Source organism: Hemiscyllium ocellatum, chromosome X (genome assembly GCF_020745735.1).
Source record: "Hemiscyllium ocellatum isolate sHemOce1 chromosome X, sHemOce1.pat.X.cur, whole genome shotgun sequence".
NCBI lineage: Eukaryota > Metazoa > Chordata > Chondrichthyes > Orectolobiformes > Hemiscylliidae > Hemiscyllium > Hemiscyllium ocellatum.
The window spans coordinates 11,346,059-11,480,437 of NC_083453.1; the positions used below are offsets into that span (position 1 = coordinate 11,346,059).

Here is a 134,379-nt window from a genome sequence, read left to right on the forward strand (position 1 = left end):
TAAAATGTAGGGCCCTGTACTAAAGTTGTCCATTCAACCCATGTTACTTTGTACCAACTTGATCAGTCCATGGTAATCGTAATGCATGTTGCCATCATTTTTCCAACCATTTGACTAGTCTGTGGGAACTAACCCAGCTGAATGTTTGCAGCAGTTTCTAATTCTTAGATGAGAATGAAATTTAAATAGCTGAATTTGTTTAATTTTTTTTGGGAAGATGTAGGCATTTGGTTTGTTTATTTTTAAGGTCATTTAGCAGCACATGCTCAGCAATGCTGTTATTTCGAGACTTCTCGCTCCTTTTTTTTGTGTGACTACTTTAACTTGGGCAACTGCTTTGTATCTGCCTCGATGTTCCATTGGGCATGGCAAGATCTTAAAGCTATTGTTGTCCGTGAACACTTCTTTTCTTCCATCCTTTGTAGCTTACCAAATTAGAAGTGACTGAGCAGCTGGAAAGCAGGTAAGGAAAGGTTTACAACAGATCAGGAGATGAATGTAGTGCAACAATGAATAAGCAACTGTGTTTTTGTTTTCCTTCTTACTCTTCGAAGCTAATTCTACCCTTTTTAATTTGGGATGGTTTCTGACCTTGCTGCTTTTTCACTCCTCCTATGGCCTCGATTGAGCACTCCTCTTCACAACGAACCAATAGGTGAGAGTTACTGATGAGTGTGTGTGTCTGTCTGTCTGTTTGTGTACGTATGAGTGTGTGTCAGTCAAATACATATGTTGAAAGACCAGAAACTGTCTCACCGAAGTGATAAATCCATATGCCAATTTTGTGTGAATTCATGAACTGAAGTATGTACCATCTGTAAAGTACTTCAGCTACTCGTCAAGGAGTCTCTGAAAGCACATCCAAACCTGTGACTTGTACTACCCAGAAGAACAAGAGTGGCAAGAGTACCATGGGAAAACCACCATTTTCAGGTTCCCCTCCAAGTTGTGCATCATTCTGACTCGGAAATGCATTGTGTTCCTTCACTGTCAAAGTCCTAGAACTCCCTCACTAAGAGCACTGCGGGAGTGTGTATACTACATAACTGCAGTGATTCAACGAGGCAGGTCACCCCCACGTTCTTGAGGTTAATTACCCATGAGCAATAAATGCTGGTCTTGCTGGCGATGCTCACATCCTTTCGATTTAAATTGTGAAGAAAACCTTTCAACAATGATGGTTATAACTTTTTGTGTGACTTTGAGAAGCATGTTTCTGTCACAGCTAAGTGTGCCCTGCAACAATATAGGTATGCACGTGAATGTTATGATTCAAACATTAAAGTAGTGGTGAATTATTCTTGACATTAGTCAGAAGCCCATGGGCTGTATAATAAGTGCCTCTGCTGTGTGTGTTTTGGGTTGGGTGGGGGAGAGAATGTTATATAGGGAGGGTAGCTAGCCCATCACCTTATCACTTGGCACCCCCCCTGCCCACCATATGGAAATAAAAAAAGGGTCAATTGAGCTTAAGCTTCATAAAAACTCAACTGAATTTAGTTTTATACTGCCAGGTGCCAGAATACAGTTGAGCAGGAGTGGTATTCGCTTTTGTTTTTTTTTTGCCAAAAGCACCCTCTGCCTTTTTTCCTTCCCCTGAGAGCACCATCATTTCCATCCTCATTTTCTTCAAAACCCATGTCCCTCCCCTGAGTTTCCAAAAAAACCCAAAGCCCTTAGACTTATCTGAATCTGGAATCCATGGGACCTCTGGCAGGGGCCTGCCTGCATCTCTTGCAGTACCCACAACAGAACTCTGCTGTTGGGCTTTTGTAACTGTCAGCTAATCAGCAACTCCAGAGTTTCAGACTCCTTCCCTGTGAGGGGCGGAAGTCCCATAATTTTGGGGGTTTTTTTGCATCTATTGCCACTACTTGTCCAGTTTCACCAGGCATTTCTAACTACTGATTGGAGGATATCCCAATAACTTGAAGGACAACCCTTCTTTGCAGCAGCTTTTGGGAGACCTCCCAGAGCAGCATACTTTGATTCAGCCTGTTCTTTTCTCTCATTTATTTTCCATCTTCAGATAACAGTAGCAGACCTCTAGAATTTTCACTTTTCAACAGTTTATTGTAAGGAGCAGTCTGTTATCAGCTGCTGAACAACCTAATATCCTGCTAATGCATCTACTATGTTCCTTGCACATGGCAATTTGATAGAGATCATTTGCCAATTACTAAATGAACTGACGTTACAAAGCCATGCAAAAACAGTTTTCTAATTGTAGCAGATGTGTTTTAATCTCATCAGCACTTGGACAGAGCTGCATAAATTTTTCCTTAGCAGACTGAGCATAAAACACATTAACTAGAAGGAATTGAGTGATGCCAAGATTGTGTTTAAAAACCTACAGATTGTAGCAGAAAGGAAAAAAAGAGATGAAGGTGCAGAGTTCCAGGGACTGAGTTACTGAGAAACAAAAACACCAATTGTTGGCAAATCTCCACAGGTCTGTCAGCATTTGTGGGGAGAAAGCAGAGTTAATGTTTTGAGTGCAGTGACTCTTCATCAGAACACAGATTTTGTTTTGGATCTCCAGTATCTGCAGTTCTTTTTTTTATATTATTGAGTTATTAGAGTCTGAGATAAGACAATCATGTTTTGGTTTTGTGTGATAAATTGTATTCAAATTTGAAAGGTTATACACACTTTTAATTCCAACTGATGTCAATACTGGATAAGTCGGACCACTCTGCAACCTGACATGATAGACTTTAACTTTGTTTTAAGTGTGGGTTTCAATTTATAAACAGATTTACAGGAGCCTGCCAGTGTACATTTGACAAAATAAAATTTCTATTAAAAAAGAAAAACGTGAACTATATTACATTAGACAAAAAAGTTGGAAAGATTTCATTAAATTTCTGAAATTCGCTCAACAATAATTTTATCACCGCAATATCCTTCCAAACATCAAATATCCAGTGAATATTTACTACTGTCTCTGTGTGGGTTTAGATTAGATTAGATTCCCTACAGTATGGAAACAGGCCCTTCGGCCCAACAAGTCCACACCAACCCTCTGAAGAGTAACCCACCCAGACCCATTCCCCTACACCTAACACTACGGGCAATGTAGCATGGCCAATTTACCTGACCTGCACATCTTTGGACTGTGGGAGGAAACCCACACAGACACTAGGAAAATGTGCAAACTCCGTACAGACAGTTGCTTGATGCATGAATTGAACCCGGGTCCCTGGCACTGTGAGGCAGCAGTGCTAACCATTAAGCCACCATTTCTTCCCACAATCCAAAGATGTGCAGGCTAGGTGAATTGACCAAACTAAATTGCCCAAAGATGCACTAGTCAGGGGTAAATATAGGATAATAGGGTAGGGGAATTGGTCTAGGTGGATTACTGTTTGGAGAGTCGAAGGGCCTGTTTCCACACCATAGGGACTCTATGACAGGCTTCTAGCGCAGGCTGGCATAGCCATATCTGTTTTCTTTCTGGCAAATTTTTGTACATTTCATTAAGTGCCTTTTCCTTCAGCTGGTATCTCTCTGAGACACCAGAAACAAACTGCAAGCTAAACTCTTACTTTAAGAGCAGAGTTCCCTAAATTTCAGCACTCTTTCCTTGTAATGTCCACTCTCTTCTAGATTTTCTCTGTCCCTGGATCCCTATCACTAGGCATCAGCAGTCATTAATTTTTTTAATTTTAAATGGCAACTAAACTTGTAACCCCTCTTTCTTCGTTGCAAGGGTTGTAAAATTGCATGTTTTAAAAAATAAAATGCATACAAACAAATCGCTGTCCAGATTCCCTCATATCACAGCCCACAAAACCAAGTCTAATTTAAAACCGTGTCTTTCCCCTGAGCATACTAAAATACAAAATATAAATTACGCTTAGTTATATATTTATTCCTAACAACACTGATTCCTGCACTGTGATAATATAAACTATTCTCTTTTCCTTAGGCTGAGGGAAAAAGATGCACAGATTTCAACATTGGAACAAGAAATTATGCAGCTGAATGAAATGTTTGAAACGCAAAAAAGTAAACATGATGTGAGTGATTGCATTATTTCATATTTAATCATTTGGAAAGTACACTTATGACATTAAGTTGTATGTAGCTTGGATGTTTCAATGCCTTTGTGTAGCTGTGGGTCTTTGCCTTTACACTGATTTTCTGGGACTATGCTAACAGATATTGTTGCAGTTGAACTTTTTTGTGTTCATTAAGTTCAGTCATGTAGGTCAGGCAATAGTATTTTTTCCAATTTTTGGCTCTTGAGTTGAAATTGGAACGCAATTACACCCCTTTTTTTATCATTTGAGTTGAATCCTGTTGATGGCCTCCATTAGTAAACCTGTTGGTAGTGAGGGCAGGTATTGCAATTCTTCGATGGTTGCCAGCAGCAGGAAAGATTTTTTTTCCTGTGGTTTTTTTATAACTATGAATTCAAATAAAACCAAGAGAGGAAACTCGATTTCTTCACCTTGCATCGAAAAAAAATCACTCTGATCATCTCTCCCAGAACATGTTGATGAAGCAAGTGGCTCACCATTTATGTCTTAGCGGAGACAAGTTGCCTGTGATGACTGTTGGCTATTCTTAAATGTATTGATGAAACCCAAACACTAATTTCTTTCAATCCTCTGACCTCTCATTTCAGCTACGCTCTGATTGCAAACAACACAGACTCATTTCTAGGCCCCAGGGTCTCCTCCAAATACAATCAGGCCACATATAGTTAATACTGTCTTAATCTCTCAAGCACTCACTACTGAATCATTATAACCATTTCTTTTAAACCAGCTGTCCCTAACACTTGAACTGTGAGCCAGTGGCTATGAGCAAATTAGTTGATGTTTCTTCAAAATCATCTTGCATAAAAGTCTTGAGAGATCATTATCCCTTCAGTTAAGGGGAGAAATCTGAAATGAAAGTACTGCTAACCCGTTGCACCACTCCTTGCTCAGTTCTTGAAGTTTACAAGATCAAATATTTTAATCCTAGTGTTTTCAGATGTTGCTGATTATATCCATTTGCTTGAAGAAAAAGACAATTCTGGAGAGTAGAAATTTATCTCGAGTGGTGGGTGGCATAAAATGAGACATTAGATCAGCTGCCTATTACGTGCAGTATTGGATATTCTGGTCCCTTTTGTGGTCAAATAAACTGGGTATCAGGCACTGCTTTTAAGGGGTGGACAATTAATTTTGTGCTACCACCCAAGATGATTTTTTTCCCATAATCTTAAATGATAAGCACTTACTTTATTCTCGCTGTGTATTTTGTATATTATGCATTTGTCACAATGTGTCCTTTTCTGGATTGCAATTAGTTTCTGAACCACTTTGACCCAGATTGAAAGAATGTACTGTCATCCTCGTCTCACCCTCCACTAATCACAACATAAACCTAATTGATAATAAGATAAAGTATTTATCTATATTGGGATTAAAATAAAGAGGAATACAGGGAGAACTAGCCATTTGGATACAGAACTGGCTCAAAGGTAGAAGACAGAGGGTGGTGGTGGAGGGTTGTTTTTCAGACTGGAGGCCTGTGACCAGTGGAGTGCTACAAGGATTGGTGCTGGGTCCACATCTTTTTGTCATTTATATAAATGATTTGGCTGTGAGCATAAGAGGTACAGTTAGTAAGTTTGTAGATGACACCAAAATTGGAGGTGTAGTGGACCGCGAAAAGGGTTACCTCCGATTACAACAGGATCTTAACCAGATGGGCCAATGGGTGAGAAGTCGCAGATGGAGTTTAATTCCGATAAATGCGAAGGTGCCGCATTTTGGGAAAGCAAATCTTAACAGGACGTATACACTTAATGGTAAGGTCCTATGGAGCGTTGCTGAACAAAGAGACCTTGGAGTGCAGGTTCATAGCTCCTTAAAAGTGGAGTCACAGGTAGGTAGGATAGTGAAGAAGGCGGTTGGTATACTTTCCTTTCTTGGTCAGAGTATTGAGTACAGGAGTTGGGAGGTCATATTGTGGCTGTACAGGACATTGGTTAGGCCACTGTTGGAATATTGCATGTAATTCTCCTTCCTATCGGAAAGATGTTGTGAAATGAGAGGGTTCAGAAATGATTTACAAGGATGTTGCCATGGTTGGAGGATTTGAGCTATGGGGAGAGGCTGAACAGGCTGGGGCTGTTTTCCCTGGGGTGTGGAGGCTGAGGGTGACCTTATAGAGGTTTACAAAATTGAAGGGCATGGATAAGTTAAATAGACAAAGTCTTTTCCCTGGGTGGGGGAGTCCAGAACTAGAGGGGCATAGGTTTAGGGTGAGAGGGGAAAGATATAAATGAGACCTACGGGGCAACGTTTTCACACAGAGGGTGGTGCGTGTATGGAATGAGCTGCCAGAGGAAGTAGTGGAGGCTGGTACAATTGCAACATTTAAAAGGCATCTGGATGGGTATATGAATAGGAAGGGTTTGGAGGGATATGGGCCGGGTGCTGGCAGGTGGGACTAGATTGGGTTGGGATATCTGGTCAGCATGGACGGGTTGGACTGAAGGGTCGTTTTCCGTGTTGTACATCTCTATGACTCTACCTATCAACCAAGTTTGTTCAATAAAGAACAAATTATTTATTTGATAATGCAAAATCACATTAACACGGTTTTAAATATGAAGATATAAATGATAAGCTTTCTAAATAATACACATATCCCCAGTAATGGAAGAAATTTTCTCTCGGATTAACTTTATCAGATCACTTTGGCAAATAATTGTTAGTTTCTGAAGGGGGGTGGAAAAAGAGATGGTTTTTCCCCATCCTGGCAAATATTAACTGATGTCACTAAACACAAGCAGTTGTCACTAGGTCATTTTTTTTTTGCAGACACTGTTTCTTCAGGTAGCGTCAAGAAGAACTCTCTTTCAGGAGCTTTAGAACATAGAACAATGCAGTGTGCCGACCTGTAACTCTAAGCCCATCCCCCTACATTGTCCCATCATCATCCACGTGCTTAGCCAAGGACTGTTTAAATGCCCCTAATGTGGCTGAGTTAACTACATTGGCAGGCAGGGCATTCCACATCCTTGCCACTCTTGAGTGAAGAACCTACCTCTACCTCTACCTCTACCAGGCAACATCCTGGTAAATCTCCTCTGCACCTATTCCAATGCTTCCACATCCTTCCTGTAATGGGACGACCAGATCTGCACACAATATTCCAAGTGCGGCCGCACTAGCGTTTTGTACAGTTGCAGCATGACAGTATGGCTCCGGAACTCAATCCTCTACTAATAAAACCTAACACACTGTATGCCTTCTTAACAGCACTATCAACCTGGGTGGAAACTTTCAAGAATCTATGTACAGGGACACCAAGATCTGCATATCCACACTACCAAGCGTCTTTCCATTGACCCAGTATTCTGCCTTCGTGTTATTCTTTCCAAAGTGAATCACCTCACATTTATCTGCATTGAACTTCATTTGCCACCTCTCAGCCCAATTATGCAGTTATTCCAAGTCCCCCTGCAACATTCTTCCACATTGTCCACCATTCCACCGACTTTAGTGTCATCTGCAAACTTACTAACCCAACCAACTTTGCCTGCATCCAAGTCATTTATAAAAATGACAAACAGCGGTGGTCCCAAAACAGATCCTTATGGCACACCACTATTAACTGGACTCCAGGCTGAACATCAACCACCACTTGCTGCCTTCTTACAGAAAGCCGGTTTCTAATCCAAACTGCTAAATCACCTTCAATCCCAGGCCTCCGCATTTTCTCTAAAACCCTACCATGTGGAGCCTTATCAAAGGCTTTATTGAAGTCCATGTATACAACGTCAACTGCCCTACCCTCATCTACATGCTTGGTCACCTTCTCAAAAAACTCAGTGAGGTTTGTGAGACACGACCTGCCCTTGATGAAACCATGTTTACTATCTCTAATCAAATTGTTCCTTGCTAGATGATGATAAATCCTATCTCTTATAATCCTTTCCAAAACTTTTCCTACAACAGATGTAAGGCTCACTGGTCTATAATTACCTGGGTCATCTCTCCACTGTCCTTTTTGAACAAGGGCACATTTGCAATCCTTCAGTCCTCTGGTAAACCTGTAGACAATGACGACTCAAAGATCAAGGACAAAGGCTCTGCGATCTCCTCCCTAGCTTCCCAGAGAATCCTCGGAGAAATCCCATCCGGCCCAGGGGACTTACCTACTTCCACACCTTCTAGAATTGATAACACCTCGTCCTTACAAACTTCAATCCTTTTCAGTCTAATAGCCTGTATCTCATTCTTCTCTACAATATTCTCCTTTTCTGAGTGAAAACAGATGAGAAATATTCGTTTAGCACCTCTCCGACCCTCACAGGGTGCATACACAACTTCCCACTTCTGTCTTTGACAGGCCCTATTCCTACCCTAGTCATCCTTTTATTCCTCACATACCTATAGAAAGCATTAGGGTTCTCCTTTATTCTACTTGCTAAAGACTGCTCATGTAGCCTCCTTGCTCTTCTTCACTGTCTCTTTAAATCTTTCTGAGCTAATCTGTAACTCTCCATCACCTCATCTGAACCATCTCTTCTCAAATGTCACATAAGCCTCCCTCTTCCGTTTAACAAGAGAGAAAATTTATTTAGTAAACCACGGTTCCCTTACCTTATCACTTCCTGCCTGCCTGACAGGGACATACCTATCAAAGACATGCAATATCTGTTCCTTAAACCAGCCCCACGTTTCGATTGTCCCCATCCCCTGCATTTTGCTACCCCGTTCTGTGCCTAAGTGTTGCCTAATCGCATTATAATTGCCCTTCCCCCATCTATAACTCTTGCCCTGTGGCATGTACCAATTTCCTTTCCATCGCTAAACTAAATGTAATCAAATTATGGTCACGCTCTCCAAAGTGCTCAGCTGCCACTAAATCAAACCCCTGACCAGGTTCATTACCAAGTACCAGATCCAGTGTGGCCTCCCCTCTTGTTGGCCGTTTGATATACTGTGCCAGGAAACCCGCCTGCATACATTGAACAAAAACTGATCCATCTGATTATACTAGAGTTATAGCATTTCCAGTCAACGTTGGGGAAGTTAAAGTCCCCCATAATGACCACCCTGTTCCTTTCACTCCTATCCAGAATTGTTTTGCCGATCCTCTCCTCCACATCCCTGGCACTTTGCAGAGGCCTATATTTTTTTTTAAAAACTCCCAGTAGTGTGACCTCTCCTCTCCTGTTTCTAACCTAAGTAGACGAGTCCTCGTCAGGAGATCAGTACTTCAGTTGGCACACTGTGGGTTCAAGTCCTGCACCATCTGAGGTTACCATGAAGGACTCTCTTTCTCAACCCCCTCCCCTGATGCCTGAGGTGTGGTGACCCTTGCCACCAGTTGTCTCTTTTGCTTTCACTCTTGTGAGAGAGCAGCCAGCCCTATGGTCACACCAGACCCTCAAATGATGTTTCTCGGAATGGAGGAGAATGATAGCGCTGTGAGTTCCAAAATGTCTTTTAAAGTACACATTGGAACTTCTGTTCAATGACCCATTTTTGTTTTTTTTTTAAATACTCCAGCTATCTTCTCAGGTTTTGTGCATGAATTATTGCCACAATCGTCCTAAACACTCATCTTCCTCTTCTAATCCCCAGCTTTTTAAAAAAAAAGTCATCTTCACAGATTGACATCCATGGAATAAGAGTGCTTTTAATTCAGACCACTCTATCCACAAACATGTATACTCTGTGTCACTTTTCACCAATTTAACCAATTAAAAGTGAGGGAAAATTCTGCTAAATATCTCTTTGCTTCTAAAGGAAAACATGAATCATTTTTTTTGTTGCCCTCAATCACCATAGACAGCTACTTTTATTTATAGTTTACACGACAAACCATTTTTAATACTTTTATTATTGTTTGTAAATTTGGTTTGTTGATTTACTTTAACATTTAGGAAACAGAGAAAGAAAAGAGGCACATCAAAGTAAAGGCAAGATTCTTGAAGGTAGAGAGCAATGTACTTCTAAATTAATGTTAGAATATATATATATATATATACCCCCTTTCTAACATTGAGAGCTTCACTGAAAGCATTCCACCACACATGAGCGTAAAATCTCTGACAAGTCAAAATCCTGAGCAGAAATAGGAAGAACTGCATTTCCATACATCAATATAAAATGAGTTGATTCCCCACTGTGGTCTCCACAGTCAGCTGAATAAGACTTGCTAACGATCATGAATACCTGTAATGTGCTAGCTGACCTATTTGTGGATATTAACTGGTACCTACACGTTTTTAATGGCTTCCTGCAGCTTGACAAGACAGGCAAATGGGAAAACAGATTTGTAGTGCATCTCAAAAGGTGAGAATTTTTCCCATTTTTGTAGCTAATTTGGAGGAGGCAGCAGAGGAAAAGGGCTATTCTTTGGATCCCTGAGGTCTGGTAGAATTTTCTTAACACTCCCTACTGATTTTTGCATCGTGCAGTGCCTGCAAGTAGATCTTCTTTCAGCATGCTAATTGTGTTCAAGTCAGTATACAATATATAATGCTGCATTTTTCTTCTAACTAGCTGTCCTCTGTCTTCACAAAACAATGAGTATCTGAGAACCACTGCAGGTTGTTATTTGTCAGTGGGCAGACAGAGATACTGTAAAAAGCACTATTTTTTTGGTTGTTCCTTTCTCTGAACCATTTATTCATTCATTTATTTTGCTGCAGCTTTGTGGACCTTGAGGCGATATCTGGAGCACTGCCCCACAGATTTAATCCCTTTTTTTAAAAACAAATACCCATTCCATCTCAGCCACAGTGCCATTTCGCTGTGACATTCCTCTTCTATAATAAAGGAAAGAAAAGCGTGAGCAGATCAGCTTGGTGAACTCAGGACTACCAGACTCTCACCTGCAATCATTATGCCATTGTGCCTATTAAAACTGGGTGCTCCAATCTCAGCCTGATGAGTAGCCAACACTTTGAGAGGCTGTGTTTTTCATGAAAGGCAATCGGTTTTGCCAGCAACTTATTCCTGGAAACCACATTGACCTGAAGCAGTCTTAATCACACAATGGAGGAGAAAGTGAGGTCTGCAGATGCTGGAGATCAGAGCTGAAAATGTGTTGCTGGAAAAGCGCAGCAGGTCAGGCAGCATCCAAGGAACAGGAGATTCGACATTTCGGGCATAAGCCCTTCTTCATTCCTGAAGAAGGGCTTATGCCCGAAACGTCGAATCTCCTGTTCCTTGGATGCTGCCTTAATCACACAATGTTCAGCACCCTTCGCAACTCCTCAGGTACTAAAACAGCTCATATTTAAACGAAACAAGATCTGGACAATATGCTGGCTTGAGCTGACAAGTGGAAAGTAACATTTGCACTATACAAATGCCAGGCAATGACCATCCCAACAAGAGACGATTTAACCACTGCCCCTTGACATTCTATAGTGGTACCATCCCTGAAACACCTACTATAGACATCCTTGGGGGTTACCATTGACCAGATACTCAATAGTCCACCATCTCCAAGGCACAAGTCAGGAGAGTGATTGAATAATCCCCACTTGCCTGGATGAGTGCAGCTCCAACAACACTCGAGAAGCTTGACACCATCCAGGACAAAGTAGCCCGCTTGATTGGCACCTCATCCACAAGTATCCACTCATTTCACCACTGATGCCCAGTTGCAGCAGTGTGTACTATCTACAAGGTGCATAACAGAAATTCACCAAAGATCCTCAGACAGCACCTTCCAAACCCATGACCACTTCCATCTAGAAGAACCAGGGCAGCAGAAATATGGGAACACCACCTTCAAGTTCCCCTCCAAGCCACTCGCCACCCTGATGTGGAAATATATATCGCTATTCCTTCATTGTCACTGGGTCCAAATCCTGGAATTCCCTCCCGAAGGGCATTATGGGTCAATCCACTGCAGCGGTTCAAGAAGGCAGCTCACCACCACCTTCTCAAGGGCAACTAGGGACAGACAATAAATGCTGGCCAGCCAGCGATGCCCACATCCCACAAATGAATAAATAAATGAATTCTTGTAAAACTTGGACAACATCCAGGACAAAGCAGCCTGCAAAAATTCACCAAAGATCCTTTAAACAGAACCTTCTAAACAGATGACCACTTTGAAGGACAAGGGCAGCAGATTCATGGGAACATCGCCCCCTGCAAGTTCCCCTCCAAGCCACTCTCCATCCTGACTTGGAAATATATCACTGTTCATTCAGTCTCACTGGGTCAAAGTCCTGGAATTCTCTCCCTAATAGCATTGCGGATCACCTTACAGTATTCAGACTGCAGCGGTTCAAGAAGGCAGCTCATCGCCACCACCTTCATTACTGGAACTTGTGCCACTATTTGTGTCCTGTTACAGAACATAATTTTTCCAATATGAAAACATGTAATTTATTTAATCTGAAGCTGGTGTATGATGCCAAGCACACCATTTCAGTAGTTATTATAGAGGAAGCTGTCATAATTCTTGTGTGTTACGGAACTCTAAATTCCTATCACAGTTCACAGGCCCAAAACAGTTGCTCTGTGCCAAGGACTGCTATCTGTAACAAGGACTGCTATCTGTAACACTGGGTAATAATACTACTGGGGATCTCAAAGACCCCACAACATTGATATAATGAATCCTGTATCAAGATTAATATAGAACAGACTAGAAGCACTCCAATGGCTCTCTTCAGGTGCTTAGATCTGGAGTGTATTTAAATATGGTTCTGTCTGGCACCTCTCTGGAAGTAGTGTCTGTTGTGTGCTACACAATTTCATTATCTAAAAAAGACTGTTTATGACAAATGCAGAAGACAATGAAAAAGGTTACACTGGACAGTAGCAGAGGCTGATGAGACAACACTTGAGGAAAAAGAGGCATCTTTGCCATTTGCTGTAGAGATTTGGTACCGCTCAAGAGTCAGTTTTAGCCAAAGTAGATCCTGGTCCACTGCATATTCAATCTTGCTGTCGGTGTTCCCATAAGGAAGAAAGAGAATTCTTTTAAGCAGATGTCTCTGAATTGACACTTGTAATAGGAAGGTGCATTGAGAACAGTGTTGCTTTGGTTGCCTTGAAGGTCCTAAAAAGACTCTAGTCAGGGGCAATAGAGCTGCATATTGCTTTCTTGTGGCAATCTTTTTGCCGGCTTGATTTTTTTTTTCTCTTTTTTTTCCCCCCCAACTTCGAAAATCTACATGAAGATTAAAGGTGTCCATCATTAATGTACTGCCTTTCTCACATGCCTTCATTATCTCCTGATTTATTCTATTCTACAGGATAGCTGTTGATAGTGGACTTGTAGACTATGACCACCAATGTTGTCCTCTCCTTATTATTTCTTATCTCCACCCATCTGGATTCTACATCATCCGACCCAGATAATTTGCTATTATACTTTCTTCATGTAATACGAACAAAACTACTTTGCCACCCTTTCCTCCCCACCTGCCTTTTTGAAAATGCGCATATTCCTGAATGTTTAGTTCCCAACTCAGACTCTGTGTACCCATTAGAAATGTGGTTATATGATCATACCCAATAACCTCTCTTGTGCAGTTAAGTCACTTTTATTCAGAACTATATAAATGAAAGGACCATATTTGCATTACTCTTACTTTTTTTAATGTTTAGCAAAAAATCATAGAATTATGGAAAGAGGCCATTCAGTCTATCATGTCTGTACCAACTCTCTGAGGAGGAGACCCCACCATTCCCATGACTCTGCATTAACCATAACTAATCCACCTAACCTGTACATCTTTAGATTGTGGGAGGAAACTGGAGCACCCTGTGGAAACCCATACAGACACTGGGAGAATGTGCGAACTTTCCACAGACAGTCACATGCGGCTGGAATCGAATCCGGGTCCCTGACATTGGTGAAGCAACAGTGCTAACCACTGATCCCTATACTGCCTGAAATTCCCTGAAATTGCCCTGCAATGCCCCCAAATCCTTGTTTTTGTTTTTTTTGTGAGCCTATGTATTTTTTTCTCTCTCCTTTCCCTTCTCTCTCTCCTTCCCCTGCCTGCCACCACCCCCCAAACCAAACTCCCTAATTGATTTTCCAGGACGCTGGTCTCAGTACGGTTCGAGAAGTCTGTGCCATCAGAACAGCATCCTTTCCCCCATGAATTTAAACCCCTCCTCCCACATCAGTCTTTGATGCATTTAATTCCTTTTGACTTTTTATTTACCCAATCCTAATTTCACTATGACTCCGTAATCCTGAGATTATTACCTTGTTTTGCTTTCTAATTTAGTTGAATTGTTCAAAATCTTCAAGCAAAACCTCCTTTCTAATACTGTTTGGTACCAACATCGATGACTACTGGATTCCTCCCCTCCACTTTAATTTCCTTTTCAGCCCTGAGGAGATGTCCTTTAACTCCGGCATTAGGCAGGCCACATAACCTTCAGCACTCTCACTCCTGGCTGGAAGGAACAATATCCCCTTAATTACCCCTAACTATATTGTACACTACTTCCTTCCCCACTTGAATGGCTCCCTATACCACAGTGCCCTGGTCAGTTCATTCACCCTGCAGTCCCTGCTCTCATCTACACAGCTTGCAAGAACCTCTGTAACTGTTGGATGGTTTCTCAGATGAAAGATGCTCAAAGCTGTCCTTTCAGCCCCCCAATACCTGTGTCTCCTACACTTGCACCTCCTGTCCTTGATCACAGACCAAATTTGAATTACCTAATCCTAGGATTGTGACTGCATCAGGAAGGAGGCAATGTGACCAGGTAACTTTTTTTCCCCCTCCCTGATGTGATGCAATATCTGCTGCTCAAACTCAAGCTCCTCAACTCTGATCCAAAGTTACTCAATCTGTAAAATCTTACTACAGATGTGTTCAGTGTGGATCAACATGGTGTCCAACAGCTCCCACATGCTACACAACACGTAGTTTGTCCTGCCACCATGATCATATCTAACTTATTAGTTAAATCACTCGTGTCCCTATCTTTCACACTTGATGAATCCCTTTTTTGAGTACATTATTGTACTTGTTTAATGTTGAGTATCAATCTTGCACTTAACAAGCTCTTTTTAGGAAAAAGGATTAAAACTACCATGGACCTAAATTCAAACTGAAGGTTAGATATACTTGTCAATATGGTGCTTTGTTAAGTTGAAAGCAACCAAACAACTCTTCTGCCATCACTTCAATCTGAGATGGTCAGCTCCTATACTCTGAAGTTGCATTCAAGTGCTACTTAGATGCGAATTTGTATATCCTTCTATCAGAAGGGGCCTAGCTGTGCCAGTTAATGAGGATCCATTTTCAGCTGGGCCTTAATTAGGCTGCTCTGTTGGTGTAACCCCTGAAAACAAACCTGCTCGCCACTCTCAAGTACAGAATTTCAAAGTGCAAGTTTTACTTTAATGCTAGCTATGAATTATTTCGTAGAAACCTAATTTAGACTATAGCATTCTAGACACTTGAAATGTCAAGTTCAGGTTTAAGGGAGAGATTTCTATATGAGGTCAGGCAGGATAAGAGGAATCGGCCATGGTTCTCAAGCATCTCTCATTTATTTCCCTGATCATCTTTCCATGATATACGTTATTGAAGTGTTTGAATTGCTTATCACTGACACCTGAGGCAGGATAGCCTTCACATAACCAGGTTCCTTTACTTACAGCCTTCCATGCATTCTTCTTGGAACCCAGTCATGGAATGTAGCTGCTTTTGTATGCAGCAGATGTTGTATCTATTATAATAATAGATTTTTTAACTTCATGACACCAATTTTGCCATTCTTTTGTCAGCAAGCCAACCCACCACTTTGGAATGGAAAGCTAGATGAGTTAATGGACTACCAAATCTTTGATCAGTAACTGCTGCCTCCCCTTGACAGGCAGCTTTCCAAGTCCTGGGGAGGGAGGCCAGAGAGTGGGCTGGATGTGGAGAAGTGGAAGGGCAGATGCCAACTGAAGCCTGCTACTCTCTGTTCTCATCTCATTATACACCACACTACCGGAGAACAAACTGTGGGCTGAATTTTACCGAACATAATTAAATTTCAATTTCAGAGAATATACAGAAGGTTTCCCTCTATTGCCTCATGTAATTCTTAATTGCTCATCTTGTCATGCTTGTGTGATCATGCATTTGCCAATGGCCAAAGTCCTTCCACTATGGCAACATCCAGAATTCCTGTTTTGGTGCCAAATTTAAAGCTCAGCCTATGCACCAGTTCAAACGTTGCCAACCAGTAATACCCATAGCCCTCCACAGTTGATATAGGAAAAGGGAAACAAAAAACAGAAAAACTTTTGAGGGCATTGGAAATAGAAGATTACATTCACAACATTATTGACACTGTACATCACTACCTGTCTGATCATCTGTCATTGCAATGCTGAACATACAGAGACTGCCTGTTTTTTGCACCATCCCATGTTTGAACCTTGTCTGAAGGAATGCTACTCTTTCCCTAATGCCCAACATAACAAATCTTGCCATGTTGAATGCATGAGCACCACTTGTTAACTTGTAATGAACAACAGGAAGACTGAAGAAACAATAAACAAAAAAAAAAGGTGCATTTGCTTAGGCTGAAAAGAACTGCTTGTCTCTTGACATAGAGCACATTTGCTGTCAACAAATGATGTCTCCCCACCTCCAATCTATTGGAAGGGATTGATAGGGAGATTCCCATTGGGAAATCTGTGGGTGCTGATAATGGCTGAAAATAAATAGCTGACAATTAGCACAATAAAACATTTTTAAAAATCAGGTGAGAAATGGTTGGAACAGTTTACTTTAAGATAATGTACTACTTCCATTATCTTTCATGTAAATACTGCCACCTAGCTCTATCTCATGTCCTGCACAAAAGAGGAGCAGGAAATAGACGGTAGAACGTAACCATCCAAAATTAATATTTACATTTTCTTTATGCCTGTTTAGTACTCATACTTCTGCCGATCACTGGAAACAAAGGCTGTAAATAGACAAGCACTAAACTGGGGAAAGGTCTACTCTCACTGATCTTTGCAATATTTCCTGATGCAACTCCTTGAATTGTGCCACAAAAATGGGCAGACAGTGCAGAAAAAATATCTGGGAACTATATATGGAATTATACTTGCATTTATGTATTATCTTATCAAATTGAAACATTTCGCATTTCACCCAATGAATTAATTTTGAAATGAATGTGCAATTGCTGTTCTGTATGGACGGTAATAGGTTGAATGATGAGTTAGTTTGCTTTCAATGTTGCTAAAGTGAAAGATCTTGTTTAGACAACCAGGAGAACTCTGTCCTGCATTGGTTAATGCCATGGGATTTTTAATGTCCATTACTTCAAAAATTAAATTATTTTTCTCCAACAGAATCAGGATCACAGCGCTGAAATGTGCTGAGGCCAATTTTCTTGATTCCACAGGTCAGAGATGCTGCTAGCAAGAAGCTGTTCACCGAGTGGATCACTGCAGAATCAGCCCTATGGTACAAGACAATGCTAAATATTGCTGAAAAACAACGTATTTTGTTTAGGCTTTTCATCTTACACTCATCAGGATACTTCACATGAATACTGATAAACGGGAAACCAACCGTCTGAGAAGAGTGTTGATTGATTGGTAGAGGCGTTGCCATGGCCAAATACAGCAGTTAATGATTGTTAAGATTTCAAACCAGTCAGATTGGTTGTGATTGTTCAGGGCAGTGCACTGAAAAATGAACCACAGAATGGCTATTCAGCTATTTTGTAGAGATGAAACTGGTGCACATGATCTTACTGTCTGCCACAAAGAGTGGGCCCTGTGTAATTATTATGTTCTAGCACATGCAGGTGCGCCACACTGCAAGCCCAACTGACAATCCTGAATTGGTTGTCAGTGTAATTCTTTGGACACTCAGGATGATCCAGCAAATACTATCCAATTGCAGAATCACTTCTAGTGTTGGACACTATGTTGCAGGTTTTGTTAGGGTGGGCTTTTTAAGTGTGGTCAGCGCTTTGCTTTCTGCAAACATCATCTATATATGGAAAGAGGGAGGAGGTTAAGTGCCATTCCATCAGAGACACGCAAAGCTGAAGGAATCCTTCACCATACAATGTAATGCCACTTATGTACAGGCTGCCCAAGACACAAACGTTATGTCCCTTTACAGCCTATCTTTGATTGATTCTGCACAACATGAACTGGCCAAATGGTTGGATGAATTGCTACAACCATTTTGAGCAGGTTATCCACTTGATGAAGGAATTCCTTCATCTTTGCGAGGACTGCACAGGACTTGCATATTGTTGGCAATTCAGAGTTCTCCTCTTAACTTTGATATTGCTAGCTATTTACCAATGTACTACTGAAGGAAGTCAAAGACAACTACGTTGTAGCTCTACATCATAGTGATCTTGACCCATCACCATTGTATCAATCAGTATTCACTGAAATTATCACTCAGCAGTTGAGTTCAGGTTCAGTGTCATCATGTACACCCAAACAAATAGTACGACACTATAGACCCTGCAAATCACAGCTCTTACAAAGATCTTTGCATTCCATCAGAAATGCGTATTTGACTGAATGATACTTAACTTGCTACCACTTTCAGATTTCCAAATGTATATGAAATGTTTACTACATTTGAGATCACAGCTGCATATAAGTCCTTTTATGCCTTAATGGAGTCCATTCCTATACTCAAATTCACATTTGAAATGGAATAATCAAAAGAGCTGCCTTTCCTTGATCTGTTAAAGAAGTCAACCAGGGGTTCTTCACTACTGTCTGCCACAAACCTACCTTCACTGGTCTGTATACACATTGGGATTATTACAGTGTTAAAATGCTAAGAAGTGGCATTATCGCTAACCTAAATAGGGCTCAAGACATTTGTTCATCATGCAAACCTGATGCTTAAATGTGAAGGATCAAACACAGCCTGCAGGATAATAGGTACCTTGATAAGATCATTTGTTGATGTATATCACTCAATCTCATGAAAAGTTACTCTGGGCCCTGAAGAGTGGCCAGTTTACCTTAGGTTACCCAGGGAGGTTAAAGTATCGCAAATGTTCCAGCAACAAATGAGGTTAGTTGTTTCATTGTGCAATAACAAGGTGGGTGTTGCCCACCATTAAGAGGATATTGTCATCAAGCCAAAAAGACATTGTGCCTATCACACAAATAAGTAATGTAGTATATGAGTTTCATTGCTGACATGAAAATTTATGTCAGCTGTACATCCCAAAGATTGATGCATTCTATCAAACAGAAAACCCCTCGGGCTGTTCAAGATGTCCAAACAGCCTGTGCTTGCCAAACATGCAATGCATTGTCCAACATTAGATGTAATTCTGCATATGGACAGCACTTGCTGGAAATCCTGAGTGAGTGAAGAATTACACTGACAACCAATTCAACTTTGCAATGTGGTGCACTTATGTAAACTGAAAGCTACTTATATTAATACACAGGGCCCTTTTATTTACAGACAGAAAGATCATATGTGCACACTCTGCACCTGTTCTAACTCAAAAATAAGTAGCAGCCATTCGCTGATTAAGTACCTACTGGTTTGCAATTTAAAGACTGGCTGTCAACAGTCAATCATCATTAACTTCTGCATTCTCTCTCACAGAATAAATGTTGGTTTTCCCTTTTATTGTTATTCTCGCAAATTGTCCTGATCAGTACAAGATAAAAAGCTTTGACAAAGTAAATTTTTGACAGCAATATTCAAATTATGTATTACCAAACAACTATTTGCAATACTAAATCTGAATATTCTTATAATTCTTTCACAGCAAGCATTGGAACAACACAATTTGGTGTAATAACATGCTGTGCAATGCTGCTGTTGCATGCATTTTCATACCCATGATTGCTCGCAGAGATCTCCTGAGTTTAGCCATGCTATCAATGGAGAGTGTCAAATATAGACCAGTGTTTTACACTGGAAGGAGAAGGAAATTTGAAATATTAAGCTCAGTTCATTCAGTGATGATACAAGCATTCATCACTTAGTTGGTTCATTTCATAAACTAACAGCGTTTATATATAGATATTGGTTTATGTCTTGAGTACCCTGTATTTTAAGAAACAGCTAAGTATAAAAACTTATTCACACTGAACCAAGCAGGCACTGAAGCGTGGCACAAAAAAGTGCTATAAAAGTGTTACTACCATACTTATTAAAGAGTACAGGGCAGAGATATAAGGTTAGAAATAGATGACAAATTGTCAAACAGGTCCTGAAACGACAACTGGTTTACACAGAAAATTGAATTGGACAAATGGTATTTTCTCATTCCACCATTATGATATTATTTTTCCCATTATTCTAGCTCACAAAATTAGAAGCAGTAGAACAACTGGAAAACAGGTAAAGTATTTTATCACCACTGAAAATCATGTATTTGATTTCATGTTTGTAAAGCTGTTTTAATCAAAAATACTAATCTGTAATTCATAGCCCTCAAGTTTTAATTGTATATCTCTACATTGTTTGAACATGCAGACAAGAAACAAGAGTAGGCCACTCTGCCATTCAATAAGATCACGGCTGACCTGACTTTAACCTCAACTCTATATTCTTGCATATCCCCAAGAGCTCTTCATCGTCCTAGTAATCAAGAGTCTATCGACCTCTGTCTTCAAAATATTTAAAGATTCTGCATCCACTGCCTTTTGAGGAACAGAATTCCAAAGATTCTCAACTTAGAGAAAAATGTTTCCTCATTTCTGTTTTAAATGGGTGCACCCTTATTTTTAAATTCTGACCCCTCGTTCAAGATTCACCCACAAGAGGAAACATCCTTTTCCACATCCACCCAGTCAATTCATATTACGTTTCAATTAAGTCATCTTTGACTCTATATTGGGACCAGGACTGTACACAGTACAGTGGGTTATGAGTGCTGTTTTAGCCTTACAGGCTATCCTGCAATGAGAATATACTTTGCAAGTTGGTACTGATAATGGAAGATTGTTGGCTTGAGCAGCTGCCCTTTTCTCTTCCCCTGTTTTTCTCACTGTTCTTTCTCGGTGGTTGTTCTTGCTCACCATTTTTGATGATGGATTGGAACTTTGGTTAAAACTCTGGGCAGGTAGGCATTTTTGTATTGTATATTATTGACATCACATTTATACTCAATGTTACGAGCTATCTGCCTCGCACAAGAACAGGAGACACAACATAAACCTTATACTACAATTACTGTACAGATCATTTTCTTACTTTTAGCCTGAAGGAGAAAGATGCAGAAATTGCAACCCTAGAACATGAAATTGCAGAGCTTAGTGAGCTGGCCGGAACACAAAGAATTAAAAATAAACGTGAGTGACAACATACTTATGTTTCAGTTGTGACATTGAAGTGAAGTTGTTTTACTTAAAATTTATTGGGGTATCCAAGTAAATTGCTTGGTACAGAGTAATTTTCTGTCTCAAATTATGAGACACCACTGCAGATTGGATAGTTAGGCAGAGCCCTGAATTGTGTGGGCACACTAGCTCCGTGGTGTCATAGTTCATTGGTATTTTTTTGCCCAGAATTCCCTTTCATTGCAAGTTTCTTCACAAGGGTGTAGTAACAGATGAAACTGAGCCTCCTCATTAGCAAAGGAAAGAATTATGAAAGAAAGATGTGGGGGTGCCAGTGTTGGACTGGGGTGTACAAAGTTAAAAGTCACACTACACCAGGTCATAGTCCAACAGGTTTATTTGGAAGCACTAGCTTTCAGAGCGCTGCTCCTTCATCAGGTAGTTGTGGAGCAGGACCATAATACATAGAATTTATAGCAAGATTACAGTGTCATGCAACTGAAATGATATATTGAACAAACCTAGATTGTTGTAAAGTCCTTCGTCTTTTAGAATGGGTTGCAGGTTTCGGTTCATTAATATGTAAATCCCAGAACTTCTTTTAAGTCACATTCTCAAGATAACTTAAGGTTTTATTTTTAAAAAAGTGACAAAATCTTTAGAAGAATATAAAGGCAATAGGAGTACACTGAAGAGAGAAATCAGGAGGGCATAAAGGAGACATAGATAGCTTTGGCAAATAGAATTAAGGAGAATCCAAAGGGTTTTTACAAATACATTAAGGACAAAAGAGTAACGAGGGAGAGAATAGGGCCCCTCAAAGATCAGCAAGGTGGACTTTGTGAGAAGCCGCAGGAAATAGGGGCGATTCTAAATGAGTATTTTGCATCAGTGTTTACTGGTGGGAAAGGACATGGAAGATATAGAATGTAGGGAAATAGATGATGACATCTTGAAAAATATCCATATTACAGAGGAGGAAGTGCTGGATGTCTTGAAATGCATAAAGGTGGATAAATCCCTAGGATCTGATCAAGTGTAGCCTAGAACCTGATCAAGTGTACCCTAGAACTCTGTGGGAAGCTAGGGCAGTGATTGCTGGGCCTCTTGCTGAGATATTTGTATCATCGATAGTCACAGGTGAGGTGCTGGAAGACTGGAGGTTTGCTAACGTGGTGCCACTGTTTAAGAAAGGTGACAACGACAAGCCAGGGAACCATAGACCAGTGAGCCTGACGTCAGTGGTGGGCAATTTGTTGGAGGGAATCCTGAGGGACAGGATGTACATGTATTTGGAAAAGCAAGGACTAATTAGGGATAGCCAGCATGGCTTTGTGCATGGGAAATCCTGTCTCACAAACTTGACTGAGTTTTTTGAAGAAGTAACAACAGGATTGATGAGGGCAGAGCGGTAGATATGATCTATATGGACTTCCGTAAAGCGTTCAACAAGGTTCCCCCTGGGAGACTGGTTAGCAAGGTTAGATCTCATGGAATACAGGGAGAACTAGCCATTTGGATACAGAACTGGCTCAAAGGTAGAAGGCAGAGGGTAGTGGAGGGTTGTTTTTCAAACCGGAGCCCTGTGACCCACTGGGTGCCACAAGGATTGGTGCTGGGTCCACTACGTTTCATCATTTATATAAATGATTTGGATGTGAGCATAAGGGGTATAGTTAGTAAGTTTGCTGATGACACCAAAATTGGAGGTGTAGTGGACAGCGAAGAGGGTTATCTCAGATTACAACAGGATCTTGACCATATGGGCCAATGGGCTGAGAAGTGGCAGATGGAGTTTAATTTAGATAAATGTGAGGTGCTGCATTTTGGAAAAGCAAATCTTAGCAGGATTTATACACTTAATGGTAAGGTCCTAGGGAGTGTTACTGAACAAAGAGACCTAGGAGTGCATGTTCATAGCTCCTTGAAAATGGTGTCGCAGGTAGATAGGATAGTGAAGAAGGCATTTGGTATGCTTTCCTTTATTGGTCAGAGTATTGGTTACAGGTGTTGGGAGGTCATGTTGCAGCTGTACTGGACATTGGTTGGGCCACTATTGGAATATTGCATGCAATTCTGGTCTCCTTCCTATTGGAAAGATGTTGTGAAATTTGAAAGGGTTCAGAAAAGATGGACAAGGATGTTGCCAGGGTTGCAGGATTTGAGCTATAGAGAGAGGTTGAATAGGCTGGGGCTGTTTTCCCTGGAGTGTCGGAGGCTGAGGGGTGACCTTATAGAGGTTTATAAATCATGATGGGCATGGACAGGATAAATAGACAAGGTCATTTCCCTGGGGTGGGGGAATGCTGAACTGGAGGGCATAGGTTTAGGGTGAGAGGGGAAAGATATAAAAGAGACCGAGGGGGCAACTTTTTCACACAGAGGGTGGTGAGTGTATGGAATGAGCTGCCAGAGGAAGTAGTGGAGGCTGGTAAATTGCAACATTTAAAGGCATTTGGATGGGTATATGAATAGGAAGGGTTTGGAGGGATATGGGCCAGGTGCTGACAGGTGGGACTAGATTGGATATCTGGTTGGCATGGACGAGTTGGACCGAAGGGTCTGTTTCTGTGCTGTACATCTCACTGACTCTATGGCTATCTCAGCTCAGACAATGCATTAAAGGTGTGAGGTTAGAATCTGTCTGTATCCCAATCTTGAGTCAGACTGGTTCTATTTCCAAAGTGAGAGAGAGTATAAGTGTAGTGTATAGGGGTCACCTGTAGTGTGACATGAACCCAAGGTCCTGGTTGAGGCCATCCTCATGGGTACCGCACTTGGCTATCAGCCTCTGCTCAGCCACTTTGCATTATTACCTATCCCGAAGTCCGCCTTGGACACACACACACTCTCTTCTATTCTCACACACTCATGCAGACCCTCTCTCATACACACAGACATACACGTCCCACACACTCACCCACGCGCACACCTTCTCACAGGCTTATACTCCATCACACTCATACACACACTTTACCAAGTTTAAACACACATTCTCCCACATGCACTCACACTCTCTCTCATGCACACGCATGCACATATAAGTCTAAGGGGTGAATTTGTATTTGCAGGTACATTCTATTTTGCTCAAAAAGTGCACAATCTGCAGGCAGTCAATCCATGTAATATTTTATAAATTCCACTTTGGAAATCAGACAGGTCTAACCTCACAGCTTTAATGCATTGTCTGAGCTGAGATGTCACTTTTTTTTATAAAATCTTTAGTTATCTTGAGAATGTGACTTAAAAGAAGTTCTGGGATTTACATATTAATAAACTGAAACCTGCAACCCATTCTAAAAGATGTAAGACTTAACAACAATCTAGGTTTGTGCAATATATCATTTCTGTTGCATGACACTGTAATCTTGTGCGATAAATTCTGTGTATTATGGTCCTGCTCCACACTACCTGATGAAGGAGCAGTGCTGTGAAAGCTAGTGCTTCCAAATAAACCTGTTGGACTATGACCAACAGGTGTGACTTTTAACTTTGCACACCCCAGTCCAACACTGGCACCTCCACATCATTCTATAACCTGGTGTTACGTGACTTTTAACTTTGATGAAAGAATGAGTCAACCCACTCTGTTCTCATACATATAAAACCAGTTAGACAGAGGTACAAGGAAAGATAGTTTTCAGATTGCCCTGTCAACGGTATGTGTGACACGGGGAGCATAGGGCTCTTATGGGGATATAAATAGACAGGCAAAACTTGTCATTTAATTTTAGATCTCTGGTATTCACGAATACTCAGCTATTTCTAAAGCGTTCTCAATTTTATTGTATGGCTTTTGATAAATGTTTGTTCTCCAATTAATTTTGATTTTTTTTCTGTTATTTTATAGATTGAAGAGTGACAACTAATTCATTGATAATGTGGATTTTTTCTGTATAAAGATCATAATAAAATATATAAGAAATCCCAGCTTGGTATTGTTTTCACTATACAGACCTTTTGTTGGTTACAAAGCTCCAACAATGGAATGAGTCTAGAAAATGAGAATCAGTAGCAAAAAGTGTTTAATTAATGTTCTCTCAGTGATGGGAATATAGTTACATTGTACAGTGAGAAGGTATATAACAGTGTCAAGCCTTTATATTGCCCATTGACAATGAGGTATCATTCCTCTGTGTGTAAAATTAGACAAAAGGTATTTTACTCAACTGCAACTGATTATTAATTAATAAAAAAGATTGTTAACTTAACATAAAAATGAATGTAGGAGTAAACTTAATCTTATTCAATTGTTTAAAACAAACAGAATTGACAGCCCATTTTTTCACTCTGCTCAATTTTCTCTTGATTAGATTCCCAACAGTGTGGAAATAGGCCCTTCGGCCCAACCAGTTCACACTGACACTCCAAACAGTAACCCACCCAGACACATTTCCCTCTGACCAATGCACCTAACACTATGGGCAATTTAGCATGGCCAATTCACCTGACCTGCACATCTTTGGAATGTGGGAGGAAACCGGAGCACCCGGAGGAAACCCACGCAGACACAGGAAACTCAACACAGAAGGTTGGAATTGAGGTTGGTGGAAAAGAAACCCAGGCAGTGCATAAAACAGGCTTCTGACTCACTATGGCCCATTTTATAAAAACACAAGAACTAGGAGCAAGAGTAGACCATCTGGCCCTTCGAGTCTGCTCTGCCATTCAATAAGATCATGGCTAATCCTTTCATGGCCTCAGCTCCACTTACCCACCCTCTCATCATAACCCTTAATTCCTTTACTGTTCAAAAAATTATCTATCTTAACTTTAAAAACATTTACTGAGGAAGCCTCAACCACTTCACTGGGCAGGGAATCCCAAAGATTCACAACCCTCTGGGTGAAGAAATTCCTTCTCAATTTAGTCCTAAATCTGCTCCCCCTAATTTTGAGGCTTTGCCCTCTTGTCTTAGTTTCACCCGCCAGTGGAAATGTCTACTTCAATCCTACCTATTCCCTTCATAATTTTATATATTTCTGTAAGATCCCCCGTCATTCTTCGAAATTCCAATGAATAGAATCCCAGTCTACTCAATTTCTCCTCATAAACCAACCCCCACAACTCCAAAATCAACCTAATGAACCTCCCCTGCACCCCCTCCAATGCCAGTACATCCTTTCGCAAGTAAGGAGACCAAACCTGCACGCAGTACTCCAGGTGTGGCCTCACCAGCACCCTATACAGCTGTAACATAACCTCCCTGCTTTTAAACTCAATCCCTTGAGCAACAAAGTACAAAATTCCATTCGCCTTCTTAATTACTTGTTGTACCTGCAGACCAACCTTCTGTAATTCATGCACAAGGACACCCAGGTCCCTCTGCACAGCAGCATGCTGCCATTTTTTTTAAACCATTCAAGGAGTAGTCCTTTTTACTGTTACTCCTACCAAAATACATGACTTCACATTTATTGACATTATACTCCATCTGCCAGACCTTTGTCCACTCACTTAAACTATGTCCCTTTGCAAACTTACACAGTCCTCTGCACGTTTTGCATCTGCAAACTTTGACATACTGCATATTTTCCCCAACTCCAAATCATTTATATAAATAATGAATAATTGCAGTCCCAATACTGATCCCTGAGGCACACCACTATTCACTGATTGCCAATCAGAAAAAACAATCATTTATCCCCACTCTTTGCTTCCTGCTAGTTGACCAATCCTCTGTCTGTGCTAATACATTGCCCATAATGCCATGCCTCTTTATCATATGTAACAGCCTTTTGTGTGGCATCTGGATGCCTTTTGGAAATCTAGATACACCACATCTACTGGGTCCCCATTGTCCACCATGCTCGTAATGTCTTCATATAATTCCAGTAGATTAGTTAAGCATGATCTGTCCTTCATGAACCCATGCTGCATCTGTCCAGCAGGACAATTTCTAACTAGATGCCTTGCTATTTCTTTCCTGACAATAGACTCAAGCATTTTCCCCACTACAGAAGTTATTATCCTACATCAATTTCATCTGTTTATTAATAAATTCCTACCATAATACATTCTGTATTACACAGCAAAAGTATACCTGGAACCAGTTGAATGTCATGTTAATTCAACCAGCACAGTGTACCAGATTGAATAACAGATGATAATTATAAACTGACATATCCGAGAAGCTCTTTCCCAGTAACTATTTATTTCTATTTCTCCAATGGGCACAAGTGGTGCCAATCATTAACAGTGGTTGTTAAAAAGTGATAGGACTTTCAGATTTGTTTCAAACATAAAGTACTGAGTTGCAAAAGTAAGATTTGTGGAGACATGTATAAAGTCTATGTGAATTCTTTGGTTAAGTGAAAAATACTCACATGGTATACAACCTGAATTAAATAAGAAAATAGTTTATTAAAATTATGACCAAATAGATACAGTGAAAAGTTTTGTTTTAGAACAAAGAGCAAAGGAAATTACAGCACAGGAACAGGCCCTTCAGCCCTCAAAGCCTGCACCGATCCAGATCCTCTATCTAAACCTGTCACCTATTTTCTAAGGATCTGTATCCCTTTGCTCCCTGCCCATTCATCTGTCTACCTAGATACATCGTAAATGACGCTAATGTGCCCACCTCTACCACCTCCACTGGCAATGCATTCCAGGCACCCACCACCCTCTGAGTAAAGAACTTTCCAGCATATCTCCCTTAAACCTTACCCTTCTAGCCTTGAAATCATGACCCCAAGTAATTAAGTCCCCCATTCTGGGAAAACAATTCTTGCTGTCCACCCTGTCTATACCTCTCATGACTTTGTAGATCTCAATCAGGTCTCCCCTAACCTCTGACTTTCTAATGAAAATAATCCTCATTTACTCAACCTCTCTACATCGCTAGCACCCTCCATAACAGGCAATATCCTGGTGAACCTCCTTTGCACCATCTCCAAAGCATCCACATCCTTCTGGTAATGTGGCGACCAGAACTGTATGCAGTATTCCAAATGTGGGTTGAACCAAAGTCCTATACAACTGTGACATGACCTGCCAAATCTTGCACTCAATACCCCGTCCGATGAAGGAAAACATGCCATATGCCTTCTTGACCACTCTATCAACCTGCGTGACCACTTTCAGAGTACAATGGACCTGAACACCCAGATCTCTGCATACAGAAGTAACAAAGAGGATTGATGAGGGCAGAGCTGTAGATGTGATCTATATGGACTTCAGTAAGGTGTTCGACAAGATTCCCCATGGGAGACTAGTTAGCAAGGTTAGAGCTCATGGAATGCAAGGAGAACTAGCCATTTGGATACAGAACTGGCTCAATGGTAGAAGACAGAGGGTGGTGGTACAGGGTTGCTTTTCAGACTGGAGGCCTGTGACCAGTGGAGTGCCACAAGGATCGGTGCTGGGTCCTCTACTTTTCATCATTTATATAAATGATTTGGATGTGAGCATAAGTGGTATAGTTAGTAAGTTTGCAGATGTCACTAAAATTGGAGGTGTAGTAGACAGCGAAGAAGGTTACCTCTGATTACAACAGGATCTTGATCAGATGGGTCAATGAGCTGAGGAGTGGCAGATGGAGTTTAATTTAGGTAAATGTGAGGTGCTGCATTTTAAGAAAGCAAATCTTAGCTGGACTTATACACTTAATGGTAAGGTCCTAGGAAGTGTTGCTGAACAAAGAGATCTTGGAGTGCAGGTTCATAGTTCCTTGACAGTAGAGTCGCAGATAGATAGGATAGTGAAGAAGGCATTTGGTATGCTTGCCTTTATTGGTCAGAGTATTGAGTATAGCATTGGGAGGTCATGCTGCAGCTGTACAGAACATTGTTTAGGCCACTTTTGGAATATTGCGTGCAATTCTGGTCTCCTTCCTATTGGAAGGATATTGTGAAACTTGAAAGGGTTCAGAAAAGATTTACAAGGACGTTGCCAGGGTTGGACGATTTGATCTACGGCGAGAGGCTGAACAGGCTGGGACTGTTTTCCCTGGAGCGTCGGAGGCTGAGGGGTGACCTTTGTAGAGGTTTATAAAATCATGAGGGGCATGAATAGGGTAAAGAGGCAAAGTCTTTTCTCTGGGGTGGGGGAGTCCAGAACGAGAGGGCATAGGTTTAGGGTGGGAGGGGAAAGATATAAAAGGGACCTAAGGGGCAACCTTTATCACGCAGAGGGTGGTATGTGTATGGAATGAGCTGCCAGAGGAAGTAGCAGAGGCTGGTACAATTGCAACGTTGAAAAGGCACCTGGATGGGTATATGAATAGGATGGGTTTGGAGGGACATGGGCCAAGCTTTAGCAAATAGGACTAGATTAGGTTAGGATAGCTAGTCGACATGGACGGGTTGGACGGAAGGGTCTGTTTCCATGTTGTACATCGTTATGACTGTATGATATCAATTTTCCCCAGGGCTTTTCCATTTACTTTGCTCTTGAATTGGATCTTCCTAAAAGGAACATCTCGCATTTGCCCAGATTGAACTCCCATCTGCCATTTCTTTGCCCAACTCTCCAATCTATCGATATTATGCTGCATTCATATATTCCCCTTCACTATTTGCTACTCCACCAATTTTAGTGTCATCTGCAAACTTGTTAATCAGACCACCTTTCCCTTCCTCCAGATCATTTATGTACATCACAAACAACAGTGGCCCCAGCACAGATCCATGTGGAACACCACTGGTCACAGTTCTCCATTTTGAAAAACTCCCTTCCACTATTACTCTGTCTCCTGGTGCCCAGCCAGTTCTCTATCCATCTAGTAGTACACCCTGGACCCATGCGACTTCACTTTCTCCATCAGCCTACCATGGGGAACCTTATCAAATGCCTTACTGAAGTGCATGTATATGACATCTACACCCCTTCCCTCATCAATCAACTTTGTCACGTCCTCAAAGAATTCTATTAAGTTGGTAAGACGTGGCCTTCCCTGTACAAAAACATGTTGCCTATCACTGATAAGCCCATTTTATTCCAAATGTAAATAGATCCTATCCCTCAGTATCTTCTCCAGCAGCTTCCCTACCACTGACATCAGGCTCACCTGTCTATTATTACCTGGATTATCCTTGCTACCCTTCTTAAATAAGGGATAACATTCTCAATTCTCCATTCCTCCGGGACCTCACTCGTGTTCAAGATGCTGCAAAGATAAGGCCCCAGCTATTTTCGCTTTTGCTTCCCTCAGTAACCTCAGGATAGATTCCATCGACCTTGGGAATTTGTTCACCTTAATGCCTTTTAGAATACCCAACATTTCCTCCCTCCTTATGTCGACCTGACCTAGAGTAATCAAACATCTATCCCTCACCTCATCATCCATCGTGTCCCTCTCCTCAGTGAATACCAATGCAAAGTACTCATTTTCTCTGAGTCCAAGCTTAACTTTCCTCCTTTGCCCTTGAGTGGGCCAACCCTTCCTCTCATTACCCTCTTGCTCCTTAAATATGAATAAAAGGCTTTGTGATTTTCCTTAACCCTGTTTGCTAAAGATAATTCATGATCCTTTTCGCCCTCTGAATTTCTTGTTTCAGATTGGTCCTACTTTCCCCGATATTCTTCCAAAGCTTTGTCTGTTTTCAGTTGCCTAGAGCTCATGTGTGCTTTCTTTTTGCTCTTAGCTAGTCTCACAATTTCACCTGTCATCCATGGTTCCCTAATTTTGCCATTTCTGTCCCTCATTTTCCCAGAGACATGTCTGTCCTGCACTCTAATCAACTGTCTTTAAAAGCCTCCCACATATCAAATGTGGATTTACCACGAAACAGCTGTTCCCAATCCACATTCCCCAGCTCCTGCTGAATTTTGCTATAGTTGGCCTTTTTCCAATTTAGCACTCTTCCTTTCAGACCACTCTCAATTTTTGCCCACCGAGTATTCTAAAACTTACGGAATTGTGATCACTATTTCCAAAGTAATCCCCTACTGAAACTTCAACCACCTGGTGGCTGGGCTCACTCCCCAACAACAGGTTGGGGACAGTATGACCTGTTCCCGAGTTGGACTATTGACATACTGCTCTCAAAAACCATCCTGGATGCTCCTTACAAATTCTGCTCCATCTAGACTTCTAACACTAAGAGAATCCCAGTCAATGTTGGGAAAATTAAAAACTCCTATCACCATCACCCTGTTGCTCCGACATCTTTCCATGATCTGTTTACATATTTGGACCTCTGTCTCACGCTTACTGTTGGGAAGCCTGTAGTACAGCTCCAACATTGTGACCGCAACCTTCCTATTTCTGAGCTCTGCCCATATTACCTCACTGCTCGAGTCCTCCAATAGTGCCCTCCTTCAGCACAGTTGTGATATCCTCTCTGACTAGTAATGCAACTTCCTATTTTGCATGCAGTAAAGGCAGATGATACCATACAAAGTGCATAAGTGTAAGAGAACAGAATGAAGAATACAATTTTATGGCTGCAGAGAAGCTGCACAAAGAGGTCAACACACAAAGTTTGTTAAAATGTAGAATCCATTGTCCCTGAAGATCACACATTGCTGAGTCAATTGGTCCTTTAATATGGCAATATATACTTGGAAAGTATAGCTATTAAGAAATATGGAAAAAAATGCAAATAATTAATTTTAAAAGGTAGCGGATGTCATAGTATTGCTGACATTAAAAGTGAAGCAAATTTGAGCAGCTGAAATGACCTACTCCTATATATACTCTATATAGAGTGGAGTACAAAATCTTTTACTGTCGTGCCAAGATAATAAATTATCACTGTAATGTCACCAAGTGCTTAATCGGTAACACTGAATTACTGGTAAATTTACAGAACACAATCATGAACATTCTGGGGGCCCCTATTTGGGCATTTAAATGGTGACAGCTTCCACTGCAGCCCCAAACCAGTAAACTGGATATGTTGCAGCTGTACAGGACATTGATTCAGCCACTTTTGGAATATTGTGTTCAATTCTGGTCTCCCTGCTATGGGAAAGATGTTGAGAAACTTGAAAGTGTTCAGAAAAGATTTACAAGGATCTTGTCAGGCTTGGAGGGTGTGAGTTATAGGGAGAGGCTGAATAGGATGGGGCCATTTTCCAAAGAGTATCAGAGGCTGAGGGATAACCTTATAGAGGTTTATAAAATCATGAGGGGCATGATAGGATAAATAGACAAGGTTTTTTTTCCCCAAGAGTAGGCGAGTCAAAAACTTGGAAAGTAGTTTTGAGTAATTTTGATCAACCTGTTCAGACATGCTGAGATATACCTCCAAGACTGGTCTGACTTCAACCCAGGCCTTCTTCCCTACAGGAACGTGACCACTGCCACAAGCTTCTTCCCCACTGTTGTCAGGCTTTTGAACAGACCTCTCAAATGTTAATTCTGATCTCTCGCTCTGCGCCTTCCTTGCAACAGTAACACTGTATTCTGCACTCTGTTCTGCTATTCTGATGCATTATGTATGGCATGATCAGCCCGTATAGCAAGCAAAACACTTTTCACTGTATCTCAGTACATGTGACAACAACAAATGAGTCAATCTAAATCCAAGGGGGTGGTTGTATCCAAAGATTAACAGCTCACCTGACAGATTGCCGTAGCCCAAGGAGAAGGCTGATCATCACCACAGAAGTGGATGATCATCACCACTGGAGCAGTGGACGAAGACTCAGCATCTCAGGGCAACTCGGGTTTGGCAACAAATGATGGTTTTGTCAGCCTTGCCAATGTCCTGAGAATGAATTAACCATACTTTATAACAAGAAACAAGTTTTATTTGTCAACTGACTTTGATAATTATTTGTGGTTTTAAAGCTGATAATGACATTGAGGTTTATTTCTGACAATTGCATTAATGTACGACTGTTGATAACAAAATGTGCCAAAGTACTTCACGGGAGAATGTTAAGACATGACACCAATTCAAGAAGGAGACATTAGGACTGGTCAAAGAGGTAGGTAATAAGGAGCATCTTTATAGAGGCAGAGCACTTTAGGAAGGAAATTTCAGACTTCAGGGCTAATGGCTGAAAGCACAGCAGCCAATGGTGGATGATGAAAATGCACAAGATGCCAGAATTGGCAAGATCCAGAGAACCTTGAGAACCAGAGGGTTGGATACGGTTACGGGGATGGGGAGGAGTGAGGTCATTGAAGGGATTTGAAAAAGAAATTAAAATTAAAGCATTGCCAGTTGGAGCCAACCACAAATGAGCACTGAGGACTTTGAATAAATTAAGATTCAGGCGGTCATTTTAATAAGCTCAAGTTTAGAGAGGCTGAAAGGTGGGACACTACCCAGGAGAGCTTTGAACTAGTTGAATCTAAAGGTAACATGGACAATAATTAGAGTTTCAACATAGGATGCAAAAAAAATCACAAGGGATATCAGGGATGTCTTTTTTTAAATTGATTCACAGGATGAGGGTGTCACAGGTGAGGCCAGCATTTATTGCAGTTAAAAGTCAACCACATTGCTGTGGGTCTGGAGTCACATGTAGGTCAGACCAGGTGAGGACAACAGTTTCCTTCGCTAAAGGACATTACTGAACGAGATGGGTTTTTCCGACAATGGATTCAAAGTCATCATTAAGTGCATCATTCCAGATTCCATATTAAATTCAAATTCCACCTTCTGCCATGCCAGGTTCAAACCCAAGGCCCCAGATCATTACCTGCTTCTACTACATTAACAGTCCAGCGATAATACCACTGGGCCATCGCCTCCCAACAGCACAGAAAGAAGCCCTTTGACCCATCAAGTGTGCGCTAGTTAAAAACAACTACCCAACTATCGAGTCACTTTCCAGCACTTGGTCCATAACCTTTCATGCCACTGACCAGCCCAAATATATCCTACTGTAATCTAAGGTAAAAACAATCTCTGCAGATGCTGGAAACCAGACTCTGGATTAGTGGTGCTGGAAGAGCACAGCAGTTCAGGCAGCATCCGAGGAGCAGTAAAATCGACGTTTTGGGCAAAAGCCCTTTATCAGGAATAAAGGCAGTGAGCCTGAAGCATGGAGAGATAAGCTAGAGGAGGGTGGGGGTGGGGAGAAAGTAGCATAGAGTACAATAGGTGAGTGGGGGAGGGGCTAAGGTGATAGGTCAGGGAGGAGGGTGGAGTGGATAGGTGGAAAAGAAGATAGGCAGGTAGGACAAGTCATGGGGACAGTGCTGAGCTGGAAGTTTGGAACTAGGGTGAGGTGGGGGAAGGGGAAATGAGGAAACTGTTGAAGTCCACATTGATGGCCTGGGGTTGAAGTGTTCCGAGGCGAAAGATGAGGCGCTCTTCCTCCAGGCCTCTGGTGGTGAGGGAGCGGCGGTGAAGGAGGCCCAGGACCTCCATGTCCTCGGCAGAGTGGGAAGGGGAGTTGAAATGTTGGGCCACGGGGCGGTGTGGTTGTTTGGTGCGGGTGTCCCGGAAATGTTCCCTAAAGTGCTCTGCTAGGAGGCATCCAGTCTCCCCAATGCAGAAGAGACCGCATCGGGAGCAACGGATACAATAAATGATATTAGTGGATGTGCAGGTAAAACTTTGATGGATGTGGAAGGCTCCTTTAGGGCCTTGGATAGAGGTGAGGGAGGAGGTGTGGGCACAGGTTTTTGCAGATCCTGCGGTGGCAGAGGAAGGTGCCAGGATGGGAGGGTGGGTTGTAGCGGGGCGTGGACCTGACCAGGTAGTCACAGAGGGATCGGTCTTTGCGGAAGGCAGAAAGGATTGGGGAGGGAAATATATCTCTGGTGGTGGGGTCGTTTTGGAGGTGGCGGAAATGTCCGCAGATGATTTGGTTTATGCGAAGGTTGGTAGGGTGGGGCTATTCTCACAATTTATGACCTCACCCCAATATTCGTATCATTTGTGAATTTACTGATCAACGCTCCTACATTCAAACCTAAATCATATATACAGGGCCCCAACAGTGATCCCCGTGGAACCCCACTGGTCACAGGCCTCTTGCCATAAAAACACCCCACGACCATCACCCACAGCTTCTTGCCGCTCAGCTAATTCTGGATCCAAACAGGCAAATTTCCTTGGATCCCATGGACTCACCTTCACTATCAGTCTCCAATGCAGAACCTTATCAAAAGCCTTGCTGAAATCCAAATAGATCACGATGAATGCATTGCCCTAGTCTGCACACCTGTTTACCTATTCAAAAATTCAATCACATTTGTCAGACACAACCTCCCCTTAACAAAACCAGGCCGCCTGTTCTTGATTAATCCCTGCCTCTCCAAATGCAGATTAATTCTGGATGTAAGTTTGCTCACTGAGCTGGAAGGTTTGTTTTCAGATGTTTCGTCACCATGTAAGGTGACATCATCAGTGAGACTCCAGTGAAGGTTCATGCCTCTGGAGCAAACTTACATCCAGAACCTCAACCTGAGGTACAAATCTTCTCAAACCTCGTTAGCAGATTAATTGTGTCCTTCAAAATTGCTCCCAATAAATAGTTTGCCCACCACTGAGGTTTGTACTGAGTGGCATGTAGATTCCTGGGTTATTCCTGATGAAGGGCTTATGCCCGAAACGTCGAATTTCCTGTTCCTTGGATGCTGCCTAACCTGCTGTGCTTTAACCAGCAACACATTTTCAGCCCAGATTCCTGGGTTATCCCTTGCTCCCTTGAATAACTCCATCAGCTGTCCTCCAGTTCTGCAGCATCATTCCTGTGGTGACAGAGGAATTGAAAATTATTGCCCCTGCTGTTTGTTCCCTTGCCTCATTCAACAGCCTGGGATGCATTTCAACCAGACCAATCATAGATTCCCTCCAGTGTGGAAAGAGGCCATTTAGCCCATCAAGTCCACTCAGACTGTCTGAAGAGCATCCCACCAAGATCCAGTCCCCATCCCCCCCTCTGCCACTCTGCATTTACCATGGCTAATTAACCTAGCCTGCATATCCCTGTACACTATGGGGCAATTTAGCATGACCAATCCACTTAACATGCACATTTTTGGACTCAGAACCTCCTCTTTGTCCATGCTATTGGGCAAAAGATATAAAAGTTTGAATACACACATGAACAGAATCAAAAACAGCTTCCTCGCTGCTGTTATCAGACTTTTGATTGTTTTATGGACTAGGCCAGACCCCCTCAAAATATTTCAAGAAAGTAGCCCGGACTGTAACTTTGCTCGTTGTTTTAAGCAGGTGTAATGTGGATATTCCAGGAGTGATACAGTTGACCCAACCACTTAATTTTAAACAAAACAGAATTTATTTGCAAGATTACCAAATGAAACACAAACAAAAGAGACCAGAATATAGAATAACTTAACCTATCCAAATACTGAACAGATTATCCCAACTTAATGATGCTGTTCCAAATACTTCCAACAATCCCCATAACCACCCCTTGGCACAAAAGGTAAAATCAAATACAGGATCTTACAGGAGAGAGAGAGAGAGATGGCAGAGGGATTCAGCATGGAACCCCTTCTTCCATGTAGCTGTTTCTTTGACCAGCAGCCTCAAACTGCCTGCCTGCTTTCAGTGAATAGCCAGACTGCTCAACCAAACCAAACCAGAGTAAAGCTGACCTGGGAGAACTGGCCACTCCCCTTTCATTGTGTCAGAGCAGTAGAACACATTCAAGAAGAAAATAGGGAGAGTTGAGGGCCCACATAAAAATAAAGGGTCGGCCCAACATCTGTGGATATCAAGGGATATACAGGATGGAGTAAAGAGAACAAAGGGAGGCTTGTCACAGATAGAGGGCTCAGAACAGCAGAAGCCCAAGAGGAATATAGAATATACAAAGGGGTAGTTAAAAATGAAAATTGGGAGAACAAAACGGGGACATGAAAGAATTAATGGCAGATCAAATATTCAAAAATCCTAAGTTATTTTGTAAATGCATTAAGGATAAAAGGATAACGAGGGAAAAAATAGGGCCATTAAGGACCACAGTGATAATTTGTAGGTGGAGCCAGAGGATAAAGATTGGGTTCTAAATTAATACTTTATATCGGTGTTCACTAATGAGAGGGACAATGTGGGTACAGAAACTGGAGAGAAGAACTGAGTCTGAGTTTGATTTATTGTTGTCACACATACTGAGATACACTGAAAAATGTTGCAGATCATGCCATACAAAGTACATCAGGATAGCAGAAAAGAGTGCAGGATACAATGTTACAGCCACAGAGAAGGTGGAGAGAGATCAACATTAACATTTGAGAGATCTATTTGTAATGATGCTGCTCCTTTAACATGGTTATGCTCCTTGGCTTTTTTTTCAGAGAAGTCATAAAATCAGCGATTCCAGAAAGTCTAGATTTGAAGATTTTTAGGACCAGTTTGATAATAGCTCAGGCAAAAGGCTTTCACATTTTAAAAATTGGTTTCATTGAAAGCAGTCAATCGATTGTGAAGCTGCTGGACCCGTGTTGGTCCTCCCTCTCTCTGACATCTCTCCTATAAGAACCTGTGTTTGATTTTACCTTTGGCGACAAGGGTGTTTATGGAGATTGTTGCAGGAATTTGGAACAGCACCATTAAATTGTGATAATCTGTTGGGTTTTCAGATAGGTTGTTATTCTGTATTCTATTCTCTGTTGTTTGTGTTTCACTGGGTAATTTTGCAAATGAATTCTGTTTTGCTTAAAGCTAAGCGGTTGGGCCAGCTGGAATTCCACTATGTACCTGCTGAAAACAACTAGCAAAGTTAGGGCCCGGGCTACTTTCTTGAAGTTTTTGAGGGGTCTGGCCTAGTTTATAACAACCCCCTCTCTCGTAAGGCCTGGCTTAAAAAGCTTTCCTGGATGCCATTTAAGAATTCCACTGCCTTTAAACCCTCCACACTGACTACCCTACCTAATGTTGTGGAAGTCAAAATCACCTACTATCCCGACCCTAATAGCTCTTTGAAAATGGAGTCGCAGGTAGATAGGATAGTGAAGAAGGCGTTTGGTATGCTTTCTTTTGTTGGTCAGAGTATTGAGTACAGGAGTTGGGAGGTCATGTTGAGGCTGTACAGGACATTGGTTAGGCCACTGTTGGAATATTGCATGCAATTCTGGTCTCCTTCCTATCGGAAAGATGTTGTGAAACTTGAAAGGGTTCAGAAAAGATGTTGCCAGGGTTGGAGGATTTAAGCTATGGGGAGAGGCTGAACAAGCTGGGGCTGTTTTCCCTGGAGGTCTGAGGCTGAGGGGTGACCTTATCAAGGGTTACAAAATGGTGAGGGGCATGGATCGAGTAAATAGGCAAAGTCTTTTCCCTGGGGTGGGGGAGTCCAGAACTAGAGGGCATAGGTTTCGAGTGAGAGGGGAAAAGTATACAAGAGACCTACGGGGCAACCTTTTCACATAGAGGGTGGTACGTGTATGGAATGAGCTGCCAGAGGAAGTGGTGGAGGCTGGTACAATTACAACATTTAAGAGGCATTTGGATGGGTATATGAATAGGAAGGGTTTGGAGGGATATGGGCCGGGTGCTGGCAGGTGGGACTAGATTGGGTTGGGATATCTGGTGGGCATGGACGGGTTGGACCGAAAGGTCAGTTTCCAAGCTGTACATCTCTGTGACTCTATAACTCATCTGCCTTGTTTGTCAGACTCCTAGCTTTGAAATAAATACCACCCAACCATGCCAAACTCCTTTGTGCCTGAACTGGCCCGTAATGTCTGTGCCTTTCTGACTCACTTGCTGTCTCTGCTAATTTTAGCCATTCATCTTCCTGTACAAACCTCGTCTCTGGATCCCATCCTGACCCCGCCTTCCCACCAAGTTTGTTAAATTGTTCCCAACAGCACTACTAAACATCCCCACAAGGATGCTGGTCCCATTCTGGTTCAAGTCCCACCTCACCCCAAAAAATGCTTCCAATGTCCCAGAAATCTAGAGCCCTCCCTCCTGCACCATGTCTCCATCCACACATTGATCTGGATTAACATCCTATTTCTATACTCACTAGCATGTGGCACCATAAGTAATTCAGAGATTACGGTCTTTTGTGTGCAGTTCCTTAAGCTATTTCCTACCCCCTAAATTCTGCTTGCAGGACTTCAACCTTTTTTTTATCTATGTCATTGGTACGAATATGTACCATTATCGATTTGCCCCCCTCCATTCATTGATATTTCTGACCCAGGCACCAAGGAGGCAATAAACCATTCTGGAACCTCTTTTGTGGCTGCAGAAATACCTGGTTCCATTACAATTGAATCCACACCATTATGGCCTTGCCATTCTTCCTCTTGTGAGTACACCCATTCATGGTGCAGTGAAGTTGGCTCCTGCTATTTTCCCCTCTACAGTCATCTCTCCCAACAGTATCCAGAATATTGTGCCTGTCGAAAAGGGGTCAGACACAAGGGAAACCTGCATGTCCTGCCTTCCTCTACTCTGCCTGGTAGTAACCCAGGCCCTTTCTGCTGTTCAGCCTTCAGTTGCAGTACGACTACCTCACTGAATGTGCTATGCATGACTTGCTCAGCATTGCAGATGGTCCACAATGAATGCACCCACAACTCCAGCTCCAAAATGTAGTTCGCCAGTAACTGCAGCTGGATACATTTCCTGCACATTGTCACCAGAGACACTGAAGCTTCCACGTCTTGCCACATAGCACAGGAAAAGAATATCACAAGTATCTCCGCTGCCATGATTTCCTTTATGATTTGGAGATGCCGGTGTTGGACTGGAATGTACAAAGTTAAAAATCACACAGGTATAGTCCAACAGGTTTAATTGGAAGTACTAGCTTTCGGAGCGATGCTCTTTTATCAGGTGCTTGTGATTTTTTTTAGATTTTTAGATTACTTACAGTGTGGAAACAGGCCCTTCAGCCCAACCAGTCCACACCGACCCTCCGAAGAGTAACCCACCCAGACCCATTTCCCTCTGACTAATGCACCTAACACTATGGGCAGTTTACCATGGCCAACTCACCTAACCTACACATCTTTGGACTGTGGGAGGAAACCAGAGCATCCGAAGGAAACCCACGCAGACACGAGGAGAATGTGCAAACTTCACACAGACAGTCGTCCGAGGCTGGAATCGAACCTAGGACCCTTCCTTTAAGCCCCTTGGTCACTCACTTTCTAAAAAAAAGTCATGCTTATGTAAGAATAGTATTTCTTCCCTTACGCTTACCATACTTCCCCTACTTATGTTATTAACAACACACCAGTTCCCTGTGTTGTCACAGTTTGATTTGCTTTCACAATTAGCAGACGCCTGAAGCTGCAGCTATTAAACTAGGACTTGCCTATTCCTAACAAAACAGAAATTACTGGAAAATCTCCGAGTTACTATTTTGGATCCAGCGATCCTTCTTCAGAACATTTATTCCTGGTCCCCTATTTCTGTTCAGTTGAAGCTAAAGAACATGGAGATAAAAATAAATCAGCTTGGGTCAAATGTATAGAAATCCAGATTGGAAGGGAACAAACTGGAAAATGTATTTCCTAGTTCTTCAAACAATTAAAACTGGTACAAAAAAACTTACCTTACTTGAAATATGATGTAGCTCTTTTTTAACAAATGTGGTCCAGCAGCATGACATGAAAGCAAATGTCAGAGAGTCATACAGCTGTACAGCACGGAAATAGACTCTTCAGTCCATTCCATCCATGATGACCAGATATGCTAACCTAATCAAGTCCCATTTGTAAGTATATGGCCCATATTTCTCCAAACCCTTCTTATTCATATATCCATCCCGATACCTTTTAAATGTTATAACTGTACCAGCATCCACCACTTCCTCTGGCAGTTCATTCCATACACACACCACCCTGTACTTGAAAAAGTTGCCCCTTAGGCCCCTTTTAAATTTTTCCCCACTCTCCTTAAACCTATGCCCTCTAGTTCTAGACTCTCCCACTCCAGGAAAAAAGACTTTGTCTATTTATTCTATCCATGCCCCTCAATTTTATAAACCTCTATAAGGTCACCCCTCAGCCTCCGACAGTCCAGGGAAAACAGCCCCAGCCTGTTCAGCCTCTCCCTATAGCTCAAATCCTCCAACCCTGCAACATCCTTGTAAATAGGCAAAAGTGAGTACTGCAGATGATGGAAACCAGAGTCTAGATGAGTGTGGTGCTGGAAAAGCACAGCAAGTCAGGCAGCATCTGAGGAGCAGGAACATCAATTTTCCAACATCCTTGTAAATCTTTTCTGAACCCTTTCAAGTTTCACAAAATCCTTCCGATAGGAAGGAGACCAGAATTACACACAATATTCCAACAGTAGCCTAACCAATGTCCTGTACAGCCGCAACATGACCTCCCAACTCCTGTACTCAATACTCTGACCGATAAAGGAAAGCATACCAAACACCTTCTTCACTATCCTATGACATGATCGAACATTTCAGCATAAAAATGTACAATTTCAGTGATCTTGTCGAAAGAGGAATGAAAAACTATCCCCAAAAGACGTCAGTAATTTTTTTAAAGACACCATTTCAAAGGGGGAAAAGACGCACACGAGCTTTATAAACTACAACTCCCAGCAAGCTTGTGAGGCTGTTTCCGGTGCGTTTGACGCCTGGATTTCTGGGTGACAGCTTTTCCGCGCCTTTTTCGACAAAAGAAATGGCGCCCGAAGGGAATCAGTATGATGCAGCTGAATTACCAGATTTACTCCCCATTTATTATAGACGTCTTTTCCCATATTCCCAGTACTTCAGGTGGTTAAGTTATGGTGGTGGTAAGGAGGATTTTTTTAAAGTTCATTTTGCTGCTTTAATGTTATGTGAAATATTTTCTTCCTTGACGGGTAAAACTGAATTAACTTGTTTCCCTGCGTTTTGGTATTTATTCAAACTTAACTTAAATGCATTTAATTGCTACTTTGTAGTTCTCCCGTTTAAAAGTATAAATGGCCTAATTAAATAGATTAATCATGCCAGAAAGTTCGGTATTTTGGTATGTGCTTGAGAGTATGTCAAAACATCGCACTAATTGTTGTCTTACTTTGACTACTGTAAGTTGCTGCAAAACTCACGAATTTTGACTTCTTCCCTCCCATTCAAAAAGAAGCAAAATTGTTGGAAAGAAACTGAAATAACTTATTGGCAAGCATTGCATTTAAATCGCTGCTTCTGCCGCAAAGTTACTCAAATGCGACGCTGAGCTTGCTGTCGTTGATACAGCATTTCAGAATTGTGTAGTTCTACACGGGTTTTGTGCGCTCAATAGCATCTCTTGAACCTTCAGAGCTCGTCTAAGGCACCATTCGCATTGTTCAAATGTAACTTTGTTTTCAACTACTCTGTAGGTTGGTAGCAGGAAAAACTCATGAGGAAAGTGCATTTCTTGCTGTTAACAGTGCAACCAGCTCACCAGTACCTTTTATAATGAAAGGAACCTAGCTTTTCTACCGCTAGCCCCAGATAATGGTTGACTAATGCTGTTTAAAGTTGTTTCAGCCACTTAGTAACTTTATGAAAACACAGCCAAGGTAATGAGACATGGGTAATAAATACAGTCTTGTGAGCATCTCTCCATGACACAGTGCACGCAACTATTGCAATTGGGATTTCACTATAATCTTGATGTATGTTTTGAAAATGCTTTCCAGACCTGTGTTAAAAACATCCAGCCTTAAATGAATTATTTTTTACCTCTCCCAAATATAGATTAGGTTAGGAATACAAACACTTTGGAACTCAACAAGAATGGTGAAATATAAATGATTGTCTGCCAGCCGTGGATTAAATTCTTTCAAAATGAAGTCTGTGTCGCACAGGAAGTTAGACAATTAAAGTATCTACGTCCTGTTATGTTAAATAAGCTAATGACTCATTCTAAGAGAGTGCATCTCTAGGGTGGTGTTTTACACTCAAATCTATCAGTTAGGTAGATACACTTTCTTTGTGCCAACAGTCTCCAAGACCTATTTCCAGAATCGAGAATTCTCCTTCACCCTGAAAGATGATATCTACGTGCGTTACCTGTCTTTCAATAATTCAAATGAACTGGAGAAAGAAATGCAGAAAATGGTTCCTTATAAGATTGACATTGGAGCTGTTTACTCAAACAAGGTAACTTTTTTATATTCAATACCTCAAATGGCTCCAATTATAAATGGTGAATAAGAAACTACCATAATCCACAAATTTTAAGAAAGAAATCAATGTAGTTATATTCCAGGAATTGGTGGGGTTTTTTTACGGTTAAAAGATGGATAATGTTGGAAATATTTAGTATGTCTGGCTGCAAGTGTTGAGAGAGAAGACAAATTAATATTCCTGTTCTTTGACCTTTGGTCAATGTTCATTTTATACTTGCTGAGCACCTGTAGTGTTGTGAAGATGTTTTAAAAATATTTTAAATGATTTTCAGTCATAGCCAGTTTATGAAATCTCAAGAGATTTTCCAAGTCACTCAGTGTGAGCAGCTGTGGCGATGTGCATGTTTTACATGATCTGGAGCTATGAATAATATTGGTAGAGGTTCCAACCTTCTTGCCATGCCATGGCTGGTATTACGAGCTGTTATTGGTATGTGTTGGAATTATTTGCAGGTTGATATTTAATAGCTGACCACCACCTTTTCCAGAACAGTCTGAGATGGGTAAAAAAAATACCTGAGCTGGCTAGTAATCACATCCAGTAAAGAAAACATTTTTTGGCTGTAATGAGTGTGCTTTCCTTGGCCATCAAGTTGAGTTGGCCTTCTAACTGAGTTAGAAACACTACTTGCAACCCCACAAGACCTCTAAATCTCGCAGCAGTATGTTCAATCCTCTACCTTTTTTTTCCTCTCACTGACCGTTCGGTCGCCCCATAATAGGTAGGAAAGTTACATGGGGGCAGTATCTGCAAGAAGTCTGTGTCCCCATCCTCAGTCGATAATGAGGATTTGGTGTATACACTTTCGTACTAATGCATCTCTGAAGAACATTGCAGCATTGAAAGTATTTAGGACAGCACAGTCTACAGGGGTGACCAGTAATGCAGATGCATGTATAATTGAAAACATAATACATGTGCACTGTACTAAAAGTCAGTGCTTTGTGACCGATACATTGACTGGCATATTATTGAATAATTTAGCCGATTGTAGCCTGGATAGTGGATTATGGAATGCAGTAGCTTTCATTGCCCCCGGGTAAAGGGAGAAAGCATTGTAAAGGGAAATCCTGATTACAGTTAAGGAACCAATATTAGATGCCTTTCTGTCGATTGTTTGTTGTCCAGGATAGCTGCACAATAAGACAGATTGGAAAAGCTGTGAAGAATCCGTTGTTAATAATGGCCAACTAACGAAGAGTCAGATGGCACCTGGTGTCATATGTTGCAAAAATGTTAAAAATTCTGGATGAAGAGAAGAGAGACAATAAAAATTAATGATGTAGGGTGGGAATCTTGCCATCAGTTCACAACTGTTTCTTTTGTAGCCCAGCCAGCACAATTCTATGAAGTCAGGAACCTTCCATGCTGAGAGTAAAGAGCTGGTTTTTGATATTGACATGACAGACTATGATGATGTTCGAACCTGTTGCAGGTATGTTGATGTTTTGAATTTTTTTTTGGCTATGTGGTGCTAAACCTGAGTTGTTAAGGTGTTGGCAACAGTCATCAAGTGTGGCAGCATCTGTGAGAAACGAAACATAATTAATATTTTGGGCGAATAACTTTTTGTCAGAACTGGGAAAAGTTGCTTTTATGTTTTTCACACTTGTAGTTTGGGCTGCAGAAGAGCACTGAATCTGCATTAACACTGCTAAAAGCATTTCCCTTATCCTGACAGTAAAACTGTTGATCAAGGATGTTGAGGTACTCCAGTGTATAACGAATGCAATTAGTTTAAAGTAATTTTAAAATTACAAATGTTTCTTTTGTGCAAGATAAATATGTTCAACCAGGAGCTTTTTGAGGTTTCCTGCGAGTTGTAAAACTTCACTGACAAAAGAGACTTGTTAGATTTTCTATTATGTGATTTCATCAGAAATTGAAGATACAAAAATGAGGATTATGCAGTTATTTAGAAGACGTATACACAGCACAAGCTCTCAATTAATTTGGAATGTTAGAAACCAGCAGAGCTTTGAGTTCCATTTTACGAGATTTTGATTTAGATTTTGAATCGTTTATGGGTCAATGAAGAATTTCACTGCTTATAATTTTTTAATAACTGTTACATGCCTGTTTTAAGGTGGGGAAAAAAGATAGCTTATTAGTTTGTCATAGTTTGCTTTTCCTAATGTCTTGGAGTCATGCAGTTCAGAAGAGGTCTTTCGAGCCATTGCGTCTATGCCAACCCAACTCTACTAGTCCTTGAATGTTATGACGTTAAGTGATTTATCTAATAGTTTTAAAGGTTATGCGTTCTACTTTTCCCAGGTAGGGCATTCCAGATTCCCACTACCCTCTGGGTAAAAGAAGTTTCCTCAAATCCATTCTCAACTTCCAGTCCTTCACCGTAGAATTATGGCTCCTTGTTGTTGACCCAGCTGCTTCCTGTTCACCTTGTCCATGCCCATTCTAATCTTGTGCACTTCGATCAGGTCACCCCTCAACCTTCTCTGCTTCAAAGAAAACAACCTGAGCTTATCCAGCCTCTTCACTGCTAAAATGCACCATCCTGGTGAATCTACGCTGCATCCCCTCCCAAGGCAGTCACGTCCTCTCGTGACACAACCAGAACTACACACAGTTCTGCAGCTGTGGCCTAACCAAAGTTGTTTGTTTTTAACAACCTGCAATATAACCTCCCTGATCTTTATCAGCTAGGGGATAGATTATAAAGGCATGCATGTGTCATGTCTTGTTAACCTGTCCTGCTGCCTTCAGGGATCTGTGGACAAGCATCCCTCTTTTTACTGAGCTTTATAGTATACTGCAATTTGTTGAGTACTCCCTTGTGTTATTACTGCTTCCAAAGTACATCACCACTTATTTTTCAGGGTTAAATTCTATCTGCTAGTGATCTGCCAACTGACCAACCCACCTATATCTTCCTGTAACCTGAGACCTTCTCCTTCACTAATTACCCAGTCAATCTTTGTATCATCTACAAATCTACTTACTTCCCCCAAGTAGATCACATTAACGATAAGGGACCCAGCACTGATTGCTGTGGTACACCCCTGGAAACTGGCCTCCAGTTATGCAGACAAACTTCTACCACCACTTGTGTCCTACCACTAAGCCAATTTTGGATGCGACTTGCCAAGCTATTCTGGATCCCTGTGGGACCTTCCCCAAAGGCTTCACTGAAATCTTTGTGAGAAACAAAGCTCACTCACTGCAGTAATTTCAGTCCGAGACAAGATCTGAATCAGCAGAGCTCTTTACTTCACACTTGCAAGTGGGTGTGATGTCCACAAGGCAGGGACAAAACACACCGAATTCAACAAACACTCGATATTTATATAATTTGGTTCCTATATGTTTTTTTTTCTTATTTCATTCCCCCCGCTGTTTACATCCTCCACTTCCCTGAGACCCTCCTGCTTATCTCGTGTCTTATCCGGTCTTGTCTGTGAAAAACATGCTCATTCCTGATTTCAGGCTATCTGCCCCTCTTCCTGCCATTTCACAGCATCCTGTCACGAAGCCCTTCTAACTGGGGTTACCATTTGTTACATCCTTAGCAAACCAATTAGCATTTCCTCCACAGAGTTCACATTCTTGTTGACTCAGCTCCTGGCTGAAACAATTACAGAGTTTTAATGAATTTAGAATTTGCAGAAGAAACATAAATTTCCTATATCCCACAATTGCCCCTTTTTCTTTCTTTACCATTTGTTACCTTCTGCATTTTGTTCTTTTAAGCATTGCTCCCAAAATTCGCAAGCATCATTCAAGAAATTTCATCCATCTCCTCTATTTAGTTGATAAAGTTCTTCTGTCAGATTGCCTTTTAAGGGCATCTGTTTCATTAAGGCTGTCTCAATCAGTCTTTGGGTGAGTCCTCGTATACAGGGTATGATACAACAGCCAACAGCCACCAATACCCCGACGACGACTACTATCAGGGAAGTAAGGATGGAAACTACCACCCCCTTCCATTTTCCAAACCAGGATTCAAGCCATCCCGTGAGAGATGTCTACTCCTGAAATCTCAGCCAGTTCCTCTGTTAAGGTAGTCAATCCCCTTAAGGCCCGAGTAATTGAACCATCAGGTGCAGTGGTATTAGGAATAAAGGTACAACAGTTTCCTCCTACACACACACACCCACCCCACCAAAAGAGAGCGGACACAAAGCCTGCTACAATCTGGTTACGAGCCTTGAACTCATCGGGTACCCCCCCCAGGGACTCCTACCAAATCGAGAGAAATCCTGTCATTGAAACAAGTGTCTAACACTGATCTCTTACCCCTTCCCTGTTTCCCTACTATCTTTTCCTTCTCAAATGCCACCGTAAATGGAATTGCCAGTTGTACAATTGCACATATCCCTCTCCAATCCAGAGGTAGGGTGGGCCTCAACATTTTGCCTCCACAGTACCACCGCAGATCCGCTCGGGGAACCTTTAGTGCTGAGTAGTTCCCTCCTTTCTTCGTTTCAGTAACATTTTTAATCTCTGTACACAATTTCAGCTCCCCCAAATCTCTAGACCGACTTGTACCCTCGTATACACACACACAACGTGTGGTTTTCCAACTGCGGCGGAAAATGCAGGGGGAGCTTGTACATCTTTCTCCTCCAAGGGAGGGAACATCACAGACAGGGAGGAACAACTCCTATCATTCCATGCAGTCTCATCCTGATACAGGGCTATCATACATTTCATGCCCTGCCTGTCTCACTTCCACCTGAGTGGAAAGGGAATGACCTGGGCCACTGGCCTACCAGAGGCACATGCATAGCCATTGCTTTTGTTCAGACTTTTTACAGTATACTTTACCCATTCAACCCAGGCATTTGCATCCCTGTATCCAGTTTCTATTTCGATAGTCTGTTTCAATTCCCTTACCTCTATAATTTTTACTACTTTAGGATCAGTGGGAGGGGTGAAAGGTTGTATCTCATTATTCAGTAATTCCGCCCGTTTTCCCTGTCCTGCGCTAATTTGAAAACAACAGCCCACAAAATGTTTCCCATGTGCTTTCATTTCTATCCCAAATGTTTCACTTAATTGTATCTCATAGGTGCCCCTGCCCAAAGTTGCCTCATGCCATGTGGTTTTCTTTATTGTCGGGTATATTGGGTTACACTTTTTTATCGGGACAATCGCGAGCTGGTTGGAAGGGGGTCCGGTGTACTGTGACGAGATTATTATACCAAGTACCATCCCCAAGGCCATCCCCATAGGACTTAAGATGTATCTCTGAACTGCGGTACTGTCTCTGAATATCTACATCCCCACAATTGATTAAGCTGCATGCATCAGCGTCTATTACTTGTGGATTATCAGACTCCGGAACCATTTATAATACATACGAAAAGGATATTTGACAAAATCCCAATACTAATACGGCTAGCATCATAACTCTAAGCATTCCCAGTACTTGAAACATCATACTGAAGCACAGAATGACTCAATATACAATCCTACAGAAATAATCCCGCGCTCGTGTCGCCACTGTATAATCAGTTACTCAAAGTCTCTTTAGTCTGAGTTTCAGCGGGTCTTGCGTTGATTCGGCTGTCCAGACTTTTTCCTCAACTGGAGAGTCCATTGTCTCTTTGATCCGAGTGTCGTGAGTCCAGCCTTTCTCCGCCGTCCTTATTGCCGTTTCAGTCGTTAAAAGAGCTGGTATGGCCCTTCCCAGTCCGGCTGCAATTTAGTCTCTGTCCATGATTTTACTAAGACCCAATCTCCCAGCTGGATGGGATGAACGGCAAATTCCAGGAGTGGAGTCTGTGCCAATAAACCCTCTTTCCTGAGGAAAGACAGAGGAGGACAAGCCCAGTATATACTTCTTTAAGAACAAATCTTTAGTTTCGGGAATTGGCAATTCTCCATTCGTTCCCAGATAAGGTAATCCAAATAAGATTTCATAGGGGGATAGTCCCAAATCTTTCCTTGGGGCTGTTCGTACTCGCAAGAGAGCTATAGGTAAACATTTGGTCCAAGGGAGTCTGGTTTCTATTATCAATTTAGAGAGCTGTCGTTTGAGTGTTTCCAATATTGTTTTAGATACCCCACTCGCAGTGGCAGTAGCTAGGGGGTATGCCTCAACCCAACCGGATAAATGATCTACTATGACCAACATATATTTTAGTCTCCCTACCCTGGGTAACTCAGTATAATCTACTTGTATACTCTGGAAGAGTCTCAATCCTGGGTCTCTTCCTCCCGGGGTCTGTTTTCTCAAGACTTTTTTATTTACTTTTCTGCTGATTATCAATTGTATATATTCCTTTACATCCATGTTCCCTAAGAACTAAATCACACTGCTTGTACTCCCCAATGGCTGCCTTGGTGTAGGACAGCCATAATCTCTCGCATCATCATCATTTTGTTCAACATTTGTCCAAATAAATTCAGGGATTCTGTAAACCCCTGGGGAGCACAGTCCACCGGTATTGCTGTTTCCATCCTGTCTTGGGGTCTTCCCATTCAAAGGCGAACAAATTCCTACTTTCCTCCGCCAAGGGACAAGCCCAAAAGGCATCCTTTAAATCTATCACACTAAACCATTTGTGGTCATGAGGGATCTTACTCAATCTATAATCGGTCCCTCAATTACTGGCTGCAGTCCTCGTTTACCCTCTATGGAAATGGGATATTGTCACTCACAGACAATGTCCCCTTTCCTTTCTAAATTTACTTCAAGGGGAGGGATCTGTAGTTCTCCACGATTTCCTTCCCTAGCCCATACAATAGGGTCTATCTCTCTCTCCATATCCTCTGTCAACATTGCCATTTGTACAACTAATTCTTTTTCCTGAATTCCAATCTCCAGTCCTAAGAGGATAATTAAGTCTCTCCCTAATAAGTTACTTCCTATATCAGGGATATACAATAATTCCCCTGTGACCCTGTCCTTAGGATCTTCAAATATTGGGACAGTAAATCCCTCCTCTTTCACCCCGGAAACAGTAATTGACCGTGTCGACATTTCTACTTTCTTCGGTTTAAAATTCAGTGATGGCTGTGCAAGTTTATCAAGGGTTCCTGGTGAGTCCCCGAGGGCAGGAACCCCTGACACCCCTATTCATTATCAAAATTCATAAGCGGAATTGCCCTTTCTTCCCTTTGTAGATCAGGACACTCCTGCCTAAAATGCCCTATCTTTCCACAATAATAGAATCCTGCCTGTGGAGACTTCCATCTCTGCCTCTGTCGCTCGAACCCTCTATCAAATGCTCCCCCTTGTCCTCTCCCTCTCCCTCTCTGTCCTACATGCTGCCACCTGCCGCTCCGGTTGCTCAATATTAGTTCCATTCTTTTCTTAATTACCTCATCAACCGCAGCTACCATCATTTTCACCTTCTGTTTCTGTCTCTCATCCTCTCTCTTTACAAACACTTTCTGTGCCTCTCTTAACAGTTCACCTAATGGTTTTTCACTCCACCCTTCTATCTTCTGTATCTTCTTCTGTATCTTTCTCTGTATGTCTGGCCATGCCTTTATCACAAAATGTACTTTCAAAAGACCCTGTGCCACTGGGTCCTCAGGGTTCATTCCAGAATATTTCCGCATTGAGTCTCTTAATCTTTGCAAGAAAGCTGAAGGAGTCTCCTCTTTCTCCTGACTAAAGCCTTTGAAGTTAGACAGATCCTGCGACTTCGGAACTGCCTCTCTTATTCCTTTTAGAATCAGGTCTTTCAATTCCCTCATTTCTGCTCTATGCTCTGGGTTTTGATTTTCCCACTGGGGGTCTCTGAGGGGAAACTTCATCTCTCCCTGTCCAGCATCCCCATATAAGTCCCCTTTCTTCCCCAGTAAATAGTATATTCAAAATAGACATTAACTCAGCCCACGTATACAGACTGGGCCCCAAAATAGATCAATTTGTTCAGACAATCCTACCGGATCCTCAACCAGGACTGTCATTTCCTTTTTAAATGTTCTGACCTCCCCACTGGTGAGGGGGGTACACACCAACCCAATCTCTTTGTCCCCTATTGGTACTTCCCGAAGGGGACAAGTCATTACGTTCTTCCCCTTTTTTTCCTTTTGTTTTGCCCCCTTAGGCTTTGATTTAGGTCCTCCAGAGGCCGCCTCTACGTCTACTTTAGCTTCTCTTTCTTCTGCCGAGGAGTGAAGGTCAGGATCAACAACATCCCCGTCCACCGCCCCTTCGTCGTCCTCTTGTGAGTCATCTGTTCCTGTCCCTGTCTGCCTGTCTCCCCTCCTCCCCCGTCTTCACCTAATCTGATTCTATGGTTCGGGGGGGGCAAACAGCTAAGAGGATCCCAGGGACTGGGTGGGGCAGAGGGGGAATCCTTTGTCTTCACTACCAGCGTTCCCAAACTGCCCTTCCAACAGGACGCGTCGTCCGCCTCCTCTTGGCTAAAAGGTTGCTTTGCATGCACCTACAACTCTAAATACTGACATACCCAATCCTCGTCCGAACCATACTTTGGTCTGAAGACGGCGGGACGCAAAATGGATTCCTTAGTCCATACAAAGCAACAATATTTAATCATTTTCTTTTTATCCTTGTACAAGTATTGCGTGTCCATTCACGCAACATCCTCCCCAACGGACTTTCAGGAGGTATACTGCAAGGGACCCCGCCTCCTCTTTCGTTGCCTTGTTATCCCTAGAGGCTTGTCCCTTACTCACGGCACAATCCATATTAAGTCCCTTCGTTAGCCCCTTACTAACTACTAAAACTCAATCGCAGCCACCAAGGCAATACATAAAAGTAAGTTTTCTTACCTTGGTCTGTGCACAGAGTTGCCTGCCACTTTTCCGCCGTATATTCTATCAACTGCCTGTCACTGTCAGATTCAGATGTCTCTCTTGTGGGATTCATACCAGTTGCCCAAGGGAGCGGACCAAACCGGGACACGAGACCGCTCCTCAATGGGGAACGGGACGCGTCTTCCCAGTGTCCAGGGCCAGCCACTCTTTCCCCCCCCCCCCCCCCCCCCCCCCCGGCGACGGAAGAACTTCCCGGACAGCCCCACGTTGGGCGCCAATTGTGAGAAACGAAGCTCACACACTGCAATAATTTCAGTCCGAGACAAGATCTGAATCAGCAGAGCTCTTTATTTCACGCTTGCAAGTGAGTGTGATGTCCACAAGGCAGGGACAAAACACACCGAATTCAACAAATACTCGATATTTATACAATTTGGTTCCTATGTTTTTTTCTTATTTCATTCCCCCCGCTGTTTACATCCTCCACTTCCCTGAGACCCTCCTGCTTATCTCGTCTTATCCGGTCTTGTCTGTGAAAAACATGCTCATTCCTGATTTCAGGCTATCTGCCCCTCTTCCTGCCATTTCACAGCATCCTGTCACGAAGCCCTTCTAACTGGGGTTACCATTTGTTACATCCTTAGCAAACCAATTAGCATTTCCTCCACAGAGTTCACATTCTTGTTGACTCAGCTCCTGGCTGAAACAATTACAGAGTTTTAATGAATTTAGAATTTGCAGAAGAAACATAAATTTCCTATATCCCACATTTATAAACTACATCAAATGCACTACCCTCATCTACACTCCTCGTCACCTTTGTTGAAAAGTTTAATCAAATTTGTTACAAAAGGCCTTCCTCTGACAAAGTCATGTTGATTGTCTCTGATCAAACCTTGCCCCTCTGAGTGGAGATTAATTCTCTCCTTCAGAATTTTCATCAACACTTTCCCTACCACTGATGTTAGACTCACTGATCTGTAATTCCCTGGTTTATTTCTATTGGCCTATTATTGAAAAGTGGAACCACATTAGCTGTCCTCCATCTTGTAGCACTTCCCTGTGGCCAGAGAAGAATAAAAAGTTTGGGCCAGTGGCCTTGTAATTTTCTCCCACAGCAGTCTGGGATTCAACTCGTCCAGGCCTGGTGATTGGTCCACTTTTAAGCCCACCAAAACCTCCAATATCTCCTTACTCCCTATGCCAACCTGCTGAAGAGCCTCTTTGTTCCTCTTCCTAAATTCTATACCTCCATCCTCCTCCCGAAGGAGGACAGGTGTGAAGTACTCGTTGAACGCACCACCAGTGTCCTTCAGCTCCATGCACAGATTGTAGTCTTAGGTCCTAATGAGCCCTACTCATTCCCTGGTTATCCTCTTCTCCTGAATATACATGGAGAATCCCACGGTGTTCTCTAATCTTACCCACCAATGTCTTTCCATGCTGTCTCTTTGCTCTCCCAATTGCTTTCTTAAGCTCCCCCAGCTCTTTATATACCCTACGAAGGCCTTCATTGGTTTACTGCCTTTGTATCTACTAAAAGCCTTTTTTTTTCCTTTTTTTTTGTCCAGGGTTCTGTGGGCTTGTTATGCTTATATTTTACTTTTTTGAATATCTCATGTAGATAACAATCAAAGCATGTGTTTTATAATGGCAATGTTCAAGATTATTCAGAAAAATTTTGTTGAGTTATTTATATTCTTCAGCTCTGCAGATATTTGCCACAAGTGCTGGACACTAATGGTGATTGCTATCAAGATTCTGGACAGAGCATTGGAAGGTTAAATTACTTTTTTTTTCTTCTTTCCCCCCCCCCCCCCCAGTAATTCTGCTTCCAGCCAACTCAATTCTTTTCTCCTAAAAGTTCTGACTTGTTCTGTGCTATGGTTCCACAGTGCACTACAACCTCTAGATTCTTGGCTTAGCAGTCTTTGTTCTTGAGCACCTGTCTGTGGACCACGCATCTCATGTTCCAAAGGAGTACATGAATAATTTCTGGGAACTTGAACATTACCTATTTTGCTTTCTTTGCTTATCTCTCCCTTGCCACCAGAGCATTAAGGTTAGTTGTAACATGCTGAATACTACTAGAGTTAAATTGAGTCAACCTGAGGATAGTTCAAGTCTTTGGGTTGTTTGGTCCATCTGGGCCAGCACAACAAGCAAGCACTTTAACTCTGTGAAAATGCTTACTTTGTTTCTGAGCTTTGGATCAATGCTGTTTTCAATTACTGGTAAAAGTTAAAACAGTACTAACTTTTCGAAACACATTCATTCTACCTCCCCCAAAAGAAATGGATTTGTAGTATTATCACCAGATTAGTTATCTGGAGCCTCAGGTAACACTCTAGAGACCTGGGTTTGAATCCCACCATGGCAGATGGAAAAATTTGCATTCAAAATCTGAAACTGAAAGTCTGATGATGATAATGAAACCATTGTCAATTGTCAGGAAAAACCCACTGAGTTCGCTGGTGTCCTTTAGGGAAGGAAACCACTATTTTTACATGGTCTGGCCTACATGTGACTCCAGACCCACAGCAATTTGATTGACTCAACTGCCCTTTGAGCATCTAGCCATGGTCAATAAATGCTGGCCTAGCCAGCAATGCCCACATCCTGTGAATTAATAATTTTTAAAAAGCCATCCCAGAGGTGGTTGACGACCACTTGTGCTTTCCTGAAGTTAAATGACAGGAACATGATGTTCTCCCATTGTGCCTGGGTTCTCCATGAAGTTTGCTGAGATGACTTGTCTCTTCCTATGTGGAAGTCTCAATGTAGTGCTTTCCTGGGTGCTGAGATTGTGAATGATCACCAGCAACAAGTGTACTGTTCAGAATAAGTTGATGCGGGTGGCCCATCAGGTTAGACCTAATATACAATACTGCTCTTGAAAGTATTCCTTTAGTAACAGAGATGCAGTGGTGCACGTATTAAATTTCACCAATTCTCAACCATCTATATAATGCAGATTTCCTTGTTTGCATCACAGAGGACTTTGGGTTTCAACACCGTCTCTGGGTGTACTCTGGCAGAAGAGGGGTCCATTGCTGGGTCTGTGATGACAGTGCACGGAAACTTTCCCAGGCAGCTCGGTCCGCTGTTGCCGAGTACCTGAGTGTGGTCAAGGTAGGTATCTTCTCAGCCATGAGATTAGTTGCTCTTTTAGATAAAAGGTAGGATGTATCCATTCTGCCATCTGTTTATAATGCCAAATGTCGCTGGCTGTTTTACAGGGTGGAACGGATACAATCAAGAAAGTACATTTGAATAGTCCCATTCATCCTTCTATTCAGTGAGTACACTGGAGTTTAAAAAATGGCTTTGTTACATGTCATTATATTAACCTTGTTTTGTGGATTAATTTTAAACCATTCTTATTTCATTCTGTCCTGGTCATGTGTTCAAGCCCCACCTGATATTTAACCACAAAGTCAGATGTGTTTATTAGAGGTATTTTCTTTGAGATGAGAACATTGAAACTGCCCTCTTGAGTGGATGCAAAAGATCTGATGGCACTAACCAAAAAAGAGCAAAGGTGTTATCCTTCATGACCTTGCCAATACTTCTCCTTCAAATTGACATGAAAAAAGCAGATCTAATCATTATCTCATTGGTATTTGTGGGTTCTTGCCATGTATAAATTGGCTTCTGGATTTCCTTGTATTGTGGCTGTGACTACACTGAAAAATACTCCACTGGCTGTGAACCATTTTGGATGTGTTGAGGTGCAAGTCTTTTATGAAGACGTGATTTATTAATGATTGCTAACTGTTGTTTTTGCTCTATTTGTAGGGAATCTATCACTCTGATTGATAGCTATTTTGAAGACTACGCTCTGAATAAACAAGATGTCTTTGGCAGTAAAGAAACTTGGCAGAAAGTCTTAGCTCTGGTCCCTGATGATATCCTTTGGGAATTGGTACATTTTGATGAATCTATGGTTCAATTTCTTGTTTTGGATTGGTATAAGTAAAAGGTTTCTTGAATTAATATCTCAATATTGCTATCTTGTCCCTGGGCTTATACTTTGGATCTAGTCCAGATAGAGACAGTAATTGTCTTTTCAGAATTTCTAGATTGTTACAGCTTAGAAGGAGGTCACTTTGCCCATTTTGTGCTGGCTGTCCGCATAGGCAACAGACATAGTGCCACTTTCCCATCATCTCCCTATAACCAAGCATATTCTTCCTTTACAGATAATCCAGTTGTTCTTGGAAGCTTTGATCCACCATGAATCCTCATCACTCACTGTATGAAGAAGTTTCTCCTTGTGTTGCAGTTGCTGCTTTAGCCAATCGCCATAAGTCTGCCTCTGGTTCTCAATCCTTCCTTTTGAGAACAATTTCTCCTGACATACTCTTCCCAGTACCCTCTTGATTTTGAATACATCTATCTAATCTCCTCTTAACCAGCTCTTCAAGATATCCATCCCAACTTGCCTAATTTATGTAACTGATTTGTTCCTGATCCGTGGAACGTTCTTCAATCTTTTCACCATACAATCCCTAATTTGTGGAAACAGGCCATTTTGACCCAATGAGTTCACACCGACCCTCCGAGGAGTATCCCACCCAGACCCATCCCCCTATCCTGTTACTTACACATCCCTGAACACCATGAGCAGTTTAGCATGGCCAATCCACCTAACCTGCACATCTTTGGACTGTGGGAGGAAACCCGTGCACCTGGAAGAAACCCACACAGACCAGGGGAGAATGTGCTCACTCCACACAGACAGTTGCCCAAGGCTGGAATCGAACATGGGTCCCTGGCGCTGTGAGCTAGCAGTGCTAACCACTGAGCCACCGTGCTGCCCTTACAGGTAATCCAATCCCTTTTCTGCATTCTCTCTAGTGCCTTTGCATCATTCCTGAAGTGTGGTACCCAAAACTGGACAGACTAAAGTTGAAGCCAAAGTAGTATTTTGTGCAAGTTTAACATCTCCTCCTTGCTCTCTATTCCATGCTCCTATTAATGAGGCCCAGGATGTGTGGTTAATAAAGCACTCACCTGAGCTGTCCTGCCCGCTTTTGTACGCCTATACTCCCAGGTCCTTCAGCTCCTACACACCCCCCTCCCTCCTCTTTAGAATTATACCTTTCACTTCATGTTCTTTCTACTAAAGTGAATCGCTCCCCACCCCCCGCTTTGAGGTTACTAAATAACCTGGATGAAATAGACCTGCAGTTTAAGATGTAGTGTCACAAGTGGTGATCCTGTCAGTGCTGTTGATTCAATGTTAACCAGATTTAATATGGAATTAGTCAGCCATTTAGTCTGCTCCATCATGCAGTGAGATCATGGTCCGCCTGTCACCCAACTCTATCTTCCCAAATTCTCCCCCCCCCATATTCTTTGATACTTTTGAAGTAAAATCTATCCTGGTTTTAAAATTAACAATTGGCCAATCATCATTTGCTGTATGTGAAAGAGAGTTTCAATCTTCCAGTTTTTGCGTGCAAAATTGTTTCTTCTTTTCACTACTCGGAGATCCATTTCCAATTTTTAGATTCTGACCCCTAGTCTTAGACTTCTAAATTAGCCAAAATATCTTATCTTGATCTGTTTATCTGTTTTCCCCTTATGTGATTATTAGTATGTATAGGATTTTGGATGACATCTAGCTACTCTGTTATTTATTGATGAATTTATTAATGCGTTCTGTCAGTTGATAAATTTGGATAGTTTAGTTCCATTTCACATTAGAATTCTCTGACTGCCAGGTCTGCTTGTGTTCTAAGAGGTAATGTCTCATTAAATTCCACAGCATGTTCTGAATGTGCACAGCAATAATAAAGTAAATTAACTGATATCTCACATTGTGTAAGTAAATATGATTTGATGGCCATTACTGTGACGTGGTTTCATCAGTGAGCCTCTGGTGAAGCATTGATGTTATGACTTGCTTTCTATTTGTGTTTAGGTTTCCTGGGGTTGGTGATGTCATTTTCTGTGGTTACATCATTTCCTGTTCTATTTCTCAGGGGGTGGTAGATGGAGTCTAACTTGATGAGTTTGTTGATAGAGTTCCAGTTGGAGTGCCATGCTTCTAGGAATTCTCGTCCGTGTCTCTGTTTGGCTTGTCCTAGGATGGATGTGTTGTCCCAGTCGAAATGGTGTCCTTCCTCATCCATACGTAAAGATACTAGTGAGAGTGTGTCATGTCTTTTTGTGGCCAGTTGATGTTTCATGTATCCTGGTGGCTAGTTTTCTGCCTATTTGTCCAATGTAGTGTTTGTTACAGTCCTTGCGTGGTATTTTGTGAATGACAAACAAGACAAACAAGTCTTGTTTGTTGTCTGTATAGGGTCTTTCAAGTTCATTAGCTGCTGTTTTAGTGTGCTGGTGGGTTTGTGGGCTACCATGATGCCAAGGGGTGAGTGTAGTCTGGCAGTCATTTCCAAGATGTCTTTGATGTAGGGAAGAGCGGCTAGGATTTCAGGACATGCTTTGTCTGCTTGTTTGGGTTTGTTGCTCAGATATCGGTGGACTATGTTCATTGGTACCGTTCTTTTTTAATGCACTGTATAGGTGATTTTCTTCTGCTCTGCGTAGTTCCTCTGTGCTGCAGTGTACGGTGAATCGTTGAAATAATATTCTAATGCAGCTTCATTTGTGGATGTTGGGATGATTGCTTCTGTAGTTCAATATTTGGTCCGTATGTGTTGTTTTCCTGTAGACATTGGTTTGAAGTTCCCCATTGGCTGTTTGCTCTACCATGACATCTAAGAATGGCAATTTTGTTGTTGTTTTCCTTCTTTTTGGGGAATTTTATGCCAGAAAGTTTATTATTGATTGTCCTGAAGGTTTCCTCTAATTCCTTTCGTTTAGTGATGACAAAGGTGTCATCCACATAGCGGATCCAAAGTTTGGGTTGGATGTTTGGCAGAGCTGTCATGTTGAAAAATGCCAGAGAATAACCAAAAGGTCAGTCAGGAGGAGAAAAAAATCAGAGTACAGAGGAAGCTAGCTAAGAATGGATAGGTATACGAATAGGAAGGGTTTGGAGGGATATAGACCAGGTGCTGGCAAATGGGACTAGATTGGATTGGAATATCTGGTTGGCATGGATGGATTGGATCGAAGGGTCTGTTTCCATGCTGTACATCTCTATGACGTTAAGTGTTCTATGTGTATTTAATAAGGAAAAAAGTAAATGAAGTGTGATCCAATAAGGTGAGAATGGGAATGGAATGTGGTAATGGTGGATGGAAAAATGCTTCTATCTTCATTTATAGAGGATATGAAACAAAAATTTCAGTCATAGCTACAAATCAACAGATGCAAGGAAGAGAAGTTGGCAACATTACTATCACTAGGGCAGCAGTACTAAGCCAACTGTTGAAGCTGTGGGCTGGCAAGTCTGAGTCCAGGTGATTTCATCTTTGAGTATGAAAATCAGTGGGTGATGAGCTAGTGGATATGCTGTTGCTAATTTCTGTATTCCCTGGTGCTAAGTTCCCTGGATACAGGCAAAGTTCTAATAGTTTGAAAAGTAGCAAATAGAAACTCCTGATTTCAACAAGAGCGTGAGACATTGGACCAGCTAGCTTGATGTTTGTTTTTTTTTAGATTACTTACAGTGTGGAAACAGGCCCTTCGGCCCAACAAGTCCACACCGACCTGCCGAAGCGCAACCCACCCATACCCCTACCCCTACATATACCCCTTACCTAACACTATGGGCAATTTAGCATGGCCAATTCACCTGACCCGCACATCTTTGGACTTTGTTGCGGTGATGGTGTTGGCATCAATCATGAGATTTATAGCTAGGCACGCAGGAAAAACGTCAGTAATTGAGCGTCAATGTGGTTTTGTGAAAGGAAAGTCATGTTTGTTGTTGGATGAAGGGGAACCTGTAGGCATACTATACTTGGATTTTCAAAAAGGCATTTGATAAGGTGACAATCGGATATTGTTGAAAATCAACAGTCATGCAGTCTGGGATAACTTATCACCATGGAAGTATGGTTGACAGCAAGCAGTATGCATAAATAAGTCTCTTTCTGACTTGGAAGGGTGGGAGGACTTGGGATCCCAAAGGGATCTGTGCTCTGACCTCAACGTTTTACAATGACTTACATGAGAGTAGTAAAGGCATGGTAGCTAAATTCACAGATAACACTAAGTTGGCGAGGAAAATACCTTCTTAGAAGACAAGGAAGTTACAGATGGATTAGGAGGCAGGGTGTTTGAATATTTATCGGACAGAGTTGGATTGATTCTTGTTTGCAGGAGAATCCTAGGTTATCAAACCTAGATGAAAATGTAGAATTCAAAAACATGAGATTTGAGGGACCAAAATGGTCTACTTTTCCTATCTTGTATATTCTTCACATTAAAGTCAAATTCACATTCTTAACCCATAACTGATTGAAAAGAACACTTCCTCAAATAGATTTGTAATTTTTGAACTTATTTTTGTCTTGGTGTTAATTTTCTTTTTAATCATTTTGTATAATTGTATTGTTTCAACAAAATGCTAGTCTCCTGAACCATGAGAGAATGGGTGTAAGAGTGAAGTGTTTTTGCTAATGTTAAACTCTCTGAAGGAATTCTCAAAACCCAAGTAAATAGCTTTTTTTTTTACTTCATTCTCCAGTCAACTAATAGGTTAATTCTTGGCTGTGCTTTTCCATCTCCTGGAGCTTTTGTTTTGTCTGTACGTGGTCATTGATGTTTGCTGGTCTTGTAATCTTAAAACCTGGAACATGAGTTCAAACCCCATCGTGGCAGAAAAACCTGGGAATAAAAATTTGCTATGTCTCCGTGAGCGTGAAGATGTTGGGAGAAAAATGGAACTGATTCACTCATGTCCTTCAGGAAAGGAAACCTGCCATCCTTTCCTTGCCAGACTTATTTTTGACTTCAGTCCCACACCAATATAGCTGGCTCATAGTAGTGTGAGCTCACAGTACAGCTGAGTAGTAGTATAGGCAATAAATGCTTGCTTCATTGGCACTCGCATCCAGAGAATTAATTGAATATTTTTAAAAGAACTTTGCTTTCTCGAAATTGGACCCACATTTTATGGTGCTATTTCCTAACCCAGTTCGTATTTAGAAGGAATCTACGTGCACAAAGATCTAACTGATACATCAGATTTTACAGTGTAACCACAAAAGATGCAAAAATGCAATTTAAATTACTGTTGTAAAATACTGGGGCAAGTTGACCCAGTTAATGTCAACACAGGAATTTCTTGGATTAGTATTGCACAACAATTTTATTCTTGAAATTGACAAGGAGTAGAATGTTAAGTTTCTTAAGAGTTGATGCGATAAGCTTAATTTAGTTCCTTTATACTTTCACATGGTTTAAAATTTGTTCAAATATGTACATGAGTTGGAGATATTTTCTTTAACAGCCGTGCACAGTTTCATGAGGGATTGCAAATAGATTTTGACAAAGCACGAAATGCAACCGATCGCTGGAAATTGTTGCAACGCACTGTAAGTGGTCGTACCATCACTTAAATCGTGATAACACAACTGAATGTGATTCAAAAGAGCAGTGCAATTGAGAAACTGAGATGACAGCATTAAAGTGATGCATTTAATTTTGTGTCTGACGCTTAAATATTTTCTACTTTCTCCTCTCACTGCAAAGCTGAGCTCGAGTGGGTTTCTCAGTGTTGGAAGCTCTGAACTCGCCGCAATTGTCCTTTGTGCATTCACCAAAATAGAGAGTTAATAGAGTATTTTAAAGTAGTATATTACAGCAGAATTCAATCATTCTTCAGTTAACCAAACCTACAGTGTGCCACCTTGACCAACAACAGCCACCATGGCAGAAGCTAGCAATTTAATGTGGTTTTGGTGTTTGTGGTTTGATCCCATCCCATGGATTGTTTTCAGCCAATAGGTTATTGTATCTTGCAGTTTTATTCAAGCAATGGCATGTATCAGCAGTTAGAGCATTCCACATTTAATACATGATAAAATTTGTCCCAAGAAATTACTCATTAGAACCTGATTGATTGATTGCCTTACTGAAGAATAACATACTGTTGAGCACAATCTAATATATACGTTGATGGGTATAATGCATTTCATCCTGTAATTGCTGTGTCATTTTAATTCATCAGTGGTAAACCACACATTCCAAATAAGTTGCAAGAAATTGGATGTCTGATAAGCTGCTGAGCATTGTATTGATGCCACCATTTTGGGTTGGTGAACATGTGAATGTTAGATAAAGCTCTGCTGTTTCTCCTTTCTCATTCCACTGGTGTGAAAACTGAGCACTGGGTAGTCACTTGGACTGTCTTTGTGGTGTCAAGATCCCAGATAAGTCCGGCTCCAATGTGAAACCTGACTTGACAGGCTGCAAGTTTTGTTTTTTCACAATTTATTGTGGTGGTCAGTCACTGACCATATTCATGAGAGACTGGCAATGTAGTTTAACTCAAAGGAACAAAATAATCTGTTGCACAAAACAAAATTATTTGAAACAGTCATGTTGCAAGTTTAAGAAATGAAGATTCAACCCTTTTCACTTTAGGAACAGGAGTAGGCTATTCAACCCCTTGAGCCAGTTCCACTATTCAATCATAACTCCATATACTTGCCTTTGCCCCATATCCTTTAAAAGTTTTTGGTTGACAAAAATTTATCAATCTCTGATTTAAAACTAATAACAATAATCAACTGCTGCTTGTGGAAGAGTGTTCCGAATATCTATCACCTCCTGTGTGTTTTAAGTGCTGGGTAATGGGGATGCATGAAGGCTGTCTGGTTGTAAGCTCACAAGGTGGAAGATGAGGTATTCTTCAGTTTGCATGTGGCCGTATTTTGATGGTGGGGTCGGCCCAGGATGAGCCTGTCATTGGGAGGGGGAGTTGACATGGTGGGGTTGATTGGAGTGTACAGACCATAGCTGTTCCCTGAACTGGTCCCCGAGTTTGAGCTTGGTCTCTCCGATGTAAAGAAGATCATGTTGGGAGAAATGGATGCAATAAATCCATTGATCGGTAGGTCTGATCAAGGACAATAGTGGGAGATTGTGTATTGAGTCGGAAGAGATAGGAGAGGTCTTGAATGAGTACTTTTCTTCAGTATTTACGAACGAGAGGGACCGTATTGTTGAAGAGGAGAGTGTGAAACGGACTGGTAAGCTAGAAGAGATACTTGTCAGGAAGGAAGATGTGTTGGACATTTTGAACAACTTGAGGATAGACAAGTCCCCCGGGCCTGACGGGATATATCCTAGGATTATGTGGGAAGCAAGAGAGGAAATTGCAGTACCGTTGGCAATGATCTTTTCGTCTTCACTGTCAACAGGGGTGGTACCAGGGGACTGGAGAGTAGTGAATGTTGTGCCCCTGTTCAAAAAAGGGAATAGGGATAACCCCGGGAATTACAGATCAGTTAGTCTTACTTCTGTGGTAGGCAAAGTAATGGAAAGGGTACTGAGGGATAGGATTTATGAGTATCTGGAAAGACACTGCTTGATTAGGGACAGCCAGCACGGATTTGTGAAGGGTAGGTCTTGCTTTACAAGTCTTATTGAATTGTTTGAGGAGGTGACCAAGCATGTGGATGAGGGTAGAGCAGTGGATGTAGTGTACATGGATTTTAGTAAGGCATTTGATAAGGTTCCCCACGGTAGGCTTATGCGGAAAGTCAGGAGGCATGGGATAGAGGGAAATCTGGCCAATTGGATAGAAAACTGGCTAACCGGTCGAAGTCAGAGTGGTGGTAGATGGTAAATATTCAGCCTGGAGCCCAGTTACAAGTGGAGTTCAGTTCTGGGATCAGTTCTGGGTCCTCTGCTGTTTGTAATTTTTATTAATGACTTGGATGAGGGAGTCGAAGGGTGGGTCAGTAAGTTTGTAGATGATACGAAGATTGGTGGAGTTGTGGACAGTGAGGAGGGCTGTTGTCGGCTACAAAGGGACTTAGATATGATGCAGAGCTGGGGTGAGGAGTGGCAGATGGAGTTCAACCCTGCCAAGTGTGAGGTTGTCCATTTTGGAAGAACAAATAAGAATGCGGAATACAGGGTTAACGGTAAAGTTCTTAGTCAGGTGGAGGAACAGAGGGATCTTGGGGGTCTATGTACATAGATCTTTGAAAGTTGCCACTCGGGTGGATAGAGCTTGTAAGAAGGCCTATGGTGTATTAGCGTTCATTAGCAGAGGGATTGAATTCAAGAGTCGTGAAGTGATGTTGCAGCTGTACAGGACTTTGGTTAGGCCACATTTGGAGTACTGTGTGCAGTTCTGGTGGCCTCACTTTAGGAAAGATGTGGAAGCTTTGGAGAGGGTGCAGAGAAGATTTACCAGGATGTTGCCTGGAATGGAGAATAGGTCATACGAGGGCAGGTTGAGAGTTCGCGGCCTTTTCTCGTTGGAACGGCGAAGGATGAGGGGTGACTTGATAGAGGTTTCTAAGATGATCAGAGGAATATATAGAGTAGACAGTCAGAAACTTTTTCCCCAGTTACAACAGAGTGTTACAAGGGGATATAAATTTAAGGTGAAGGGTGGAAGGTATAGGGGAGACGTCAGGGGTGGGTTCTTTACCCAGAGAGTGGTGAGAATGTGCTGCACGTGGGAGTGGTAGAGTCAGAATCATTGGTGACCTTTAAGCGGCAATTGGATAGGTACATGGATGGGTGCTTAATCTAGGATAGATGTTCGGCACAACATCGTGGGCCGAAGGGCCTGTTCTGTGCTGTATTGTTCTATGTTCTAAATCAGGTTAGGGAAAATGCAGCTGAATTTGGAATGATTCTTTGAGGCCTTGGACAGAGGTAAGAGGTGGTGTGAGGGCAGGTGTTTCACCTCCTGCAGCTGCAGGGAAAGGTGCCAGGTGTGGAGGAGAGATTGGTGGGGAGTGTGGACCTAACAAAGGAATTGTGGAGGGAATGGTCCCAGCAGAATGCAGATAGGGGTGGGGAGGGAAATATCATTTTGGTGGTGGGGTCAGACCACAGGTGGTGGAAATGGCAGAGGATGATGAGCTAGACTTGGAGATTAGTGGGTGGAACGTGAGGACATTCCATGTGAACTGCCTCAATTTCTCCACCCTCTTACCCTCGCAATGTGCAGCCCTCCACTCCAACCCCAACTCTCCATAAAACCAGCTGACAAGGGAGGTGTGGTGGTAGTTGGCACGCCCACCTCTACCTCGCTGAGGCCACACTCCAACTCTTTGATACTTTCTATTGCTCCCTTGATCATGACCTGACCTCTCATCACCACACCACCTCCCAGGTCATCCACAATCTCATCGCCTTGGGAGATGTCCCATCCACAGCCTCCAATCTTATCGTTCCCCAGCTCCGCACTGCCCGTTTCTTTCTCCTACCCAAAATTTATACACTTGACTGCCCTGATCAATTGATTGTCTCTGTCTCTGCCTCTGCCTGCTCCTGTCCATTGTACTCCTCTCCTGTTATCACAACTTTGTCCTGACCCCTATGGTCCAGAAACTCCCCACACATTCAGGACACCACCCGTGTCCTCCGCCTTCTCCGACTTTCAATTCCCCAGCCTCCAATATTTCATCTTCACCACTGACATCCAGTCACTCTACACCTGTATTCCCCAGGAGGAGGGCCTCCAAGCCTTCTGTTTATTCCTCTCCCATAGGCCCAACTAGTCCCCCTCCACTGACACACACATTCACTTGGCAGAACTGGTCCTCGCCCTTACATCTTTTTTCCTTTCAATCTTCCGACCTCCTACAAACCAGAGGGATGGCTACAGGTACCATATGGGTCCGAACTATTCCTGTCTCTTCGTAGCTCGAACAGTTCACCTACTTCACCCGCACCCTCCACCCTGACCTCCGGTTTACCAAGACTATCTCTGCCTACCTCTCCGTCTCCATGTCCAACAACTGACTCAGCATCCACATCTATTTCAAAGCCGCCAACTCCAACAGTTCGACCTCACACAGACACACTTCCATACTCCCAACCACTCCTCCATATCTGTGCCCAGGATGAACAATTCCATTCCAGGTCATCCTAGATGTCCTCCTACTTCAAGGACTGTAATTTTCCCTTCCGCGTGGTCAACAATGCTCTCCACTGCATCTCCACCATTTCCCACATCTCTGCCCTCAAATAAATCTCCCACAAAAAGGATAGAATCCCTTGGTCTTCACAGTCCACCCCACTAATCTCCAAATCCAGTACATTATCGTCCGCCACATGTAGTCTGACCCCATCAAATTGATATTTCCCTCCCCACCCCTATCCACTTTCTGCTGGGACTGTTCTCTCGTTAGTTCCACACTTCCCACCAACCTCCCCTCTGCAACTGACACCTTTACCTGCGGCTGCAGGAGGTGCAAATTCTGCCCTCACATCTCCCCTCTTATCTCTGTCCAAGGCCCCAGTCAGTCAGTTCAAGTCCTGCAGAAATTCACCTGCATTTCCTCTAACCTGATTATATCAGAAGCAATGGATGCAGTCTCCTCTGCATCGGAGAGACTTAGTACAAACTCTGGGACCAGTTCAGGGAACATCTATGATCCGTACGCTCCAATCATCCCCACCTTTTGGGTTGCCAGCCATTTCAACTCGCCCAGTGGCGTCTATCCTGGGCCGCCTCCACAGTTAAAATAAGGCCACATGCAAACTGGAGGAAGAGCACTTCGCCCTCTGCCTCAGGATCTGGCAACCATACAGCTTTAACATAGAATTCACCAGTCCCCACCCCCAATCATTCCAGGTCCTGCCCCCTCTTCCATCCTGCCCCCTTGACCTGACCCAACCTGTCCATCTTCCTTCCCATGTATCTGCTCCACCCTTTGCACTGACCAGTTGCAATCAACTGCATCCACATATCGCCATCCTACCCACCTTTCCTCCAGCCCTGTCCATATTTACTTCTCTGCTGTCTTCCCTCTTCCCCAGCCCAGATGTAAGGTTATCGCCTTGTACCTCAACTCCCCTGCTCCTTTGGTGCTGCTTGACCTGCTGTGCTTTTGCCAGCTCCACCCTTTATCGACCCTTAAACTGCTAACGCGGAGCACACATTTCTTAAGATGGGTTATTTTAAACTTCTTGTCCACAGCCTTCTGTTTCTGGAGCTTTTCTCTTTGACATTAAGCTACTCGGGACTTTCTGCCCTGACCGTTTTGTAGATTGCTAAATTGCGTTGCTGATGTCAGGCCAATTCTTACTCCATGACCTTTTTTCTCTCGGAAAGAAGCCTGCACACTTGATGGCCTTGTCAGTGATACTGTCTTTCTGAATGACTTGTTTCTATCTCTGTCTCCCTGACTTTCAGGACACTTATTGCAGAGGGTGTCTCGTACATCTATAGAAAGAAAGGAGACAGAGCAATGGTCCAATTATTTTCTCTCTTCTAGCATTCTAAGATACTAAACTGTTCACCTCAAGGATGTTAAATGCACACAAATTACTACTGTTCAGCTGAAAAAAAAGCTCTTCTCTCAATGCACACAATCCTTAAATATAAATTAAACTTCAAGCCATACCTAGTCCTGTCCACTTCAGAACCTGAGTATCCAAGTAATGAAAATGATATAGCCTGAATCTTTACGTTATAATGGTAACAGTATGTAACGACACTCTTGTACGAGAGTAAAAAATGATGATCATGTACAGTGGTTTTGCATATCTGGTGTTAGGCCAATGCATTTATAAATAATCTACGTTTGTTTAGTATTGGTTAATAGGGTTTGAAGTAAAAAAAAAAGTTTGAACAGCTGATATTTAGGTGCATCACTAGATTCGTGAAGATTTGTAAATACCATATCATTTTATATATTTTTCATCGTAAACTGTAATGGAAAAAGGACTGTTTGACAGGAAAACATGACAAGGAATAGCCTGGGTCAATCTGACCGGTGATTTGGGGGGCGTTGCAAACTTTCGTTAAAATCTTTAACTTTTGTGATAATTTCAAGAATAACGGGGCTTGATTTCCAGCAGGTTGTGCCAAAAGTGAGTTGATGGTTTTGTTCAAAACATTGGATGGTAACTGATTTGCAGTTGAAATAACAGTCAGTCTTTGGGAAGTCAGCTCAATTTGCTATACAACCTGCTTGTGTTGTCTTTGAATGTGAACTTTCTATTCATCAAATTGCTTTCTACAGTTAACCAAACAAGTGAATGACCACCATTTAGAAGAAATTAAGCTGCAGTACTGCTATCCCCGTCTGGATATTAACGTCAGCAAAGGCATCAACCATCTGCTGAAAAGCCCTTTCTCCGTTCATCCCAAAACGGGTATTGTGTACCTGTCGTCTTTTCTTTCCTAAAGATTGACTGTGCTCTGCAACTGTTTGTTTGTTTGTTATCCTACTTCTCAATCTTTTTGGAAACTTTGCTCACTCTGTCTGTCTTGGTCTCTTTCTGTCTATATGTTTCTGAACTGGCGCCAGATATAAACCTGAGTGTACTAAAGCAATTAATTTCAACACTTCTCCTTGTGTTCAAATCCCTCCATGGTCTTGGCCATCTGACTGCTTGTTGTTTCATCAGTCTTTTTTTAAACAAAGCTGTATAAAAAGGTTGTGGTACTTATGTTTTGTAGTGTTCAAACTATCAAAAATGATGTGGCATAGACAGAAAACTTTCAACTGTATGTGCAGTATATTCCACTCATCATTTCTGTTGCTGTTCCAGGACGCATTTCAGTGCCTCTCGATGTCAAGAATGTGGATAAATTTGATCCTTTTAGTGTCCCGACAATAAGGTATGAAGGATATTGACATCAGGTATATTTACGTATTGAGAAAGCAACTTAAGTGTGAATCTTTTTTTTTCTGAAACTGTGGTGGTGGTATATATCAGGGTTCTTTTTAAAGTGTAAGTAAGGCAGGAAAGTAGCTCCATAGAAGGATTTTGAAATGTGTCCAGGCATCTGCAGAAGTAATTTGGTGCATCAACTTGGATTCTATAAGAAGTCACATTTATTCCAAAATATTAAAATGATCTATTTTACTTCATTTATTCCCAGCATTTATTCTTGTATCTTTTAAGTGTCACCTACATGTAAGCACAACCCAGGTATTGTAGTTGACATCCAAGATTGGGTTTCTGGCCCAGACAAGTGCCTTCTGAGCAAAAATCACAAACTTACTGTCATGCAGAAGATGACCATTCTGCCCACCGTGCTTGCAATAGTTCTATTCCTTTGTGCTAATCTCTTGCCTTTTTACCCCATACCCTTGCACACCATTTCTTTTCAAATAATCATTCAGTGCCCCCTTGAATGCCTTGATTGAACCTGCCTGTTTCCACACCAGAGATTCTATTGTTCAGTTACTGATCTTGCCACCACCCTCTTATTCCAAATCAATTGTGTTTTAACTCTTGTGTTCTAGCCCCATTAAAATCCACTGTCTGCCAATTGTTTTTTCTCACGCTGGGCTGTTGCATGTCATTCTTCAGCACCAACCTGAACCTTATGGTTTTGATAAATGCAAGGTCAAAGCAAGGGTCATGATTTTCATCTGCAGACTAGTTCGTTGCAGCAGCGAAGTGGTGTCCCAACCAGTCCTTGGCTGTCACCATATGCATTTCTGGACGATAGCCAATGAGGCAATGCATGCCTGCTTGCATTTCCTATTTAGCTTCATGGCTAGGATGCTAAGGCTAGGTTGTTGCATGATACCTCAGGCAGTAACATTCCAGTCTGAATTGTATTGGGGAGGTGCCATTAACTGGCTCGTATACCATCAAGGAGAAATTGTCAGGGGTTCTGCTCTGGACTGTTATCCAGCAAGTCCTGCTGAAAGAATGTGTAAGTGGCTGGTTGACAGGATCAGACTCCGCCATGATGCTCTGTGGTTGAAAAGTCCACATGATCCTGTGTCAAAACACTCATGAATGATGGTCAGTTGAGCAAATTGCAAGGTAACCTGGTGCCACAGAACAATAACTGACTAAGGAATCATTCCTCATGGGGGACATCTAGGTTGCTGATTTTATGTGAGGGAGGAAGTCCTCTAATGTTTTTCTATGGTTGTAATAGCGATCTGCTGAATGGAAACATGGCCTGTTCAGATGGTGGTAACTATCCAAGTGAATGGCCATGCAGCGATTGAGAATGTGATGTGCAGGTGACTGCATGTGACTGATGTTTCAAAGGTGTGCACATGCATGTCTGCATGTCAATCTTTAAAACTGATTCCATGATGCAAAAGTGCACAGCAAGCAGAAGTTAGAGTAAACAATGTCGAAACTAACATTGTGCTCAACTATGATGTCCTTTGTGCCAACATGCTGCCTGATGGCCATGTGTTTAAATTCTTTCAAGCAATACAGTGTCCAAAGTCACCTACCATAAACATAACTGTGTTGGGGCGGCACGGTGGCTCAGTGGTTAGCACTGCTGCCTCAGTGTCGGGGGCCCAGGTTCGATTCCAGCCTCTGGCGACTGTCTGGGTGAAGTTTACACATTCTCCCCATGTCTACGTGGGTTTCCTCCAGATGCTCTGGTTTCCTTCCCAGTCCAAAGATGTGCTTGTTAGGTGAATTGGCCATGCTAAATTGTCCAGTGTTCAGGGATGTATAGGTTAGGTGCATTAGTCAGGAGTCAATGTAGAGTAATGGGTCTGGGTGGGATACTCTTCAGAGGATCGGTGTGGACATGTTGGGCCGAAGGGCCTGTTTCCACACTGTAGGGATTCTAATTCTAATAACATTGCCTTAACACTGCTTCAGTGCCTTCAGGCAATCAAAGTTGTATTTTGTAATTTACAATGGGATAACCTCTGATTCTCTTAAAGTTATCTTTGCAAGGAGCTTGATAAGAAAACTAAGGAAGAGCAAGAAGTTACAAGTGCTGAGAACGGTGAAGAGCTGGAGGTGAAACGTCGCACCAGAGGTAAATATCTAGATGAGGCTGTGGGCATTGTCGTTAATAAGTTACCCATCCCAGTTTGCATTTGAGAACCTTTGAGAATCGGTCATGTTGGTGTGTGTCTGGAGTCACGTAGTGTACAACAGATCAGGATGGCAGACTTCCTTCCCAAAAGAAAACACGTGACAGGATCGCGTTTTATACGATTATTGATAAATTTCATAGTAACTACTGAGACTAACATTTAATTCTGGCTTGACTGTTTTAATTATTCAATTTTTTTCATAAAATTAAATTCACCTAGTTTTAGGGGCCTTTAGATTACTTGTCCAGTGACAATATCACAATGCCACCATCTCATGTCGGAGAACAATGCTGCATAATACTGCAGGTCCAATACAATATCCAGGCATTTCTCCTAAAACAACTAATCACCCACTTTTGTCATCTTTCTCCCCTCACAATCCTGGCTTCTGTTGAAGTCTCACTCCAAGGTGTTACTCTCCCTACAGTACATCATTTATGTGTACAGTTTTGGGCAGATATGGTTGCATCAGATGCAATTCAGATATGGTTTGCTTGACTGGTTCCTGAAATGAAATGTTATTTTTGAGCAAGTTTCTGCTGCTAAAGTCTATATTCAAGGACTTCAAAGCCCTAGCTTAGGCCTCTACTTGCTAGAGTTTTCTAATCAATTTTTCAGAAATATGATGCACCTCTGGAGCAAATGTAACTTGAATCCAGATCTCCTGATTCCAAGATAATGTTCCTCGTGTAGTGGTCGTGCCCCTAAAAGGCCAGCCCTGGAATATTTGTTTTAAGAATCAACTGATCTCTCTGATCCTTGCAGCATGGTTTCGAGGTCTACAGCACCAGGAAAGGCCCATTGAGTCTGTGCCAGTCAAAAACAACTACTTATCTATTCTAATCCCATTTTCCCAGCACTTGGCCCATCATTGTGGTGCACATCTAAATACTTCTGAAATGTTGTGGGTTTCTGCCTCCACCCTTACAGGCAGCAAGTTCCAGATTCACACCATCCTCTGGGTGTCAGACATTTCCTCTCAGCCCTTCTAAATTTCTTGTATATGCCCCCACCCCCATCATTGATTCCTCCTCTGGAGGGTGCCTCTCATAATTTTATACATCTCAATCATGTCCTGCCTCAGTCTTCTGTGCTCCAAGAAAAACAATCCCAGTCTGTCTGTCTCTTAACTCAAACTCTCCAGCCCAAGCAAGATCCTGGTAAATATCCTCTGCATCCTCTACTGCAATCGCATCCCTTCTACGTGGATTCTAATACTATATACAATAGTAGCTGTGGCCTAACCAATGTTTTATACAGTTTCAGCATCACCTCCCTGCTCTTTAAACTTTCTACCTCATCTAATAACGGCAAGTATCTCATGTGCCACCTTAACCATTCTTGCCTGTGTCACTCCCTTAAGGGAGTGGTGTATCTATGCACCAAGGTCCCTGTGAACCTCAGTGCTTCCCAGGGTCCATAAGTTAATCATGTGTTTCCTTGTTTGTACTGCACTCAACCCATCTGACCAGCCCATTTATATCCTCACTATTAACCATCCCATCAATTTTTATATCATTTGTAAACTGAGTGGTAAACCCTCCTGCATTCAAGTTTAAATCATTTATATAAACCACAAACTGCAAGGGTCAGAAAAGTGATTGCTGCGGAACCCCATTGGATAAAAGCTTCCATTGGGAAAACCATCGCTAAAAGCGTTTGCTCTGTCCATCATGGCCAAATCATATCTGATCTTGTTAAAATTGCCTTCCCCCAGTTTATAACTTCAAACTGAGGCCCATCCCGGTCTTTTTTTTTTCTATAACAATGGCAAATCTACATCTTGGTTTATTCTTGAAAAGACTGTAATTTACAACCTTGTCAGAGGTTGATTTTATTTAAGGCTAAATTGGACAGATGTTTGATAGGCCAAGGGAGTTTAGGGTGATGGAGTGACAAGCAAGAATTTAGAATTGAGATCATGACTGGTCAGCTCTTATCTTGTTGAATGGCAGAGCTGGCTTAGGGGAGCTGAATGGCTTGCTTCTCCCATTTAATATGATCTTACAAAACTGAATATTGGACAGAAACCATGTGGGAATGCAGTACACATGGGTGAGTGAATTCCTTTTAAATTTCTCTGCACTCAGATTATAAGAAAACAAGCCTCCTTGGGCCCATCCAGATTTTTGAACAATTTATAGAGAAGATGGAGCAATCACGAAAGGGACAGCTGCTGAAACAGAGTGGTGAGTATTGTTTGGGATATCTTTTTAAAAAGTATTTTATTGCATGAACTTGCCAAAATTCAGAGCTATGAGGAAAGCCAGTACAGGTCTAGTGAGGTTTTTTAAAATGTGGGAAGGACTGTTGTTTTCACAGGCAATCTTTTTTGCTTAGTTTGGTTTTTATTTTGAATATTTCTAATTTGGAATTAAACCATAAGTTAGCTTTAACTGTTGACTTTATTCTTGAGAAAAGCTTCATGTTTGACTCAATTGTTTGAATTCTTGTCTTGTACTTGATTCAGGAGAATGTTGCCTGAGGAGTAATGGGATGGAGCTTTGAATCTACCTTCTGAACAAGCTCAACATTTGAAAGTGCTCCACTCAATTAATTGCTTTTTGGGTTGATTGTTTTAAGGAGACAAATGCAGAAGTCATTGTGGACCTGAGGTGCCTGCCCCACACCAACTGATAAATGACTGGTCAATTTGCTTCGATAGTATTCGTTGAGGTCATAGTCATACAGCACGGAAACAGACCCTTCAGCCCAACCAGTCCATGCTCCTCGGATGCTGCCTGACCTGCTGTGCTTCTCAGCACCTCACTCTCCACTCTGATCTCTCGCATCTGCAGTCCTTACTTTCTCCTCATAATCCCAAACTAAACTAGTGCCACCTACCTGTGCTTGGTCCATATCCTCCACACATTTCTTACTCATTTACTTATCCAAATGTCTTTTAAACGTTGTAAGTGTACTTACATCAACCACTTCCTCTGGAAGTTCATTCCACACATGAGCCATGAGAACAATTGTCTTTTTTTTTTGTTGTTTATGGGTAGTTCAGGAGTAAATTGGGAAAACTTTTGCAATGTTCCCCACACAAATGGTATCGTGTCAGCATGGCGAACTCTTTTGGAGGGGAGAAAAGAAACATGATCAAATGTTGTATCTGACACTTCTTTAAAGTGCTACTTTTTTTTTCAGATCGAGAAGGAGATTTTTGATATTCCCCCAATGAGCACGTTCTTCTTCAACTGCGTTTCAGCATATGTTGGCTTGTATCATTAGGTTGGAAAGCTTGGAATCGTGACTGCCTTCTGACTTCGCTGCTGTAGCTGCAAAGAAGATTTAAAAGTTTATGATGTACCAAAATGCACTTCAGTTCTGAGCAGCCTTTAGTTAAGGCCTGTGGAACAACCGTTTCAGAATTCCTACTTGAGAGGTTTATATCATTTTATATCTAGCAGATATTTATATATCCATATTTTGTCTCTTGGTAAGATTCCTTTTATTTTTCTTCTGCATTTCCACTTGCCACGAATTGAATCACTTAGATCTTAAGCTACATTATACAACATCATGTGGAAGAGTCACCTTTTTAATTAGGGTGGCAGTCAATCCCAGGACTCTCTAACTGTTGAACTTTGGCAGAAGAGCCATCTAGAATGGGCACCATTTTTCTGCAGGTTCCTGAAGTTCTGTGTAAAATTCAGATATGATGGATGAGCTGTAAAACCTCTATGGGAAATTGTCCCTCAATGTTCATCTTTCAATGTCCATATACTGGAGTGTGAAGAATAGTGAATTGGGACTGGGGAACTACTGGTATCTGTGGACCTAAAGCCCAGTAAGAATCAGCATCTTTCCATTTTCATCCAACACTTGAAGAGAAAAAAAAACACTGCACACTTCACCAGAGACTTGATTGAAAATGTGTACTTTGTAAGCTTATGCAAGCAGTCTCCATTACTACTTAGTAAAGAGATGTTTTTATTCTGTGTAATATCATGGAGAGGGGTGAGATTATCCCCTCTTCTCCTGTACCTGTATGAGGGCATGTTTAAAAGGAAAAAACAACTCTCAAATGACAGGTTCTGTTGTATTTTTTTCAAGGAAAATGTTTATTTTTAACACAGCCATACCTCCTACATTTGAGTGAAATATTGTTTCCAAAAAGTTTGAAAGCCACCCTGACTTTCACTTCTCCTTTTGGTCCACTGAAGAATAGAGTCTGGAGGTCACAAATGATTAATTTCATGTAGCAGCAGACTTCTTGTTCCACTCCTGTTGGGAGACAGTTGAACACCTGTCCTATAACCTTTAGAATTGTAGGGATTTATAGCATGGGGGAAGAAAAGGTTGTTCAGCCTATTGTCTATCTTGGTCATTTACTCTAGTCCCATTTCCCAGTACTTGTCCATAGTGGTGTTCCAAGTGTTAACCGAAATACTCTACAACCCTTTAAGGAGGAATTTTTAGATGTCATTTTGGATGCCAAATTCTTCATTAAATCCACGACCCTCTGGATATAACACCTCTGTTAAGAGGAAAGGTTTATTCTTTACGAGATCTCTGCCCTCTATAAAGCATATGTCAAGTGGATCTGTTATCCCCACCCAAAGTCATCTTCGCTGTAAGGAAAACAACACACTCTGATCTAGTCTCTCTGTAGCTGGGGAATCTCCTCTGCACCCTCTCTACTACAATCTTAGCTCTTTAAAAGTGTGGTGACTACAAATTGATACAGCACTCTAGCTATAGACTAACACCTTGTCCAACTCCATCATAATCTCTCTGTTCTTCTATACAATGTCTCCACTAATAAAGATAAGTATCCCATATTTTCAATTCACCTGGCATGTTGCCATGTCTTCTGTGAAGCTTCAGGTGCATTCCCTTGCCTTGTTAGTTCTCCTAAAATGTACCACCTTTTCTCAGTCTGATTCTCAAAAGGCCTGCTTTTTTTATATCCCCAACATCAGATCATCTCATTGGTTCAATATTGGCAAAACAATAAATTCAAACTCGATTGGATTTTCGTATCCTGTGGCATAATTTAAACCAATTGGTTAAATTCGAATTGTTGTCAAAACAGCAACCGACTCGGGTATCTATTTCACAGCCATGTGTTACATATTTTCAATTTTCCAATACACAGACTGCTCTTGAAAGCTCTGTGCAGAACAGCATTCACCCTCTCTTAAAGGTACAAACATGCCTTCAACTTCATAACAATTAAAACACTTGCATATGCTCTGGCTTCTGTATTGACTTGGCTTCTCTTCTATGTTTGTGCATCACCCCCTATTGTCCCTCCACGCCATAACCCTCCCACTGCCAAATTAGTTCAACACCTCTGCACCATACATGAAAGGATGCTTATCCTGTTTCAGGTCCCACATTCCCACAAACAGACCCAGCGCTCTAGGCTTTCCCTCCTCTCAGTCACATTCATTTGCTTTATTAATCTATTCCTATGCTCTCTAGCACACACCACTGGAGTAGTACAGAGATCGCAACCTTCAAGGTCCTGCTTTTCAATCTGCTACCTATTCCCAAATTTCTTGTGGAAGAACCTCATCCTTCTTTCTACCTACGCCATTTGTCTTCCCCCTTTCTAAAAAAAAAGCCCTGCAACCATTCACTTCATACCCTTGACCTTCAATCATGGAGTCCCGTCGGACTACAGAAACATTTGTCTGTAGCCTTCACTTTTGAATCTCCTACCACTATTCCTATTTTTCCCATCCCCTTCTGTAACTGGGTTCTGGCCGCACTCCCCAGAGAAATTGTCACTCAGTGGTTTCCAACGCAGAAAAATTAATTATTTAAATTAATTTGTGGGAAGTGAGCATTGCTGGCTGGGCCACCATTTATTGTCCTTCCTTAGTTGACGTTGAGAAGATGGTGAAGAGTTGTCTTCTTGAGCCACTATAGTCCACATGCTGTAGGTAGTCCCATGGTGCCATTAGGAAGGTAAGGGAGTTCCAAGATTTTGATCCAATGACACTGATAGAACAGCAATATATTTCCAAGTTGAGGTAGTGAGTGACTTGGAGAGAGATTTGTACATGTTGTTCCCATGTGTCTGCAGCTGTCCTAGACAGAAGTCATCATTGGTTTAGAGGGTGCTGTCTAAGACACTTCGATGAATTTCTGCAGTGCATCTTGTATATGGTGCACACTGCTGCATCAGAGCCTCAGCGGTGGAGGGAGTGAATGTAGTGCCAATCGAGTGGGCTACATTGTCTTTGTACCAAGTTTCTTGTGTTGTTGGAGCTGCACTCATCAGCCAAATGGGGACTATTCCATCACACTCCTTACTTATGCCTTGGTAATGTTGGACAGGCTTTCGGGAGCCAGGAAGTGAGTTACTTGCTGTAGGATTCCTAGTCTATGACCTACTGCTGTGGCCAGTTTATTTATATGGTAGATTCAGTTTCTGGGCAATGGTAACCCCAAGATGATGGCAACCAAGTGTTTGAGCGGGATGGGGGTTCAATGATGGTAACACCATTGACTGTCAAAGGCCATTGTTACAGTGTTTATTATTGGTGATGGTTATAGCCTGTCATTTGTGTTGCACGGATGTTAATTGCCATTTTTCTGCTGAAGCCTGGATATTACACTTAAACATGGACTGCTTCAGTATCTGAGTCATGAATTGTGCAATCATCAGTGAATATCTCCAATTCTGATGGAGGAATGGTCATTGATGAAACAGCTGAAAATGGCTGCACCTAGGATGCTACAATAAGGAACTCCTGCTGAGATGACTGACCTCCAACAGCCGTAACCATCTTCCTCTGTGCCAAGTATGCCAGCAGAGTTTTCCCTGAATACCTATTGCTTCCAGTTTTGCTAGGGCTCCTTGATGCCACACTATCAAATATACCATTGATGTCAAGGGCTATCGTTCTCACCTCTATAACTCAGCTGTTTTGCCCGTGTTGCACCAAGCTGCAATGAGGTTAGCAGCTGAGTAGCCCTGGTGAAACCCAAACTGGGTGTCAAAAAACAGAATATTTACAGCCCAGGAATAGGCCCTTTGGCCTTCCGAGCCTGTGCCGATCCAAATCCACTGTAAACCTATCACCCAATCCCTAAGGATCTGTATCCCTTTGCTCCCCAACTACTCATGCATCTGTCCAGATGTATCTTAAATGAATCTACCGTGCCTGCCTCTACTACCTCTGCTGGCAATGCATTCCAGGCACCTACCACCGTCTGTAAAGTACTTTCCCCATATATCCCCCTTAAACTTTTCTCACCTTGAACGTGTGACCTCTCGTTAATGAATCCCTCACCCTGGGGGGAAAAAAACTTATCTCTATCCACCCTGTGTATACCCTTCATTATTTGGAGATGCCGGTGTGGAGCAGCACTCCAAAAGCCAATGCTTCCAATTAAACTTGTTGGACTATAACCTGGTGTTGTGTGATTTTTAAATTTTGTATACCCTTCATGACTTGGTAGATCTCAATCAGGTCCCCCCTCAATCTCCTTTTTTCTAATGAAAACAGTCTTAACCTACTCAGCCTTGCTTCATAGCACCTTCCATACCAGGCAACATCCTCGTAAACTTTCTCTGTACCCTCTCCAAAGCGTCCATATCCTTTTGGCGACCAGAACTGTACACGTTATTCTAAATGCAGCCGAACCAAAGTCTTGTACAATTTTAACGTGACCTGCCAGCTCTTATACTCAATACCCCGTCCAATGAAGGCAAGCATACTATATGCCTTCTTGACCACTCTATCCACCTGTGCAGCCACCTTCAGGGTGCAATGGATCTGAACTCCCAGATCTCTCTGCTCATCAACTTTTCCTAAGGCTCTTCCATTTACAGCATAATGCGCTCGAGAATTAGACCTCTCTAAATACATCACTTCACATTTGCCTGGATTGAGCTTCAACTGCCACTTCTCTGCCCAACTCTCCAGTCTATTTATATTCTCCTGTATTCTTTGACAGTCCCCTATGATTTCTGCTACTCCACCACTCTTTGTGTCCAGATCATTTATGTTTATCACAAACGACAATAGCCCCAACATTGCCCCCTGTGCAATACCACCTTTCTCCATTTTGAGAAACTCCATTCAACTACTACTCTGTCTCCTGTTGCTCAACCAGTTCTTTATCCACTGAGCTAGAACACCTTACACACCATGTGACTTCACTTTCTCCATTAGTTTACCATGGAGAACCTTATCAAACGCCTTACTAAAGTCTATGTATCTGACATCTACAGTCCTTCCATTATCTATCAACTTGGTCACTTCCTCAAAGAACTCTATTAAATTGGTAAGGCATGATCTCCCCCGTCCAAAACCATGTTGCCTATCACTGCTAAGCCCATTCTTTTCCAAATGTAAATAGATTCTATCCTTCAGTACCTTCTCCAGCAACTTTCCCACCACTGATGTCAGGCTCCATGGTCTGCAGTTATCTGGAATTCCCTACTACCCTTCTTGTAGAGGGGGACAACATTAGCGACTCTCCAGTCCCCCAGCACCTCACCTGTGTTTAAGGATGCTACAAAGATATCTGTCAGGGCCCCAGCTATTTCCTCTCTTGTCTCCCTCAGCAACCTGAGATTCATCCCATCCGGTCCTGGGGATTTGTCCACCTTAATATTCTTTAGCCTACCCACCATATCTTCCCTCTTTATGTCATGATCCGGAGTAAACAAACTTCTATCTCTAATCTCAACATTCATCATGTCCCTCTCCTCAATGAACACTGATGCAAAGTAATCATTGAGAATCTCACCCATTTTCTCAGGTTTGACGTACAACCTTCCTTCCTTAACCTTTAGTGGACCAACCCTTTCTCTAGTTATCCTCTTGCTTCTTATTTATGAATAAAAGGCCTTGGGATTCTCCTTAATTCTGCTCGCTAAAATTATTTCTTGATCCCTTTTAGCCCACTTGATTCCTCATTTAATTTTGGTCCTACTCTCCCAATATTTCTCCAAGGCCCATTCTGACCTTAGCTGCTGGACCTTAGGTACGCTTCCCTTTTCCTCTTGGCTAGTCGCATGAATTCTCCTGTCATCCACTGTTCATGAACCTTGCCTTTCCTATCTCTTGTTTTCAAAGGGACATGCCTATCCTGCAGTATCTTCAACCTATTTTTGAAAGCATCCCACATATCAAATGTGGACTTCCCTTCAAATAGCTGCCCCTAATCCACATTTCCCAGCTCCTGCCAAATCTTGAGATAATTGGCCTTGGCCCAGTTTAGTACTCTTCCCTTAGGACCACTCTAATCTTTGTCTATGAGTATTCTAAAACTTACAGAATTGTCACTATTCCCAAAGAAATCCCCCACTGTAACTTCTACCCCCTGGCCTGGCTCATTCCCCAACACCAGGTCCAATATGGTCCCTTACAAGATAATACATGGCTTGGAAAGGGTGGACACTAGGAATTGTTTCTGTTAGGCGAGGAGACTAGGACCCGTGGACACAGCCTTAGGATTAGAGGGGGTCAATTCAGAACAGAAATGCGGAGACATTTCTTCAGCCAGAGAATGGTGGGTCTGTGGAATTCATTGCCACAGAGTGCAGTGGAGGCCGGGACGCTAAATGTCTTCAAGGCCAAGATTGATAGATTCTTGTTGTCTCGAGGAATTAAGGGCTACGGGGAGAACGCTGGTAAGTGGAGTTGAAATGCCCATCAGCCATGATTGAATGGCGGAGTGGACTCGATGGGCCGAATTGCCTTACTTCCACTCCTATGTCTTATGGTCTTACCTCATTGGACTATTGACATAATGCTCTTGAAAACTCTCCTGGATGCTTCTTACAAATTCTGCCCCACCTAGATCTCTGACACTAAGTGTATCCCAGTCAATGTTGGGAAAATTAAAATCTCCCATCACAACTACCCTGTTGCCTCTACATCTTTCCATAATCTGTTTACCTATTTGTTCTTCTACCTCACAGTCACTGTTGGGAGGCCTGTAGTACAGCCCCAACAATGTAACTACACCCTTCTCATTTTTCAGCTCTGTCCATAATGCCTCACTGCTCAAGCCCTTCATAGTGTGCTCCTTTAGCACAGCCGTGATATCATCTCTGACCAGCAACGCAACTCCTCCCCCCTTTTACTTCCCTCCCTGTCCTGTCTGAAACATCTATATCCTGGAACACTTAATTGCTAATCATGCCCTTCCTTCAACCAAGTCTCTGATCACAATAACCTCATACTCCCAGGCATCAATCCAAGCCTGAAGTTCATCTGCCTTACCCACTATACTCCTTGCATTAAAGCATATACCCTTCAGAACACCAACTCTTTTGCGTTCATCTGCTCTCTGCCTACTCTTCCTCTTAGTAATGGTAACTTCATAATCTTATTCCTTACAATTTCTAGTTTCCACCTCACTATCTACTAGTCTTCTCTTCTGGTTCCCAGCCCATTGCCACGTTAGTTTAAATCCTCCCCAACAGCAGTAGCAAAGATTCTCCCAAGGACATTAGTTCCAGTCTGGTTCAGGTGTAGACCATCCAATTTGTAATAGTCCCACCTTCCCCAGAACGGTCCCAATGTCCCACAAATCTGAACCCCTCATTCTTACACCATCCCGCAAGCTACGTGTTCATCCTGCCTATTTTTTTCATTTCTACCCTGGCTAGCACGTGGCACTGGTAGTAATCCTGAGATCACTACCTTTGAGGTCCTCTTTAACTTCTCTCCTAGCTCCCTGAATTCTACCTTCAGGACCTCATCTCATTTTTTACTTATATCATTGGTGCCTATATGCACCAAGACAACGGGCTGTTCACCCTCCCCTTTCAGAATGCTCTGCAGCTGATCAGTAACATCTCTGACCCAAGCACCTGGGAGGCAACATACCATCCCGGGAGTCTCGTTTTCAGCTGCAGAACCGCCTATTTACTCCGCTTACAATAGAATCCCCTATGACTATGGCCCTCCGAGTCTTTTTCCCACCCTTCTGAACAGCACTCAGCAGGTTATTGCTGATCAGGTGCTATTTGATAGCACTGTTGGTGACATCTTCCATCACTTTACTGATGATCAAGTGTATAGCTAGGTCTTCTATAATGCTTGTTTATTAAACGTGTTTAGTCTGTAATGCGATTTTTAAAAAATAAAGCGAACTCCCATTCGCTATTACACGATTCCCAGCATGATGCATAGAGGACTGTGTGCAGCGTTGGCATCAGGTGATCAGTCAGCTCATGTACTTTCTTGTGAAAGATGTTGTGAAATGTTTGTGCTAGTGGACTTGGAAATGCATCGTGAAAATGTCTCTACAGCCTGAGGACAAGGAGCTGGGAGCAATCTATTAATTTAAAAACTTAAAAGAGTTGAGATAGAAGTGAAATTTCACTGGAGTCGACTCACCGTAAAAGGACAATGGTGAGAAGTGGATTGAAACTTGGCTTTGTTGTTTGTATTGAGTTTTTTTCTCTTTTTCTTTAAGTATGTTTAGATGTTAAAGAATATCTGCAGAGTCATGTGAATCTGTTTCGGTGACAAATCACTATAGTAACCAACGGCAAAAAAAATTACCAGTACAGGGGCTTGGACATGGTCAGTCGGCTGCTCAGGGTGGTCAAAGCCAGGAAACTGTGCACATAGTGGGTGATGGAGAGAAAGCTGATGATATGCGTGGAGACGCCTTGAGGTGCAGAAGAGGTTCAGGGTTACTCAGGGTCAGATGTTTGTGAGGATGAGAGTGAGTGGAGAAGATGTTGCAGGAAATCGCAGGTACAGTAGCAGAGAGAGTGAGTGTGAGGTATCAATGAGAAAATAGTGGCATTTTCACGTGCAGAATGGAGGTCATTCATCATCCTACATTCTGTGCATTCTTTCAGATGGTTGAGACTGCACTGGTCTGGATGGTAACCCTGGTCCAGGTTGGCATGGTTCCAGTAGAATGACGTCCTCTGTTAGCCTGAGAAAAAGACTTCCTGCCTCTCCTTCACCCCATCCCCATCAGCAGCATCTCCATGTCCTTGCCCACAAAGACAAGCACCAATTTTCTGTTGTCTGCCACATCCAGGGTCAATGTCAGGAACCATGCAGGGCAGCTCCGGACTGACAGTTCTTGTCTGGGTGCACAATGTCTTTTTAAAAGATGGTGCTGCACTGCAGATGTTGGTGAATTCTGGGGTATTCAGTGAGTGGTGAGTTGTTTTGGAAATGGCACATGGTATGATGGTGCCAGAATGTGTGAGAGAATTCAAGCGGGTTTTGTAAAATAAGGTGGTAGATGTTCCCAAGCATCACGATGTGAAACCCTCTGAAAAACTTAACGAAACTGACACTTAGCGAAAGAAATTAAGATTTGGTCCTTGATCTATCCAGGCATGTTTAATTCTGGAATCTGACTTGTGCAGTGTTACTATTGGATGGGATCAGAGACTGGCTAAAATGTAATGCAGCCAGCAGGTATAAATGCCAATTGAGAGGAATCAGTTGAAGACTCTGATGAATTGCACTATAAAATACCATGCAACAAATCAAAATTTACTTTAGACTGTGCTATCATTTGTGTTAGGCTAACTACTATTTATGTTTCGATTTTTACTGGTATTTTTGGTGGTTCACCCCAACCCTGCTTTTTCCATAGGCTCCATTATTTCTACTGCATGATTTTCTATTATAAGGTATCACATTGGAACCTCACTACGGCATTATAGAACTACCTGTAGACTGATGCAGCTATAATTGACTGGGTTGGAGTTGTCTTGCTTTTTATGGACAGGTCACACCTGAGCAATCTTCCACATTGTTGGGTAGATGCCAGTGTTATGGCTGTACTAGAAAAGCTTGGCTTGGGGTGCAGCTAGTTCTGGAGCACAAGTCTTCAGAACTATTGCCAGAATGTTGTTAGGACCCAAAGCTTTTGCATTATCCAGCGCCTCGAACCATTTCTTGATATCACAAAGAGTGAATTGAATGGACTAAAGACTGGCATCTGTGCCGGTGGAGATCTCCAGAGGAGGCTGAGATGGATCATCCACTTGGAACTTCTGGCTGAAAATTTTAGGGACTGTTGAGATTCACGGAAAGAATGTCCTGCAGTCAACATCATAGTGGAGTAGTCTGGAAAAAGGGACAGGTACCCAAGCAGCTTGGGACAGAGAAAAGAGCAAACTGTTAGGTGAGTATCTGTAAATTGTTTCAAGCCTATTGTATCCTCAAGTAATACAATACGTAAAAAGTACCATAATAAGTTAATAATATAACTAAATAATTAATTTAAAACTCATTGGAACGGCAGTGTAGGTAGGTTGTCAAAGCTGCAGTATATGGGAGCTCGGAATCCATTGTGATCCAGGGAAAGTATATCTGCTGTAAGTGTCTGAAGTTCATCCAGCTTCTGCTCAAGTGTTTATGAGATAGAGGCTGAACTAGACACTATGATGCATCAGGGAGGGGGTACCTTATCTGGATTTTTTTATACCAGGAAATAGTCATACCTCTTAAGATAGTGTGCTCTGATATGGTCAGGGAGAGGACGGTGCGACTACAGGTGAGGCAGGTTAGGGAATCTAGAAGACTGGTGTCAGCCTTTGCAATTGTCATGATTTGGAGATGCCGGTGTTGGACTGGGGTGTACAAAGTTAAAAATCACACCAGGTTATAGTCCAACAGGTTTATTTGGAAGCACTAGCTTTTGGAGCGCTGCTCCTTTATCAGGTGGTTGTGGAGAATAAGATTGTAAGACACAGAATTAATAGCATATAACTTTATAACATATAAATATATAGCATATATTTGCTATAAATTCTGCATCTTACAATCTTATTCTCCACAACCACCTGATAAAGGAGCAGCGCTCCAAAAGCTAGTGCTTCCAAATAAACCTGTTGGATTGCAACCTGGTTTTGTGTGATTTTTAACTCTGCAATTGTCCAACAGGTGTGAGGTATGTGCTTGTTTGCAGCAGGGGCTGTGGAATGGATGAGCTAAATGACCAGGGTACAAGAAGCCATTCAAACGGGGAGCTAAAAGGACTGTAGTGGCAGTAGGAAACAGCATAGTCCAGATGGCTGTGTTGTCTGCCCAGTGCTTGGGTTCAGGATATCTGCTCTGGGACAGAGAAGAACTTGCAGTGGGTTGGAAAGAATCATTGTTGCAGCAATGATACAGATAGAATTTGGAAGGAGTTTCCGCAGAAAGAAACTTGGCACCAAATTAAGCAGAATCTCAAAGGTCATAATCACTGGATTATTACCTAAGCACATGCAAATTGGCAGAACGTAAACAAGGTTAGAGAAATGAGTGAGTGGCAGTAGGTTTGATGGAGGAGATGTTTTGCTTCGTGTGGCACTGACACAAATACTGGGGAAAATGGGATGTGTACCAGACTATACCTGAACCCAAAACAGTGGCCCTGGAAAATCACAGCAAGTCAGGCAGCATCTGAGGAGCATGAGAGTCGCTTTTCGGGCATAAGCTCTTCATCAGGAATGTCCAAAACGTCGACTCTCCTGCTCCTCGTATACTGCCTGACCTGCTGTGCTTTTCCAGTGCCACCCTTTTGACTCTGACTCTCCAGCATCTACAATCCTCACTTTCTCCCAGACCATACCTAAACCATACTAGGGCTGGTGTTCTTGCATCCGCATAACTAAAGATGTAGATAGGGCTTTAATCTAAATAGTGAGCACAAGGGCCCAAATTCAGGAAGTTATGGTGAATCAGAATGGGGAAAAGGCAACAGAAAGGAATTCAAGTGGGAAATGATAAGCTGACAAACACAGGAAGGGACAGAGAATACAGAACTCAGAGAAATTAAACAGAAAAGATGAGAAGTTACAAAAATAAGAAATGGACAAAACTTTGTTTTTGAATGATTTTGAATGCACATAGCACTTGAAATAAAACATGAACTATTGTACTTATTGAAATAAATAATACAATCTAGTGGCCATAACTGAGACATGTTTGCAGAATGATCAAGATTGTGACCTTAATATTGAAGGGTATGTGACATTTAGGAAGGGCAGGATGCTAGAAAAGGGTGGTGGAAAGGTTCTATCAGTCAAAGATGGTATTAGCACAATAGAGAAGGATGACCTTAATTCAAGAAACCAGGATTTCGAAGCAGCCTGTGAGCCTGAGGAATGACAGGGCCAAGAGGTCACTTGTGGGAGTTGTGTACAAGCTCCACAATAGACCATGTGGTAGGACCAGGTACCAAGGAAGAAATAATGGGAGCTTGTTCAAAGGCTACAGCAATTATCATGGGGGATTTTAACCTATATATAGAGTGGAAAAATTACATTGGAAAAAGTAGTCCAGATGAGGAATTAATTGACTGTTTTCAGGACATTTTCTTAGACCAGTATGTTATGGCACCCAGAGGGCAAGCTATACTAGATCTGGTTTTGACCAACAAGATGAGAGATGGGCAGCCTTTCCTCTAAGTTGTGTGCACAGCCACTCCAAGGTTCTGCACACAATGATTGCTATTGGTCTGCTTTCAGAAGTCACTGCCATGCACAGATCTCAGAGGCCTGTGCAACTGAAAGAAAGCTAGAGGGAACACTGGGGATAGGTGAACAGAGATGCAGTGGCAAATATTTAAAGGGATATTCCAGAAAGCATAGATTCATCAAAACAAAAGAAAATTCTAATGGACAGAAGCACCATCTGTGGTCAAGTAATGATAGTTTCAAACTCAAAGGACATATAATTTTGCAAAGATAGGTAGCAAATTAAGATTGGACAGAATATAAAAACGAGTTTCCTGCAAGGACTCCATTCCTCTTAGTTTTTCCACCTGTCACATATGTTCCCAATGCTGTGACACTCCTCAGAGGTGCTTCTGGCATCTTCCATTTTCTCAGCCGAGGACACCCATTCCCCCAACCACCACCAGCAATGTGGCTGACAGGGCCCTCAGCTGTTCCGTCTCATTTCCTGCACTTCTGCCCTCTCTCCTTCCCCTCATCCCATAGGAAATGATAGGGTCCTCACTTACCATCCCACCAACATTTTCCACCACCATCAAACATTTCTTCCCTTCCCTTCTGCTGTAAGCAATCCAGAGACACCATTGCCTGCTTGACCCGTTAGTCCACTCCTCTGTCACTATTCCCCAACTCATGGTACCTTTCATGTAATCACAACACTTGCCTTTTTTCCTCCTCACTCATCACCATCCAATGCCCCAAACACTTCTTCCAGGTAAAGCAGCAGTCTACTCATACTTGTTTCAGTTGAGTCTACTGTATTTGCTACTGTATCTGCTCAACATTGGCAAGTCCAAATGCAATCTTGGTGACCGCTTTGCAGAACACCTCTGCTTTTCCATAACAATGACCAATTGCTTATTATTTCAATCAATCATCTGACTCTTAAGCTAACATTGTTGTCCTGGGGCTGCTGTAGTGCTCAAGCAAAGTCCAACACAAGCTGCAAAAATAGCACTTACTTTTCTGCTTATGCACTTTACAGCCTTCAGGACATTGACTGCAACAAGTTCAGAGTATGAACACCATCTTCCATCTTGATTGCGCCCCATCCCATATCCTGTTTGCATGCAATTACTCTTAGCAAAACCAACCTATGTTCTACTATTCACACCTATAATTAATAACTATTTAGCATCTATATCCTCCTCAACTAGCAGCAGCACTCCCTTTACCTTTTGCTTTGGACATTTACCATCTGATCCACTTGCTCCTTCACCCCTCTATCAACAGCATTAAAAAAATCGTTTTCTTGGCTTCTTCAGTTCCAAAGAAGACTCATATCAAACTTGAAACACTAAATTTGTGTCTGCCTGAACGGATGCTGCCAGACCTGCTAACTTGTCCAGCATTTTCTGTGTTTATTTCAGATCTCCAACATCTGCAGTATTACTTGGCATTGGTTCAACCTGGATGTGCTCGAAGAAAAACAATGACACACGAAGCTTAGGTTGATGCCATTTCTAATCACTCCCCACCCCCAGCCCAACAGCAAAATGCTACCATTAGCCAATGTATCCCAAGCACTAAACTTATATCTCATCCTCTTCCTTTTACATATCAGAAAACTGATCTTGGGATCCAAACATTCCTGACTACAATAACCCTTTGATACATTTGATTCCTAATGATGACAATGCAGATTTTCACACATTGTGTTTGCCCATCTATAGTGCTGACATGGGAATTTATACATATCTGTCATTGCTGGTTCTTGTTGCAATTTGATGGAAAATGACGCATTCATGTGCACAATAGTAGCTGTGTAGGCCTGTAGCAAATATAGCCATAATCATATAATTATACTTATAAAGTGTAGCCACTTAGTATGTTATGGTTTCACTAGATAACCCTTCTGCAACCTGTGAGGCAGCAGACGGTTACTGTAGTCTTCCCATTGGGTTTGAAACCATCCAAACTAGTGTGTTGGAAGTCTCATAAGTACAATTTCTCTGAAGTGAAAAAGGATATTTTAAAAATTATTTATGGGATGTGGACATTGCTGGCTGGCCACATTTATTGCTCTTGGGGTGGTAGTGGTAGTGAGCTGCCTTCTTAAACTGCTGCAGTCCACCTGCTGTGAGTAGACCCACAAATGCCATTAGGAAGGGAATTTCAGGATTTTGACCCAAATTTCTGTTAACAACTGCTATAAAAAAAAATCTGGAGTAGGAACAGTCCAGAATAAGAAGGACTTCAGCATTTAAATCTCTGATTTTATAGCCTGAAGAGCTTAATACATTTGAACTGACTTGTATGGTCGTTCAGAGGCTAAAGTTATTGTGCAAAATGGGACCGAGCCATAGAGAAGAAGATTAAAAGTTTTTATGTTCAGTATTTGCCAAACTACTTGGACTTAGCCAGGGCAGCAGGCTGTTTATTTTCTTTCCTTACAAAAAGCTATTCTAACATCAATCCTGGCTTCAATGTTACAATTATTTGAACTGGGAACTTTCCCGTATCTGTGATTGTCTAACAGAAGTTCCCATTCTGATGTGATTTAGGAATCCCCTGCTGCACATCTAAGTAATGTATTTTCAAAAATAAAAAAAAGACAAGCAAAAGGGCTCTTGTGACAGCGAAAATGTCGCTACCTTTAGGCCAGGAGGCCGGGTTCAAGTCACACCTAATCCAGAAGTGTATAACACCACCTCTACACAAATCGATCCGGAATACAGGTATATAAACATTGCAGAAATCTAAAAACTTCACATTCCAGGGGAAACATCAACGAATCAACCGGAAATAGTCATTCTTGCCCAATCAGCAAACAGTAGTAGCGGGACGCCTGGGTGAGCAAATGACCCGGAAACACAAGTGCAATCTTTTTAATATCTATGTGAAAGAAGTTCAGTCTCTTTCTCCAGCCATCTTGGATTTGACGAACTGAAGCAGTAAGTGCCTGTACAAAATCCACTTCCATCCGATCGTTAAACTGTTGGCGACGAGTGCAAAATTGCCCTGATGAGTGAAATGAGCACTCTATACTTAAGATGTCGTGAAAATTGATCAGTACAAGTTGTATTAACGTAATGTTGAACAAAAATGTGCGGAGCTCTGAGGGAGCGGGTGGCAGCAACAATCTCGTGGTGTCCCACCGGTTGATTATTGGAGGGGAGAGGGTGGGAAAGAGCCCCAGTAGTCGCGAGCATAGTCCGAATGTGCTTTGTGTGGCCGTGTAGCCAGTTTCGCTACCTATCCGTTTTCTTTTAATTTTAATTTTTTTAAGTTATGTTAAGGTAGGCCACGAAAAGTTGGTTCGACCGTACCCTTAGGTTGTGTGGGATTTCCAGTTTGTAGGAAGCCGTTTCTTTAACTGCAAATCATCTTTAAAGTTTTTTTTGTTGGTTGTTATATTTTGTCCCGTTCTTTGAAATGTGTTTTTTGTAATGGTTTGAGTTCATGTTTTAAAAAACTCACACGTTTATACTTGATGTTCAGTGACTTTCCCAGGTTATTTGTGACTGACGATTGCTTTCCAAGGTACATATTGCTTATGGGTTTTTTTTTGTGTAACTTCTGCAAACTATTCTCTCAAATGCCAAGAATGCCTTCCCCAATACTCTGATTGCACTAAGCATTGATAAATCACTACATGCTATCATCTTAAAACTCTGCTTTAAGAAAATATTCAAACCTATCTGATCAAACGCTTAAGATATGGTATATAGTAGTTGAACTCGGTTAAAGAGCCAAAGCCATTAAATGTTTAAAATTTTCGTTTTGCTAGCGGGACAAATTGTCTTTAGCTTATTTATGTATGTTTCCGAGTGTGATGGTGCATTGATAATGTGAGAACTTTGTTTGTTCCTTAGTTGTCTAATTGAAGTTTTATCAAATGTTTGAACTTCACTAATCCAATAATGCCCGCTAAATGTTCCTGCAACTTCAAAAACAGCAAAATATACAATTGCTGTTTTTGATCATTGTATTCTGTACATTGTCACTTCCTTCACACATCGATTTTCCTTTGCGTTTGGTGCTAAGTGATCTGAGCTGATTGAAGCAGACAGCATTGTGCTGTGGTATTAAAACAGAAAATGCTGGAAAACATTCAGCAGATCTGGAATGTTGACTTCTAATTCCGCAGCTGCTGACTGACCAACTGAGTGTTTTCCAATAATCTGTATGCTTAGTTTATGCTTCCAATATCTTTAGCATGTTCCTTACTCGTTTAGCCTTCACAAAATCACAAGTTGCAGAGATGTTCTAATCTGTTCAGAGGTGTTATTCACGCACCTTGAGAGCAAGTGGGACTTGAACCTGGGCATCCTGGGTTCACCAGTTCCATGTCTTGTCTCTTGATGTGATTTATGTGATTATGATTTCTCAGTCAAAATCTAAACAAAGGGCTGAAATACCAAAGTTGGGCCTGGCCTGGTATGATTCATCCACAATTTTAAGTTAAGCTTGGCTAAGCATGCTACATTTTTGAATTTTACTGTAATATGCCACAATGTCTTTGAGCACTGACTGTCAGTGTAATGGGTCTGGTGAATCTGATTTTACAGTAAATAGCTGCACATTTTGAACAATACAGTTGTGATTCAAAGCTTCTGTAGGAAAGTTGAACTTTTGAACAAACTTGCTGTAGGAAAATGTTTTGAAAGGTTCTTCCGTTCGACCAGACAGTTCTGGCAACATTGCTACTTAATTAAGCATAACCTATGAACAGAATTATGATTAATGAATTTCTGTTAACTGTATATATTTCTTCTAGGAATGCCTGGTGAAGCCACAGAAACTGTTCCTGCCACGGAGCAAGAAATGCAGCAGCCTCAAGCTGAAACAGGTTTGTATACATGCTAATTTGCACAAGGAATTTTTATTAGTGTTTTTGTGGGTTTTGTTTACACTGTTGGGCCAATTTATTTTTGGTTTATTCATTGGGATTGCATTAAATAATGACCGAGGCTTGGGATATTAATTGTAGGTCATCTTTTAGTCATACTAATACTTGTGTAACTGTTCTATTGACCTGTGGCTTCAAGTACCCAGAGAATTGCCCTCCAATTCCACAGTGAAGTATTCTTAAGGTTTCATGGTTCGCACTTTTTTTTGTTTTTCATTAATGGTCCATTTCCAGGTGCTGTTTGTATTCTCCTCCACCTTCTGTTTCTGCATGCTTGCACAAAATGTCTGTCAGTGTACAGTAAGATTGGTATTATACCTCAATGTAGAGCTTCTTAACATAATTTTGGAAAGCACAAAGATTGATCAGGGAAGGTTTCTCTGGACATCCAACCATCAAGGTCAAATGGTGCTGATGATTGGAAGATTTCAAGATGTCTGCATCTACGGCTTTTTAAATAAGTGACTTTTTTGCCTGGGTACATTGAGACTTGTGGCCTATTAGGCCACTTGCTGAGGGAAAGGTGAGTGTCGCAACCATTTTGTACTGCAGTGCTACTTTAAATTGAATGTCAGCGGCAATCTGTCAATTCTTTGCTGATTTATGACTTCTACTTTTGTGGAAAATTGAATAGGCACGGAGAAAATGTAGATGGTGCCAATTGTTTCTGTGTGTATCTTTTATAGTTATTAAGTTGGTATCCTTAGCCAAAACTGGTCATCTTCACAAACATTTTCAAGTTGAACTTCTGAAGGAACATTAATCATGGCTTAAGTTTTGGTTATGCACATGGTCTTTTTTGTTTCCCCCCCCCCTTACAAAGTTAGTTCTTTCCTTGCAGAAAAGGGTACCTATGTTGTGGCTTGCGTTTCATTTTCTTCAGCATTTTTAGTTTATTTCAGATTTCCAGTATTCACAGTATTTTGCATTTATACATGTGTTGGCTTTGTAAATTCTTCAGATTTCCAAGGTGTACTGCCACTTCAGGGTGGTGGTTGCAACATAAAAACACTTGAAATTGAGGCTCACACAGTTTTATGCATTTTGTTCTGCAGCATTAAGTGCTGGCACAAACATCTTAAGCACAGAGATGGTGATTCCCCACACGATTGTTACAAAATAGCAGCCATTGCATTCTGTTTAGGCTTGAGCACAGTGTATGAAGCATAATTTTTAAAGAGGTTGTAATGTACAGTAGGCACAGTCTTGATGCAGCTTTGAAAGTGTTTTGCATTGAAATATAAACGGTGGATGTTAAATCATTAGGATGACCACTTGTCCTTGATTTTAGAACAATCTGAGTGTTGCAGGCTTTGCTCTTAAAAGAAAGGCACAGTACATTGAAAATTTTGGATTTTCAATATAGATAATTTTAAATCAGTTGCTTGTTTGTAAGTGACAGTTTGATTTAGTGTCAGGCTATAGGAGAATATGTTTCTAAAACTCTGTCTCTGCAACCATGAGCTGCCTGCCAAAGTTGTCAAGTTGTTTGTTGTGAAATGATTGAATACTACGTCGATTAAGAAATTTGGGCTAGCGCATGTTGGAAGCTTTGTAGTACACTAAAGTTTAAATTGAGGATATTTCACAGCCAGAAAAATACAAGTTAGAGAGGGTTTAGAAGAGATTTACCAACATCTTGCCAGGCATGGAAGGCTTGAGTTATAAAGAAAGGCTGGGACTTTTCACTGGAGCATAGGTGATTGAGAGGTGACCTTTTTATGGAGGTTTATAAAGTCATGAGGGGTACAGGTAGGGTTCATGATAGGTGTCTTTTGCCTAACTAAAGGGGTATATTTTAAAGGTGAGATGAGAGAGATTTAAAAAAAAATGTAAGAAACAAATTTTCTTTTCCAAAGGGTGGTTCATGTGTGGAATGAACTTGCTGTCCTCACTATGTTAACAGGAGCACATTATTAGTGCATGTGGTCACCTGGTGTGAAGGCTACTTTTCTTTTGGGAGTAGTGGGGTGAAAAGGAAAGAGGGCGTTCAAACCCCAAGGGTAATTTGCGAACTTGGGCAATGTTAGTATTATATTGTCCATTTGTAGTTCTGTCCCAAATCCTTTACAGCAGAAGAACACAGTGATGTCAGCATTTCTGCCTCTGGGGGAGAAAGCACTGCTTCAAGCGAATTGGCTGCAGGTACTGACTCAACAGAATCTGCCATTTCTGGACTGACAAGTGAAGCTTGCCAAATCGGGGCCATCACTGAGAATACACCGCCTCAAGCTGTTCAGGAGCTTTCAGGTGCGTTGTTGATAGTAGTAAGGTGGTAGCTTTGTCAACATAACTGCCATTAATAGCCAGGTTTTTGGTTTGGTTTCTAACCACGATTAGTATTTTGCAGCTGTTTTCCATGATCCCTTGAAAATAACTCTACTCTGTAAAAGCAGGTGCATTCAAATGCAATGTAGAAGGTACTACAGTAAAAGGATGTGATGGAAGTTGTAAACTAACATATATAAAAGCCACAAGTTTCCTCTAAGTGTAAAATTTATGATGCCTGCTACTGATGACTTTGCTTTTATTACACCAAACATATCACTGATTTAAAATCAGCAGATGAGAGCAGAAGTTAAATGACCACGCATTTCATAACAGCAAGGACATACCTAAAGCCTTATATACAAAATGCTGTGAAGTAGCCATGTCAATACAGGAAAATGCAGCAGCCAGTTTGCGCAAAATAAACAGTGGACTCCCGTTATTACTTAATTTCCCTATCATGGTGGCCTGGAGTCCCATACATGCTGAAAACTACATTTGAAGTGCTGTGATCCAAATTTGGGCAAATGCAGGGCCAATTTGCGCGAAATAAAATGCAATTCACTGAGCTTGTGTGAACATCCTGCCATATAGCTCTTTAGCATATCTTGAGGGCAATTTGTATGAACTGCTTTTGAAGTACTGCTTATGTAGGCAAATGCAGCAGCCACATTGCGCAAAATAACACATGCAGGGCTGAACGTGTGTGTGTGTGTGTGTGTGTGTGTGTGTGTGTGTTGCCTTGTATCGTGAACTGCTGTAAAGCACATTGCGTACAAATATCACTGAGCAGGCAAATATGACAATCGACTTGTGCAAAGCAGACTAGATGACAACAATGAAAAATTTGCAATAATGCTACCTTTTATGATCCTGCAATGTTTTTTTTTGAAAGGAAAGTATTACAAATCCAGCAGCCACTTTGCATTAAGCATTTATCTATGGTGATGTTGAAATGATCATCGCTATAACTGGTTATATTATTTTGGTGCCCGATGGTCCTTTGGCATTGTTCTGTGCATCTCTCGAGCACCTATTGGGTCTTAATGTATGAGTTAAATTTGAATGGTAGGTTCACTGGAGCATTCCCTCAGTGCAGACCTGAGCTGGAATTCTGAATGTCTAGGGCTGCTTTGTAACCAGTAAGTGTGCTCCTTCAGGAGTGCAGAAAGGGTCACAGAAAGCTGTGTTTGAAATTGCCCCACACTGCTGTAGGTACATGAACATTTCTTTCAACGTATTTCTTGAACTGTTCTTGATTCATGGCTGAATTTGTTACTTCAATGGGGGACTGAGTCCTGAAAGGCTGCATCTATTTTCCCTTTCATGGATCATTTGGAATTAAGGGTATAGAGAAGGGATGATGAACAGAGTGCAAATTGATTATCAAATCTTGTCCTGATTTGAGTTTTTATTTTCAATGTTCATTGTTTGTTTATGACATTGAATAAAACTAATCAAGATAAATTAGTGGTCTGAGAATCATAACTTTATATTTTGACTGTCCTGTTGCACAATTCAATTTTATATGTAAATCCCTTGGGGTGACTCTTTTTGCTTTCATTTAAGTGCAAGGTGTTGGTTTTGGAGGAAGTCACAGCAAGACACGTCACTCGAGTTGGGGATTGTCATTAAATTTGTTTATTTGCCTGATGAGTTTGTGTTTCACCCTTGGTGGCTGTTCCTATGCAGGTGAAATGTCTTGGTGGTTGGGAACAGGAACCTTTTGAACATGAAATATTTAAAGCAGATTTGTGAGGTGACTTTGGCTGAGGGTGACACCTTAGTTTGTGAAGATTGACCGATGAAGTTGGCTTGAATGACTAGTGAAGTGCTAGTTTGAGACCTCCTGAAGGAACGTCCTTGGCTAACTGAATTATGAACTGAAATTAGGAATCATTTCTCACAAAGTATGGTGTAAATTTGGAATTGTTCTGTAAATAGCATGTTAAATCCCCTGTTGAAACTTAAGATTTCTGTTAATCGAAGGTATTTAGTAATATGGGGCAAAAGTGGCCTTACAGAAATTATGGCTGATTTCTGCCATTGTTTCATTGGCTCTTGGGGCTAAGTGGCCTTCTATCATAATTGCATTTGTGGGATAAAAAATGTTACTTTTAAAGGTTACTAACTCCTGCTAATCCAGAAAGTATTTTGCTCTGGGTGTTTTAATCTCCAGTCATGCTTGTGTGCTTTGGCTGGCTTGTTTCTTTTAATAAAAGTGCAAAACCAGACCTGAATGAGGAACCTTTCTCACTTAGACTTCTGTCAAGAGAAAGTAGACACTTCTGACTCTTAATGCATCCATAAATTGTCTGGTTAACCATTTGTTAATACTTTGAGTTCTTGTGGGATATTTCTGTGGTACTTCAGATTTTCCGCATTCTCGAGCAATTTTAATATTTCTACGTTTATCATTTTTGGTTCTTTTTGGTAGGCTGCCACCTTGAACCAATGCCCAGTGCCACTGTCTATGCTTTTTAAGCTTACAGACAAATTATGTATTGGGCCCAAAAAATAATCAATGCTTGCATTTTGTTTTGCAGTGCATCTTGACTAAATTGTGTATCATGGATGGTCTTTAAAAATTTTGGCTTTCTTTAAGATTACTGAGACCAAAGATTCAACCAGTCTTGGTGATTGGCTTGTATCTTTTTTTTAAAGAAAAAGCTTGAACCTCTTACAATTCAAGTGGGAAATCTATGCAGCATTTTTTTTTTGCAGAAGCCTGAAGATAAACCAATATTACTGAGTAGAAATTTCACTTATTCTCTTCCTAAGATGCCACCAATGTTGTAAATAGTTTACTATAACAAATTTAATTGATTCAGTGCTCATGAGCTGCTACACAAAAGGAAAATTTTACGGTGTTAACAGACTTAAGATCAAGATTGAACACGCTGGGACTCTCCCTAGCATAGAAAGGTAAGGAGTGGCCTTGTTAGGAGTTTAAATTCTAACAGTTTTGTATATATAGGAGACATTTTTTACTTTTGGGGAATCCTAAACTAGAGGCATAAATATGAAATGATCATTAATTCTTTAGTGGATTTATGGAAAAACACAGTTGTGAGAATGTGGAACTTGCTACCTCTAGGAGTCGTTGAGGCAAATAACATAGATGCACTTCAGGGGAACCTTACCGTACAAAAGAGAATGTAATTCGAGGGATATGTTGAATGAAAAGGGGAGGGTGAAGGCTGGTGTGGAGCAAGTCACTGCACCAGTTGGGCGGAACAACCTATTTTTTCTATGGTAAATCTGAGGTAAAATTCTTGACTGAAACCATTTTGGTTTGCTAATCAATGTAGATTTTCCAAGCTGGTTCCTGGACACTTCATTATGTTATCAAATTCCTTTATTTTAATTAATAGTATCATATTTCTGTTGCTCTGTTTTAATGGTTTGTGAAATGAAACCATTTGTTTTGCTTTGCCTTGCTGACACTCTTATTTTGAAGTAATATACTGTCTAGGATTAGATCCTATTTTTATTTTTTTAACTTTGTACAAAGCTTTTGAACAAAGTGTTGTTAAATTTGTTTTGACAGGTGTAATGTGGATTGGTAAATCCAGTCAAATGTTATGACTGATCAAAAATGGTGTGTGCAAGTGTTAATTTGGTTTGTTTCTTTTTCTGGCTTTTACTGCAGTATTTCTCAATGATTGTGTGTAAAATTTTCTGGGTTTAATCTAGACTGTAAGCTTTCTTTTAATGTTTGTCTGTAACTCCTGTTATCACTCAACTTTCTAGCTGGGGCCGGTGCTCCTGCCTCAGAAGCTCCTGCTGTGCCTGGTGCAGTCCAAGCACCTGCATCCCCCGTTTCTCCTGAGAAGTCTGTTCAAACTGCAGGTAGACTGACAATCGATGACACCTTAAACTAACAGTGATCTGAAACTTGCAGTTCTGCTAACAACTTTCTTGTTTGTTCTTGTGCACTTGTGTATTCTCAACTACTCTAACCACTCCATTTAAAGTGGGTGGTAACTTGGGTTTTACAGTCTCTTTGCCTCTAGACTCCAGACTAGGATTATCATTTCCTGTGACAACTAGCTATGTGGATCCTAAACTGAAATGGATTTGACCATTTGATTCAGTCATTGCAAAACATGGCATAAAACAGCCTAACCTGAATTGTTGAACTCTGGTGATTCCTATGGGGAGCTAAACTTGTACCAGTGCAGTAATAGTGTTTTATCTGATGTTTGGCTTGAGAGATCTATTTTTGCTAAATTTGAGTAAGTTACTGTACATATCATGCTTTTAATCTGGTAATTCTTGAAACCAATATCTTTATGGTTTTAAAGAGTTCAATTTCCTGAGCACTAGCATCGCTACAAAAAATAATTTGGAAACCATTTAAATTCGACCCTTATGCTGGCTGTAACTGCATGGTTGAATTATTATATGTAGTTATGGCTATTTTTAAAAATTTCTTCTCAAAGAATACTGGCTTGTGATAATTCTGGTTCTGAAGTTGTTGTTTTTCTTCTGGGACCTTGTTCAAGAGGTTTCCCAACTCCCCACCCCATGCCCAACGCTGTCCTGGAAGTTATAAAGGCCTGTTGTACTTCACTGCATGGCTAAGATGCTATTCCATGGACAAAAAGAAATGTTCCTGGCAAAGTAACTAATGCCATATATTGTAAATGCCAATGAGGTGACTTTTTCTAAAAGTATTTTTTAAATCTAGCTTACTTATTTGAGATGCTGCTCAATACTATTGAAAATGTAGGGGTGTCACTTAGAAGCACAGTGTGTTAAAAGCCTAAAAGTAATGAATAGGTATTGACACCATCTCCTCCTTGCATGCTAATCCATAAAGGAGTCCAATTAACTGCTTTGAAATCCATATCCCATCAAAAAATGCAAAATTTTAAGGTCAGGTGGTTGATCACTTGCTTATGATGTGACCCATCTAAAGCTTATTTTACACTTGATGTGGACATGAGAATTCAGAATGTTTGTTTTCTATCTTGTCTTTTCAATTTTTGTAACTCTTTCTTGAAGACTGTGTTGTCAATAGGCTTATTTAACTAATTGTTTTCAATGCACTTTTTAAGATTTGTTTCGTCTAAATCCAGCACTTTATTTAATGATGAGATTTCCTCAATTAGTCACATCAAGTTATTACTATCACCACAGTGACTGGTTAGGCCTGGAGCATTTTCCTAAAGCAAAAATTGAGATTCATTTCATTTGAATGGGCTATCCTCTACATTTCCCTATTGTTTGAGTGATGGCAGCTTCAAGTGAGAAATTGTTGGGGGTAGCACAGTGGAAGAGAGAAGGCATATTGATAAAATCAACAAGTGCAGTTTCAAATGCAGCACACACACAATTGGGGTATAGTCCATATCCATGAAGAATGTGACCAAGTACATGAAAATCTTACATTTACATCCATTCTGCAAGTTTAATTGGCAAACTAGTGTAATTGTAGTTCAAGATCTTGCATTTTGGTTGCAAAAGTAGAGGGCATGTAATGCTTAGGTAATGATCTAAATGGTGATGGAGAATACTCAGTATGCGAATACATAGCAATAACACTGGTTAATAAGGCTATTTTTAAAAAGTAAATAAAGCCCCTGGGGATCATCTCTAACAGGTTAACGCTGCAAAATTTCACTGTTGAATCATTAAAACACGTTTGACTTGAGTATTAGGAACTGGGTATATTCACAAAAGAAAATGTGAACTCTAGTACCAGAACTAATGATACTGTATACATATCAGGAAAAACCCAACAAGCTGGAGCTCTTTTTGAAAAGAACTAAAGGTTGATCTGATTTCAGATCTTTAAAGGATAGATGTGACAAAATGGGGAATGGAGAGACCAAAGCTTGTAAATACTAGGTCATCACTGATGACTTCAGTAGGGATTTGAGAAGAAACTTTCTACCGCAGGATGCTTGGGGCAAATAACATTGACTTGTTTTAAATAAGCACAAGAGGGAAAGGAAAAGAATATGCCAATGTGTGGGTGTAGGCTTGTATGGAATTAAGTTACAGCATGGAACCATTGGATCAAATTACCTGTTACTGTGGTGTGAATTTAATAACTTTTTTGGAGTTGATTATATTTTCTATGAACACCTAAATCCTAATGACAACACTGCTCTATACTTTTATTCATGATTTTTTGGTTATCTTCAACAGCTACCATTGAAACCTGTTCTGAGCATGAATCAGTTTCTTCAGCCAGTGAGTACAGACAGGCTGAATATGAATCCAGCAGTGCCAATAAGATGGAGCTTTCAGCTGCTACTGACTTGCATGGCGTTGATCTCCAGCTTCCATCCCACCAAACCACCACCAATGATTCTTCATACCTACTGTCTGATTCTGTGTCTCTTGTCCAACCACCTTTAGAGCTGTCTCTATCTTCTCCTATTTCTATAATTTCTAGTGAAGTGCCTTCACTTACTGCTGGCCTCCCCACTGAGCAACCACTGTTACCTGCTGAACGTACTGATGATGTTGATGAGTTACATGCATCTACTGACCTAGTTGCAGTTGCCACTGTTGATCAGTTGACTTTGCCCACTAACTCGGTTGCCTTGTCTGGGTTGACTGTATCTAATAATACAGGTGTTCCCCTGAACACTGAAGTAGGTTCTGATTTTAGACTGTCTGAATCTGACCAGGTTACTATTGTCAATGATATTCCTTTGCCAGCCTGTTTTGCTGTAACTAGTGTACCTTTACCTACTGATGCAGTTGATGGCCCCACCACTGATCAGTTGTCCTTGCCCACCGACACTCCAACTCAACATTTGACTGATCTGGAAATAACTGCTGTTTTGCCTGACTCACTGAAGAATACTAATGTTGCCCCTGATGGACTGCCTTTATCTGCTGGCTCTGTTACTACCAACTCTGGACAGTTTCCATGTGACAGTGTTATTGCCCCCACTGTTTCTGGCATGGCTGATGAAATGGCTGAAACTGCTGCAGCTGCATCTTTACTCAACGATGGTATTGCTACATTAGATAGGCTGTGCTTGCCTGACCATACTGTTGGAATGCCTTCACCCCCTGATGCTGCTATGACTGATCATTTGCCAGCGTCCACTGGTATTACTGACCAGCTACCATCAACCATTGGCGTTCTTGATCAATTGTCATCTCCCGCTGATACTGCGGCTAGTCAGTTGCAGCAGTCAGTTGCTGACATTGTCAGTGTTGCTGGTGGGTTGTCGTCTCTTGTTGACGAGTTAGTTCAATCACCATCAACTGCCAGTCAGTTATCATCACCTGCTGATGGTGGTGAAGAGTCCCTGTTGCCCACCAATGCTACTGGCCAACCACCGTTGCCCACTGACTGTATTGATCAGTCACCTCCTATTGATACTGATGGTCAGTTGCCATCATCCACTGATCCTGCCAGTGTTACTGGTCAGTTGACAACTCTTGTTGATGAATTCAATCAGTCACCATTGTCAACTGACATTGCCAGTTATTTGCAGTCACCCACTGACAGTGATGCTGCTAGCCAGCCACTGTTGCCCACCAATGCTACTTGCCAACCACTGTTGCCCGCTGATGGTATTGATCAGTCAACTGATACTGATGTTGATCAGTTGTCATCTTCCACTGATGTTGCCAGTCAGTTGCAGTCACCCACCGACAGCGATTCTGCTGGCCAACCACCGTTGCCCGCTGATGGTATTGATCAGTCAACTGATACTGATGTTGATCAGTTGCCATCATCCACTGATGCCAGTCATTTGCAGTCACCCACTGACACCGATGCTGCTAGCCAGCCACTGATGCCCACCAATGCTGCTGGCCAACCACCATTGCCCGCTGATGGTATTGATCAGTCAACTGATACTGATGTTGATCAGTTGCCATCTTCCACTGATGTTGCCAGTCATTTGCAGTCACCCACCGACAGCGATGCTGCTAGCCAGCCACTGTTGTCCACCTGTGCTACTAGCCAACCACCGTTGCCCACTGACATTATTGCTCAGTCAACTGATGCTGATGTCGATCAGTTGCCATCATCCACTGATCCTGCCAGTGTTACTGGTCAGTTGACATCTCATGTTGATGAATTCAATCAGACACCATTGTCAACTGATGTTCCCAGTCAGTTGCAGTCACCCCCCGACACCGATGCTGCTCGCCAGCCACTGTTGCCCGCTGATGGTATTGATCGGTCAACTAATACTGATGTTGATCAGTTGCCATCATCCACTGATGTTGCCAGTCATTTGCAGTCACCCCCCGACACCGATGCTGCTCGCCAGCCACTGTTGCCTGCTGATGGTATTGATCGGTCAACTGATACTGATGTTGATCAGTTGCCATCATCCACTGATGTTGCCAGTCATTTGCAGTCACCCACCGACACCGATGCTGCTCGCCAGCCACTGTTGCCCGCTGATGGTATTGATCGGTCAACTGATACTGATGTTGATCAGTTGCCATCATCCACTGATGTTGCCAGTCATTTGCAGTCACCCACCGACATCGATGCTGCTCGCCAGCCACTGTTGCCCGCTGATGGTATTGATCAGTCAACTGATACTGTTGTTGATCAGCTGCCATCATCCACTGATGCCAGTCATTTGCAGTCACCCACCGACAGCGATGCTGCTCGCCAGCCACTGTTGCCCACTGGTGCTGCTGGCCAGCCACCATTGCCCACTGATACTGCCAATCAGTTGCCAATATCTGCTGATGCTGCCTGTGTTAGTGGTCATTTTCCATATCTCAATCAGTCACCATTGCCAGCTGATGTTGCCAGTCATTTGCCACCCACTGACTCTAATGCTATTGGTCAGTTGCTAGAGTCTGCTGATCAGTTGCTGTTGCCCACTAACACCGAAGTGGCTGGTCAGCAGCTGCAATCTACTGACTCTGCCAGTCATTTGCTGTCATCTGCTGGTCTGCTGTCACCTGTCTCCAATTCTGCCACCCTGACTTTGCCTATTGATACTGTTGTTTCCTCTAGACAGTCTTCAGCTCAAACTGTGACAGATGTTATGGATACTGCACAGTTGTCTACCAATTTCATTGTTTCCCATGCTACTGGTGGGCTACTTTCAGCAGATGTCCCTTCCGTTTCCTCCACTGATACCACTGACCTATCAGTGTCAGTTAATTCTCTGGATGTTGCAATAGATACATTATTGGCCAATCCTTTAGATGCCCCTCTGGCAACGGAGGTTCAAGGTGCAATGCCTACATGCATTACTGAGCCATCTTCAGTTGTCAGTGCAACCACTGAGCCTCCTCTGTCCTCTCTCCCTGTAATTGATGGTTTTTCTGTGCCCCTCAAAACACATTCTGCTGACAAATCACCTATGCCAGCTTTTGATCAGGCATTGACTGTAGTCTCGCCTTTTAAACTGCTTCAATCTCCTGACCTGTCTAATTCAGAGTTACAACCCCTTGTCGTTCAGTTAACCTCATCTGACCAAATTGCTCAGTGCACTGACTTGCTTCTGTCTGTTGATCCTTCTGTTAATGCACAGCTTCAGCCTCCCTTGCCTGCTCCTGATCATTCCCTTCATGAAACACCTTCATCCACTGAACTTTCTTTGTCAGAATCTACAACACCTGTTACTGATTTTCCATCATCTTTCACTCTTCCATCTGCCTCTGTTCAACACTCTACCCCATCACCTGGATCATCTTCAGCTGCTCAAATTGATGATGATGAGATGCCACCATTGATTTCTGCCATCGATGAGACTCCCCTCTGTGAAGGTCCTCCCCCATCTGTTATTGAGAAGGCAATTCCCAAGACTGCTTCAACTGGAAAGGAACCTGTGGTGAAGCAGAATGATGAGGGTATTTAGTTTGGTTGAGGTGTGCATGTCGTAGTGTCCTGCCTATTTGAGCTGGGAAGTAAAGGTTTGTCCTAGAAAAGTTCACATCTTGTGGACGGCTAACTTTTAAGTACGGTGCTCTGTTCTGGAGGAGTATTTTTGTGGGGATGTTTGTCTTGTGTCCTCCAGTGTGTATGGGGTAACTTAAAGTTAGCCTGTCCTTTTACAAATGAAGGTAATGCGGTATGAAATCTGTACTTTATGTAAAGTGTGTAGTCCATATTTTAATGATTAGCATTATCATCTTGTAAAATGGTGGAAGGAAGAAAGATAAGTTACTACTGAATGTTGCATGTCCTCTTTGAATTGATCAATCACATCTGTTGTTTGAAATCAATTTTCATTGAGGAGTTGCTGTCTCATTTGGCACAGGTTGACTACATAATGTACAAATTTCAACTGTCCACTAGGTGTTTAGAGCTTGCATACTAATGGAAACGTGGAGTACACTTTTGTTTATTTGCTGTTTTGTTTTATAAGTGGGATTTAACACTTGAATGAACTGATTTTTAATACGTTAATAGACACTTGGTACACTAATCTAACCTGTATTAACGTCTTGTCTCACATGCCTGCCTCCCTCAACCTGTGAATATTTGGAGTACATTGTGGTTCTTGTACTTTAAAATCTAATGATTAGTAAGCAACTTTCATACCCAAAGCTTGAGGCAAACTTTGGAGTAATCTTTTATTTTTAAATCCAGATTGTTTTGTAAGTTTGCCTATTTTCTGTGCACAGGATGAGCATTGCAGGTACAAATATGGAGAATTTACAGCACCTGTATAAGTTGGAGTGTTGACTGGTACCAAGAACATTCACGCTAACCTTTGTTTTAAATTGCTTCTATTGCATGGTGTGAAAGCTTAACCAGTACCTAGCATTGTAATATCCAGATCTGTCTTTCTCCCTTGCCAACAACAAATTTAAGGTAAAATGTTTCTGTAATGCTGCAAAGGTATATTTCTTCTACAGTTATCATTTGGGTTCTGAGATTTGTTGCTTACGGCTTTTGTAGAAAAATATCAAAATGTTAATATTGCACCTTTGTAATAAAATTCTTGTACAGGGTTAAAGCTTTAGTGCACGAGTTCACACTTTTTCTCCACCTTAGCATGGCTGCCTGATAAACGTGGTTTGGTATCTACGATAAAGTGATGTTCCTCACTTTCCAGACGAGTACCACAATTTCTTTGAAAATCACTAAAGTGCCACAAACGTAGAAAATGTACAAAGTGCTGTATTAAATATATGACATTTTGTAGGGTCTGGGACAGAGTCGGACAGCGATGAGTCGGTACCAGAACTGGAGGAACAGGATACAACGCAGTCAGCGACACAGCAAGCTCAGGTGTGTCTGCAAATATGTGAATATAAACACCCTCTAACCTTGTTTCAAAAGGCAAATGTCTTCACACTAAAGAATCCTATCTGCAGACCCCTCCTCTTTCAGTTTTAATGTTTTGCTTGGGTATATTTCAAAATATTTCTCCTCCAAAGCATGCACTGTATCACACTTTGCCATGTATTCTGAAGACATGGCTCATATTGGAATATAGTTGGGGTGCCATCTGCCCTTTCTTAACTCCTCTGAATGATACTCCACAAACTTGATTATCTTTTATTCCATCAATGGACATGAGTGTCACTGACATTGGCTCATCCTGAGTAACTCTTAGCTGGTGAGCTGTTGCCTTGAACCACTGCAGTTCATCCAGTGTAGGTGCTGTTGCCTGGGGAGTTTCAGGTTTTTGATGTATTGACGATAGAGGAATGGTGATATTACTCTTAGACTGGTGTCTGATTTGGAGGGGAACTTGCTGGTGTGATGTTGCACTGCATCTGCCTTTCCCATTCTCGACAGTAAGAGTTGTAGATTTGAAAGGTATTAGTAGTGGAGCCTTGGGTGAGCTGTTGTAGTGCATCGTGTATATTGGAGGTGGGTGCCAATCAAGTAGACTGTTCTGACCTAGGCAAGTGTCTTCTGTTGCTAGAGCTGTACTCCAGGCAAGTGAAGAATATTGCATTAGACTCCTGACTTGTGCTTTGTGGATGATGAGCAAAGATTGGCTCAAGAGCATCGAGAAGTTTAGCAAAAAATAATATTATTGGATGTCAGGTGGTATTAGTTGGTTTTATTTTTATTCTTGCTGGAGATAATCATTGTCTCGTGCTCATGTTGCATGTGTTACTTGCCCCCTTATGGCCCAATTATCAATGTTGTTCAGGTTTAGTTGCATATAGACAGTGACTGCTTCAGTATCTTGAGTTGTCATGAATGGTATAGAACACTCTTCAGTCATCAGCGAGCATCTCTTCTACTTCTGATCTTGTGTTGAATGTAAGCATCTGAAGATGGTCAAGTCTCTGAACAGTACGCTGAGGAACTCCTGCAACAATGCTCAGGCTGGGATGCTTGGTCTCTGTCGACTGCAGCCATCTCCCTTTTGTGCTGAGTGTGGACTGCAATAAGATTTCCACTGATTCCTGTTGACTTCAGTTTTGGAGGGCCTCTTGATGGTGAAAATTTTAATTTGCCTCGAGTCAAGTTCTTTTGTCCATGTTTTAATATATGGAATTTATTCTGCCAGGCTAAATCCTGGAAGTCACATTCCTGTTTATGCTGAGAACATAAAATTCCATTTAGTTCACAAGGTCATTCATATGCCATATTGTCTCACACTTGTGTACTTGGCTTCAGTTATTTGCTTTCTTGTCATCATAGAATCCCTACAGTGTAGAAGCAGGCCATTTGGCCCATTGAGTCCACGCCAACCTTCCAAAAACCATCCCACCCAGACCCACTCCATCTCTGTAACTGTCCATGTCCCATGGCTATCCCACCTTGCCTGCACATGCCTGGACACTATATATAGGCAATTTAGCATGGCTAATCCATCTGACCTGCATATCTTTTGGATTGTGGGAGGAAACCGGAGCTCCTGGAAGAAACTTACATAGACACGGGGAGAATGTGCCAACTCCACACAGACAGTCGTCCAATGCTGAAATTGAACCCAGGACCCTGACACTGTGGCAGCAGTGCTAACCACTGTGCCACCCTGTGTCACCATGTCATATTGCTGCCGTAACTGAAAGGGGATTGGTCTGCATATTTTGAAAAAGAAATTGCAACGTGGTGGTATTTAAATGCTGAATCACTTTTGTGGGAAGGGTTTGAAGTAGTTAAATGCACCTCTGCACTAATACCAACTATGTAAAATCATTTTGTATTTTCATGAATAAATAAAGGTTGAAAGTTATTTGAGACCATTGTGCAAGTTTTCTTTTGTGAGTGGAATAAAAGTATCAAAGCAATGTGGTATGCGAAGGGTGTCATCAGTATTGGCTGTACTCAGCTGGCAAGTCTTTGTAGCTTGGAGCTTCCTCTGCTTTGTGCCTAAACGCATCTTAGATTTGGATGTCAATAAATTGTGACTTAGAAGAATTTTGGGCACAAGTCGCGCGCAGAACTGCAATATAGTTAAGTCTCCAAGCTCGCTGTCATCTGTTTATTGAATCTTCGGTCTGAATCTCTGTCCACGAAATTGATGACACCCCAAAATTCTCAAATGGGCGACTATCATTGTGCTTGTTTGTCATGCACTGGATTAAGCTTTTTCCAAAATTTTGATTAGATTTTCAGAAACGGAAGGAATGATATTTTTGAGCATTGAAGAAAGAACCATCCTTCCTTGAGACTAGCTTAGTTTTGTGTTTGCAAGTCCTCTCAAAAACAGGAAAGCTTCCTCAATTGCTGGTTCTTACAAATGCTTTTTTTATTTGCCAACATTTAGAGCATTGTTTTTACATGGTGCTCAGTCAATGGTTAGCTGTGTTGACACTTTTAAGACCCAAACAATAAGTCGGTTTTGCATTTTTGTGAAACTCCGTTGTAACTGCTTGCATGGGGGAAATTATGCTGCATATGTTTTGAGTGGTAGCAAGAGCAGCAATGTCACCCTGTTGCTGTGGGTTTTCTGGTACTAGAAGATATCAAGGGATGGGAACTTTTGTGTTTTTTTTTTCTTCTCGCCGCTTTAAATGAGGTGCCACCTCAGCCTGAGTCAAGCCTGGTTTGTGTGCTGTATGAACAAATGCACCAACTACAGCAACTGAGCTATCTTTGTGCTGTATGATTAATAGAAATGGGTATGCTTTCAGTGGAGTTTGTCTTGAGAAGGGTCTTTCTTCATAATGTGGCTACAAAGTAATTTTTTTTCCTTCATTTCAAAGCTTGCAGCTGCAGCTGAAATAGATGAAGAACCAGTCAGCAAAGCAAAACAGAGCAGAAGTGAAAAGAAAGCACGGAAAGTGAGTATATTTTTCTGTCAGTGTAAACATGAAAATCTTTCTTTTCTGGAGAGTTGAGATATCTGTCTTTAATACGTTTTATACATGACCTGATAATAGTTTGATACCACACAGGCTATTGTGAAACTAATACTTATGTTAAAAGTCTGGATTGTTTTTATTTCTACCATTTATAGAATGGATAGCAGGTTCTTGGGTTTTCTGTTACAATTTCCTAGTATTGAGTTTGTGATCTTGTTAACCAGATGGACTCTTGAGTGAAGATCAAGAGGTTCCCAGGGAAGCGAGTCAGCTTCTGTCAGCTCTGTAACTGGCCACTGAGAAGCAACATTACGTACTTTCTTTTCAGTTTGGTTTCTGGTGAAGGGTTGGAGACCAAGAATGTGAAGCAAGTGTTTTCTGCTAAGCAGCCCCTATAAACTAAATTAAATCCATATTTGCAGCCAGTGCCTTATCCAGACTTTCAGTCTTTTTTTGTTTAAAAAGCTGTTAATTCACTGCAAAATTAGAAAGATTGATGTAACTAGAACGTTCCTGAAAGTCCTTGTTTTCCTTACAGGCAATGTCAAAACTAGGGCTTCGCCAGGTTACTGGAGTAACCAGAGTCACGATAAGAAAATCTAAAAACATTTTGTTTGTCATCACAAAACCAGATGTCTACAAGAGCCCGGCATCAGATACCTATATTGTTTTTGGCGAAGCGAAGGTACATTTAACTTACGTTTGTAATATTGGGGCTTTTTATTGATCTTGGGTGACTTTCCAGCAAAATGAGTCTGGAATGAAGGTCCTGTTCTGAATCTGTGACCTTGTTAAGGCTTATTACAGGCATGGCTAATTTTGTCTCCTTAGTGCTATCAGAAATAATCAATAAAGCTACCCTGTAACAGCATTTTAGTACCCCTCCCTCGAACTCTTTTTTTTGTAGATATTTTTATTGAAATTTAACATTTTTGCAAATTTACAAAAATAAACAAAACTCTCAAATACAAACATTGGTGTACAATTAAATCATATATACAATAGTCATAATTTAACAAAGAAAAGAGAAAGAAAGAAAACAAAAAAAGAAAAAAAAGAAACGAAAAAAGAAAGAAAAAAAAACTCAACTTTCTACTAATCTAACCTATAACTAACCAGAGTGTATACATAAGTCTCTTACATGCTCGGAATGTATAAACATCAAATATAATAAAACCCGTATTCGCGCAGGATTCCTCTCCCAAGGGGCCCCGGAGCAGCCCGGTCTGAAATCTTCACTAAATAAAAGCCCTTGTTAGGATAGCCGAAATATCTGCATTTATATAATTCAAAAAGGGCTGCCATATTTTATAAAATAATTCAGTCTTTCGGTGCACCATATTTGTGAGGAAGTCAAGGGGGATATATTCCATAATTAATCTGTGCCAATTTGAAAGTCCAGGGGGGCCCTCAGCCACCCAGTTCACCAAAATATTTTTCCTTGCACAGAAAGAGAGAATAGAAAATAGTCTCTTCCCATGCATATCCAGAGATGAGAGGTTCGAAAAGCCCAAAAGGAGAGATACAGGGTCCACCCTAATTTCCGTTCCTAAAATTTCTGTCAGGGTATTTGCCACTTTAGTCCAGTATCTGCGGATTTTCTGACAAGTCCACAGACAATGTACAAGAGTACCCACCTCTATTTTGCATTTGGGACACATTGGAGATGCTCCTGCCTTAAATTTTGCCAGTCGAGCCGGAGCTATATGGGCCCTATGAAGTATCTTTAGTTGGATAGCCTGAGTTCTGTTACAGATAGCAATTCTTCTAGCATTTTCCCAAATGTCATTCCACATATCCTCAGAGATTTCTAGCCCCAAGTCCTGCTCCCATGTTTTAAGCAGGTCATCCATGTCTCCTGAGACTCCATCATGTAGCAAATGGTATATAGTACTAACGGAGGATGCCCCCGCTGGTCGTAAGACATTACGTTCTCTGTCTGATTTATAAAGACTATCTATTAATGTAGTCTTCCTCTGTATATAATCTCGAACTTGGAAGTATCGAAAGAGATCCCCATTAGGTATTCCGAATTTCAGACGCAGCTGCTCAAAGGACATCAGGATCCCATCTTTAAATAGGTCCCCTAAGCATGAGATGCCCCTGGATCTCCAGAGTTTAAAGGTGGCATCTGTAATCCCCGGTTGGAATCCCCATGCGCCTACTATTGGTGCATGGGGGGATGTTTTATGTGAGTTACCCTCATTTTGCCGCATTATATTCCAGGCCTTAATTGTGTTTAATATTATGGGATTTTTACAGTGGTCTGTAATGATTTTCCTCTTATCTAAAAATAAAAGGTTAATAAGTGGGTATTTTACTTGGGAGGCTTCGATATCCAGCCAAATTGATTGTGGATCAGATGAAACCCAATCAGCTATGTAACTTAGTAGGGAGCTTAACTGATATTTCCTAAAGTCTGGGAAGTCCAGTCCTCCCCTTGCCTGTGGAAGCTGTAGCTTCTTCAGCTTAATAAGGGGCCGTCTATGGTTCCAAATAAAGGAGCCCAACCAGCTATATAATTTACGTAGGGCTAGCCTTGGCAGCATCAGCGGGAGCATTCTCATAGGATATAAGAGACGGGGCAGAACATTCATTTTAATTAATGCTATTCTCCCTAGCCAGGAAATCGGAAGGTCTCTCCATCGCTGGAGGTCCTGCCTTATCCTTTCCATTAATTGTACAAAATTAGCCCTATACAGCTGATCAAATACTGGCGTGATAAAAATACCTAAATATAAGAAGCCCTCCAGGGACCAACGGAAGGGAAAAGGGGATCCGTCCATTAAGTGGGGTATCATAGCCAGACCACCCATTGGCATGGCTTCCGATTTTGAAAAATTAATTTTATAGCCTGAGAATGCACTAAATGTATTAATAACTTGAATTAGACGAGGCACTGACATTAAAGGATTACTGAGGAATAAGAGAACGTCATCTGCATAGAGGGTAATTTTGTGTTTACCTGTACCAATCCTCGGGGCCATTATATTAGGATCAGTCCGGATGGCTTCTGCTAATGGTTCGATTATCAGTGTAAACAACAATGGTGAGAGGGGACATCCTTGACGGCAGCCCCTACCCACACTGAAGCCATCCGATCTTAACCCATTAGTAATAACAGCTGCTTTGGGGTCATTATACAATGTTGAAACCCATTTGGTAAACACCTGTCCAACGCCAAACCTTTCCAATGTGTAAAATAAATATGACCATTCAACCCTATCAAATGCCTTTTCCGCATCCAATGAAATTACTACTCCTGGTATCTTTCCCTGATGACAGGCTTGGATCATATTCAAGACCCTTCTGATATTATTGGATGATCTGCGGCCCTTAATAAATCCCGTCTGGTCCTCCTTTATAATATATGGCAGTACCCTTTCTAGTCTTAGTGCTAACATTTTTGAGAGAATTTTAAAGTCTACATTTAGTAAGGATATTGGTCTGTAAGATGCACAATCTTCTGGGTCTTTTCCTTTTTTGAGGATAAGAGAAATATTTGCTTCTTTCAGCGTGGGCGGGAGACAGACCTGACTATGTGCAAAATTATACATATCCATAAGTGGGTCAACCAATATTCCTGTAAATTCTTTATAGAATTCAGCTTGAAAACCATCCGGGCCCGGTGCTTTTCCGCTCTGAAGTTGCCTAATTGCCTCAAGTATTTCTTGGACTGTTAAAGGGGTATTTAGGGCCGACACCTGTTCCGGAGTCAGGCCCGGGAAGGTCAAATTTTTAAAAAATGACTGCATCCTCCTAATCCTATCTTCACAATCCTGCGATCTATATAGTTCGGAATAAAATTCTTTAAAGGTCGCATTGGTCTTTTTATGATCATGAGTCAGGGTACCTGTACTTTCCTTGATGGTCGGAATAGTTTGAGGGGCTTTCTTTTTCTTTGCAAGAAATGCTAAGTATCTACCCGGTTTGTCGCCATATTCATATAATCTTTGTTTCGCAAATAATATTTCCCTTTTAGCCGTTTGAGTAAGCGCGGTGTTTAAAGCTGTCCTAAGAGCTGTAATCCTCTGCAATTTTGTGATAGAAGGTCTATCAGCGTATGCTGTTTCGGCTGCTTTTAGGCGAGCTTCGAGCAGACGCTGTTGCTCTCCCTTCATTTTCCTCTGGGTCGCTGAATAGGAGATGATCAAACCTCGTGCATAAGCTTTGATGGTCTCCCACATCATTGACGGATTACTAGCCGTACCAGTATTAATTTCTAAAAACGTTTTAAGTTCTTGGGAGAAGTACTTTAAAAATTTGCTATCTTTTATCAGGAAGGGGTCCATACGCCAATGCCGAGCAGATGTCCCATTGTTCTTTACCTTAGTTTCCATGTATACAGCGGCATGGTCAGAGATTGCTATAGTACCTATTTTACAGGTTGCTATAGAGTTTAGAAAAATCGATGGGGCCAAAAACATATCAATTCTTGTGTAACATTTATGTGGATTAGAGTAGAAAGAAAAATCTCTACCCTGTGGATGGAGACATCTCCATACATCTACCAATCCTAATTCTTTATTCAGGTCCGCCAGTTGTCTAGATCTGGGAGATACTCCAGCGGCACTCTTGGGAATCCTGTCTATTTCCGGATCCATAATACAATTAAAGTCTCCCCCTATAATTGTATGACGGGCACCAAAGGCCATCAGTTTTGAAAAAGCTTCCGTTATGAATTTAAAGGGGTGTGCCGGGGGGCAGTATACATTTAAGATCCCATATTCCTCTCCATTTGTGAGGGCTTTAATCAAAATATATCGTCCAGATTCGTCTTTTATCTGATTTAGAATTTTCAAAGGGAAGTTCTTCCGGACAAGGATAACGACTCCCCTGCTTTTTGAATTAAAAGAGGAAAAAAAGGCCTGATCAAATCCGCCCTGTCGTAATTTTAAGTGTTCTTTATCCGACAGGTGTGTCTCCTGTAGGAGAGCTATATCAACTCTCTCCTTCTTAAGATTTGATAATATTTTCTTCCTTTTAACTGGCGAATTACTCCCCCTGACATTCCAGGTGCACCACTTAACCGACTGTTCAGCCATAATCATCTGGACAGATCCGAGACCCCTCGGGAGGGGAAACCCTATCTAGAACATCCCGAGCATGGAGCATACAAGATTTACAAAAGTAAAGATTCTCTGATACACTCAAAACAATATAACAAAAAACTCTTTCTAAGTATAAAAAATATAAAACATTCCGAATTGGAGATTTTCTCCCTTGTTCCCAGGGAGCGTCACTTCCTCTCCCACAGTCCATCTTACCCTCTTCCAACCAGTGCCCCACCCTTGACCCAGGTGTTCCTCAATAAAATGAGGAGAATTCAAATATAATATAAAGCTAGAGTTAACAGTGAACACCCCACCCCCACCCCCACCCACACCCACATCTAAATATATTTGGGAATATTAATACCATATATAACTATAAGATTACAATCTCAACACGTAATACTTAAATATAATACCACAAAATAACAGGGGAAAGAAAAACAACCCCGCTCCTAAAAACAGAAGTAAAATAGAATAAGGTAACCACCTCCGCCCATCAACATTAACCAAACGCCCCAACATATATATATACATACACACATAGGGGGAAAGATAAGAAAAGATGAAGGGATGTAAACCAAAATAATGGGAAAGGCAGACCAGCGTCCACACTCTCTTACAGCTTATTTAAGAGAGTCCAAGAATTCCTTAGCCTTCTCCGGTGATCCGAAGTTATATATGGATCCTTCGTGGCTAAGGCGTAGCGTCGCTGGATATCGTAAGGAGTACTGGATATTTAAGTCCCTTAAACGCTTCTTCGCCTCATCAAATGCCTTCCTCTTTCGGACCAAAGCTGGGGAGAAGTCCTGGAACAGCATGATCCTGGATCCTTTGTGGGTCATAGCTTGGGGATCTTTTCCCAGATTTCTTGAGGCTTCCAGGAGCATCTGCCTCTCCCTATAGCTCTGCAGCTGGAACAGGACCGGGCGTGGGCGCTGGGTTGATCCGGGCCCACGTACTGTGACCCGGTAGGCCCATTCTACCCTTACCTGGCCTGATCCAGCCTGCAGATTTAAAAGTTGTGGCAGCCAATGCTCTAAGAATGCTGTCAGCTGGCCTCCCTCTTCCTGCTCGGGAAGGCCCAACAACCGAATATTTTTTCTACGACATCGATTTTCGAGGTCATCAATGTGGTTTTCTAGGTTCTGGACTCGATTCTTGAGAAAACGGATGTGGTCGGCTGTTGATTTTATCCCAGTCTCTGAGGCTGCGGCCTTCGACTCCACCTCTCTGACTCGGCACTCCAATTCCTGAATGTCTCTGCCCTGCTTCTGCAGCTCGGCTGATAGTGCTTCTCTGCTCTGCCGAGACTCATCGATAAAAGCATCAATCTTAGCCTCCCACCTGGCAAACATCTCCTCAAAGCTCATCTTCGTTGGTAAATCTCCTGAAGTAGCTGAAGACACCTTTGTTGCAGCTGAAGAGGGAGAGGGTGGGGGAGGGGTCCCTGCTTTCTTAGAGCCGCCTGTTCCCTTCCCTTTACTCATTTTCCAGCTAGTATTAGACTATTTAAATGTACTAATAGGTAACTATTTAAGGTTAACAACTATTATAAATGGTTTAGTGAGTGTGGTGGGGGTGGATAGCCCACTTTTCCCAAGTTTTGGGTAGAGCACTGTGGACTCAGTCTTGCTGGGTCGCCGTCATCTTGGATCCCCCCCTCGAACTCTTTAATGTACCCTTTACTCAACAGTTGGCTCACTGCATCCCTGTCCTTTGGCCTGGGTCAATCATATAATACAAAGGAACCTCTATTATCCAAAAGAGATGGTCGAGCACTATTTCGTTGGGGCAATCGATTTAACCGAATGAATGCCTTTCCTCTGAGGCTTGGAGTTTTTAAAGTCTGCACCCTGTCCAGGGGACGAGGCAGCAGCACACTGCGTGTGAGCCCCTGCCCCCCTGTCACCGGTCCAACACTGGCCCCCTCCCGCCTGACCCCAACCCTATCCAACGCAGTCCACTGCCAGCCCCCCTCCCCCCAATCCTCCTCTCTCCAGGACAGCTGGACTGGACATCAACAACAAGACTGCTGCTGCTGCAAATAAACACGCACACAAATCCACCTTTATCATGTACAGGACAGTGTTGGCGAGATTAGCTGGGGAAGGTATGGCTTTAGGATACTCCCCTCTGTAGAACTCCAGAGAAAGGGTGGGAGGTCAGTCATTTGGAGACAGTGCCTGTTTAATCATTATAAACTAAAGACGTGATCAGTGTTGGAAACGTGTCTTTGATATAATGTTTCTATCGGGACCTCAAGCTCTCCTTCGGATAATTGAGGTTCCTCTGTATTTAGAAAGGCGGAGAGACTAGATGATGCACAAAGCAGGAAAGGCTCCGTTTCATGTACATTTTTTTTGCTTTGTAATTCATTATGGGTATGAATCTTATTCCTGGAGTGGGTTGCCTGCTTTTCTTTTAAATATACCAATGCTGGTTGAGTGCTTATTTCACGTTTGACAATCCTGTTTTCTTCTTCTACTGCGGCTGTTGTTTTTAAAGAGTATTTTCTTGCAACGATTAAAGTAGCTTTTGTACAGTGACAATAACTTGTGTTTCTGCTTAGATTGAAGATTTATCTCAGCAAGCTCAATTGGCTGCTGCAGAGAAATTCAAGGTACAGGGAGAATCTGTTGCCAATATCCAAGAAAACACACAGACTCCAACTGTACAAGAGGAAAGCGAAGAGGAGGAGGTATGTATGTATATTTTCTGTTATTATCATGTGGCTCCGGAAAACAGCATGGTACTTGGTACTGCCCATATCTAATCTGGGATTGCAAGTTTCGTATTGGGTCCAAACAGACTTTGTACATGTAAGTAATGATCATGCGTGTGCCTTGGGGATGTCAAACAAGAATAGATTGTTATCCCTTAATCTACCTACCTGCATTCTGTAATCTTTAATACCCTTGTCATAACAATCTTATCTTGTTTACCTCTGCTTTGAACTGTTTGTTGGACTCTGTCTCGATGTCTTTTGCGGGGGGGGTGGCGTGGAAACATGGGTTTGTCAGGGAAGAATTCCAGATTCCTATTCTTCTTTGAATCACCTTTCACCCTGTGTTTTAGTCACTCTGTCCCTTCGTGGTTGGCCCAATGTAAATTTTCAATATTTTAAATATGTAATAGTGCAGTTTTTATCAAGAGTATCACTAGTCCTCCTGAAGGAACTTGGGTTCTTTGGCACTATTACCTTTTTAATGCTTAACTTCAGTAAATGTTCATCTTATGATCTCGGCTAATGGTAACATTGGACAAGTTGGCTGTGACTGAAACCTAGCTTGGTTACTATAGTAGTCCAGTCACTGAACATACTCTTGTTTATTACACAAAGTCAAAAGGTTAATATAGAAGATCTTGACGTAAACCAGAAAAAATAAATATTAAATCCTTTTTCCTCAGTAATATCCTAGAAAGTTGCTCAATCCCAGTGAAATATCACCATTTTCAATTTCTTATTCAACTGACTGTTTTACTCCTCCTCAGACTGAAGTAGTTTTATTTTGTAAACCTTTTTATTGGGGAAAGAAGATTTTAAATTTTTTACAAAATCACTACAAAACAGTATAACAACCGTATAATGTAATGACAGTAACAGAAAACAAACTACTACTGCACTCCACAAACCTCTGAGGAGAGAGGAAAAAAACCTACAAAAACTACAATTCAATAAATAAGAGGAAAAAAAACTAAATTGAACCAAGGTAAATCGCTCTCGCTCTCTCTCCCTTCCCATGCATCTCCAAAGAGGGGAGATTGGCAAACCCGAGAGGAGGGACACAGGGAGATCCAACTTAACCTCCGCTCCCAAGACCTCTTCCAAACACTCGCTATGGCACCTCAATACCTGTGATGCTTGTGGTCATGCCACAAGCTGAGTAAGAGTGTCAACATCTGTTTTACATTTGGGGCGGCTCTGATGCCAGATGAGCACTGTGGATTACCTTCAGTTGCATAGTCTGCATCCTGTTACAAATCTAAATCTTCCTTGCATTCTCCCAAAATTCCTGTCACACCTCTGACAAGATTTGCATCTGTACTTCCTGAGTCCAGATTCCAGATAGCCGCTCAATGTCCTTCGAAACATTTCATCTTATTCTCTAATCCACTTAAGTGCTATCCCAGAATTGACACGCTTTTGTACCATCAACCTTTTTGAATTTGAAACAAGTGATAGAGGTGCTGACCGAGAGTGTGCTCCGGTCTATGGGTGCTCTTCTCTCCATATCCGCCTTACAGGGACTAACCATCAATGTAGTCTTTTTCTGTAGAAAGCCTGTGACCTGAAAGGAACAAAAGAGGTCCCTCCTAGATAGCTCATATTTCTGACTCCACTGCTGGCCAGGTATGCGAAGAATCTACCGGGTTTATCACCATACTCAAATAATCTCTGCTTCACAAAAGAGATTTCCCTCTTTGTCTGGGTGAGCGCAGCATTCAAAGTAGCCCTGAGGGCTGTAATCCGCTGCAACTTGGTTACAGACAGTCTGTCAAAGTATGCTAACTCAGCTGCCTCAAGCAAATGCTGCTGCTATCCCCTTTGCTGCTTCTGGGTCGCTGAGTGATAAATAATCTAATCCCGTGCATAGGTCTCGGCAGTCTCCCAGAGCACCAATGGATTACTCAAATTAATGACCCAAAAGATTTTAAATTTCCATGAAAAATACTCTACAAACTTGTGCCAGTGTCGCGAGCCTATCCTGTTACCACCGGCCTTGACCTCCATGTCCACTGCATGATCAGAAATGGCTATGTTCCCGATTCTGCAAGACAGCACCGATTTCAAAAAGGTTAATGGTACAAAAACGTGTCAATTCTGGTATAGCACTTAAATGGATTAAAAAAAAGGTGAAATCCCTACCTTTGGGGTGAAGATATCTCTACGCATCCACTAATCCCAGCTCCCTGATCGGGTCCATCAACTGCTTGGATTGCAGGGACATACCTGCAAGGCCTCAAGGTGTCCTGTCCACTTTGGAATCAATAAGTTGATTAAAGCCGCATGGCGCGCCCCAAGGGCCATCAACCTGGAAAGCGCATCCACTAAAAATTTGAGGGGATGTGGCGGGAGGGCAATGTACATTCAAAATCCCATATTCCTCTCCATGTATTAAAGCTTTAAGAATCATAAACCACCCATATTCATCCTTAATTTGGTCTAACAGTTGAACTGGGAGATTCTTCTGGATAAGTATAGCAACTCCTCTACTTTTTGAATTAAAGGATAAGAAAAACACCTGTCCAAACCCTGCTGCAACTTCAAGTGCTCCTTCTCAGTTAAATGTGTTTCCTGCAGTAAGGCTACATCGACCCCCTCTCTTTTCTAAGGCTTGAAAGTATCTTGTTTTCTCTTGATTGGTGAATGACTCCTTAATGTTCCAGGTGCACCATTTAAAAGAATGGCTAGCCATAGCCATGTGAAACAGTCCGTGACACTCAACCCATCTCATCCATATTGTAACTCTAGGCACTCCTGGTAGAACAAAAATATATAACCTCCCCCCAACTCCCCCACCCCACCATCCCATGCCAGAAGAGAAAAACAAAAGGAAATGATGACTTTTTTTAAAAAAGAACAAAGGATGACTGAAGAGGAGAAAGAAAAAGGGGGAAGAAAACAATTATGACCCCCACATATATTTTTTTAAATTCCCTCGACAACTAGGTAAATGAGGCAAATTACAGAAGAACAAAATAAGCATTATTGTCCATATTATTCAAGCCAGCCAGTCTTTTTTTAAAGCATCCAGGAAGTCCTTTGCCCTTTCTTGTGAGTCAGCATTGAACACGGACCCTCTGTGGCTGAATTCTGTAGTGCTGGAGTCTCACTAGGACTAGGCAGGCGCGCTGGTCCGACCCAGGCCGACACACTGCGACCCTATGGGCCTGCTCGACCCACACCTGGCCTGCCTCGACTTCCAGCTTCAAAAACTGCGGGAGCCACTGCTCCAAGAAGTTGACGAGCTGGCCTTCCTCCTCCCGTTCTGGAAGCCCCACCTGATGGGTGTTCTTCCGACAGCCACTATTTTCGAGGTCGTCAACCTGCTCCAAGGCCTATACCTGCCATTCCAAGGCCTGGACCCGACCTGCCGAGGATCCTGCCGCGGTTTCGGAAACCGCAGTCCATTGCTCCACCTCCACGACACACTGCTGGAGACGCTGGATCTCCTGGTCATGCTTCTGCAGCATGACAGATCGGTTCAAAACTGGCTTGAGTCTCCTCCATCGTTGAATTGATCTTCTCGGAGTTTCTCAAACTCCGAAACCTGGCTCTGCTCCACAGGCAAGTCACCTGAGGCGAGCGTGGAGGCCATGGGAGTGTCTGTTGTTGCAAGGGGTGCCCTGCTTGCTGCGATCCTCGCAGTTTCTTCCCTTTGGTCATTTTCGTAACCAGTTTAACACTGAACAATTCTGGGGCTTAAAAAATGACTATTTCTACCACATTGGGTAATAAAGGGAGGGTGAGTGCACCACTTTGTCTGGGTTCTGGTGCAGAGCTCGGCAGGGCAGACATACTGGGTTGCCGCCATCTTGAATCACCCGGACTGAAGTAGCTTGAGATATTGTGGAAGATTAGCAGAGTAGGTGGGACTGCAGGTTTTGAGGTGACAATAGAGTTGCCTTAAATCGCAGAACAGGCTCAAGGGGCTGAATGGCCTACTCCTTGTTCACTTTTTTTCCCTTCTCTGCAAACTTAATACTGTCTTTCTGGTAGGATGACCCATTCTGAATGAACCCTGATCATCACTCAAGTTTGTAGATTTCTCTGAACAGGTTGATTTTTTAAAAAAAAAATTATGACACACATCTCTTGAACTTGAATCTCCTGGCCCAGAGGCGGGAACACGACCACTGCATCTCAAGAGCCTTAACTCAACTTTGTAAACATTTACAATTAACTTATTAAATCAAGTGATTAACTTCAGTCGCACACTTTTGAATAAAAGCTGTCTTTAGTTCACTGCTCAAAATGGCTTTCCTTTGCAGAACTGAGAATTAAAATTCATTTTTCCTGCATTTATTGAATCAAAATTCCCAAATAATAACAATATGATCTACTTCACAATCTTTTCTTATTAGTTCATCAGTTACGGATGTCACAGGGTTAGCCAGCAATATCAGTCCATCCCCAATTGCCCAGTTAAGAATCAGCCATATTGCTATTAGTCTGGGCTTGCATATAGGCCATACCTGATGATGGTGGCAAACTTCCTTCCCTGAAGGACATGAGCGAACCCAGGTGGGTTTTTACTACAAACAACAATGGTTACAAGGTCCCTATTAAGCCAGAATTTCTGTTGTTGAATTCAAATCTCACCATCTGCCATGGTGGGATTCAGACTCAAGTCCCCAGTCTGTAGTCCTCAACTGAATGTTAGCAGGCTATCCACTTATGGACAGCAACACAACTGACCTTAATAATATTGAAGTACTTTGACCTTTGGAAGAAATTGCCTAATTCTGTTGACTGAAGGCAATAAGCCTGAACTCTACCTATTGTGCATAACCCACAACATTTTTTTAAAATTGCTTTGGCCCAATGGGGAGGGGGAAATAGAGGCCATGCCTTAAAGAAGCAGGAATATACTTGGGTGTCCATTTGTTAATTTGAACTGATATTTGAGGGCTTTATTGGCATTAAGTCATAGAACTCCGGCAATGTGGAAAGAGATGTGCATCAACTCTCTAGAGAGCATCCCACCTCGACTCCTATGCCATCCATATCCCTTCATTTCCCCTGGCTAATTCATTTAACCGTGCATCCTTGGACACTATGGGCAATTTAGCATGGCCAATCTGCCTAACCTGCACATCGTTGGACTGTGGGAGGAAACTGGAAAAATGAAAACCCACACAGACATGAGAAGAACATGGAAACTCTGCACACGGTCACCCTTGGCTGGAATTGAACCTGTATCCCTGGTGCTGTCAGGTAGCAGTGCTAACCACTCTGCCATCATGCTATCCCCTCAAACTTAAACTTGAGTCGTTCTATTTGCATTAAATCTGGATTTGATTATCAGTTAAAGCAAATACAGTCCCATGCAGAGACCCGGGTTCAATTCCCACCTCAGGCAACTGACTGTGTGGAGATTGCACGTTCTCCCTGTGTCTGGGTGGGTTGCACTTCATCGGGTCGGTGTGGACCTGTTGGGCCGAAGGGTTTGTTTCCACACTAAGTAATCTAATCAAATCTAATCTATCCTAATCATGTACGGGTGTAATTTTAAAGATCTGACATGCAAATATTTCCCGTATGTTCAAGTGGCTCCTTTACATCGTACTGCATGTGTTCCAACTTGCAAATGGATTGAAGAATAGAACTCTTCACAATCCAGGGATTGCCTAAAAATGGGTAGGAGCACATTACTGCCGATGCTGGGATCTGCACTGAAAACAAAAAAATGTTGGCGATCGCAGTGGGTCAGGCAGCATCCATGGAGAGAGCGCCTATGGACAGTTTGTTGACCTACAAATGTCCAGAAATCTTGCGTATTTTAAATTTAAGAATGCTGTCATATGCTGTTGCAAACGTTATCATGTAGATGGGTATATTTTCACCTTGCTATTTCTTTTCTTGGGGTTGGGAATGGTAGTGGCCCTGTTTTAAAGGGAGACAAATGTAGAAAATGGAAATAACTCCTTAATTTCTTTATAGGTTGATGAGACTGGTGTGGAGGTTAAGGACATAGAACTAGTTATGTCCCAAGCCAACGTGTCGAGGGCCAAGGCTGTCCGAGCGTTGAAAAATAACAACAATGATATTGTAAATGCTATTATGGTGAGTTGCTTGCTTACATTTTTAATGGTTGAATTTATTGCATTTTTTAAAAGTTAATGCTAACATTAATATGAAGAGTAGTAGTTTCTAAATTTATTTTACTGTTGTAGCTTTACTCGTTATGATTGACTATGCTGAATATTGCAAGATTCTGATATTTATTCTTTTATTTTTGCAGGAGTTGACGATGTAAGCGTCAGAAAATGCAGGAGTGGGTAACAGTCCCTTTTTGGTGCAGCTTCAGTACATTTGTACCATTTATATAGATAAATCTCAAATAAATGTGGCTTGAAATAGTTAAATTCATTAAGAGTGGTGTGTCTTTTCCTTGTGTAAATTTGAGTACTAAAAAGGGCTCTTGAAGAGAGATGACATAGATTGGTATAAATCTGTGGTTTGCGCTTCTGCAAACGTTGGAGTCTGTCAATGTTTTTTGTTATGGGTAAAACAGCTTTCAACTGCAGTATTAAGATCACTGTTGCAATTTATCAATTATTCCTTACAAATTCCACCCATGTAATTCAAATTAAACTCACGGTCTATGTGTTGGATACTCAGGACATTGACCGCACCTCTTTTTAATGCTGACTTTTATATGGTCATTTATGTGTAATTTCAGAATAACCTCCCCAGAAAATTGGCTATTACACACTAACCATTGTTAGGACCTATAGTCCCTATGAGCAGCTATTCATTTTTCCTAGGCTGACAATTATCTACTCCTTTCTGTCTCCTCCTCCCCCCTCCCAGATCTTCTGCATTAAAAAACAACATTTTCCTACCTACCATCATATGCAGGAGGGTTTCCTGACACAATATATAGACAGGCCAACAAGAGGTGAGGCCATACTGGATTTGGTTCTGGGTAACGAACCAGGCCAGGTGTTAGAATTGGAGGTAGATGAGCACTTTGGGGACAGTAACCACAATTCGGTGACTTTTACTCTAGTGATGGAGAGGGATAAGTGTGCACTGCAGGGCAAGAGTTATAGCTGGGGACAGGGAAATTATGATGTGGTGAGGCATGACTTAGGATGCGTGGCTTAGAAAAGTAGGCTTCAAGGGAAGGGCGCAATCGATATGTGGAGCTTGTTCAAGGAGCAACTATTGAGTGTCCTTGATAATTATGTACCTGTCAGGCAGGGAGGAAAGGGTCGTGTGAGGGACCCGTGGTTTAATAAGGAATTGGAATCCCTTGTTAAAGGGAAGAGGGCGGCCTATGTAAAGATGAGGCGTGAAGGTTCAATTGGGGCGATTGAGAGTTATAAGGTAGCCAGGAAGGATCTAAAGAGAGCTAAGAGCAGCAAGGAGGGGACATGAAAAGTCCTAGGTTGGTAGTATTAGGGAAAACCCAAAGGCTTTCTATAGGTATGTCAGGAATAAAAGAATGACTAGGGTAGGAATAAGTCCAGTCAAGGATAGTAGTGGGAAGTTGCGCATGGAGGCTGAAGAGATTGAGGGGATACTGAATGAATACTTTTCGTCAGTATTCACTTAGGAACAGGACATTGTTGCCGATGTGAATATTGAGTCACAATTAATTAGAATGGATGGCTTTGAGGTATGTAGGGAAGAGGTGTTGGAAATTCTGGAAAGGGTGAAAATAGATAAGTCCCCTGGGCCTGATGGCATTTATCCTAGGATTCTCTGGGAAGCAAGGGAGGAGATTGCAGAGCCATTGGCCTTGATTTTAATGTCCTCGTTGTCTACAGGAATAGTGCCAGAAGACTGGAGGATAGCAAATGTGGTTCCCTTGTTCAAGAAGGGGAGTAGGGATAACCCTAGTAACTATAGGCTGGTGAGTTTCACTTCGGCTGTGGGCAAAATCTTAGAGAGAATTGTAAGGGATAGGATTTATGAACATCTGGATAGGAATAATGTGATCAAGGATAGTCAGCATGGTTTTGTGAAGAGCAGGTCGTGCCTCACAAACCTTATTGAATTCTTTGAGAAGGTTACTAAGGAGATGGACGAGGGTAAAGCGGTAGATGTGGTGTATATGGATTTTAGTAAGGCGTTTGATAAGGTTCCCCATGATAGGCTACTGCAAAAAAATACGGAGGTATGGCATTGAGGGTGTGTTGGAGGTTTGGATTAGGAATTGGCTGGCTGGAAGAAGACAGAGGGTAGTAGTTGATGGTAAAGGTTAATCTTGGAGTGCAGTTACTAGCGGTGTTCCACAAGGATCTGTTTGCGACCATTGCTGTTTGTCATTTTTATAAATGACCTGGAGGAGGGGCTAGAAGGTTGGGTGAGAAAGTCAGTGGAGTTGTTGACAGTGAGGAAGGATGTGGCAGGTTACAGCGGGATATAGATAAGCTGCAGAGCTAGGCAGAAAGGTGGCAAATGGAGTTCAATGTAGGTAAGTGTGAAGTGATTCACTTTGGTAAGAGTAACAAGAAGATGGGGTACTGGGCTAATGGTTGGACACTTGGTAGTGTGGATGAGCAGAGGGATCTTGGTGTCCATGTACACAGATCTCTGAAATTTGCCACCCAGGTGCTGTGAAGAAGGCATATGGTGTACTGGCTTGTATTGGTAGAGGAATTGAGTTTCAGAGTCCTGAGGTCATGTTGCAGTTGTATAAGACTCTGGTGCAGCCCCATCTGGAGTATTGTGTGCAGTTTTGGTCGCCATACTATAGGAAGGATGTGTTGGAATGGGTGCAGAAGAGGTTTACCAGGATGTTGCCTGGTATGGTAGGAAGATACTATGAGGAAAGGCTGAGGCACTTGAGGCTATTTTCATTGGAGAAAAGAAGGTTTGGGGTGACTTGATAGAGGTGTACAAGATGATTAGGGGTTTAGATAGGGTTGACCATGAGAACCTTTTTCCACGTATGGAGTCAGCTATTACGAGGGGGCATAGCTTTAAATTAAGGGGTGGTAGGTATAGGACAGATGTTAGGGGTAGATTCTTTACTCAGCGAGTCGTGAGTTCATGGAATGCCCTGCCAGTAGCAGTGGTGGACTCTCCCTCTTTATGGGCATTGGATAGGCATATGGAGGATAGTGGGCTAGTGTAGGTTAGGTGGGCTTGGATCGGCGCAACATCGAGGGCCAGAGGTCCTGTACTGCGCTGTATTTTTCTGTTCTATGCCCCTCGAAATACCTAGTGGGGCGGCAGTTAAAAGTCAACCATACTGCTGTGGGTTTGGAGTTGAATGCAGGCCATACTGGGTAAGGATGGCAGATTTCTTTCCCTAAATGATATTAATGAACCAGATGGGATATTTTTATGACGAAATACCAGATTTTTAAAATTGAATTGAAATGTCGTCATTTGCCATGGTGGGATTCAAACTCATGTTTTCGGTGCATTACCAGTCCAGTGACATTACCATTACACCACCACCATCAAACACATCCTAAATCATTAACCTGACGATACATATGAGAACTTGGTGAAGCAATGGTACTAACTTGAATGGTGCTTGTGAAATGATTTTGTCCTTTTCAATCTACTTGTCTTGCAGATCACCAACCATGTGAACTCCTTCAAACGTTTGCAATGATCTTGAAGCTGATCTATTTCATTGTATAGGTGCTGCATAATGTGCTTCGTCCTTGGTGTGTTGGCAAAGATGACTGTTGCCAAATTTAGCTTTTTAGTTGTTGTGTTGGTGAGGGTGTGGTATTCTGTAAACCCAGACAATTTTTGTTCTTGAATTAATTTTGCTTAAATATGCTGTAATGACAAGCTGCTTGGATTTCAATAGGCAATGATCTTTCAAATCACTCCGTTAGAGAAAAGAGGATGAACTGCACCTCGTAATCCTCATACTGAGTTTTCAGGACGAAATTGCCCACCAGCACAAGAATATTTTGCAGTTGTTCATTCTGAACTTGGCTGTATACTAAATTGGCTTCTAAGTACCCCAGGTTCAATTCCAGCCTCTGGCAACTGTCTGTGTGGAGTTTGCACATTCTCCCTATGTCTGCGTGGGTTTCCTCCGGGTGCTCCGGTTTCCTCCCACAGTCCAAAGATGTGCAGGTCAGGTGAATTTGGTCATGCTAAATTGCCTGTAGAGTTAGGTGCATTAAGTTAAGGGAAATGGGTCTAGGTGGGTTACTCTTCGGAGGGTCGGTGTAGACTGGTTGGGCCGAAGGGCCTGTTTCCACACTTTAGGGAATCTAATCTAATCTCATCTAAAGAGCAGACAATTTTTGCATCTTTTTGACCAGTGTTGTGAAGTGTTATCAAACTATCCCACATCACCAATTTGTGGTTTAAACACCACTTCAGACTTGGGATAAAATTTTGATGTTAGCAATGCATTTATGAATGTTCTATTGGTGGGGAAGTTGATCTTGCATGGGATGTTATCCAGTGATTCCATCTGCTTGTTTCGATGGATGTAAGATTTCAGTCATGCCATTTGAAGAATAGGAAGCTATTTGTATTTTGACCAGCTCTTCTCTACTAACCATGTGGCTCTAAACAGTTTTACTCCCTATTCCCTTTATTTGTTATGCGTGAATTATCCTTTTTATACTTCAAAAGGTAGCTCATCATATATGAAGGCCTTCGTTACTGAACTGAGCACATTTTCAACAAACCTGTCTGTAAGAAGGAATGTCAGATTTGAATTTAGTATTGCAAGAACACTGGATGCTATGTATAGGTCTAAAATGGAAGTTCAGCCACTTTCTAAATTGAGCATTTCATCCGTAAGTTTAAATTAATTTCTTACTCTCTGTCCCCCTCCCCTGCAAACTTGCAGGAAAAAATACCTGACAAGACCAGCTTGAGATACAGGTAGAGCAAACTATTCATTAACAGGTACCTAGGGGACCAGGAGGGTGATAAATATTCTGGAATATCAAGGGATATGCATAACTGCAGTAAACCCTGATCAAGTGAAGCTTCGAGACATCAACATTCCTCAAAACAGGTACATGTAAAATCATCACACCTAAAACCAATGTAAAAACACAGTAAGTAATAGAAATGTGATGCAGAAATATACCATATTTACAATATAAATATTCAGACATCACAGATCGGTATTTGAAGTAGAGAACTTCTGCCAGTTTATCAAGAGTGGTGGTTGATAAGGTGCCTATTGAAAGAAAGGTTGCTGTAGACGGTAACCAATCAATTCTGTTACTCACTTTTTCAATGCTCCTGCTTTTCAGTTTGGATCTCCTTGAAATTTACTTTGTGTTCTTAATGTTTTTAAATTCATCTGTGACAGCAAATGAGATCTTCACGTTGGTTGAGGTATGGTGAAGTTTGGAGTGCACATTGGTATGGTTCAGAAATCTGCTATCAGTGCTGCTAGTTATGAAGAAGGTAGGGATGATTTGGCTTTGTAGCATTTACTTTCACAAATTTAGCATATGATGTATTCTTTTTAAAATCGACCTGTGTATTAAGGGGCATATCCTTGAAACTTGGAAATTGAGACAAGGCTTGGAAACGTGAATTTTTTTTAGATAATTGACCTCTCGAGAATGGTGAATAGGGCAGAAACATAAATGAAATTTAGCGTGTGAAGTAATTTATTTTAGAAGGAGAACAAGTGGCATTTGATAAACATTGGTACCATTTTAAAAGGGAATTCTGATTCCCCAGAGTTCATAAACCTTGACGTTGATAAAATAAAGCTGTCTTGAGTGGTATGCAGGAACCATTCCCACCCCTACTTCAGCGCTCCAATACACTTCTGCATCATTTAGATTAGATTAGATTACTTACAGTGTGGAAACAGGCCCTTCGGCCCAACAAGTCCACACCGACCCGCCGAAGCGCAACCCACCCATACCCCTACATATACCCCTTACCTAACACTATGGGCAATTTAGCATGGCCAATTCGCCTGACCCGCACATCTTTGGACTGTGGGAGGAAACCGGAGCACCCGGAGGAAACCCACGCAGACACGGGGAGAACGTGCAAACTCCACACAGTCAGTCGCCTGAGGCGGGAATTGAACCCAGGTCCCTGGCGCTGTGAGGCAGCAGTGCTAACCACTGTGCCACCGTGCCACCCATCATGCTCCCCGAATTGGAAAAATTCACCCATTTTGCTTCCAATGTCCATTCTTATCTCTTTCACCTAGTACTTCTCTGACTCTACCCTTCCTTGACCTTTGCACTCCCATTTCTAGGGATGGGCTGTCCACTAATACTGATTACAAATTTGTCAACCTTAAGAACCCCTCCTCACACACTACTTCCTGCAAGGAATCCATTCCATTCTGAATTTCTTCATCTCCATGCCTGTTCCAATGTTATCTTTTTCAGGGGTGTGTCCAACATTACCTTTTGCCTAAATTGAAGATTCCCTCCCACAATGGTTGAGTGGACCATCCCCTATGTCCTACCCATCTCCCACACTTGTCCTCGCCCTTTGCCATCATAGTGATAGGGTTCTCTTTGTCCTGACTTTCCACCTCACTGCTCTCCACATTCAAAGGATCACCCTTTGCTATTTGTCATCTCAAGATGCTACCACCAAACAAACCTCCCCTCCACCGTCAGCATTCTTTCTTGTCTTACTTTCAATCTAGTCTGCTCATATTTGCTGCTTACAGCACAGTGTCCTTTACATGGGTAAGACCCAAATGGAGACTGGATGATCACTTTGTAGAACATCTCTACTTTGACTAGAAGTAGCAAGCATCTGGAAGGTCAAAGTTATTTCAATAAATCAGCATGTTCCCATGCTAACATTTTGTCCTGGATCTGCTGCAATGTTCCAACAAAGCACAATGCAAGCTGAAGGAAGAACACTTTTTTTTTGCTTGGGTACTTTACATCCTCTTGAACTCTATAATAAATCTCTCAATTTGACGCTTGTTATGTTTTTCTTCATTCCTCTCTTCACATACATACACAGTGCCTTGTCTTGCTTGTGTCCAGTTTACTGCGCTTTCAGCAGAGAGGATCCATTTTCTTCTCTTTCATACCTTAATTTGCACTCATTTTATATCTCTTTTTCGTCACTTTAGCAACTGTTTTGTCTAAACTTGCCCTCCACACCATCAATTGCTTTTGCTCTTCCACCTCCGTCAAAAGTATAGAAACAGTTTCCAACCCCTGTTAGTTATGAAGGGTCACATTGGACTCAACGCTGTTTCTTCACAGATGTTATCATGCTGCTGAGATTTTCCAGCATTTTCTGTTTGTTCCCTATTTTAATAGTTCATTCCCATTGAAATGAAGACCAATATTCCATTTACCTTTCCAATTACCTGTTGAGCATCATATTTTCTGATCAACCTGTTCAGAGATGTTCTTATACAGCAGGAGGGACTTGAACCTGGGCCTCGTGGACCAGAAGTTTGAATACTATCACTGCACTGCAAGAACCCCCCCCCCCAAAGCTTTTATTTGTGCACAACAACTTCCAAATCCTTCAGTTGCAGCTTTCATCAGTCTTTCGCTGTTCAAGTAATCTTCACTATCCTAATTACCTGTGACTCCACTTTCAAGGAACTATGAACCTGCATTCCAAGGTCTCTTTGTTCAGCAACACTTCCCTGGACCTTACCATTAAGTGTATAAGACCTGCTAAGATTTGCCTTTCCAAAATGCAGCACCTGCCACTTCTCTGCCTATGTGCCCATCTGATCAAGATTGTGTTGTACTTGGAGGTAACTTTCACTGTCTATGACACAACCTGTTTTGATGTCATTTGCAAACTTACTAACCATACTGGCTACATTCATATCCAAATGACGAATAACAGACAATAACTATTGCAACACTTGTCCTTTTATCTTTGAAATTTTCTAATTTACTAGTACCCAACATAAACTGTGCCCCTTCAAAAACTCCCAAGTACTCAGACATTCATGATTAAGTCAAAAGGCAAACTGCAGATACTATAATTGGGTAAAAATACAAACAAGGGAAACAAAATCCCAAACATCACCAGTCCAGATTTCAATGGTGAGTGATTTTTTTTCATTTTAGCCTAAGCACTGATGGCATGCTGTTATCTGTAAGGTAATGATTGTTCTTTAATTGGTTAATCAGGTGAACCTCAGATTTTTTTTAAGCTTGCTTGATTTTCTGCCTTTTCCACGCCAAAGGGGAAGATGGATGGTTTTAGTTCACAGGTTCAGGATGTTTTGCACTGAAGCCCTGAGACTTGCAGCTTTTAACATTTCTGCAGCTGAACCAGTCAGAGGGCTGCTGTCAGGCAGAACTCCCTTAATTCAAAAGTCTCTGTCAATTGGTCCTGTTCTCCCCTTCACTGGATCAAAAAGCAGCATTGTACTGCACAGCTCAAAATGTGAGGCACATAATTTTCAAGTTGCAAAACTCTACTGGCGTTTCAGTAATAGTGGTCCTAAGTTTCATTTCAGTTTATAGCCCAAAAAGAAGAATGTGGTCTCTTTAAAATACAAACAAGTTGACATCATGTGATTGAGATACAAAACTCGGTTAGACCATAACTGGAGTACTGTGAACATTGTCTGGTATGATGCCCAGGATATGTTTATTTTGGAGGGAGCAGGCAGCAAAAAATTTTAGCAATGTTACCTGAACTCCCACGGGTTTAATCTATGAAATTATGCACATGGTGTATTTCCTCGATGGGGAGCCTAGGACTGGGGGAATATCTGGATGCAGGTTTGCTCGCTGAGCTGGAAGGTTTGTTTTCAGAGGTTTCTTCACCAGATTAGGTAACATCAGTGAGCCTCTGGATGAAGCACTGATGGCATGGCCCGCTTTTTATTTGTGTTTAGGTTTCCTTGGGTTGGTGATGTCACTTCCTGTTCCTTTCCTCAGGGGGTGGTAAATGGGATCCAAGTCGATGTATTTGTTGGAGTTCCGGTTGGAATGCCATGCTTCTAAGAATTCTCGTCCGTGTCTCTGGCTTGTCCTGGGATGGATGTGTTGTCCCAGTCGAAGTGGTGTCCTTCCTTATCTGTATGTAAGGATACTAGTGAGAGTAGGTCATGTCGTTTTGTGGCTAGTTGATGTTCATGAATCCTGGTGGCTAGTTTTCTGCCTGTTTGTTCAATGTAGTGTTTGTTACAGACCTTGCATGGTATTTTGTAAATGACATTAGTTTTGCTTGTTGTCTGTATAGGGCCTTTCAAGTTCATTAGCTGCTGTTTTAGTATGTTGGTGGGTTTATGGGCTACCATGATGCCAAGGGGTCTGAGTAGTCTGGCAGTCATTTCCGAGATGTCTTTGATGTAGGGGAGAGTGGCTAGGGTTTCTGGGCGCACTTTGTCTGCTTGTTTGTGTTTGTTGCTGGGAAATCGGCGGACTGTGTTCATTGGTTACCCGTTCATTTTGAATACACGATATAGGTGATTTTCCTCTGCTCTGCGTAGTTCCTCTGTGTTGCAGTGTATGGTGGCTCATTGAAATGTTCTAATGCAGCTTCGTTTGTGGATGTTGAGGTGATTGCTTCTGTAGTTCAACATTTGGTCAGTATGTGGTGTTTTCCTGTAGATGCTGGTTTGAAGTTCCCCATTGGCTGTTCGCTGTACTACAACATCTAGGCAGTTTGTTATTGTATTCCTCGTCTTTGGGGAATTTTATGCCAGTAAGTAGTATTGATTGCCTTGAAGGTTTCCTCTAATTCCTTTTGTTTAGTGATGACAAAGGTGTCATCCACGTAGCGGATCCAAAGTTTGGATTGGATGGTTGGCAGAGCTGTTTGTTCGAGTCTCTACATTACGTTACTGCCTCTGCTAAGAACCCAGATATTGGTGATCACATGGATGTTCCATCGGTTTGTCTGTAAGTTTTGTTATTGAAGCTGAAGTGGGTGGTAAGGCATCGGTCCACTAGCTTGACGATATTGTCCTTGCTGATGAAGTTGGTGTGTTTGGTGTATGTGTTTGGTTCTTCTAATAGTGTAGTCAGTGTTTCTTTGGCCAGGTTGATGTTGATGGATATGAACAGGGCTGTTACATCAAAGGAGACAATTATTTCATCCTCTTCTTTCTTGGTGTCTTTGGTCTTCAGGAGTTCTTGGATGGAGTGGCTTGAGTCTTCTAAGTGTTTTAGTCTTTGGTGTAGCTCCTTGGCCAGTCTGTTGTGTTCCAGGTAGCAAGACCGTGGGTCTGAAGTGGTCTCCTGCTTTGTGAATTTTGGGTCATCCATAGAAACATTGTGTGTTGGATCCGTCTGGTTTCACTTTTTGGAAGTCAGTCTTATTTATTTCTCCAAATTTCTGAAGTTTTTTTTTGAGTAGGGCTGTGATTCAGTTCTTTAGTTGTGGGGTCAGGTCTGTTGGTTAAGTGCTGGTATTTGCAAGTAGTGTATTCGCTTTCTCAACGTAGTCTCTTTGATTTAAAATGACTGTCCAGCATCCTTTGTCTGCAGGTAGGATAACAATGTTTTTGATTTTTTTGTCTTTCTAGTGCTTGGTTTCCTTGTGTATTGAGTGTGTTTTCTTCCTTTTTCCTGCTTAATGTTGGTGCAACTGTCTGATGGTTTACTGGGTTTCTTTTTTTAGATTAGATTACTTCGTATGGAAACAGGCCCTTCAGTCCAACAAGTCTACACCGACCCTCAGAAGAGTAACCCATCCAAACTCATTTTCTCTGACTAATGCACCTAACACTATGGGCAATTTAGCATGGCCAATTCACCTGATCTGCACATCTTTGTGACTGTGGGAGGAAACCGGAACACCCGGACGAAACCCACGCAGACACGGGGAGAATGTGCAAACTCCACCCATTCACCTGAGGCTGGAATCGAACCTGGCAACAGTGCTAACCACTGAGCCACCGTGCTGTGCCAACTCTTCCGTGAGTTGGTTATCTTTCAGTATTGTTTCTAATACTGCTAAGAAATCTTTCTTGTAGGCATCCTGGAAGTTTTAATTTAATTCTCTTAAGATGGCTTTTCGGTGTCTGTTAAGGGTCAGTCAGATACGTTTTTTTTTATCTATGCCTGTTTTGTTGTTTTGTGTAAGTTTGTCTAGTTTTTTCTGCAGATCTAGTTTGTTTTTCATTTTCTGCGTTTGTCACTGTCTAATGTCTATGGTTTGTTGTACTGTCTGTCATTCATGGTATGTTGCATTAGTGAGTAAAGATTTTTGGTGCAAAATTTCCCGGTTGTGTTTACGAAGTCTGTTGTGGAAACCATAAATCATTTCTCTAAGTACTCTGTGGCCGTTTTGCTCTGCTATTCTTTTAACTAGTGGGGTGTTATGGGGAGGTATATGTTTAAGACATTTAAATAGTACTTGTTTCTTTAGGCATTTGTGCAGGAAGTACAGCTGTTTGCGGGTGGCGCTTTGTCAGATGGCAATGGTTCCCATTTTTGGGCCAGTTTTAGCATATTGCACCCATAGGTGTTAGCAAGTTTTTAGAAGATTTGTAGCTCAGATTGTTCATGATGCTACCTAGTATGGTGATGCAATGTCTGAAAACGAAACTTCCAGCTCAGTGAGCAAACCTACATCCAGGACCTCAACCTGAGGTATACATCTCGATATTTGCTAATTGGGGAAATATTCTAAAATTTTGAGCTACATCTCAATTATGTGTCCTTCGACACACAAATGTGGTAGAAATCTTAAACCATGTCTTCATAAAGACAGTACTAATTCAGTTTAATTTTAAATCTGAATTTTTAATGAATCCTTCAGGGATATGGAGCAAAGATGAGTATTTTGGATTGGGTTGTTGATCAAGTATAAATAGTGGAAAGGCATGAGAAATTGAATGGCCTGTCCTTTTTTTTTAAATACTGTTCAAGCTCATTGTTTTATGTCACCAGACATTGTTGTTAACAGCCTGGTAATCTCTTAATTTTCCAAAAATTGACAGTAGAAGTTAACTACAACATTCACTTACTCGTTGTTTGATCCCGCTCTGATCAGGAATTGACCATGGTGTCTCCTTTATGGAACAGCATTATAGTTGGAGGGAGGGAACTATTTGTCTCAATTCATGATTTGCAAGGTCCTGGTAAAACCGATGCAAAATGACATTGCACAAGGTTTAAAATACAGTAAAACAAAATATCAGTTGTACAGATATGAACGTTTCCTCGTTGGAGCTAGTTTTCCCTGGATTTGATAATTGTATGTAGAGAATTTGAAGAATTGTCACAATTTAACTTTCAGTACTGGATTCATTGATATCCACTCATGTCAACGTCAAGCTGCTACAGTTTTCCTCCATGTATTGGATCCAAGGTTTTGGCTTTTGCCAACTATCCAGTGACCTGCTGGAGTCTGGTGAGGATACTATCGAGCTGAGCTATGAAAACTGCAGTTTTTTTTAAGCTGTCTTCAAATTTTACTTTAGCTTCTTGCCTGGCATTACACTTCAAAACAGGATCCCTGAAAACTTCCTTATCCACAATCGTCTTATCCAAAGAAATGCCAACAGAATATCTGGTTGGCATTAGGTGGTAGTAGTTTGTTACTTTAACAAAGGACTTGGCTGCCACCTTGCCATTTTTTGGCAGTGACCTTGCATGGGTCTATACTAGCAACAAGAGAGAGACTGTAGGTCTGTCAGAGATCCCATCACTGTTCTTTATGATAACATCTTTGTGCTGAGTGTCTGGCCAGCATAAGAACTATCTTCCCAGGTTTCAGAAATGTCCCCATTTCTGCTCAGCTGATCAATGGCTGCCACCTGTCTAGAAAACTGTACCCCAGAGGTCCATTCAGGTGGTGGTAGTGTTTTCACTTTTGTATTTAGTTCTTGGGATGAGAGCAATGTTGGCACAACTGCATTGATTACCCAAGCCAATCTAGTGGGGAGTGCATCATCACTCAAGTCCCAATATGCCATCGGTCACAACAAAAAGTCAATCTCCTCAGGTTTTAAACAAGATCTATCAACCAGGTTTCTTGATGAATAGTTATTGGTTTATTAAAACACAGCTTATTGAATAAAGATGCAATAACTGGTTTACATACACTGTAATTTGGAAATTGTAAAAGCTTATCCCTCAATCCCTTAAACATGCACACACTGTCTTCAGAAGAGAAAAAACATTTCTCTGCAGAGATGAGCTTTCTGAATAAAAATACACTGACCAATAGTTTATTCTTTTAATGCAAAAGAATAGAGCATA

General features: G+C 41.8%; 2 protein-coding genes across 4 annotated transcripts; both read left to right on the forward strand.

Annotated features, from left to right (window-relative positions):
• The first annotated feature begins 41,744 nt into the window (after positions 1-41,744).
• On the forward strand, positions 41,745-78,189 carry prim1 (DNA primase subunit 1). Its single transcript, XM_060820993.1, has 13 exons — positions 41,745-41,864; positions 43,043-43,200; positions 44,559-44,665; positions 53,637-53,710; positions 54,926-55,062; positions 55,170-55,228; positions 55,729-55,838; positions 61,315-61,391; positions 68,019-68,151; positions 68,551-68,620; positions 70,659-70,756; positions 72,908-73,006; positions 73,968-78,189. The coding sequence occupies exons 1-13, from the start codon at positions 41,750-41,752 to the stop codon at positions 73,985-73,987; spliced, it is 1,257 nt and encodes a 418-aa protein (XP_060676976.1). The 5' UTR covers positions 41,745-41,749; the 3' UTR covers positions 73,988-78,189.
• Positions 78,190-89,022: 10,833 nt separating this feature from the next.
• naca (nascent polypeptide associated complex subunit alpha) lies at positions 89,023-121,666 on the forward strand. Of its 3 annotated transcripts, XM_060821184.1 has the most exons (11): positions 89,023-89,117; positions 90,944-91,015; positions 97,097-97,195; positions 99,503-99,547; positions 102,995-103,147; positions 104,449-104,534; positions 107,420-107,497; positions 108,057-108,203; positions 115,142-115,270; positions 121,238-121,360; positions 121,539-121,666. In XM_060821184.1, exons 2-11 carry the CDS (start codon positions 90,946-90,948, stop codon positions 121,551-121,553), a joined length of 945 nt encoding a protein of 314 aa, XP_060677167.1. In that variant the 5' UTR covers positions 89,023-89,117; positions 90,944-90,945; the 3' UTR covers positions 121,554-121,666. The 3 variants fall into 3 exon arrangements, with proteins under 3 accessions (XP_060677167.1, XP_060677169.1, XP_060677166.1); XM_060821186.1 differs by lacking the exons at positions 97,097-97,195; positions 99,503-99,547; positions 102,995-103,147; XM_060821183.1 differs by lacking the exons at positions 89,023-89,117; positions 90,944-91,015; positions 97,097-97,195; positions 99,503-99,547 and having other exon boundaries at positions 100,255-103,147.
• Positions 121,667-134,379: the final 12,713 nt, after the last annotated feature.

Bases quoted from the DNA above. Each gene is read 5' to 3' on its own strand.
- prim1 (XM_060820993.1), top strand. From the start codon at position 41,750: ATGGCGCCCGAAGGGAATCAGTATGATGCAGCTGAATTACCAGATTTA. The intron at 44,666-53,636 runs GTATGTTGATGT...TATATTCTTCAG, and splicing joins GATGTTCGAACCTGTTGCAG to CTCTGCAGATATTTGCCACA. The intron at 68,621-70,658 runs GTATGAAGGATA...ATTCTCTTAAAG, and splicing joins TTTAGTGTCCCGACAATAAG to TTATCTTTGCAAGGAGCTTG.
- naca (XM_060821183.1), top strand. From the start codon at position 100,270: ATGGCTGATGAAATGGCTGAAACTGCTGCAGCTGCATCTTTACTCAAC. The intron at 104,535-107,419 runs GTGTGTCTGCAA...TTCATTTCAAAG, and splicing joins CAGCGACACAGCAAGCTCAG to CTTGCAGCTGCAGCTGAAAT. The intron at 107,498-108,056 runs GTGAGTATATTT...TTTTCCTTACAG, and splicing joins GTGAAAAGAAAGCACGGAAA to GCAATGTCAAAACTAGGGCT.